The sequence below is a fragment of the Brachionichthys hirsutus genome, chromosome 8, assembly GCF_040956055.1.
Source record: "Brachionichthys hirsutus isolate HB-005 chromosome 8, CSIRO-AGI_Bhir_v1, whole genome shotgun sequence".
NCBI classification, from domain to species: domain Eukaryota; kingdom Metazoa; phylum Chordata; class Actinopteri; order Lophiiformes; family Brachionichthyidae; genus Brachionichthys; species Brachionichthys hirsutus.
The window spans coordinates 4086631-4230809 of record NC_090904.1 but is presented as its reverse complement, the minus strand read 5'-3'; the positions used below and the strand labels follow the sequence as shown (position 1 = coordinate 4230809).

General features: G+C 43.0%; 2 protein-coding genes across 2 annotated transcripts; one reads left to right on the top strand and one right to left on the bottom strand.

Moving 5' to 3' along the window:
• Positions 1-22921: 22921 nt before the first annotated feature.
• tox2 (TOX high mobility group box family member 2) lies at positions 22922-104899 on the top strand. The gene is made up of 10 exons (XM_068742815.1): positions 22922-23014; positions 48592-48684; positions 58913-58972; positions 80773-81060; positions 94902-95192; positions 96502-96732; positions 100461-100541; positions 103442-103852; positions 103932-104080; positions 104857-104899. Exons 1-10 carry the CDS (start codon positions 22922-22924, stop codon positions 104897-104899), a joined length of 1740 nt encoding a protein of 579 aa, XP_068598916.1.
• A 14983-nt stretch (positions 104900-119882) lies between these two features.
• Positions 119883-134472, bottom strand: snta1 (syntrophin, alpha 1). Its single transcript, XM_068742497.1, has 8 exons — positions 134190-134472; positions 130647-130832; positions 124198-124393; positions 123551-123740; positions 123242-123372; positions 122678-122874; positions 121518-121705; positions 119883-121296 (listed from the first exon to the last, which is right to left on the bottom strand). Exons 1-8 carry the CDS (start codon positions 134470-134472, stop codon positions 121204-121206), a joined length of 1464 nt encoding a protein of 487 aa, XP_068598598.1. The 3' UTR covers positions 119883-121203.
• Positions 134473-144179: the final 9707 nt, after the last annotated feature.

The following is a 144179-nucleotide window of genomic DNA, read 5'->3' as shown; positions in this document are numbered from 1 at the left end:
AATTAATCACAGTTTTCACTTAAACGCGCCGCATTTCTCACTCTCATTATTACTTAAGCAGCTGCTCTTTGGGATTTGAAAATACCCAGGCTTCTGTTGATCACATTGTTCAGCTGTTTAAACCAATGAGGATTAAAAAAAAAAAAAAAAAATACAAATATACACAACCTGTATTCATCTTTCAAGCTTCTTACATTTCTTCGCCAGAGAACTTTAAATAATCTGCTTGATTTCAGAGAAACAGTTTAGTGTAATCTGAACAGACATTTCAAGACAATGCAATGTTAATAAAGTTTTCTTGGAGCTAGTCATTTTTTAGGTCTGCATTTGGTCTCTGCTGATGGAAAACTTCAGACTTTATGAAACTGGCTCTCGTCTCCCACACTGTGTTTCTCTCTGTGAGTTTATATTACTTGTCTCCATGAAGGGACTCTCCCTCCACAACTCATTTCTCTCAAAACACTTCATTTAAAAAAAATGTGTGTTCTTTTTTCTTTTCTTTTTTTTTGCATCAGCAGACTGTGCCGTTTGACCACATCTGAAAGCAATGGTGCCACAGAAAAATGACTCCCTCCGTGACACATTCAGCTCAATCACGAAGAAACTACTCAAACCCTTTTCTCAGCAAATCTCGGCAAGTCAGCATCTTCTGCTTTTGTTGCGTAATTGCAATAGCGATTCATTTACATCACATTGTGCTCAAGTAGGCAGGATATCCAGGATTCAAGTGAAGAAGGTAAATTAAATGCTTTCATTTTCACCTGTTAACCATTCCATTCTGTTCCATTTTCTTCTTGTGACTGTAGAGAATTAGCTTCAAATTCTGACTGCATATGATCCACATTTAATAATAAAAAAAAAGCAGTGTATGTAATGCATTTTTGAAATCCCGTTGAATGCCAAGTAAATCCAGCGACACAGCAGTGTAATTATCAGCATAAGCGCTTGCTGACATGGAAATGGAAACATAAAACATAGAATAATAACCAAAGTGCAGCCTCTCGTGCAGCGTGCACGAGGGCTTTTTTGTCGTAAACAAGCTCAGCCAACTGTAAGTATAAATGGAAGAAGCAGAGATGAATAATACATCTGAATTACCTCCATGCAGCCATTGTCTTTTTCCTCTCTGCTGCAAGTACATAATGTTAGTGAGAATAAAGCACAAGTCAAGGCACACTGTTCAAACCCACACAAAGCACCACTAAGTCAATAGTTGCAGGGCCTTGAAAGGTGTTACAGTACCTTCAGAAAGGTGCTAAATAGTGTGCAACTCTAAATGACAAGAGGAATGGAAAGTTCGTCTTGTGCATTAAAATTAGAATTGCATTGATGGTATAACCCCCCCCCCTCCCCCCCTTTTTTTTTATGATGTTAACATTGCTGGTGTCTGTATTAGGAGGGCTTGTCTGGCCTCACTGGCAGTGGCTTTCTGTCTAAAGACAGGGAGGGCAGGGTAAAGAGGACAGTTGTCACTCTGTTGACGGGGCATATGGGGACACGGTGAATGTTCAAATCCAGTATCCCTTCATAAAAATAAAAAGGAGTGAATAAACAGTAATGCACAGAGTAAAAGTGAAACACAACACGCAGACATGTTTTGTAAAATTAAATCCCCTCTTGATTCTCGGTGTCACCGTGGAAACAAATACATAGTAGAAAACACTGGCATGATGAGTTAGGGCACTGTAACTACATCTATAGATCTTTAGCTCCTCCCCCTTCACCAAGGCAGCTCAGCTTCCCCATCATGCTATTCACCTAAAAGCAACAGGCACACGGCATTTCTGTCTTTGCAATTCAAATGCTTTACTTGGCATCAAATCAGACTGATGTGTGTGTGTGTGTGTGTGGAGACATTGTCTTATTTTGTCAAAACATCGTAGACATTATTAAATTAATTTACAAGGAAAAAGGTCTTAATTTCCCCTGTCCTGCAATGGTGATGAATCCTTTAAGAATATTCTGGATCCACGTGATTTTCAAGATTGCCAATAAAACTTACTTAGAAACAAATTTATTTTGATGGTAGAAGTTATGTGCATATAATATCGTAAGGAAGAGCATGTTGCATCATGAAGGTGATCGTCAATCAGGGCTCCTGGAACACTGCAACATAGTTTATATGACATCATTTGTCCGTTTTGAATAAACTACTTGAGGCATTGCCATGAAAGCAGAGTGTGGGGCATGTGCCAAAGAGTGATCCATTAAACGGTGGAGGAGATATGAATATGGCTCCTTTATTGCTTTTATTACATTTTTATAACCTTGTGAAAACTCAGAGGTCAGCCAGTTTGGTGGGACAAAAGCCTTGTTGGAGATTAGATAAGGGTTTAATTGAATAAAGGAACTCTATTGAGTGCCTTCTACTTTACTGTAAGTTTTACACACAAGACAAATTAAAAAGCAGACAAAAAATGTAGTAACTGGTCCCTGCTGAAAGGATCTGAGGCCACAGAAGCTATTTGAGCAAGAAAGCAGTGCTACAATTTATGGATGAAATAGCATGACTACCATGTAAAAGACATTTACATGGTAACGGTTGTCCCATAAAATGTTTCTCACAATTTGGCTGTTTGTTTACAAAACAACAGCAATTTGATGATTAGTCCAAAATGCATGCACTTTTTTGGGGAAAATTATGCCATTACCATGGCAACATAAACTGGCAATTCTTCTGAAAACTATGACTTATTTACAAGTATTGGTGTTGATTTTAAGAAGTTACAGCAGAACCTCCTGGCCAAGCAGCATGCATTCCACGCTTTCAACCATTTTGGCAGATCTGGGTTCCCGAGGATCATTTTGTAAAACCCTTTGGAACTGTGTAGGAAAATGGAGTTACACAAAGACATTTCTTAGCTTCGTACAATGTCGTATGATCATTTAAACCTTTTCCAAAAGGCTTTCATGTATTAGGTGCTATTTCTGTTTTGGAACAAATTTAAATTTTGACTCAAGATAAAAATAAAAAGTAGAAAAGTAGAGGTTGCAAAAATGATACTTTCGGGGGGGACATGAGTCTCTTAACCAGATTTTATTTCAGTAGATTCAATAACTGTTGAGTCTCATCACTTCAAACTATAAATGTCAGACGTTATCGAAGGAGTGCTGCAGGAGAAAAGAAAGATTCATCCTCTGAAGCGTGAATATTTGTCAGCTTCCACCAAGAAGCAATCAAAGAGACCAACAAAGAAAGGCATGGTTTAAACACTGGCATCGCTACCGAATAGCTGTTTCCATGTTATCTCACATGCATCACTGCACTGCGGTAACAATTTTGCACCTTCTTTTAATCAACGTTTCCTTTCAGTCCGACGAGACAGCCGGCTGAGGTTCTTCAAAGAACACGTGAAGGACTCTCTGTGGTTTAAGTCTCCCATCAGAGGCAACAGACCTCAGCTGCAGCAACTGCTGTTGAGAATCCTGTAACCTTTATGAGATGGTTTCAAAGATGACTCATCAGCATGCTAATTTTAGAGAACTTTAAGCTTGGCCTTGAACTATACAATTATAAAACATGACACAGGATGACATGGCCGCACACACTCAGCTGCTGTATGTAATTACAGTCACATGCTCATTCATATGGTCTTTACTGACTAATCTAAGACAAATGAAAACAAGACAATCATATCTAAAGGAGAAAAAAAGAAGATTCTTAAAGCTACGGAGTTCATTTCTCACGAGGATGCTGGATCAACCTGTTTATGTAGAACAAATATTTTTTTCAACAGGCACTTTCACATTAAGTAAATTATTATTTTATCATAAAGAATCTCCAACATTCTTACTTTTTTCAAAACATTTTTAAAATGAATTATCAGTCATTTAAAAAAAGATATTTAATATTTAATATTTAATTAGGAATATTTACTTGCACCATTATAAAAAAAAGTAATTGAAACATGTTCCACATTTTTTTCCTGTGAATATCAGCGTGGTTTCGGAAATAAGTTGATTAAAACAGAAAGTAAGTAGCATGAAGTATCCATTTATTCAGTTACCGTAATGAATATTACATTTATCATGTATTTGTGTATGATCATGTTTCTGATTTGGGTCATACTAACAAAGTGACAACATATATGTGTTAGACACCTTAAAAAAGCACTTAATTAATAAATAGAGCTACACGTTGCAAGGTCAAGTCAAAGACACACAGGCCAAATGGGAAAACAGAGAACTGTGTTTAAAAATGTTCAAAAAATGTTTACATCAAACCGAGGCCTGAGCAATTATTCATAGTTACACTGATGGAAAAAACCAAACTCACAAATTCAACCGCAGCTTGTTGCACCGTTGTGTGCCTGACCTTTTACTGCAAAATGAGACACGCTAGTGTGACCTGAAGAAAACACTGCCGATTAACAGACTAATCCCCTTTTCCCTGACGTCACTACAAATCAACGTTACCTGGCCGCTGGTATTTGAGGTTGGATTCCGAGTCAGACGTCAGGAACAACCAGACTCAAACCGACAGAAGGAGAGGGAGAGCCTGCATTTCATATTCATGAAACTGAAATCCAGGACAAGATAAAGGTCGTCCTTCACATCACCATCAGACTGTTTGGGAGTCACTGGGTCAGATTTTTTCTTAAGATTTGTTATAAACCTGTACAGCGTAAACATGTCTTATTAAATGTAAGACAGGAATGGGTACTTCACGTCACATTATTTACAGCTATAATCAAAACAGTCAAATAGATTTTTGAACATGCATATGAATCAATTGCCATTGCGCCGTCAGGCTTCATTTAAATGGTTGTACCCTGCCAGAATGATTGTCGTCGACCGTGCAGTAATGTGCTTCCTTGATTGACCTCCAGAGCAGATCGAACCATGACAGACATTCTGACTGGCCTGACAGGGCCGCTATAACCTCCCATGAAACACATTGGGAGACTGTGACCACATGGGTTAAAGGCGGGTAACAACTTTGATCAGCTCCACCTGGGCTGCAGAAAGCTTCTACAGCCCAAAAAAAAAAAAAAAGAAAATACAGAATGCTAAAATAAAAACACATCCACACAATTTCTATTGCAAAAAACAAACAAACAAAAAACAGTATAGATTCTGTCTTTGAAGTGATCCCCCCCCTCCATTGCACAGAAGCTGAGCTTTTCCAAGTTCTCTTACCATCTGTGTAAATGTGATACCTCTCCTCAGTACAATGAACTGAAAATGGAAGCTGTGTTTCATATAATCCCCAAATCCATCCAACTCTCACATCCTCTCATGCAAATTTGGTGCAGTTTGAAGAGAATCCGGTCTCCCAGCCACATGCCTGGGCTGTGTAAAAGATACAACACTTTATTATGCATGCATTGCACCAAGCTTATGGTAATTAGGTATTAAATTAGTGCTGGACATTACTTCTATATGACTTTTGCTCAAAAGCTTTTCAAAGAAGGCTCATGAAACAGAAACAGGAAGGAGATCTTAGAAGCGATTTTGCGGGAGAGGCACAGAGTCTGACCCGTCAGACTCCTTTAAACAGAAACACCCTGCATCATGGCCTGTGTTAACATGTGCAAAATGAGCTGATAATGTTCCACAATGTTTCATGCATTCAATTAAATTACTCAAAGGGAAGGATGATGAAAGCATCTGAGAACAGAAACAGAATTTAACGAAGGTTCTCAACATGTTAATCATTATAAACTGGTTCAACTTAAGTTCAGCTGCTTAGTCACAATGAGTCAATGGCCAAGAACGTTTAACTGCAGTGATATATTATTTTCATTATGAAAACTTTCACTCATTGACCTGCACTGACTCCTGAGTCTATGAATAAGAGTATGTGACATGTGTTAACTCATGTTTCACATATCATTAGTTTAATACAAAATAAATGAGCTTGCAGAAGTTTGAAATTCAGATTCGCCATTCAGGTGAAGAAAAGACAATTTTGAATGTAGAGGGGGAAGCATGCTCAAAACTAAAAGTTTGCATTTGTTTGTTTGACATAAAAAAGACTGTCGGTGCCTGGAGGTGTCGGAAAAGTCAAATGAGCCCATGTAATGCTTTTAAGCAGTGATATTCATCAAATATAAAATGTAAAAATAACTGTAGCTCCATCACTCTGGAAAATAAATGATCTTCTGTCATGCAGAAGTGACAAAACCACACTGAACATGCAGTGATAAACTTTTTATGGTCCTAAGCAAGCAAGCAATCTCATTACTGAAGCGTTTTCCTTGTTAGAATCTGTTTACGTGGAAAGTTATTCAAGTGTGTGTGTTTTTTTTTTTTGGTAACTCATATTTTACCTCTAATGTTCCATTTTTCATGACTTGTTTGGGTGTTTCTCCTGGAACAAAGCAAGAAGCTGGTCACTCTTTAATGAGCATGTGGAGGAGGGAGAGGGAGAGAGAGAGAGAGAGAGTGAGAGAGAGGGGATTACAGCAGACATTGTTAAAGAACTTGGAAGTATTTCTTTATACGATAATCTGATCACCATGCACCCTCCTTTTGCATCTGCATGTTTGCATGTAGAGTGCAGTTCTGTTTAGTTCTGTTTCTAGAGGTAAGGCTTTTGTTTTGTTCTTTCTGATGTCACATCCTTGTTTTTATTTTAATATTATATATTGAATTATAAATTTTAATTTGATTAAAATGTGAGAAAACACCCGGAGCTCCTCACTGCTTGTAATCTATACCTGCTCTTTTCTGTCACCGTCACAAACAAATGCCCCCGCAGCTCTCACTTCCCATGGCACATACACACTCCCGTAACGCAGTGTTGTTATTACAGAGGCTATACCGTACCATTATAAATGCTGCCAGAGCCAGATCACCATTAGCTGTTGGTGCTGCTTCTGCTATTGTTGGTGATTTTGTTATTGCAAATTTGAAATGCATCGTCTTCAGGCCATAAATCTTGTATGGGATTATTGTGTATCAGTCGTTTGTATGGCTTTGACTCATCAATCAGAGTTGGAATGTTTGTGTTACAACTGCCACTTTGTATGATGGATGAAGATGGGTGTTTTCCAGCAGTACAGTAACTGTGTGTGTGTGTGTGTGAGTGTGTGTGTTAGAGAGAGAGATAGGGAGAGGGAGAGGGAGAGCGAGAGCGAGAAGGAGCACAGCACATTGTAAGCAGTGACACTCATTATTCCATCTGCCCCCGAGAGTGATTGAACATGCCACACATGAACGTCTGTTCTCCTTAATCCCATTGTGTTCTTGGAGATTACATTTGAAACACTAATAAATGTTTCTTCAAGACTAATTAATGCTTCACACCTTGCCAAGAGTCATTTTCTTCCTCTACTAATTCTAATTGGTCTAATTAATCATGCAAAAAGGTAATTAACATAGTTTGATGTACGGACCATCGAGCCCATAAGGGGGGGGGGGGGGGTTGAAGAGCTTTTGTTTCATGATACAAACAGAAAATTAGTCAAGGACGATAGGCGCTTGATGTTGAAGAACAGTGCTACACAATACTAATGAGCACACTCTATCGCTGCGGTCTTTGTGGGGCTGACAGCCATATTTATAGCAAAGGCAGATGTGCATTACAAGTGACTGAAAATGATTGGTTTTGCTGCTGAAGAGATCTGCTCTATGTCATGGACATTTACAGTAAGACAGACCGGTCTCTAATAGACAGTGAAGCAGGAGCTCATTCCCTGGTATAAATAGATTTTCAAAGGTCTCCTGCTGTAGCCCGTAATAGACGTATATCGATCTAGTTTTTTCTCTGTCAATGCAAAGCTCTCCTTTTCAGATAAATGGTGAAACCTTCTCAAGAATTTCACGACATTGACATTAAGAGCAAAATAAAAATAAAATCACTTTCAGATATTGGGGCATCACTAATGGCTGGTTTCCGCCTTAGAGAGAGGGTGAGGAGCACAAACATTTTGGGAGAAGCTTAAGGTAGAGCCGCTGCTCCTCCACATAAGGAGGAGTCAGCTGAGGTGGTTCAGGCAGGTGGTGGTCAAAATGCCCCCTAGATGCCTTCCTAAGGAGGTAGTTCCAGACCTGTCCAACTGGAAGGAGACCCAGAGGAAGTCCCAGAGATTATATCTCTGTTGGCCTGAGAATGCCTTGGGATCCTGATCTCTGGGCTCGGCCTGCTTGGCTCTGGACCCCATGCTACTGTTCCATAGGTGCTCACATGTCAATGCAGCAGAGCAAGAGGGACGTGAGGAGGAAGTGATGTAACCGCAAATACACGTAAGAGTGGCTTGGAAACAGTCACACTGTGGTTAACTGACCTCAAAGAAAGGAAATACAGAGACAGGCAAAGAGAGAGACTTTTTTTTATTTTTTTATTAGAGGGTTCAAATGTTAGGTGCAACAGTTTGAAGCCTCAAGCAGCATGAATCAAACTGTTTATAATATAAAACATGAATAAAAACAACACTGTCCACAAGACAGTGTGATAAAACGAAAAATATCAATTGTAATAAACCTTAATCAGGTTTTGCAAAAACTAACTACAATGTAATCTATGTTGAACCAGTATCAATGTAATGGCTGCTTCCAAAATGTTTGATTTGAAGTCAATTAGATCAGTAGCTAAAAATGAGTCGTAGTAAATGCAGCTTTCGCTGTAAGTCAAGGCCATCAGCTGCACGAGTCCGAGTCACCCTGGGCTCTGAAATTAACTCTGCTCAAGCACAGCTAAACAATTTTGACATCTTTCCTCGTCCAGAATTAACTGTCACAGCAGAGGGAGAAAGTAACCATCACGTCACATCTAGTTTATCTGAGGATTGTGAAGCGCTGCCCACTTCTGTTTCTTTCCATCTCTTGGCCCTTAGCATGCAGATGCGCACGTACACACACACACCGACACAATATACATAACAGCAGATTCACCAGATTGGTTTAGCTGAACAGAAAAATGCTTTCTCAGATGTGAATGGAAAAGCCCCAGCTATATCACAAACCTGCTGCATGACAACTTCCAAGTCATCCAGGAGCTGCCTGGGTTCCATGAAGAACTCGTCGTTCCATGAAGAACCTCGTTGTTGTTTGATACATGATTTGTCAGGAAGAAGGAGTTGCGCGGCGCCACAGTAATCTGGCGCCGATGTGAAAGATGTACATGCATTCATAATTTGCTTATTTTGTAAATTAAAATACAAACCCACAGATAGTATTCCTCATTAATATATTAATAAACATGACATATGAATTAAATTAAAGTTTTCTCTACATAGAAATACAGTAGACAAACCTATCCATTCCATAGATGCTTAAACTTTGAATGTCATTTGCATAGGTTTTAGTTGCATGGAGGGATTTCTGATCAATGATCAGTGTGTCGTCATAAATGTGTCTGTCACATCGTCAAACTCTTCTTTAAAGCAGTGTAAATACATCTGCTGTCGTCAAACTGCAATGCCAGGTAGATGCTGAAATGAAAATCAATACAATTACTATTCACAAGCAACAGTATCACGAGACTATTCCTTAAACTCAATGATTGCAACGTTGACCTTTGATATCACCAACACAAATATATCAACGGGCAAATACTCAATCATTCTGCTAAGTTTCATTTACGGAGAATCCTCCCGGCCTGCTGCAATGAGCAGTTGAGAGGTTATGAAAGCATTACAATGACGTCTGATGAGGCCAAATGTAAAAAAGAAACAGAAGAAATATCTCGAGTCAATGTGGTGCAAATTTTGCCCCCCCACCCACGGATGAACACATTAAACCAGTCGTTACAGATTAGCAATCGTCCACACACCGTCGCTCTGCTCAGTGATTACACCACATATTCAATATATTATTTTGAATTAAAAAAAAGTCCAATTACTTTCCTTTTACTCTGTGTCTCTCTGTGCTGGTTGGCTCTGTAAAAATCTGTGATTAAATCACCCATTTCTATACAACAACCCATGAAGCGTCCTTCCCCAGCAACAAGCAGCAAATCTTCATCGACATGACTGGGAGAGACGGGGAGACGAGCCCTTTGAGCTCGATGCCTTATTCTATTATTGTCCTTTTTTATTGCTATTTCCTAAACTTACCTGCCATGCAAACGGTGTCATCTGACAGGAACGTTAGGCGGAACGTCACTTCCTTTCTTTCCCAACATTGCGCTTTCTTTTTACCTAGCTGTCAAAATATTAAGAAATACGCTTATCTGTAAAGCAGACCTTCACCTGTAAACACAGGGACTCTCCGGACTAAATCATAGCCAAACAGAATTTATTCAGACCAGTCGGTGTCTGCTTGAAGTGCTTTTAAGGAGTGCTGATAGTCACTGCCGACCGTCCTCCTATCACACAAAGGTTTATAATGAATACACAGTAACTACATACTCCCACATGTTCCACTGAGACAAATACCAAGACTACTTCAAGTCCTGGTGTACTGATGAATGTTGGACATACACACACACACTATGAGAGAAATGTTTAAGGCACTGCAAGCAGCAAAGTGGGATCTTTACAAAACGCTTAAATGCTAGTTTATCCAATAATTCTATCCCCCAATATGTGGGAGTCAGTTTAGATGAGCCATGGAGCTCTGTCGTATTTCACATCAGCAATATTCAGAAGTTGTTCAAGTCGCGCTTGGATGTGAAACGTGGATACGGTGGGTGGGGAAGACGCGGGACAGACAGACGTAGATGCTCTTCTGACAGGGAAGGAAGTCTCAACCTGTCAATCACATCTCTCCTCTGTCAATAGCGTCTTAATCGTCCGCTGAAAGCTGGCAGGTGCTGCAGACAGGAGGTTAAAGGTGAGGCGGAGCACGAGCCCACCCTGGGACTGCAGGAGCACATGCCATCATTGGACCGGAGTTGGCTGGGAGGTAAGAATGTCAATGTTTTAAGTGAAAGCTGATCACTGATATAATATAAAGGCTCTTCTTATGGCAGCGATATCTGTGAAAGTGATGCTGAAGTAAAAAACAAATGCTAATTGGCATTCATCAACTTGTGTGCAGATGGTTTAAAATGTCTCAGAGCAGACACAAAGTGTAGTGCGTTAAAGTGCATTAGTGTACGATGTATAGATCCATGATCTATGTCTATGTTACATGTTACACAGCTGTGTGAATTAAAAAAGGTTTGGTTTCATTTATGCATATACTACAGAATGAAATAAACACAGTGAAGACAATAGCCATGGTTTGAGCACAAATGCAGCTTACGTAAGCCTTACCGTCTCCATGACAACGGCTTTTACTGGTAGCATGGAGACACATTTGTGTATGGCCACTGTAATGTCTTTCAATCCATTTAAGCTGCACCTGTGCACATTACGGATGGGAATAATAGAGCGAAAGCAACTGTTGCTGTGAGCTGCTGTTGTTGCTGCCGACAGACAAACATTTTGATTTTGCAGGGTTTGCACAGAACTCAGAATGCTTCTTTTTCCCAGAACAAAAAGATTGACTTGCTGGTAAAATTGATGGCTCGATAACACATTTCATTTTTGTCACATTGTTTCCCAGAATGTAAAAAACGCCTTAAAGTCTTTGAAGTGCGATTCTTATCTTCAATCGTTTGTCATGTCTGCAAGTCACTTTATGAACGGCGCTACATTCTCATGTTGATAAAGACTAACTTCATCTTCTTCCTGATGCACGAACAAAGGCAACGCATTCCGAAACCTCGACTGAGAAACCGCTAAAGGGAACATTCCTATTTTGAGAAAACCAGTGACATTGACATATAGCTACACTGCAAACCTTTCCTCACTTTGTTTACCACTGGGCTGTAAAGTAAACATTGGATTAGTGAGGGGGCATCAGAGCTGAGCTACATACGAAGAATATTTGATCAGTCAGATATATAGTTCCTCTAGACAATGTAATGCTTGCTCTTTCAATGCATTATCTAAGATGAAAACTGCCCTGTGTTTATGAATATTTATGTTAAATACAGCTTTTTATGAATAAATATTTACTTTCTTTACAAGGCCGACTATGCATAATGTGGTTTCAAGAGGCGTTCATGTGGTTTAGAGTTGTCTTTAACCCCAACCCTGCCTGACACAGTTGAAGTTGCTGCAGAAGAGGCAGTTGAATTAAAAACGTGTCTCAAAACGTTGACTTGAGAATAGTGGTGAAACTGGAGGTGCTCAACACAGCTCCATGTTCAGTTATGTTTCCTTTATTCCACGCGGCTTCATCTGAAATGAAAGTATCAAGTCAGGAGAAATTAAAGGTTTGACTGAAGTTCAAGCACTGAGTTGAAATATCATGAAATGTATAGCTGATGAACTCAGCTAGGTTTGTTGAGTGGTCAGAAGATAGATAGATAGATGATAGATAGATCGATCGATCGATGGATAGACGGATGGATTTTCTCAGGAAGCAGAGGTGCCCAAAGCCCAAATTTTCAAAATTTACTGAAATTGACTCTCATCATTCTACAAAATAATTGTCATTTATCTTTCATTTTAGCACTTCAATAATTGGATCATCATTAAATCCTTTCGTCTCTGCTACTATGTATATTAGCATTATATTAGCGTGTGTAACATCCAATCATACGGGTGTCAAACCAAGGTCTGACCTATCCATTGCTTTGACAGGGACAGTGTGAAGACCTCACTGCAAACAGAACAGGCTGTTCTTAACACAAACGGCTCCCATCCTCCAAAACTGTTACTCAAACGATTGCATCAGTTTTCAGCGTCACTTCAGCATCCATTGTGTATGAAAGGGATTATACAAAGTGACATGGTGATGATGGATCAATAGAAATAACTGGGGCGCACCAGTAAAGGAGGAAGGCGGCTGAGGCAGATGGAAGTTGAGATCAAACAGAGGGCCTAAATGGTTTGCCTTTTAACACAAGTAGGAGTTTTAATTCATGAACTCAGAGGGAGCGAACGGGCAACATGGAGGGGTGTCTGCGATACAACCAGCTGAGATAAAAGCAAAACCCTGTAATTCACCGTGACACAAGCTTCGCATCAAGAGCAGAGAGAAGAAATTGTAAAAATGTTCCTCTGATAAAAAGGTCGTGTTTTCTGTCAAATATTAATGAGTCCATGAAAGACTTTCCTCACCACACCAGCTATTCTGAATTCAGAAGATGGCGCGGCTACACAGAATAGTGATAAATAACTTCTCCCAGCTCATAAACGTGGCACTTCTTTCTCTTTCTCAATAGACGGGCACACAACTCGGTCACGTCTGTGTGCATCTCCCGCACAAACACTCAGCGTGCACGTGCACGCAGAGTCTTTGTGCAGCTCAGACTTATTTTTCACTCTTCCCTTCAGCTTCCTGTGAGTCACCAGCAGTGGAGGAAACACATTACAGCTGTACCTTTATTTCATGTGAAAACACGGATTAATGCACGCCCAGAACAAAAGCCGGAATCTGCTACAGTGTTTTGCTTCACTTGTAAATTCCTGTGCAGCTACTTAATGTGCTTTGCTATTCAGTGGTAAAGTGCAGGTGGAGCAGTTGCATAACCTTTGCTTATTTAAGTATGCCATGAGCCTAGAATGGCTTATGTAACTTTACAAGATGGTATAAATCTGTGGATGATTTTTTTCCCCCATTTAGCTGCAATCCAAAATGCATATTTTGTCATCTTTCATGACATTAGATTGTCTGTAAAGGCTGATGTCCTGACAAATAATCTTTTGTTTTAAAAGCCACAATTAATGTGAGGAACTGCAGTAGTATTTAAAAATGTCTCATATCACATGTGAGATGCAGAGAGAAAAGAATTGATAATTCACACACAATAAAAGCCTTTTAATGACAGGTGTGTCTGATGCCTGCTTGTTTATTTGTATTCCACAGAACTAAAGGGAGAGATTAAAGAAGTAAGAGATATCTAAAGAGTTGGTGCAATAATTTGTAGGATTGTTTCTATATCATTGGGTTTTTTGTTTTCCAGGGAACAAACAATGCTATAACCAAGATGGATACAATGTGAATGTTTCTTGAGTGATTGGATTGTTTCCCCGCCGTTACATAACACAAAAGGCATGCAGTCCAATTCATGGAGCTATGAAGCAATGAACTTTCACCTCTCGCTAACATTTTTAGACATGACTCAATCTTTGGTTGGAGTCAGATTATGCATTATTGCCCAAAATCAACAAAAAAAGCTACGACCAAAAAGACAATCTTAACATAACGGACTGAAACAATGCAGGTATCAAACCTGGTAAACAACAAAAATGAAACCCCGGACTCCGAGCCTCAAACTCATCCTTGGTTGCACGAAGCCCTCCCCACCTCGGAGCTTAGCCGGTCGCACAGTTTGAGAATGAATGATTTTTAAAAAATGTCCGCGGATACTTGAGTTGGAACCGCGGATAGCTGGAGGCTTTAATAAGTGGCAGGACCAGCCAAACTAGGCAAAAAGGTACGACTTAGTCAGGAAAATACGCTACCAAACAAGGAAAGTCTAAGGTACGAGGCAGTGAACTTACCAAAGTGGAGGGTAAAGAGAGTATGTTTGGGGCAGGGCATGTCGTCGAAGAGATGCAGAGGCAATTGAAGACACACGAGGGAAATCGGTGAACGAGGATGACTGAACAGTGACTACATTTTATATCCGGTTAGATTTAGGCACAAAACGTCTCGGTTGGTGTTACGAAAAGATTTAAAATGCCGGGTTTGTCGCAACAAACATTGCTGGCAAATGTCCCTTTGTCTTTTATCAGATTTTTTAATTTCTTATTGAAAATGCCACCATCCAAAATAAAATATTTTGGGGTCATAATGACTGGGTTATTGGATGGGACATTAAGTATGACATTTATTTTCCACACAAGAATGACAAAACGTTGATGCACGAATGGTTCTTGAGGGCCGCTGAATAAATAAATATTTCTGTGGCTTTAAATTGGATCCTTGTTTACAGTGCTTGTCTCTTCATACTTCGAACTTCCTGTTCTTTTTGCATCGGCCTCGTTTGGCTCGCTTCCTGCCCAAAGGTCAGCTAAACACAGAGAACTCCAGACGCGCCAGATGGACCGTTTGCTTATGAAAGGGAGTTACTGAGCCAATTACTAAATCATCACCTTATTATTTTATCACTTTTTTGTATTCAGAAATATCACCTTATCAGATCTTTGTCACAGTGTAGTGATTGTTACAGTGGTGTGGGGAAACATTAGCTGTGGTCGTTAGGCCGGCTTGCGTGATTGCAACTCAAGTCAAATGAATTTTTCCCATATTTGCCAATTGAATATTACAATGTGATGACAACCTCTGGAATATTTTCTCAGAATGGGGTGCAGGTATATTGAAGTACTTCGGATGGCAGTGGGCATCAGTACTTCAATACAACCAGGGTTTCTTTAAACTACTCAACGGACAAGAATCGGACACATGTTATAGGATCTGAGTTTTAAAATGTATTTAAAGATGTGCATTTTCTTTTTTTTGTTTGGACCAAACTTAATTCAAGGGCAGTCTAAATGCCTCCCCGTAAGAGGCAGAAATGTGTCATAAACAGTATATTTACTGCAGAAAATTATGATTATGAGGCTATTTGAAGATAAAATCACCTTCAAAATCATATCTGCAAATTACTTTTCAAATCTATTTTGTAAAAGAGAGCCTCAATTGTTGAATAACTCCAAATCATTTGCATCATTGTTTTAAATTATACTCTCAGGAAGTAGAACAGATGTTAACAGGATCTTTAAAAGCCACAAGCTTTAAAAAGCTTTATAAAAATGTCCAACGTACTGCAGAGCGACACGCCTGAAATGCAACAGCAGAACAGCGATAACAATGAGAGCATCTTTTCTTCTCTTGATTCGACGCTTCTCACATTCAGATGACCTGTGAAGGCTGCCCTTGATCTGCTACATAGATATTACACTATTTTGTCTGTGTCCTGCAAGACTGTATCCCAGCAAGCCTGGAGGCCGTGCCCCCTCCCCCATCATCAATGCCGACCTTTCCTATTTGTCTTTGTATACTATGTTGGGTAAAGGTCACTGAGGGTTGGGCTTCTCTCTGCTGGTTTTATTGCATGATGGGAAATGCTCCCTGAGTCTTCAATATATATATATTTAGATGTTACATTCAAAAACATCCAAATGCACAACACTGTCTGTCAGTGGTGTTTGAGATTCCTAATCACGTCAGCCCGATTCGCTCTCACCTGAGCTTACAGAGTTATGTCATCGTGAGATTGTCCCATTGTTAATTTCCATCCCTTCCCTTCTATTCAGCCATGATGAGCTTTACGTTCCTCTAACTAACCCCCAAGTCCAAAACATGCAAAGCTTGAAATTAATTTAAGACACCCTGTATAACCTTTTAAGACATAAATATCTATCTTCCTTTTTCACCACACATGAAATATCACTGGCATGTTTTTTTTTCTTCTTCCTCCTAAGACTTCACTTTCAATGGAATGCAATGGATTTTCTTCCATTAGATTTGCCAATCACATAAAGTGCCTCCTGCCGGCTCCCTGTGACAGGTGCAGAAACCTAAACAGCCTCTTTGAGAACTGAATACCCTCTAAAACCATGTACATTATTGCATTACAGGCATATCTTATAATAGGGATAAGACACGTCTCTATTTCTCCACGCTCCGGGTATTGTTGAAATGATTTCGACCTTCAACATATTTCACTCATCCACTCGAAATTTAGGCCTTTTGTCTCATTGCTCTGTCTTTCATTCTGTCATCATTGCTCTGTGCGGTGGTTTTGTTCTCTGGCTTGGGAATGTGAAAGGCTCCGGTTAAGCTTCAAATGGTCTCCCCTCCTCTTCCCAATGAGATGGAAACATTAATCAATTAGGTTGGCCCTTAAAGGATCTGAAGCAGATGAAGCTCCCCTCGCTCTGAAAATGAAATGCCTGAGACTTCTAAATCCAGTCAAAGGGCATTTTCCCCAATCTTGCTCTCTTCTTTTCCTCCCTCCCCTTCTCCCCCCCCCACCACTCCCTGTTTCATTCATCTTCTCCCCCCATCCCCCGCTCATCTCTCATGTGCAACATAAGTAGAAGTGGTGGAATGAGAGGATGATGAAGAGGAGGGTTTATTCAGGAGTGGAATTTGAGGAAGAGGAAATGATGGGGCTATAAAAAGAGTTAAAAAAAAAGTTTAAAAAGCATAGAATAAATATAAAAGCTAAAGATCCACTCAAGTCTAGTTATTATGCTTCGAACAAACAAACAAAGATTTATTTTGTTCAACTTCACTATTGATATGATTAAGTGACAAAGTCCAAAATTTTAAAATACAAAAAAACGTTTATTTTATTGTGTGTGTTGGAAATGCAATGTAATTAAAATAAAATGAGAGCTTCATATTACAGTAATAGTAGATATTGACTGTGCTTGGTTTGCATCTGGTGGAACTGCAACAGCAGCTCATTACTGTTATGAAAAAGGGGGTCAATGTGAGGGTGGAGCTGTCTCTCTGAAAGGCCGTTGTTTCAATGGTGGATTGTCCGAAGCAACAAGAGACAACACAGTCTCATTATTGAAGGTCGGTGGCTAGAAAAGGTTAGCAAAGGTTCACCACTGAACGGCCCTTTGTGGTGCGCCTGACACGGCCTCAAACAGAAATTATTCACACAAGCTTTGATAGAAAACGATGCCTCGGTAAAGAGAAGTGCAAATGCTGCAAAGCATTCTTTGGCATGTAATCGTTATTATTCTGGAAGTATCACACCTTTCAGTTTATTTGCACTTTTTATCCAGCTTATGCTGCGCCAGGAACTTTTTCTCACCCCCCCCCCAGATTTTCATGAGAGTACATATTTATTTGCCGTGTAAAGTAAAGTGTATTGTGGGCAATTTATACATGGAATTAAAATAAACCTTGACAAATGTAGTTTGAATGTTAAGTCTGGAGCCATTAAATACCCTGTTAAAAAAACAAAAAAAAGCTGACATGCCGTCATTTACTCTGGCTTCACAATGTTTTCCCAGAGTTTAGGAAACATCAATTTTATTATCTTCTGTTAATGATCTTAACACTTTTGAACAGAACAAGAGAAATGACTTGCGCTTGGTTGAGGAGGAACAGCTGAGCCCACCAAGCTGAATGGTTCTTCATTGACCGTATTTAGATAGCTGGTGATGAGAGGAAATGGGAAAGAGAAGAATTAAACACCTGAGTACCGGTCTGATTGATCTTAAATTGGCATGAAGTGAAATTCATTGGAGGGGAATCAAGGGCAAAGCCAAAGTCTTTTAGGAAGACATTTAAAAAGCAATTTTACAAGCTGCCCTGTAACAACGTGATTCACGAAACACAAATCGATGCAAAGCTGAGTCTTTTCACCGTAATCAGTTTCCATAGGTTTTATTTTTCCCTCAAATAAGCTCCGTCTGCGTGATACATCGAATGCTGCAGGTAATGAATGAATCATCTCTCTGCTTAATGGATCTATTGAACTAGTTCCTGTTTACCTTTACTTTGCTGTTGGCTTTTTCAGGACAACATTACATGGAAATTGCTACCAGTGCAACATGGCAATGCTATTAAGTTAGTGCTGGATTAAATCGGAAAGGAAGGCAGCAAGATTTAGGAATCCTCAAATATGGATTTAAACGAATAGATCTGAGCAACAATTAATGCTAGAAATAACCGTGTGCTGCTCGGCCCACTCAGACTTCTGTCAGGAGCGTCTGATCCGAAACGTTTGGACATGTTTCATGAGAATTACCATGACTATATTCTACATGAAATGACCAACAATGTCAAGCAGTGTCTGATGCAACGTGATGCTTTCACTTCCCATAACTACAGTAGTGGTGAGCAGAGTGTCTGCTTATAGTGACATTAAATAATACGGCATGGCTCTCCCTGCTTGCTACAGATGAGCGACTCGGCTGATGTGTTGTTTTCTCATATGAAGGATCAAACAAAGATGATACTCATCTTCTCTTATATGAAACTATTTACCCCAACAGAGATATTTAAGAAAAAGAAGAATCATTTATTGCCAGTGCATGCATGCATGTAACATGCTGTACACACACATACACACACACACAATGATATTGCATATGTAGGGGGCCTGTAACATGCGGCGAACGCATAGAGTGAGGGCGCCACCGTGGTCGGTGCCTTGTTCTAGGGCACCTTGGCAGTGCCCTGTTGGCCACCCGTCCATACTCTGTATTTTTATCTGGGCTTTGAAGCTTTGACCCTCAGGTTTCCAACCCAGGACCCAAGCCACTGAGCCACTGCAGCCCTTTAATGCCAGACCTTAACTTTACAAGGGTGTTGTAAAGGGAAATAATTAATGCAATTTTAAAAGAGCAGTAGATTTTTTTTATTGCGCTAAAGCTAATGGCTGTTTGGGGAAGTGAAGGCATCGACTGGTCAGTCTATTTATTGGTCACCGGGAAGGTCAGCCCACTCCGCTCTGGCTCCGCACTGAAGACCTCCTAGATCAGACCAACTATTTTATCTGTCCCAATTAAATTATGTTACCATCAACCTGAACTATATTTAACAAATGCTAACAAGCTAAAGAGAGAAGGCAAGCCTGATGACCATCATAAGTGATGAAGATTACAATGTAATAAATTATTAGTGTAAAAAAATAAAAATAAAAATGCTTCTTGGTATTAGAATTTATCTTAAAACACCATTGAGTACTTTGCAGAGCAGGCTCTTGTTTATTATCATTACAAGGTTCTACTGTTACAATATTACAACTTACATCTGGATTTGAATGTAATGCTTTAATTGCATATTAATTTCTGACACTTTAAAAATGTCTGTTATTTAGATATAATAAATTAGACCTTCTCCTCCGTATCTCAAATCCTCCGGAGGTGATCAATCACTGTGAACAGCTGACAGTGACATTGCCAAGCGAAAAAAAGAAAAGAAAAATGAAGCCATCCAAAGGCAAATATCTCTGGATGATAAAATGATTGATGCTCGACACTTATGCAAAGCAAAATGTCAGAAACAGATCTCCCAATCAAACCGTTTCACCAGATAAAGCAGAGAATGATGCCTTTGGTGCTCGTTGCTCATAGCTTGAAAATACTTGTGCACAATTGCACGATGAAGGAGTATAGCTTCCTTGATTGTGGAAAGGAGATGGGAAATCTCGAATATTGCTCTTTGTTGCGTGTCGCTCTGTGAAAGTATTGTAAAATGTAACCTTACACTTACATAAAAGCTGACATTTCCCCCTCTGAAATTCTTTGCTTCTCTAAAATCCAAAGGAATCTCTAATCATTACCTTCCCGAGGACTCAGTCACTACTTCAAGAAGTTATCTACCTGCACAAAGGAAGATTAGTTATACATTTTTGAAAGGCAGGATCACTTATGCTTAGAAGAAGTTATAAAACCATGCAGCACCACTGACATCATCTAAGTACTGGCAGGGTTGTAACCTTTAATGGAACATTTTAGTTTAGTTTTTTTTCCTCTCATTTCCTGCTGATAGCCAGAGCTTTTACCAAGGCAATAAAAAGTGCTTGTTCTGCTAATTGCTCTGAGTGGATGAATGCATCCCGGGATGGTTTGCATATCCTACGATTTGCAACCTACGTCGGAAAGTTGTTCTTGAACGTTCCATATATTTGGCCGTTGTGTGTCCATTCTATGTTCACCTCTCAACCCTCAAATCATTTATATCCCCAGTATCAGTCTTTAGCAACACTTTTCTCTGTTTTTTTTTTAAATTACATTTTATTTGGTTTCACATAGCAATAAAAGAGAATCGCTTGCATCTCCTTCCCACTGGTGCCCGACTCAGCTGCTTTCTGTACCGGACCTTCTGCTGCAGCAGCGACTGCGAGACAGAACAAAGTGAGAGATGGACATAGAGAAGAACCGGACAGACAACAGAACAGAGCTGCCAGTAAATCGCCATCTTTGCGACAGTTAACCTTACGAGCTTGGAGTGAGGACAGCTTGAGCTGGCAGCTGATTGGTTACACAGCAAGCCCACGGTGTAACCCGACTGTGCCTGGTATTAAAGCAGGCTCGCTGGGGGTGAGCCTCCATACACATGGGGGGGGGGGGGGGGGGGGTTACCCGCTGGGATGACAATAGCAGCTTGGTTAATACAAACAAAGCAACACAGACTTGAACAAAAACTCCCACACACGCTCCGAAAGCATTGTAACACAAACTTTAGATGGAAAAACGTAAATGTCGACCTGCCTTGAAAAAACACAAATACACTCTCCTCTTGTACAAGTGGAAATAGTGCCACTCAACTCTATTCTCTGAAACAGTGTGACACACATTTGGCAGTGGGCAATGTTCTCTTCCCTCTCTGTGGCGTGTCTGAAGCTGGTTGGACGTTGTTCAGTGTCTATCCTGTTGTGTTGTTGGTATACGTGCTCATGTGATGGATGCAGGGGTCAAAACTGGATCACAGCAGCCATGTCGATTATCTCAGCTATCTATTGTTAGCCTCGATTCAATGTCCCGCTGGCCAGAAGACAAGAATCAAGATGAAATGGAGTGGAAAAACACACACACGCACACACGTCCAAAATAGGGCTTAAAATAGTCAAGAAGGGGGACAAGAGTTCAGTAAAACGGCAGCTTAGCATCAACTTTATGTGCAGACAAAGTTCATGGTGTATCAAACTGATGTAATTCATTCAGTGTGAAGCATAAATTGTTCATAGCATGACAATCGAGTCTGACCTCATAAAGATTGCAGAGGACAGAGGAGGTTTATCCTTATTTAACGTTGGATTTTCTTATTTGGATTTGAGTAAAATCCCAGTCATGGAAAGTTTCGATGCCGTCAGCAGCTTGAACCTGTTTTTTTTCTTATCTTTCTTCTTCTTCAATATCTTCAGATTTTTTTTTAAAATATTTTCCCAAAAATATGTAACAAGAGATTCTACATCATTTGTTTTTTCAACACTGACACTACACGATGAGTAAAACGAGAAACACATTCAATCCTGCTGATTCTAGATACTTTCATCTCCACATATAGTTTATAATATATATAAAATTATTCTTACAAAGTAAAATACCTTGCAGCAGTAGAACAGTGTAGGAATGCTATACTAAATATGTTTCCTCAAGCACGCAAATACAACCACAAGGTACTTTTACTAATATTTCCATTTTAGGCCAGATGACATACCATCCATCCATTTTTCACCAAATACACTTGCAAAACGCTGCCACTGATAATGTTAGATTAAACATAGTGGACGATGAACACAATGTTCGTAATTATGATGCTACTATGTAAATACTACACTTACTATTTGCAATAAGCATGTGTACCTCAAATTAGAAAGGATTTTGATATGCAATAGAGCATTATTATTACCGCATCTCTACTAGGACTGCAAGACGCGCTTCCTCCATCCTCCATTCTCCATCTTCGTGTGCTTTTATGTCATACATGTTTAATGTTAAGGGAGCAGGAGACGTTACACTGTCAGACATATGCAATCTAGAGAATAGGCGTGACGCCAGCTTTTTCCAAATCACGTAGATTTGAGACAAAGTTAAGTTTAATTATTCGAGAGGTCTCGTTCCTCCGACTGGCTGTTGTTCCCTGCTCTGACCGGAAGAGGTCGCAGCGCGGCAGGTCCTCCGCGGACAGGGAACGCGTGATGGATGTTTCTGTGCGCGCCCCATACGACAAAGCTGCAGCGCGTCTTTTGGAGAGACCAGCCGCTCAGCTGCCTCGACTTGTTCACGAGCAACTTAAGGGTCGGACTTTTGATTTTCGGTAATAAAAAGACGCGCAGCGCCCCCCCCCCCCCCCCTCTTTCCTAACCAACTTCACAGGGATGGTGTAGGCGCCGCACTGAAAGCCATAAAGCGCAGAAAGTAAGCGAAGGACGGACGGAGAGAGCGAAGACTCCGTCTTCCTCCTCTTCTGTTATACTTTTCGTTCGGCGTTGAATTGAGTGCGCGCAGCAGAGAGAGAGAGAGAGAGACAGAGACAGAGAGAGAGAAAGAGAGAGAGAGTGCGCCCCGGTATTTTGGAGCTGCGCTTTCATGCCGTCAGTCTTGCGGACTCTGAGATGGACGTCAGATTTTATCCAGCTCCCCCCTCAAGCGTGGGTTCGTGTACGTTACCGACCGACTCCGGTTTGGACTATTACCACTCCAGCAAGGTAACGAGGATCTCTTTTACGCCTTTGCGCGCGCGAATGCAGCGTAAAACCTTATTTGCGCACAGGCGCACTATGTTGTGAAGACAATAGTGACAAGTGCTGCACTTTTAGCCCCCCCTCGGGAGGTATTCCTGCGAGACCGCATCCTCGATGAACTTTGTGTTTAGGTTCTGATTTGCAGAATCATTTAATAACACCTGTCTTGAGCTCGTGCGCGCGCCCGCTTTAATTAATTAGAATCAGAAAGTGCTCGTGTGGATGCAAACCTGCGTGCTCGTCGTTTTATCGGTCCTGTGAGCTGGTTGGAGCTCTCCGAACCACAAAAGCATTTTATTTTTATTCTCATTATTCTTTATCCCTCCAGCACATTGTTCCCTGTTTTTTTTTTTTTTTTTTTTACACATTCTATCTAATTAATCCACTTTCATCAAATGTCATATTTTAAGAGCGAAGAGCAAGAATTTCTTAATATTTTGTTTTTAATGTTCTTATGATGAACAAGATGAGAAGGTTTGCACACCAGAAAACATCTTAGTCATTTTTATTGCTAAATTAAAGTGCTCTAAAAAATCACTGATCCTTCAGAGGCTTCTTTTTTGAAAGAAAGCATCACGAATGTATTTACCAAATATTGTGCCGTTTTTGCACGTTGGTGCCGAACGTCATCATTCTTTTTTCGCAGCCGTTTGTCCGCACACCTGCGCAGACTCTTTTTCTTTACCTGTTTTGCAGTTAAACAAATGAGAAATGTTCCAAGTCTGCCAAGCAGCTCTAGATAATGAGTCAGCGTGAGCAACAAGGCTCGTTGTTTTCTGTCATGGGGTCAAGGTAAAACTTGTGCAAACATCTGGCAGGCTGAGGAGAAGGTATCGAACTCGCAGCCATTCATGGGCTTGCTTGTCTTTGCACCTGGAGGGAAGCCAGCAGGCCGTTAACATTTTCTGATGACAAAGTGAAACATTGCAGCAGCACAATATTTGCATTGTTAATCCCCCCGCCCCCCCGCCCCTCCCTCTGCTCACACTCACCCTCACCTGTATGTATACATGAACACTCACACACTCACACACTCACTCTGGCGTGGAGGATATGAATTACAACACATCGGTGCTTTTTATTCACTACAGTCATTTCTCGTCCCCTAACTGCTCTAACATCAACTTCCACCTTTTAGCTCCAACATAAACTGATCCTAAATCTGAAGTTAATCTTAAACCAACCTTAAATTAGACCCTTAACAAAGTGAGAACAATGCTCTCACACAGGAAGTGTTTTTTTTTTTTTTACCTTTATGCCCTTGTGATTATATTGCAGCTTTCATGCTTGTGTGTGTTTCTGTGTATGGTCAGGCCTGGCTCACACACACACACAGCAGATACACACAGCTGTATATTTCAGATCGCAGTGAGACTGAGGTTTTGTCGTCTTAACACAATCAGCTGCACTGCTTGTCATGATTCAGCGAGCATGAAGGTTGTGGGCCCGGTGACAAGCAGGCTTGGGCTTCAAGGACAGAGTCATATAACTTTATCATTACTAAAGGAACAGCCGTGACCAAGATGCACAGCAACATATTATGTGCTGCTGCTACACATAACTGCTGAATAATGATGCGGGGGCTTACTGCGACGTTTGGACGACGCCTTCATGGCAGCTTGACCTCAGGAGCAGGATGGAGGTGACCTCCTGGAGGAGTGCTGCGTTTCCAGTGGCCTAAAGCTGCATGCAGGAGCTGCAGGTGTGAAGTGGGAAGCTTACAGATGTTCTGAGGGCTATTATTTCATCGCATAGCCGTCATGTAAGATAGTTTGAGTTACTGACCGAAGGGCTTAAATGTTTTTGGCAGTAAATTAGCTCTAAGTGTGGCTCCAATTTCTGTCCATGGCACAAATTACAAAAGATTCATAATTTCTGCTGAACTATCTGTGAACATAGAGTATAAAAACATGCAAACAATCCCAATCCAGCCTCCACAAAGTGTGAGGACTTGTGAAAACTAAGTGTTCCTGAGGAACATATAGAATATGTAAGATGAAACTGCTTCATGCTGATTGGCCACATTCAAGCTAATGAGTAACTTGTGCCTGAATTATAGATCGACAGGATAATCCCGTTTCCCAATGTTGTACGATCACTTTTAGTCTGTGCTTTTCCTGCAATCAGACATTGGATTAAAAAACGGCACGTACCAATTGTAGCTCTCAACTGGTGATTGAGTTGAAAGCATTTTTTTCAAATTCCTTTTTCAAATCAAATATTATAATGACCAGAACATAAAACGACAGGGAGATTGCATAAAGCAAAAAATGGCATTTTGCCTACATTTCATACAGTAAACTCCTTGACCGGTGAATCCACATTTCAGAACAACGCAAAGAACAGCACATGAGAGGAACATCGATTTGTATTTTGCCACAAACCCCACGGCTCGGCTGCTCCTCTCAACTCCATCCAACTCGCCTTGTCCGGCGCTTGAACGATCACCGTGAGTCATCTTTACTCTTCGCCCAAGATTGCTGCAAATCTTTTTGAAGCCTCTCTGTATCCCTCCTCACCGAGTGGGAGGCTTGTTTGTTCAACGCACACTCAGCTGTGTATACCAGTGCTGAAGGCCACTTCTTTGCAAATGCCTGTTTTAGCGGGAGACTATTTGTCAAATGCATTATGACTTGTTCACACCCCCCCAGGCAAAATCACTCTGGTGAAATGAAGTTGGATGGATTACTGTAGATGCTCTCCTCTTCCCTCTAACATCACAGGGCTGAAGAGAGCAGCTCTATCTATCTATCCGTCTGTCTGTCTGATATCTGGGTATATATATATATATGTACATGTGTGTGTGTGTATTCATATTTTGACAAGGCGGACCAAACACTGATAAACACTTTTAGCACTGCCAGTACTTTGTGGTAAATCAAGTCAAGCATTACTGCTTTTGAGTATAGGGTAAAGAAAATGTATGTGAGCTGTTGTGTGTTTGTGCGTGTGCGTGCATGTGTGTGTTTTTGTGCAGTGCTGAAATGCCTTGAGGTAATCGGTCTTACATGTTGAACCCTCATCTATACATTTATGCAGGTTTCCCACATGTTGTATTTTGTGACGTTAATCTCTGTACGAGTCAAATAACGAGCAGCTGACATTTGTCCGCTCAAAGAGCAAGGCCAGCTTTCTGCAGAGCACGTATCCCCCCCTCACTTCTCAAGTGGTCCGTCCCATTTCCATAGCTACCCGAATTGCTGTATTAGTCATGGGATACTTCAAAGTATGGACAGGCAAAAAACATATTGTTTTTTTCCCCTCAACTTTTCAAAATATGACTGTAATGGAAACAAAGCAGAGAGCTATCCCAGCAGCCTCTCATTCTGTACACAGAGAGAAGTTAATTGCATGGAAGCAAGCATTCTTGGGTCAACAGTGTGGACTTGGGGCTTTTCATTGTGCCCATTCATAACATTCTGCTGACTGGCCGGTCCGAGTTGCAATACACCAACCGTTCGTCACTGGCAAAAAGTTAACCCATGCGTGGCTGTAAAGCAACCAAGAGGGAACACAGTCCGAAGCTGCTGAATTCCTAAAAGCTTATTCTAATACAGGTTCCATGCAGCAAACCAAATAATCTAAAACATTAAATGAAGTCAGGGATTGAATGTCATTCTCATATGAAAAAGAAATGCCCTGAAACAGACTTCATTGTGTAGTTAGTGTTTTGGTTTCACCGCTCCCCGGCGCTATTCATAACCAAGTCTTTCTGTCTCCACTCCTCTCCCGGTCTCTCTGGGTCTAACTTCTTCTCTCATTTACCTTCCCAGCAGCAATGTCAAAAGGTTACGGAGGGAAGCTGGATCGCCCGGGGCTGATTGTGTCTTTGAGTTAATGATAAGTAGCTACAGTGCTGCTGCTCTCTGGAGCTCTGTGGGGCTTACTTAGACTGTGCTCTGTATACTCAGACCATTGCAGCAGGAGAAAACTGCATTTAAGAAGATCGGACCTTTTGATCACTTGTTTAAACATGAGAAAGGGAAATTCCGGAATACGCTGAGCACATTTCTAAGAAATACACGGGCGGATTGTTAATCTCGAGCTGCACACGGACCTAACTTTATTTGTTTGAAATGATAACTGCAGGTGATGCCACCACTGTTCTTCCATGCTGCAGCCGCACCTACATGGGGTACGTGAGGACAGCACTTGACTGTTTAGAGCGCAGGTCAAGAGGATGCTGTGCCGACCGTAAGAGGGATTCACCACCGTGGACTTGAGTTTAACCTACGGGATAATGAAGCTGACAGAGCTTCCACTAACACTGCAGTACTCCTGCTGGGTGCTTTATAATCTGGACCAGACATGACTCAGAGGCACTAGAGGTGTTAAGAGGGTCATAAGTCATGTGGAGCTGGAAATAGTTGATCCTGCTCGGTTAGCCACTTCATCACGTAGTCCGTAGAAACAGGCTATTTATGTTGATGATTGATTGCTTAACTGACAGCAATTCATACAGGAGATAAAGAAAAAAAACTTCCCATTATACTTTTTTGATGTAGTTCCTCAATCTACATTTCCGTTACGACTTCACATCAAGGTCTATGTGCCATTAAGTCAATAAGTTTATTATATATATACATATATAAACAATCAGCAGACAGGTTTCAGCTTTTCAAAAACTACTTCAGGCTCGGTGACATGGAAGATACACGTCAAATAAATTCCAATTTGGACCTTGACCCTGAATCAGAACTGACCGCCCCCCCCATTAAATTACTTTAATCCTGATGGTCACTTCGCCTTGAAACCCCAACACAACAGTCAGGAGTGACTCCTAGCTCCTCCGCCGGACGCTGGCGATGTGTTGCATCCCCACAACTCCTGTAAAGGACGTCAATGTGCCAAGGTGCTTTAAACCGTCTCCACCTCTGGAGGCCCCCACTCTATGCACGGCTCTCCGTCTGCAGGGCGCCCCACTACCCCCACCGCGCGGTTTCCCTCTGCTGTTTTATATTCACTTCTTGATTGGTTGGGGGATGGTGCTGTGGAATAGCATTTTAGAGGTTAGCCGGTTAGTGCTGGGAGAGGGGGGGGGCGCAGTAGATTTCGGTTGTGTGCAAAGAGGCAGAAAGAAGGGGCTGTGTATTTGGAGGGACAACACAGGGAGAGAGATAGATTTTTAGGGGTACTTTATTTTCCAGCTCGCCATTGAGTTCCTGATGTCATTCAAGCCTTGCCACCAGATGCGTTCCAGTTCAGATAGCAGCTCGAAAGACAGACGCTTATTGTTTTAGTGCATTTGCTGAGGTTCAAACCCAAGCGGCATGAAATGCTGATTGATGGATTTCACTAATGAATACGTGTGTGAGTGTGTGTAACACAGAGAGGAGGAGGAGGAGGAGGAGAGACAGACGCATGATTTACTTCATCTCTGTGCTCTGGTTTAAGCTCTGCCTGCATCTGAGAACTGGTGCATACTTCACGGTGCCACAGTAGCATTTCAAGGCGGATTCATTTCCCTTCCATCGTCAGTCTAATAAGAAGAATTGAAAAAAATACATATATTTTTAGAAATGTTTCCTTTTCATGTCTACACAATATGGCCTTGATTGTTCTTTGGATATATTAAAGCTACTGTGCAGCAGGTTCACGTAGAAATAAGCTCAATAAACGTATTTAAGAGTAACGCCCACACACACACACACACACATACAAAATAAGACAAAGCCAATACGAATAGTCGAAGGACTGTGACTTTCTGTAGTGCAACTCTTATCTTGGTAGCAATAGCAACATTTAATTTATAAAGCAAAGGCGCACAAAGTGATTATTCCAGATGCTAGAGATGATGGCTGCCGTTATTAGCCTTGGCAGATTTGCGTCAGGCAGGCGTTGGGACATAAATGAGTGTAATGATTGTGTGAGAAACCCATATCAACATTTCACATTTGCACAGACGGAGCTCATCATTGGCGACTTTCACACTCGAGCCTCTGCGAAGATCTCACAGTTCAATTGGCGATTTGTTTTTCATTGGACTGTATGTTTTATTCTTTGTTTTGATGTGGCCACGATCTGCTTTGCACTATGGGAAATGGCTCGATGCGGTCATTTACAATTTTAGTGGGAAAGGAAACACTCAAGAGAGGAAGCATAGACTTGAAGGTTATGGTCTACTTTGGATATAGAATAGCGAGGCACAGCTTTTCAGTATGCGCAAATTAAGTTTGTTAATGCACCAAATAACTCATCAAGATGAATAGTTTTATGAATATGGCCTTGGGACATGTTGATATATCTCTTGTGATGACGGAAAAGTGTTGTTTGTTTCATATGAGGCGCTATCATTTAGTTGACGTTGACGCAAATCAAAAATATTTACGGAAATGGATTTTAATTAAAGTAAATGAAGACATCATATATTATGTTTGTTGTATTACACAGCTCTGATTTGAATTTCATCATCTTTTTGTTGTTGATAGGCCTCAGAACCCCTTTCACCCAACCTTTGTATTTGACAGCTGACCCAGGAACAGGTACAGGGAACGTAGCACATTGTAGTTGTCCTATGGCTGCATAGGCACGCTGCACGGGCCTTTCTTCAGAGAATGTAGGCGGTGGGTGGCGTGGGGTGGGTGGGTGGGTGGGTGGGGGGGGGGGCTGCGTTATCCAACAGATTCCATAGGATGAATGTGTAACAAGAATGCAGCTGTCGGGTATATTAAGAGAGACTTTTCAACTTGGGCAAACGTGAACAGTTGTCTTCGCTTCCTGAGGCCTGTCCTTTGCAAACAGAGTTGAGGGCCGCACTCAGAGACCTCAGGCCCGCCGAGCACACACACACTAGACTCACACAGGTAGACGCTCGCGCTGGCACATGCTGACACATGCATGTCTGCACCTGGTTAGTGTAAAGGAACTCGCGTGTACAGTGCATTCACAGCCCACTGAAAGGCTGGTATGTTGTGCAGAAAAGGTCACACCAATCCTCTGGTGATGACTGTTTCACTGTATGAGTGTTTATTAACAGTGAATGCTGTGATCAAATACATTCAGTCAGTCAGCGTGATCAGTTCTTCCTTCTTTCAATAATTGTCGCAGTGGCTGTACGGCCGTGCTCGTCCGTGAACCGTGACGATCCTCATTGCAGTACGACGGTCAATGAGAGCATCTTCGAAAGTTGTCCAACCTTTGCAACTTATGATGTAACAACTGGTTGTTGTTTTTTTGTTGTCAGTAAATCATGTTGGAGTGGCTGCATAATTGTGCAGGAAGTTAGTTGGCTGGCTATTCCACCCAGGATCAGTCTTTTTCCTTGTGCAGCTTTCTTCTGTGCCGTGTGTGTGTGTGTGTGTGTGGAGCTCCCCTCCCTATCACTTCAAACCCACAGTCCCCTCAGGGCCCATTTCGCCTCAGTCTAGTAAACCACCTCTGGCACTTTTGGGCTTTGTTCATAATATTTTCGTTGTAGCTTTGCCTTACTTTTCAGGAATTCCCTTCACTGTGTGTTGTTAGTTTTTGCTACCCTTTCATTTTCAATGACAACCCAAGATAACAGCTTCAAGTAAGAGCACTTAATCTTACAGCAGAACTTCATCCCATACTTAAATCTACTGTGGATGTGATTTGCTGCGATATGGCTTTTTTCCAGATTTTGCACTCGTCTTTCAAAATCCACACCCACTCAGAATAATTCTTCACTGACTGTAAATGTATAGGAGCTTGATATTCCAGTTACTTTTGAATGTTAGTGTCAGGTCTGATGGAGTGCTCAGATACTTCTGGCTCCATTCAATCTTTGGCACAAGGTAAGGGAGGCGGATACGGCCCTAAAATATTAACATTGTTCACCTGATCGTTTGTGGCGAAACTGCTTTAGAGTACTGCTAACTGCTTCAGAGAGAAAAAGGCCCAATGAGACCTGCAGGTTTTAGCCCAGGTACACAGCTACCGCTGTAATGAGATGATCAATGCCATTTATTTCACCTGAAATTGGATCTGATGGAATGGCTGATTTGACAAAATAATTACATAAAGATCTCACTTTTATATGGGAAAAACCTAGTGATGCATTTCTTTATTGAGATAGGGAAATCTATTTTTTATTCGTTTTCCTTGAACAACACAGTCATTTTTCAGGATTTAATAATTACCCACCTGGGGGTTGGCTGGCCCTCTTCCAGATCAAAGGTTTCTCTTTTTGCAGTGTAAAATAAGTTTCAGCCCTGAAACTTTAATTTGAGATGCCTTCATCATCCTCTGTCACTAGTTCGTCTCAGGTGTGTTTGGATGTGTTGATCGGATACGTTGCCATCAAAGGCCTTATGTCTGTATGTTTTGGACACGGTTCTAGACGTGTCAGAATGGAGAATGAATCCAAATTGAAAAGATATGACCTCTCATCAAACTGTCACTGGATTTTGCTGACACAAGTCAATATCTATGTGCCCAGCTTCCTGGCACATCGGTTTTCGCCACCAAGACACTCTTTTAATTGACTTCAGAGAAGCTGTATCAAGACGTGCTGATGAAGATACAAATTGGCTAAAGCAGGACGTTCTGCGAGCCAAGTCTAACTTGTGCCTTTTTGGTTTGGTTTTTTTGTACTTCCTGCTGCGCTCTATGATCGTTCGATGATGGTTCGGCTCCTTGCCACTGAAGAAAATGCTTTTTCTGTTTGTTTTTTTTCATCTCAAATGAAAATGTAAAGAGTGTTTGGCTGAAAGATACCTGGAGGGAAAGGCAGACTGTTGAATATTTGTAATACAGCTTGCACTGTGCAGTTGGAATGAGTTTTGAGATGAGTTATCCGTTGTGGTTTCCCCTTTGACATTTCAGATATGGCGTTTTTGAACCATGGATTTACTGCAATCTATTTTTTCCTATTATCGATGTATGCATTGGTTCTAAGTTATAAATTGGCTTCTGGCTGTGCCAAATCAGGAACCGTAAAAAACCACGGTGCGGAGAGCGACTTTGTAATAATGCTTATATATATACACCGTCACATTTAAAACCCAGTTGTTGCTCATATAGTCTTCTTTTGACAGACCGCTGTTTACCTTACAGTGGGTGAGACTCTCCCATCCTTTCAGCCTCTCCACAGTGCAGCCAAACCAAATCTTTATTTTCTCTGAATGACCTTAGAATTACTACCACAAAAAGAAAAAGATAAAACTGTCCTAAACTAAACTCTTTGGTTCTATTGCAAGCCTTTTTTTTAAATATTTAATAATAAAGAATAATAGCAGCAATTTCTGACCACAACAGTGTGGAAAAGCCCTAACAATTGTATTATGAAAGAAAAAGATAGACAGAGAGATCAATTCAGTGCCATAAATATGAGCTGTTGGTTTGTTGTGTATTTGTTATGGAGTATAAAAAATAAAAAATCCTGCTGCCTCTGATGCAAATGGATCGAGCTGCCCTCCAAAGCTGTTTTTACAAAATCAGCCTGGCATGGGGGGTTATAATAGCTTTCACTTGGACGTGACCTGTCAAATCAGCTTAGCCTTTTTGGGGTGTGTAGGAAACTACAATTCCCCAAAGAGAACGTAGAGATGTACTTGCATGTCCAGCACCACCATGCCAGCATTATACTACGACACGTCTGGAAAGTGTACTGAAATCAGAACCACGGAGCGCAGCATAGAGGGGCTGAGACGATGAGATAATTAGTGGGGGTCTACCGCTGTGGTGCTAACGACGGTTTGTGGGTGCGTGTTACATGCCTGTGTGCATGTGACAGCACCCAGTCGAGTTTCAGTCAGAGGCTTAATCCGACACGCACATAAGAAAGCCCGCTGAATGAATCACAAAGCTGAGTATCGGTGGAAACAAGGCTCCTTGGTTCCCTCTATGGCGCAGCGAAGATAGAGCGGACGGGCGCAGACGTGCGCCAGCACACCTTCAGGGCACTGATTGTGGGCCATGAAGCTTTCTTGTGCCTCCTCTGTATATGTTCAAATAGAATCCCACGTATCAATAACGGCCGAGGGGGTTCCGTTTTCACGCTTTTCTGTGCCTTTTCAGATATGTTGACGTGAGAAGGAACATAAATGTGCAATGCATCAACCGAGGCTTAGGGAGACAACAGTCTGACACAGATGAATCGGAGATGCATGGATATAGCTTCATCTGCTAGAATAGTATATAATAGAATAAGCGCTTTGCACTTTAGCGTGGAAATACCGACTTAAACCAAGAGACTCACTTTCGTTTGTGCTCACGCAGCTGCTCGCCGTTACTTTCATTGCAACAGAATGAATTTTGTTTCTACCACAGGTTTAAATAAGTTCTCATGGCAAATGACAAACCTTTTCAGCGCAGTAAAAAAATTATTTAGAAGCTTTGCTCATGTATTAACGGAACCCGCAGCCGAGCGTTTGTCTGTTTTATTACTGCTTCAGTTATGATTTGCTTTGTCCGCCGGCTCGGGGCAAACGCACCACATTTTGCCAGGTGAGGATTTTTTCTTCTTCTTTGCCTTGAAATGTTTGTAAAATCATCCATAAATAATAATGAAACCACACATATTTATCGGATGCCAGTGAGTGTGTGTACATAGCGAAGTGCGGAGGAAGATTTGCATCTGCTTGGTGTTAAAGTACCGGTACTTCCAAACGGCAATTTAGATATTTAGTTAACGGTAAAAGCAAATTATTGCTATGTTTTGTATTTTCAAACCACTTCGCTTTTTTTTCATAATTCTACTATAAACTCCAGATAGATATGTGGTCTTTAACAAAAACATTTTACAGAGGTGAGTGATATTTTATGAAGTGTAACAGCACATTTTGAAGTGAAGAATATCTTTGCTGCATTATTTAATCTCTAGCGTCATTGACAAAGTACAGAACTAATATTTTTATCCCAAAGGCAAAAAAGAAAGAAAGATGTAATTGTGAGTGTAGCTTTTCCTTTTTGAACGAATGATCAGCACTGCTGTTGTCCAGAGAGGAGAGCCTCTTTGTTTCTGAAGTGAACGGGGGAACAAGATCTCTTGGAGGGTGAAGCAGTACGAAAACAAAGTGATAACGCAAAAGCCAGTGCTCGACCTTTCAGCAACGCTTCCAACTCGTCTCACGTTACAATAACATTTCAGATTTTTTTTTTTAAGACGCCACACTCTTTCCAAGGAGTATCAGGTCTTCATGCATCAGCTTTAATTTAATTTGCATTCAGAGGATTCCTGTTTCTACAATTAAGAGTTTTTCTGTCGTCATTCAGGCTCGGTTCGTGCATATGGCAACTCCTGTTGCCGGTTTGACACCGAGGTGATGAATAAGCTCATTGGTGATTAACAGGTAGCACTCGAAATAGGTGAGGCAAGTGCCGAGCCCCTCTCAGTGCCAAAGTCTGCTGTGACATGCCTTTCTTCTCTGTTCTGCTCACCTGCCATCCTTTTGTTTCTACCATCCTCTCGCCCTCGCTCTGTTGCATTTATCCTCTTTCTCTCCTTTTAGTCCTCTCTTCTTCCCTGACTGCCTCTCATCATCCTGTATTAGTTGCAAATGCAGAACTAAATGGCTGTGACAACGTTCTCAGATGCTCCAGCTGCTACAGATTTACCGTGTTATCAAAGTAATGTACTGTGATTAAAAATGCTAATTTCCCCTAAATCGTACGCCGGCTTACACCCTGGGTTTTTTTTTTTTCTTTCTCCCAGACGCTGATTTAATTGCATGGAAAGAGAAACAAGGGCTGATGATTCAATCTTTTCAAACCAATTGCTTCGCCATACAAAAATTAATTACCTCATGTACAGAACTATTGTTTGGTCTTCAAAATGTAAAATGACAGTGGGATTTCTTTTTACTAATTACAGCATTTACTGTAGAATTGTCCCAGCTGTCCTGTGGACAAATGCTTATGTTTGAACCAGAAATTTACAATAGTGTGGTATCTGTTATTTTTCATATGACATCTCAGAAAGCTCACATCAGGCCATAATCTGTGAGAGGAAAAAAAAAAAAAGTACTTTGAAATCCTTATCTTGCTGCTAAAGCAAGCGTCTCAGCACATGTAGGCTAGTTCTGGTTTCTCGTTTAAAGCGTGGATTTTTAATGAATGCAGGGAAAGTTTCTCTTGCCGATGTTATGAATTGTGTCCTACTCTGAATAATTTTGTTACCCCAGGGGGATTTGTTCAGTCTGCTTTTTTTCTGGCTCATTTTGGCCTTTTCAATATGCATTCATATTATTTGTTTGCACAGCGCAGCAGTTTCATTGGACGAACTTCAGCCATTTTAGGATGCATATATACGATGTATGAATTGTAACATTTCTGTCTCTTGATTATATTTATATATATTTTTAATCTTTACTTCTACTTCAAACATTGAGTTTCTCTTGTTACAATTATGTAAAATTTAATGCTATGCCAATCTAATCCACCCCCCCCCCCCCCCTCACTGATAAAGTTCTGCAGAGTTACTGTGTTATTTTAACCCTCTTCCATCTGTAAGATCACCTTCAGAAAAAAACAAACCTTGTTCCTGTTGCTACTTTACAGCCTGTCCTCCTGATCCGACAGGTAAGCATGGAAAATATCTGTGATCATGTCTCGTTCCTCAGTGGAAAACAAGTGATTCGTGTGTGTGTGTGTGTGTGTGTGTGCGTGGAGTGGAGTGAGCAGCCCTTAGCTTCCAGATGTCCAAGACATAACAGAGGCTTGTCAGCTCTGTGGCTGGGCTGTAAATGGGTCACCCTCCTTGATATCATGCAGCTCCTTCACAATGACCTCTCTGTTCTCCTGATATTACTGCGCACCAGGTGGCTCACTCTGAAAGTCACAGACAGACAAATATGGACCCCATGCATTTTTGAGTAGTCGAGGGAAACGCAGGAAAATCCACACATCGGACTTTCAATTTAATGTTTGTTTTTTACTGCACCTCAAATGCAGCAATACTTTCTCACTAGAGCTTGTTGACAGAACTCCGGGTTCTGCTTTGCATTTTTATTCTCTGCATGATACGGTGATGCAGACCTCGGCTGTAAGGAAGATGCATGATCCATCTCTTCCTGTGCAGCACATGCATGCATGCTTATATGTAACATAACACGCCATGCACGGAAGCTCTGCAGCCGAGCCATGGGAGGGTGGCAACAAAAAGAGAGGGAGGGGGGGGCTGGAGGGTGGCAGTTCAATGATTTCTGATTTATGGTTTGATTACAGTCTCTCCATCCGGCTGTATTTGCCTGCAACACCTGAACCTTTTTGTCACATGACTTAGTGGTGCAGTAAGGCTTTGGCTCATTCTGCTCCCCATCAAAATGAAACACACATTTGCACACATGCACCAACAGGGTTGCATTCACACACACAGTCGCATGCACAAATGCATCCTGATGGATAGATAGAATGGAGAAGGGCTCTTTCAGTCAGCTGAGCAGGCTCCCCTTCCAGCAGCTTGGCAACTATTCAATACCATTACCTCCTACATGGAAATAATATTGATATTCATCAATGTACCCAATAAAAGGGACAAAAAGCATGCACTACAAAAGGCTGTAATTTGAGCACAGGTGTCCACGACGTAGGGAATATTTACTACCAAGCACATCTAATCTTCAGAAGTAGTAGAACATGCACCTTTTTTTATCCTATAGATGTACGGATTTTCTCATCGGAAAGTTGCATTCCATTTATAGTAAAGGAGTGATTGGGCTTTGGTGAAAAAGAAACACGCTAGTGGGCTTTCTCTGTTTGCCATTAGTGTTTTTTAAACAGCATCGACCCACCTGCATTAGACCGTATTGGTGCATGAATAGGATGAAAGCTGCCCTGAAAAAGCGAGTCACTGATATCAAGTCTCCCCAGACAGCCATTCGACTGCCTTTCATTCTCCTCCTCAGGCCTCTTTGAATCCTCTAACTGCACATTCTGTAGTAGGGACTTCTGAGGGTTGTGCCTGAAGCGCATTCAAATTCACCTTGTCGCTCAGGCTGGCTCGGAAATGCTACAGAACAGTCGAGTCGAAAACCCAAGGTCTTGACGAGCAACTCTTTCCACAAATCAGAATAGAACAGTGTAGCTAAAGTAGTAGATGATGATGATGATGACAGCAACGATCCAGTTAATCTGTATTTCCTTGTTTCTGTAATGAACGTGCCCCAAAAGAGTTACGGAGCTTCCATTTGGTGCAAAACTGGACACATAAAATCCAGCAAAGCATAGCTGAACCTTCTTGTTTGCATAGTGTAGGACAAACACAACAGGTGTGTGTGTGTGTGTGTTTGTTGCCACAATCAGTTTTACTGCTGCTAATATACGTCCGTGTATCCGCTCCTGATGCTGCTGTCTTGTGATGTGTTCTGTACTGAATGTATGTTTTTTGTATCTTAGCCATTACTGTTACATGTTGCAATAATTCACCGGGAATGATTCCTCATCTGTGAACCCTCATTGACAATGGTAATGAACTGATTCTGACAAAATGTAAGGTCTAATGAGCATCAATGTTAGCCAGAGTAGCCAACTTTTTAAGTGAAATAGAAGCCAGCCGCCCAAAAGTCTCTCACATGTCCGTAACAATAATGATATAACGTAAACTTCTGCTGCTCGAGAAAGGGAAACGATGCTCTTTATGTCGCTTTAAGCTGACAGCGCGCCTTCGAGCAGTGCCGCCGTGTTACTCTCGGTCATGAGCTGCGACGGAAATACCCCTTCAATGTTTAGAGTTTCCACTGATATGTCCAAACGTCTTATCTTATTTTGTAAAATGGAAAATATAGTCATTGCACCAAAAACCTTTTCAGCGGCAAATCAGTTTGAACGAATTTCCACTGTGTTTCTGTGTTTCCATGCGCTTGAAACGTGGATTATTGACAAGCAGAAACTGATCATTCAAGCCCCCCCCGGAGACATTTGACAAAGAAATACAGAGAATGTGAAAACGAACAGCCGTGCTATTTTAGTTTAGTGGGGTTTTTTTTATTGTTGAAATCAAAGAAATACATTTTTAGATTTAAGGCAAATCACAGTAAATAATCTTCACTGTTGAAGGTTTTGTGGACGAGCCATATCAAAGCACAAAACGGACCCGATTGTTGCAGAAATATTTCAAATTAACACTTTGATGTTTAAAACCTGTGAACACACCAAAAAAAGGCCACCCGGAACGGCGGTTGACCTCGCAGCGCGGCTCCGTGGTCGGCGTTGTACATTTGAATATGAACGGCCCCAACTGAAAGGTTGTGCCCCATAAAGAGGGGGGGGGGGGGGGGGTATTTGAGTGGAGCGTGTTGTGTGGAGAAATGTCAGAGTGAGAATGGCAGGAAATATGTTAGTGACAAGGAAAAAGCTGCCCCTGGTATTCTTGAGCCCTGATGAGTAAAAATAGGGCATTGGGCAAGAAGGCAGGAAACCAGCAGCACAAGGCCTCTAGTAGGAATTTCTTCTGGGGAGCAGAGATAAGGGACTTAACTTCCTCCTGTCTGGGCCACCTGACTTTAACTAGTGACATGTGATCACCGATCACTTAATGTGGCGATGGACAGAGGAAGAGGAGATTGAAGAATTGAATGAATGATTTGAGCACCGACTATAAACGCGTTTTTTCTTTTTTTTTCCTGGTGACTTATCAGTCATTGAGCATTGATAGAACTTTTTAATTAGGTTAAAACTTTTGATGGAAACCAAAGATTGCTCACTGAACAAAACACACACACACACATTGAGGTAATGGCTCAGGGGTGGAAAGTACCGTGTGTGTGAGGTTCCCTCAGGTTAAAGAGTGGAAGTCGGACAATAAACAGTGGCCTTATCAGACTCCAGGCAGCGCTTCCAACCTCGCAGTCTGACCACTAGAAACAATACGAGCCGCCCACCATTCACCTCTGTCCTCTCTCTGTCCTCTCTCGCCATTGAACATGCTATATCTTTTTTAGGAGATTTAACTTGGTGTCGTTTTACCACATCACAGTGACAGCGAAGCTTTATTCGATTCCATCCAAAGCTGCGTGACGTCGCAGAGACGAGATGCATCAATATTTGTTCTTTTTTTTTCTTTTTAAAAATCAGATTTTCCAGGCCTAATGGAAGATCAATGTCAGGAAAGAATATGATTTCCACATTGTTAATCACACTCGTCTGTACGTGGCGGGGGGGGGGGGGGGGGGGGCAGTTGTTGGAATGGTTCTCAGGCAGCTGCACAGTTAGCAGGCCGTCCTCTTCTTTACGAACTGTTTGCTTCTCGGGAGCGCCCGGTGTTGATCTTGTGCAGGGACAGAGTCGAACGTGCCAAACATCTACTCAAGAGGCTGAAAATAGATTCGCTCCAACAACAGAGGCATTCATTTTATGATTTTATTCCTCCTCCGAGAGCAGGACCAGACACGATCCTTGGTTCTAATGGCCCACCTTATGTCCCTCAGTTTGTTAAAGGATTAAGAGAAGTTGAGCAGCCTGCACATCTTTTGTCGTTTGCTTCCTTGCTGAGCTGAATGAATTGACAGCATTCTGACTACAAGCTACTGTGAAATAAAAAAGATCACGCCTTATATCCGTTTTATGTCATCTGCCATGTTTAGTGGCCTGAGAGAGAGTCAAACTAACACAAAGCCGGGAAGGTAAAGATTTAAGAGTTAAGGGTTTGTGACTGCTATGCTAATTAGAGTCGAAATGCGCTTGCATGGACAAGAAGAAACGGTGTTACATGTGCGTCCTTACGTGTCCTCGTTGTGTGTGGTCCCTCTTATCGAGGACAGAGCCTCCCCTCCGGCGACACCGCTGCATGGGACAATAACCGAAATACCTGTCAGATTTCTCTCTGTGTTCCTTAACCTCGCTCTGTCTTTGTGATCCCATTCCACCTTTATTTCTCCCCCCATGCTTCCTCTTCTTATACTGCCAAACTCCCTCACGGTCACTCTCGTAAGTGATTGCTACATTTCATCTGCCGGTAAATCGGTCGTCAGTCCACTGAGCTATCATTATGCAAATGGTGGGCAATTCAATTTTAGCCGGTCGGAGGGGGAATTTCTAATTAGGGTGAGCCACGGCACTTGAGATGGAGAGTAAGATGTAAAGGAGGTGGGGGGGGGAGTGGAAGGGAAGGGAAGGGAAGGAGAGAAATGGGAATGAGGGAAGGAGAGGGTGACAAGAGAGTAATTATCAATCCATGAAATCAACACCTCCATTGCCATTATTGTCTTGAGTTTGTCTGAATTTCCAGGATCCCGTTCTTCCCATTGTTTCTTCTCTCCTTTCTCCAATTAATTTTAATAAGGCAGTGGGGCAGTGGCTTCTGAACTTTCCCAGAAAAGGATTCCCATAAAAGTTTTCTCTTGTTCTTAGTCAGATTTATGATGCCGTCACTATGGAAACCTCTGCGAAAGAGTGATGGACACTCAAAAGCCATGCAATCGCATTTATAATAAACTGGTTGTGACGCTCCTGAGCAAATAATCAGAGCGGCGGTGTCGCACCGGGAAAAAGGAAACGTCTGAAATGTAAATATCTACCTTTGACTTGTCTTCTGCTCCAGCAAGTCACCGTGGCGAGCCACCAGACCGGTAGCCAGCTTCAGCGCTTCAGTGTGGGGGGGATTGTTCTTTTTTCAATCTCGATATTTATCTATTTATAATTTTTTTCCTTGCTTGATGTGTTAGAGTTGATTCTTGGAAGTTTGGGTCAAATAGTCAAGTTTCAATACTCCTACGTGCTTGAGGGCAAGTTGTCTGATGATAAAATGATACAGTCACTTCAACTAGAGCTGCAAATCATAACTAATTATCATGATCAATGTTGTAATTACTTCCCGAATGTGTGATTAATTGTTGTGCCTGTGAAATAGAAGACAATACTGAAAACCACAATTTCAGATGGCCAAGGCCATTTCCAAATATTGTTTTCAATCAACAGAAAAAGAATGAAAGCAAATACATTACTCTGGAAAAAGTAGTAATTTACACGTAAATGTTTGACGTTTTTTTAAAAGACTGACTAAAGTGATTATCAATTTACAAAAGAGTTGCTGATTGCTTTTCTGCTTTTTGAACTACTTTTATACTCAACAAATTCTTTGAACTTCAGTTTCAGGATTTTCCTTTCAGAGCTGACTGAATATTTTGCTGATGATTATTTAGTTGCGTTTTCAGCGACGAGGCCTCTTAGTTTTATTATGTTGATTTATAATATACAAGACATTTCCAAGTCTCTTTCTTTCTTGAAGGACAATTCTTCAAGTCGTATTCCACCATGGATTTCACCTCCAGGGTGTCTGATTTAACCTGAAGCTTCTTCTTCATAGCCTTTATTGTGCAAAGAAGCAGAATGACTGGCGAATAAGAGATGCTCTGTGGTTCGGGCTCCACATCATTACCGAGCTCTGCAGCATGAGGCCATAATGAGACGCCACACAAATAAAGAGAGCCTTAGATGATTATCACCGTTATCATGTGCATGATCATTATTACACACATGCACCTTAATTATCACCAATTTACATTTGTGTGCATTAAGGAGCGATTAATGAGAAGCAAAACTCACTTTAAGATTGTTTTCCGTTTTAATGTGACTGATCAGAGTAGCTTTTCCAGGAACTCGACCAGTATTGCTGCAGCTAAATCGATAATTGTTTTTGTCATGCCTGCGCTTTTCTTCTTGTGAATGTCTCATCGTGAGTGAATAGATCTACCTACATAGTGAGGTTGTGTGTGTGTGTGTGCATGTTAGGTCTTAGTTAGTCATTTAGGATCTAATGTATGTGTTCATTCTAGTCCTGGCATTAAATGCTGTCCATGTATATATGTGTGTGTTTGTGTGTGTGTGAATGAAATTCTGTACACACCCATGTGGGCGTTTGGAATGTTTTGCACATCCACACATCTCTGAACATGTGTAGGTGTATGAATGTGCCGAGTGTCAGCCATACATTCACACACACACACACACACACCCGCACACCTACACACACACACACACACACACACACACAGCGGATTCAGCTGAGCTCAGCAGCTCACCCCAGGCTGTCAAATATTCTGTCAGCACAGCCGAAGAATCACAATTGGACTCTTTGGGAGGCATTAATTCAAAGCAGCGTAACAATGCTCTCTGAAACCAAATCAGCGGGCCGGAGTCAGCATATCAGCTCTCAGCTCACTCTCTCCCTCTGTCACTCCATCTTTCTCTCTTCTGGCTTCCTCTGTCGCTCGCGATCTAGCCTTGTCTTTTTCTCATCTCCCTTCTTCTTTCCCTCTCTTCCTCCCTCTCTCCTTTCGATGTGTGATTGCGCGTCTAAATATGACTCATTGCACAAGAAGACCTAAGCTTGCTCCTAGTGTAAAAGCATTCCTCTTTTCATTTATCAACACTTCTCAGTTTCTGCACTTTAGAATAATGCAAAGTAATGCAGCTAAGAGATTACTCCGATTTTAATGTGTTATTTTATAATCCTAAAAAGCAAAGGGAAGCAGTGATACAAATGCCTATGCCTTTTTGAAACTGCTCATCATTTGATTTTGTCATCATCAGAATTTGTCCATTCAACTTCTGTTACTACTCAACAAATATTTTTTGTTTGGTTCTTTTTCTTCCCTCATTATCAGAATATTCGGTATTAGTAAAAAAAAAAAAAAAAATGCAGACGGTGTTATTTTTGCTCTCATGTTAGATGAATCAGATTTTGATTTTAAAGCAGTTGACAAATGCAAACTGATATTCAGGAGTTTCTGCTCTGCACAGCAATCCCAATTTGTTCAGAAATTATCCCGCTCAGCTCCCGTCTGCATTAAAATAATCTAGCCTTTGTGTGCACCTCCCTCTGAAAAAGAAAAGAAAGGAGAAAGTCCCCTGCTTTTTATTAGCTGAGTCGTCTCCCCGCCATCTGTTTTCTGCCTGTAACACACGAGTTGCGGCCGGCGCACAGTCGAGGTGCTGGCTCTGCTTGTCAGTTGTTGGCTTTACATTGTGTTGTTGTAACATCGTGTTGTTTTGCCTTCAGGAAACCACCTCATAAAAAAAATGAGGGCTTCTGAAAAAAGAAAAGAAAAAACAAACGAAAATTACGTTTCTGTGCTCGCCCTCTCAGACAGAGCAAGGCCAGCAGCAGCACTTTATTAATGTGCTGCATCTTCCTCACATTTGTATCGAGTCTGATAAAAAAAAAAAAGAGAAGAGAAGATGTGTTTGTCAGAAAACCAAACATTTCCACCAGACCTTCTATCCTTGGTGCACAGATACAGCCTTTTCATTTTAAAGCTGCTTTTCATGCATATAATTAACTGTTTGATCACTGACTGAAAATTTGGACTCCTGTCAGTCTGCACAGTTTTTCCAGCTCCATCTTTATTTCCATTTTCAGAATTAAATCCGCCCGACAGTCCATGCAGCCACCTGTACCTTGCATTGACGCATTGGGGCAGTTTTAAATGGCTCTGTTGAATCTGTTTAATTGAAATCATGCAGCCAGCTTCTAAATGATTGTATCAGTACGCAGAGGATAGGTTTTCTGTCCACAGCCTCTGTAGCTGCATGAAATTCGGAGAGGGCGAGAGGGATGAAGAGGAAGGAGAGCCGCATGGTGTCGTAAAAGGTCAAGGAAGACGTTGGGATTATGAACTTCAATGCACATACATCGCCTCCAATTTCACTATAAATTGGACAAATTGACCTGCAGTTATTCTTCCAGGGGTCACAGCTAGCTGACGCCACGACCGTCTGCAAGTTTATTTCATGCTCAGCACCTTTAGCATCAACACAGTGGTAAAGGTGAAGGTTAGAGTCCAGGTAAATAGGCAGTACAATGTCAATAAGGTTTAGACAATAGGTGCAATAGGTGACTGGTCTGAAAAGCTACCACAGTCAAAGGAACGTGATCTCGAACATTCATTTTACTGCAATTCAGTGTTTGAAGCCTGAGCTGAGGGGAACGAGAAATGGAACTATGAGAAAGATAAACATGTAGGCCTACTTATGGATTAAAAACGGGAAGTTGCAGCTCTTATGCTGTGCTGTGTTCAAGTAATCTGTGCTGACCGGCGCTACAACAAAAGCTCACGGAGAAAAAGGAGAAGCCTGGAAAGACGGTGCTCGTAATGAAAACAGATGAAAATTCTATTGCTGAGGCATCTATATATTTCCACCTTACAAACCAGTTTACACTAAAGAGCTACTGTTAAGGCTGTGGTCAGCTATAAATAGCCACAGCTCAAACGCTGGTGTTGATTCCCAGCGGTGTGATCAGAAGCTTCAGTGTCAGCAGCGGCCGCAGGCAGGTACAGTAGCCCCTGGGCTCTAGTCCTGGTTACGGTCCAGCTGCTTAGCCCTTTGTTGACAGGTCTTACACACACATACACATGCACGCACACACGCACGCACAACTCGTGCATTTTTCCCACTCATATTTGGAGATAAAGGAAATGACATGCAAACAACACACTGCCTTATGAATATATGTCAATAAAATGACTACATGTACCGGTATATGGGAGGTACACAATCCATCAATACCACATGCTTTTTGCAGTTCAGCTCTGTAGCTTCCACCCCCCCAGTAATCAATGCTTTGTATTGATCTACTAGATTACACAAGTACGCTATTAATAATAGACTGACCGCATTTCCACACCCAAACATGTAGCCGTGGGTTATGGAAGTTGCTTCTGGTGTATTGTATAGTTAGACTCCTCCTTTAAACTTAATGTCAGTATTGGACTGGGCTCATTCCGTCCTGTGGATAATTATTAACGTTACATGTTGTTACCGGTTAAAATGATGCTGTGATTGCAGACCTTTTCAAAAAGAAATAGCAGATCAGCTTAACTCCAAATGTAAAACCTAAAAAGTGTCAGACATGAACCTCAGTAAAAATACAATTTGAATCACTATATATAAAAAAAAAAATCATCACACTGCACACTTAACCTATGATGGAACGTGATTCATATTGATGCAATGTATAAACCAAAGTTGGTTTTGTTTCAGAATAAAGTCTATAAAACCACTGAAAGGTGATTCATGCTCCGTTAGTGACTGTTTGACAACCGCAGCTAGAAATCGGGGTAATATGATGTAATGTGTTTATGCAACACAACCGGCAGGACAATATTTCACCGGTTAAACCATCTGGACCAGTAGCACCAAAGGGAGCAGGATTGAACAATGCAGGGTCTCCATGACTATTTGGAACGAGTGTGATGTTTTGTATTACTGATCATCTGACATCAGTGTCCATACATACAGAATCTCCAGAGTCCATCGTACGTGCACGAGTGTGTTGCGTGCATTCATCTCTGTATACCATAGATGAGCGATAGGGTTTCTCCATAAGCCGGTCTGGACCTTGCATTCCTCTTTTCGGGTGCAGGCCTTTTGGCTAATCTGGGAAGAATGTTGGCTGCAGACACACATGTGTTCCATTAAGTCCAGATCTGCGTAAATAATATAAGACGGAGCAGCTAACGTTACAGGTAACTATACCCCCACAGCTGTGCTCATGGCTTGACAGTGCCCCACCACCCCACCTATAAAAGGACAAAGCCAGTGCTGATTTCCTAATGAGTGGGGGCATCACAGCGTCCACTGTGCTGCAGGCTGCTGCTTTGAGAATTATTAAATTGATGAATATTACATAATATGGTTTGACAAATATTGGATTGTTTTTGCATATTGAGTAGAATGAAGACCTGTTTATGCATTATAAAATATAGAGAGATAACTGCCCCCTTTCATTCAATCATTCCTGATCCAAAGTCCAAACCACAGACATGTAACCATAATTAAAAAAAAGATCCTAGATCCATCCCCCCCACCCCACCAAGTTTCATCAAAATCAGTTGTCAGGGGCGATTCTCTGTCATCCAGTTCATGATAGATCTCTGTGATGAATCAAGTCTATTGGGCTTGTAGGAACAGCTTGAAAGATTTGTGAGACACTGTCACAGGCGTCGTGTAAAAAAGCAAACAGACAACCAAAACAAATGCGTCCCTCCCTCCATCGTTAATGATTCTTCACCCAGAACCATCATTTCTTTTGTCTCCCTGCGTTGCTTGTAGCGATTGGGTCGACCCCGTCAGGAGACAGGACGGTGTTTGCTTTTGCCGTCTGCCTGGGGAAGTCCCCCCTTGTTCTCAAACAGGGCTCGGCTACCGTAGCTGATATACTGCAGCTGCAGAGGATGCCAGGCTCTTCCTGGTGTGGTGCAGCATCTTCCTGTGGCTGCACACCAAAGTTTGTCAGAAACTGAAGTGTGAGCTGCACAGTGATCTATATATATTTAGGGCTTTATGTAGTTACCTTCAGTTTTCACAGAGAGGATTGGAGTAGAGTGAGCAAACAAGTGAACTCTGCCTTCTGCAATCCTTGGCGAGAACTACTGTGTGGGTGTGCTGGATTAAAAAAAAAAAAGAATAAGTGGTTGGACTAGGCATGGAGTGAAAGTCAGGATGGCGAATGTCTGGTGGCATCTGGTTTGGTAGAAATAACTTAGAAATCCAAAACCAGCCTGAAAGTGAAATCGAGGTTGCCGGGGTGAAGAGAGGGCCAGAAAACAAAAGGGACTTGTCAAAGAAGTGTAGAGAACAATGCTTGATGCACTTGCAAACTGTTGGGAGCCAGCAAGGGAAACGTGAAGAGTTTGGCTGTTGCTGGTTCTGGGTGCCAACATTCCTAATGAGTCTGTCAGGGCCGGTTAGAGCAGCCAGGACTGCTTGCGTCCCCTCCAGGCCGCAGACAGCTGTTATTAGCCCCGTAATGGCATGCCACAGGGCCAGATTAGCCTGGCACACTGGAGAAATATCAAACATTCACTTACTCCGGCTTCTTCCCTGGCTAACGCAGCGATTCCGCGAGGCATTCATTTAGCTGCGATGCTGGCAAACTACCTAACAAGCCACAGAAGAAAAAAAGTCTCCACTGTAAAAAAAAGAAAAGAAAGAAGAAATGTCTGGCTAAATCAAACACCGTGTTTGATTCCAGTGACCTGGAATCGCACGCTTGGATGTTAGGGATATGTGCATACATAGCCTAAATATACACACGCATTGTCTGGAAACTGTAAATTCACATTTTTACAAAAAAAGCATGTCACAGATCCTGGAGGTTTCTGTGGATTTCTGCTTGGCTTTGGGGAACTTGCAGCAAAGTTGAAGAGGAGCGTTCTCTTTAATATTGCAGTGTAATCATGACATGAAGACGAGTTTTCTCGTCTGATTTCACCCTTCATAATGAGCACAGGAAATCAAAACGTTAAGCAGCAGGTACCGAGCCGCAGGGGGCGGAGCCAGCAGTGTGTACCCTGCGATTGATATGCACCAGCAGACCAGCTTTCTGTTCTGCACAGAACAATAATTACAGGGTATAAATCACAAGTTTCAGCCTTTAAATTTAAAGTTTGATGCATAGTGTGTTACACGCTGCACGTCTGGCATGCATTGCCTGTGGGTTGGTGGTAATTACCAATTACTCAGGCCTTTAAACAGTCTAGAAAAGGTGTATGGCGTTCCATTGTAAAGCTGACTTTGCTCATGGGTGTTGGATGTGTTTGCCTGCAAACTGTGACGTCCAGTAAAACTTTGGACCTTTTAAATATATTCAAATACTCTAACTACATCGCAGCCTGAGGCCCTGCCCATCGATGTATTTGCATCGCATTGATTCGATGTGTCTCTAGGCTGCGTGTGTGTGTGTGCGCACCATTGCTTTGAATGCATGTGTTGATGAGGTGATGATAAAGAGGAGGAGACTGTAGAAAGCAAGCAAAATGAAAGGCGAGAAATCGCTAATGTGATTGTATCCTCCCCCCCTATATGATCTACCTCCTCATCCTCATTAAGGCATTAAGCAGCAAACACAACGCAGTTAAAGTAGACATTCTAATGTCAATGAAAATGGATTTGATAATTCCATCACTTAGCAGTCAATTAATAGGAGGACAGGAACAGCGTGCTGCTGGCGAATAGAGACATTAGTGCAAGATCGACAGTATATCAAGGAATCACAGAGGTGCGGTGAGATGAGCGTGAAGTGGGGAGGGAGATAAAGGGAGGCAGTGCGATTTGGAGTGAATCCTGGGATGAACCCCCCCGCTGTGGTTGAAGGCCACGGTGTGAACCCCACTGAGCTGCACCATCGCTCCCTGGCAGGCGTCGCTTGTTGTGAATCATTAGCTTCCCAGCTATTGAGGGCTCGTGCCATCACGCTTTCAGCTCGTGCCGTGCAGGAAGCCACACAGAGAAGCGCAGGAAACCAGCCGGCAGGCGTCGAACCCACTGCGCTCTAATTATTAGCCGTGTAACACATGGAGTCAGAGGAGTACAGCGGAGCAGAGCATGGGAACCCCGACTACAGAAGCTTAGCCCCATTAGCGCCGACCTGATCCACTTATTGTGTCTGCACGGTGATGTGACTCAAACATGGCAGCCGGTGCGCCGCCTTTCAAACTTGACAGTAATCTGCGAAACTCTTAACACTTGCAAAAGAATTATGGTATGTTTGATTCCGGCACTGCAGATGAGAAAATACAACTTTGGCACCTTGGAAACCAAACTTGAAACACATTTAATTGTTTGCATTAATGCATTGATATCTGTCATGTTAAATTATGTGTAAAAAACAAAAACGCTTTCATATCTCTCTCCTCCTCCAGAGCAGATACGGTGCTGCAGACAGAGGTGTGAGGCTCTACAGTTCCCTGCCCATGCGCCCAAACCCGGATGGCAAGAGACTGCCCTCTACTGGGGTAAGACTCCTCTTCCTTAGCCCGCCCCCCCCAGCTCAAGCATCCCTTGATCTCTGAAAGGGTTCGATCCCATGACCGAAAGCAAGAGTCAACAACTGGGCTGGAATTATGGCCACCCCAGATCTTCAGACATGCGGACATCTTCCTCGCCAGGCTCCCTCTGATAGACCTGATCAGCGCCCCCTCCAAAAAAAAAAAAAACATCAGCGGCAACCACACGGCTCCAAATAAAGGCCCCATCTGACTTGTGGTTTGTGTGGTATCTGCCCAGTAGCTTGTCATTGAAGCGTCTCCCTGCTGCATGTGTGTTCTCACAGTACAAACAAATGCAATGACTTTCTGGACGCAGTGGTCACGGCTCTGACCCATTTAAGGGTCACAAATGCCTGTATTTCGGCACCTTTGGTCTGAGTCAGGGCCTCAAAGTCTCAATTGAACTGCTTCATTACATGATTAATCGTGCGGACGAAACGCTGGGAGGAGGAAAAACATTGATTACGGTTATTGAAGATTACTGCTCCAGCACTTTGACTTTGACAAAGTGCCAGAGCAGAAGATCTACTTGTGTTTGTGCCACCTTTCATTTATTGAAATAAAAAATATGAACGTAGTGTTTGTGAAAATCATAATTAGAATCTTGCTTGCTCAGCCCTTTATGTAACAAAGGGGAGAAAATGAAAGAACAATAGAGCGAAAGGAGATAATTTAATTTCATGTGTCTCCTTTTTTTTCATGTTTCATGCCATGCGAGTGCTTTTCCGAATTATCTCTTTGCTGCTCCGGGGCTCAATGAGAGGTGGAGAGAGAGAGAAAGAGAGAGCGAGAGCTGCGTAATATTGTTGGTGCGCACCTTTTTTTTAATTACAACTGAGATTGTATTGATGTCTCAGGCCATATGTCCTCAATCATTTATCAAGGGGAGGGGTGCTAACAAAGCATTTCTGAGAAAGCCATCCTGGAATCATACGTTATCTCTCGTGAATGTTGTTCATTGCTGCTCTGTGCAGCGACCCACTTACAAATCATGAGAACGAGTTCCCTGTCAGTACATGCACGAGATGTACACCCACTTTCATCTGATCCTCTGTTGCACAAATTAAAATCTGCATCTAACTCGGGGTTTACAAGCTGGTAAAATGATGGATGGACAGTTTCAAACTTTGCAACTTTAAAGTCTGCTGCTCTCACATTAGTCAGTATTCATCAATGACTGCATTTGGTCCAAAAGGAGACGCGTTACCTATATGTGTAGCAACGGTATGCTAGCAGACTGCAGCTACAGGCTGCATGGAATGAAGGAAAACACAAACCGCTGAACATGGAGGAAACCAGACGTTTTTCCATCAGGTGCTGCAATGAGAGCGAGTGTCTTAGTGCAACATGTCCACCCCCCCCCGATCCTCACCCCTAGCTCGACTCACCCCATCCTCCCCTTGCACACGCCTTTCATTTTTCCCTGATCTGTATCTTCACCACAACTCGCCATCCTCAGTTCAGTCAAAGGTGTGGTTTGGCACTCCACCCCTCCTCTCCTCCCGACCATCACCACCGCTTTTCTCTGTGTCAAACTAACCTCCAACCTCCACGTTTCCTGTCAAGGTGCGCTGCCCCCCCCCCCCCCATCCACCATCTTTGCCCCCGCAACCTTTTTCTTTACTTTCTTTCAACAGCAATTATGGATACATATGTCAACAGTTTTTTTTGCGATGCTTGATGCAGAATGCATGACAGAAATTGTGCGTGTGTGTGGGGGGGGCATTCACATCATCATTCCTTCATGCTCACACTTTTCAGCAGAACTCTAACCATAAAACCAAGACACCCTTTAAAAAAACAAAACCATCTCAATAGCAGCAGTCCCCAAACCTTAACTAAAGTAAACTAGACACAACACAGACATTCATCTGGCAAAATGTTGCTCCAGTCCCTGAAGTAGTTGGAAATTGCTAACAGAAACTACAGGAAGTGTATGAAACCTTTGACCACGGTTGTTATTCATTCCGCCAAGCTGTTTTTTGGGTAGAAATTAGTGGAAGTTAAAAAAGATGGAACTCCATACACCTTTTTTTATGTGACGTAGGTCGTAAGCTGATTGTCCACTTATCAGAAGGTCGCGTTTCGAGCCTTAACAAAGCATCATATCGTGCAAACACTGTGTGTTCCTCAAATGTCTTGTGTATGAACTTCATGGACTCTTTATTTTCCAGTACCACCCTGGCAGCTTGGCACATTCGATTCATATACCCACCATAATTTGCTGCGGTTTTAAACAGAGCAGCTGCGCAGTTTGCAAAGCGTTCCATGGGTAAATGTATTCTACATGCAGATATATATGCATGTACTGTGTCCTGTGGTCACGTTTTATTGTTATTTAAATGATAGGATGGGACTATATGAATTGAAATGAAACCAGGAACTACAATTAGAGTTTAAGTTGATGTACAGCGACTCTTGAAGCTGCTCCAGTGGAGGCTTGTTTTAGCTCTGCTTGGATAAGCATCAGTTTTGTTCTTTGCAAAAGTCAAACCATTTTAGCTACCATTGTTGTTGTTGTTGTTGTTTTAGCTCCGCTGCCTTGACAGTGATACATAGGGTGAAGGTTCAGAGTCTGCAGCAGAGATGACAGGATCATTTCAGAAGTCTCTCCTCCCACTCTCTCTCTCTTTCTCTCTCTCTCTGATTTGGAGTCTTGCATAGTCAATTATGTGGGGAGTGAGTGATGGAGTGGGGGCTCTAGCTTCCATATTTTGGTGTGATATTAATATTTCATGAGCACAATTCTGTAGCGAATATCTAAGAGTCTCCCTATTAAGGCAGCTGCAGGAGAGGAATGTGAGAAACACACACACTCTCACACACACTGCACATGCATACACAGACAACAGGGGTGAATCAGTCCGCATCAGGTACAGGTTGTTATAATTAGTGTTTTCCACATTTATTTTGGTGGGATAATAAGAGCGACTCATTTTCCCGTTTAATATGTCATGTTTGTTTATCTTGACACGGCTCACATCAGGCTGTACAGCGAGCGCGTTTGATGTTGGTGAGAACAGAGTGATCCTCCGCTGTCATTGTGCTAAGAATGGGACATTTTTAACCATCTGAAAAGTAAACAGAGCAAATGGCCTCTGAAAAAAACAAAAAGAAGAGAAAGCATAAAATCCTTGCCTTGATAGTTTTTATATTGGGAAATAGAAGTGGCGAGATGCCACGCTCCTTATTTTCTGCCTCTGGATGGGTATCAGGGATGCACCCTGATACCCATCAGGGTGCATAGGACCGGTTCTGTAAACTCCTGACGCCGCCAGATAATCTAGACCCAACATCAGGGCCGATCGAGATCCCAGAGCAGGTGAACCCCATGACGATGAGGATGGACGGATCGGTGTGAACTCTGCCTGTCATGTGAGTCTGGATTAAGGCCCACTTCACTGAATCCTAACAAATGGGTGCAGATGAAACCAGGGTGGAGGGAGCAACTGAAAAATATAGAGAGAAAGAGAGAACAGACATGCAGAAAGAACAGAGTAATCTTTACCCCCCCACCAGATATATCAATGTAGTTGACTTTCTCTGAAATTCAAATGCTAAAAAAGAAAAAAAAAACCCAGGGTTTTGCATTGGGTGGGGGTGGGGGGGTACGGAGAAAAAGACCTGCCATCTATGTATTAGTGCTCTGTAAATATTACATGAGTCCCACATTCGCTCCGTTGTTTGGCATTACTTCCACTGGATAGGTATATTATTTTAGAAACCATGCCTTGTTTATAGAGAGCCATGACCTACTTCCAGACACTACTCCCTCTCTCTCTCTCTCTTTTGCATTCCCTTTACCTCCCTTTCTCTTTCTCACATCTCACTTATCCACTCTCAAGCTGCAAAATCCCAACTGGTTGTCCCTGCTGAACAATTACAAGGCAGAGAGGCCCAAATGGAGATGTTTGTAGAAAACAACATGTGTATAATTAAGGTTTAATGAGCTCTTGTCAGGGTGGAATGTGCAATTAGATTGGTAATAAAAAATTCTGCCTGAATACTGGTGGCAGAGACTGAATGTGGAGTCAGCATGGCAGCGAATGAAAGAACAGTGAATTATTCTAAGCCGTATTGACAGAAGTAGACAGTGCTGGATGCTACATTTAGATTTAAATACATGTTGGGGTCTGAAAGACATTCCTTTTCCTTGCTGGTGCTAAATTGTGTGTTATTACTGTACTCGTGCACATATTGGTTTCTTGGGAAAGACGTTCTTAAACAGCTGGAGTTACGCTTTACTGCTGCACAATAATTAAGAAACAATAATTGTTATTCGAGAAGAAAAGGTCATTTACGTCAATATCGCCTGGAATAGAAAAGGTTGAGCAGGTTTTATTCCAGATTCTCCATAAATGGCTCTGAGCTATTGAGCATTCAGAGACCGCTGAGAGAAACACAGCACTCTGGCAAAGGCTCTACCGTCCTCTGAATGTATTATTCTAATCGAAAATGTTGAGAATTTAACACCTACGATGGGATGTTGGCCGTTGAAATGGCACAATATACTGGAGGTTAAGACACATTCGCTTTTAAACACACGGTTCAGTTGCCTAATCTTAACCGTAACTTAACCATAGCTTTTCTTCCATGACCGCAATATTTTCTTCTGTTTAAGTACATGTTAGAGAAAATGCAAATTATTTTACAAACCAGAGCACTGGATGTTATATATATATATATATATAGTGTATTATTATGTACTGTATATATGATACAAAATGATCCATCTTTTATGGTGATCAGTTTAGATGGATAAACAGAACTGAAATCATTTCCTTTATAGGAAACATTGTGCAAATAAGAGCCGTTATTGAATATTATCAAGCCCTGCTTGCTCTCAAGCAGCTGCCTCACATTTCTGTCTGTGTTTGTGCTTCGTCTACGATGGAAGGACACATTTTATGGAAGGACACATCTCCAACAGGCCCATCTTGTCTTTTTAAATAATGCACTTACAATGGAAAACAAAAACAGGTAACGTGGTGCTCTCTTTTCCGCTTTTCCTTGACTTGGTAACATTGACGCTCGTGGGCCTGGTGGAGAGGATTCACCGACTACACAATAAAATGGCGTTTGGCTCTTTCTGAATTACTTGACTAGGCTCTGAAAGAGACTTTTGTTGGCATCCTCTGGGGCTGCCCTTGAAAGGCTCCCTTTGTGTGTTAAGCACTATGATATAATGCAAGCGGTTTTAATAGATTTAATGGCACATGCAGACCGGGTTCTCAGACCCTGGTGTGATGAGAAGTCGCCTGTTTTTTAGGAGATCAGAACCACATTTTAAAAGAAATTAATTGTATGCCGACCTCATGTTGCTCTGGAAACACGCTGGATTTGATGCTACGTTAAATATTTGATCCACATGCTGATGGGTTCCTGTTGAATTTATATTCTGCATTACTGACAGAGCTGTGGCTTTTCAGCTCTCTGTCCATTTCTGAAACCACCCGAGTTGTGTTGGAAGTCAAGGTTAGGCATTGCGGGGGGGTGGGGGGGGGCGCTGAATGTCAGCGATGCGTTGGCTTTGTTTTCATTGTGTTAACAGGAGCACAATGGTACGATTGTGTGGCTATCTGAAACCCGACGCCCACTCAGGGCTTTAGGGGTCAGAGGTGGGGGAGAAGTGTGTGTGCGCCGTTGGCCCGGTGAGCTGTGCATTTTAAAATAAATATATATAGAAACCCAAGTAATCCATACAGAGTATCATGAAAACCATTCTGCTTCCAATCATGAATTATAATCCCCCCCCTCCCTTTGTTGCTTGCTAATCTGTCTCATTATTTTAAGGTGCCATTTGAAGAGTGGCTCACCTCTTGAAGCCCCTCGGTGTGATGGACAAGACCATAAAGCTGAGCAATAAACCTGAGATGAATGTTATATCTTAATACTGATAGAGGCAATTAAGTCCATCATAAGTGAGAGAGGGAGCACTCTCCTCGGGAGAGTCATTCCCCTCCGCGCTTTAACAGGATCTCCAGCTAAAGGCCTTATTTTACTTCTTCTCGAGCACAAATTGAGCAGATTTTTTTTTTCTGTCTGATCTGCCCTTTGTGTCACCATGCATCTCCCTTCTCTTGCACTCGCCACCCCTTATTTTTGCCATATTTGTCGTGGTAATGCAAAAAAGAAAGAAGAAATCTCAGCTACTCTGATTCATTATTTGCTCTTTCAGTCGAGAACGAAGGGACATTCTTCTTCCCCCTCGCTGCTTTCTGCGCGCGCCGGTTTAAAGTTAATGAAGACCATATTTCATCTGCATGGAGTTACACGGCTGGGCGTGGCCGAGCAGGTCTGTTATGGGAAAATAAATATTATGGAAGGTCTAACTTTGTTATCTTTATCTCGCTGGGATCACTCTGTGTATTATTGGACAGGATACATTACACAGACACGTTGGTATGCTCACAACGTCAGGGTGTATACAGTATACAAAAATGCACACACATAAGGAACACATAAAAGGTGAAATACATATGCAGCAGCAGAGACACACACACACTGGCATTACAGCTCACCATCCCCCATACTCTCTGTTCATTGGTTCAGTCTGAATGCATGTGTGTGTGTGACGCACACGCTCTAATGACCACAGTCCTGACACAGGTATTTTGACTGCTGCCTCTTTCCATCGGCACATTGACAGACATGTGATTTGTTACGGTGGGCTGGAAAACTAGAGCGGTACCTACCATGACCGAACGAGACTATAGGAGGAGACTTAAGTAGCTGCTGCATCATCCGTAAATGTGAAACATCCCTGGCTGCAGCGATCGCTTTGTCCAGTGAGCTCACAGCTGGGCTCCCAATGAGAGAAGTTAAGATTAAGAAGCAGTCAGATGTGCTACAGCTCCATCGCCGACCTCTCCGGAAATGTGAAGAGTCACGTGAAATCCATTATTTGTCAAAGTCAGGCGAAATGTTCTGATATGTTGCAAATAATTGTGAGGTCGTGCAGATTTTTTTCCATTACAAACGTTTTTGTTGAAAGGTTATTGGTTTGATTAGATAAGGCGGTTATATAAGTGATGCGAGAGTCGACATGTTTCCAGTTGAATGTACGACCAGCACATACGAAGACCTACAACAGGATTCCAACAGCAATATATATCTAGAAAACAGCAATAAAAAAGGACTCTTTGCAAATGTCTTATGATACAACTCAGCCCAGGAAACTTTTGCTATAGACACGGCTCCTCTGAAGTCTTGCTGAAGTCGATGTTCTCCAGTCAACAGTTGCTCTTTCCCCTCCGTGACTGTGGTGCACTTCCTGCATCAAACTGACTTTTGTTTGGCTTTACACAAACACAGAGCTATTTATAACATATCATCATTTTCTCTCTCTCTCTCTCATGTATTTACATTTCTGCTATGCAAACAGGAGTGTGGCGTCAAGTGTGCCAGTTGCACAGGCCTCACTCGTCCCTTCTCTCGCTGACTCCACTCTCATCTCACCGTAGCGTTCTCACCTTCATCCTCCCCTCCTCTGTCTGTGCTTCCCTTTGTTCAATTGTTTTGCTCTAGATTTGGCCGGTATGATTAATGACCTCAAAGCCTCAGGAAAGCAAACAGAGACACTACCAGATTGTCCTTCCTTTACAAACCTCCCTTCTTTCCCCCTCATATGTCAAACCGCTTGTATGTTCACACCAAGCATGTTTGGATCTCTGGGGGACAAAAAAAAGATATCTACATAATGCGAGTCAGGTTGTACAAGATGCAATTTTTATATGCATAAAACTTTGTCTTCTGGCAGACAACATCTGCCACCTGGCAGGAAGACCACTGCTGCAAATCCGCCATGCATTATTCATTTAATTTTACTGTGCCGGTAGTTTATTTGGTTTTTACAAAATATTTGTATAAACATTGATTTGGCATCACGTCTGTCGGTATCCTGAACAGCTTTTGTCATCTTTTTATCAGTATTAGATTATGGTGATGTTATCCTTTTGGCATGCAGCTACATTTACATTGAACACGTGGAACGCTCTACAACAAACCCTAAAGTTAGGCTTCTTCCCATCTGCTACTCTTTTTAAACATTTGGCGTTAAATCTCTGTTCCACAAATTGCAATTGTTTTAATTGTTCGCTTTCTTCTTATTTTGTATTGTTGTAAACTCGTCGTCATTGTAACGCCCTTCGAGTATAAATAAAGGTTTGAAATGAAATTTAAAAATTAGAATTAGGCAGACATCCAGGGGTCTCCCTCAAGGACACTTTGGCTGAGTGGGTGTTTGAATATAGGACATTATCTGAATTTTCAGGACCCACCCTGCAACAATCAGAAAAAAAGGAAAAAAATCAAATAATTTATTTCATGTTTTTCATGCAGAAACACTAAGTTTTAGGGCCAGGTTAGGGTTTTACAGAGATTTGTTAGCATGCATTAGCGTGTAGCATGAGTTCAGCACAATTAGTCAGTCAGCAGCTAAACAGAAATGCCAGGAAATGTTCATTTGATTAAGTTTTAAGCGTTCTGTCCTCAGTGGTTCTTTCACAAATGTCATTTTGCTCATCAGATGCTTTTTTTTTCTTTTTTACCTGCTCTGTTTTGCTCATTGAGATCTGATTTTCAGGTGTGAAAATAAGCTCCAATACGCCATTACATCAAGCACAATGTGATTAGGATGGCATGCGAAATCATTTTCTGGGAGCAATAGAGAAAGTGATTTCATTTTCATGGCAGAATGCGATGACTGTCCCTCCAGCAAACTGATAGCGCTATCAGACAGAAATCATTGCGCTGGAAGTAACAGTTCCATCAGAGGCTGAATGATAATGTGATGCGAGAATAACGTCTTCCAATTGAATAATGTTTGTTTGCTTGTTTTGGTGTTCTGCATTATAATAAACCAAATTATGTCTCGTTACTTCCTGTGAAACACGACTGTGTAAAAAAAAAAAGCTCCGCCCTACCAAGGTGCTGCAGCCACACACCCATCGCTTCTCCTGACCTTACAGTAACAGCTGTAATTATTCGCAGCCACTACGAGCTATCTTGAGGTTTTCTTTGTTTCCTCATAAATGGTTTGCGCCAAAAAGTGCCAGATGGAGAAACGGAGGCCTCCAGGAGAGTGTGTGTGTGTGTGTGCTTTTCAAGCTGCGGCCTCTGGCTGTGACCCCAGTGTTAATCACACTACAGCAGAACAACCACAGGCTCTATTCCCACTTCTGCCGCTACAACCTATAACTGTTTCCCTCTCGTTCACGCACTCTGTTTTTACTTCTCCCTGTACATCTGTAGCAGCAAATCTACTGCACATCTATTTGCACGTTTTCTACCCGCTCCTTCACCATTAACGTTCTCATCGCCGTGACTTCCTGCCCGCCACTGATCACCTTGAGGCTGCTTTGTGCTCGGTGTTTCTGAGCTCCGCGTCGTTATTTCCACCCTGTCCATTTTCTGTCTCGGTCTCACTCGGCAGCTGAGTGACTGGTCGTTAGCCGAATAGATCAAAGCACTCGATTTGTCAGGGTCCAGATATGTTGATGATCACCAGGCTTTCTAAGAATTCAGCATTTGTCACCACCGATTGCAATTCATGATCAGCGTCACTCTCAAGATGTGGGAAAACCCATGCTGTGGCACAAGTGACACTTAGAATGAGAGACCCTGAACCTCCCAGTGCTTTAAAAAAAAAAAAAAAAAGAGAATTCATCTTGTTTTTGAGCCGAAAGCAAGAAAGTAGGTCCGTGGAACATCCTCTAACTGTTCTAACAAAGCGCGTGGCACAGAACAATCCATATCTGGGTCACCTGGCTTACCTACCTGTCACATGACGCCTTATTACATAAACAATGCGTCTAGCACGCGTGAGAGCTGGCTAATTCGTGCAACCTGTGTTGTGATTACCACCGTGTTGCGTCTCTGTCACCCTGCGGCAGCCGCAGAACCGTAGCAACGAGGTGTGCGCACGCTTACACACAAACAGGCCGAGGCTGTAGGCAAGCCGAGAAGACGAGTACGAGTTACACAAGCTTTGACAGGACCTAATTATACACGTCTCTAATGAACTGTAATTACTGACATCCACCCGAGCATCGGGGTCTCTAAGCCGAGGACTCGCAGTCGTTATTAGACTCAGTGTTACACGCTGCGTCTAAATTTCCATTGACTGACTGAAAACCTCTGCTGTCCGTCGCGGCGTGTCAGTGTCAGCCTAACCGCGTCTCTTCTCTTCCTGCAGTTTGATGGTGACAACATGTATATGAATGAAAACAACCACGAATTCCTCCCACCAAACCAGGTGAGCTCAAATTGCCTTCAATGGAAAATGCCTGCTCTTTTCCCTCTTATGCAAGCAAATTGTTCCCTGATATGTTGCAGGGCAATTTTCCTCCCACCATTGTTCGAGCTTATTAGGACGGATGACAAATTGTGGCTGAAAGCATAGACTTTTCCCTTTAAATAAAATGTTCCACCGAGTTCACTTGTATTTTATGCTGACAGATGAAGAAAGAAGTGCTCGTCAAGGAATTCTGCAATGTAATATTCAGGACTGCAGGATTATTGTGAGTTCAGGCCATGGGGAATTAACAAAGCCACTTCCTCTAGGAATAAGAGTTGCAGTTTAAAAGCAGTCAAATGCCTGGAACGTAATTAGCTCTGCCCTTGTCTTCGGGTCAATACTGAATTATACAGCATAATAAACACATTTGTTTACTCACAACAACCACTGGTAAACAATAGCATCTCTAATGGAGCCAATAATAAAAAATAAAAACAAAACAGTGACGTAAATCTTAATTTGTAATCCCAATCTTCAAGACAGTATTACAGACTGAATGAGTCTGTCCCATCATGCATCAGGCAGAAAGCCTGCAGGTTTCTACAGTCATTAATGCATGCCTGCATTCAGTCGGGGGGGAAGTAGACGATTCAAACCTACAAAACTATCCTAACTTAACAAAAAGTGCTGTGGACTCTTTTTTTTCCAGCTGTGACCAGCCATTAGGTCAGCTCTCATCATTAAACCTAATCTCCCACCATATATCCCATTCATGCAGTCGTCCTCCGTGCAAACCATTTTCACTTCGGTAAAAGTTGAGCATAAAAACGGTGCTTCTTCTTGCAAGGGATTTATTAAGTTTGGGGGGCTCTGCGCTGTTCTACAGTACATGGCAACCATGCCAGATACACTGTAGCGCAGCTGGTGACGAACAACTGGGAGACCATATGGTTATGTTTGGATAGGGGGATTTGTGGAGTTTGGGAATAAGCCCATCTGACACACACAAGGGAGCAGGGAATTTGTTCCTGTCAATTGCAATTATTAGGAGCGACCCACGGGCTACAGCGGCTCTGTGTTGCTGTTTTGCTCAAGTTCTTAATGATCTGGTTTGTTGAAGACTGGCTTAAGATGCAGAATAGGAGACGAGTCTCACATTTACTGTACGTCTGTCCCGAAGGGGGTTGTCACGACACTCGCACTGACGTATTTCCATTGGTGGCACTTGGCTGTCGGAGAAGTGTTAAGAATCGCTGCTTTTATCGCCCATTTGGATCAAGTGCATGCAGTTTTACTGCAGCACTGATTGACTAATTACAAAGTCTGCTGATGTGAAATACTGAGGTTGAGATAAAACATCACAAAGGTGGCGCAGAAGACAGACGGAGGGAAGGAAAATGAGAGAAAGGTGAGGATCGCACAAGTAAGAGGAGAGGAGATCGAGGGAAACGGCGTGAAAGATGTTGATGGGATGAGACACGATTTGGCTTTGCTCTGTGTTGTACTTTGTTTACTCAGGATCTTCTCATATTTGACATGTGCCTTGCTCCGTTCTCCGCTTCACCAAGTTTAGCCTCTCCTTCCCTCTGACAGCTAGAATCGCACAGGGCCTCAGGGGTGGACACGCACACTCCGACAGCAACACATCGAGGGGGGGGAGAAATATAGAAATCTTTTTAAGTACGTGGTGTGTTCACAATGGAAAAGTCACAAAGTGTAATCCAAAAGTCCGCTTGCCGTCTGAAACGCTTTTAATGCCGTTGATGCATTGTCACTTCACAATGGACAAATTGACGGTGAAGCGGCTTGATTTAAATAAAAAAAAAAAACTCTCCAGTGTTAAATATTTCAAATCCAAATTCACAGTGGAATTCCATAACAAGTGTCCTATATCGATTCTGCATGTTAACTGTGTACAGCATATTGCGTGCTGTAGATTAATCCTCATAGCGTGATGTTTTATTTATTTTTTTACCTTCGCAATTTCGCACACAACAAATTAAAACAAAATAATTTCATGGAGAAATTATACAATAGAAATTCTGCCAGATAGCAAAACTACTACTTTTCTGCTTAACAAAGAGACGACAATGTTTTTTTTCTCCCTTTATACTCTGTAGTTGATTTCAGAAATGTCTCTATAACGGCCCACTATTAGTTTGACATTTTATCCAGCTGTGAGCAGCTTCTCCGGCATCTTTGTGCTCTACAATGTGGAGGAGTCCCGTACATGAACGTTCACAAACAAACGGCTGTTTACGACGCATGTTGACGGCCTCGACGATAGAATTAGCGTGCAGTGTTGACAGGGGAGCTGTACGCTGTTGAATTGATGCCTTATAGCAAATATGTTGCATAATTTCCTGTTAATGCTACTCAATAGCCTCGCTGTGTGTTGTTTTTTTCATTTGTGTTGATGTTCCAACAGTTAGTGCGTAATACATATTTTTCTTCATGTAAGATCAAGTCAAGCTAAAATAATTGGAATTCGTGAATACGTTTATTTTTGTATTGTCTTCAAGCGCTCAGAGAAAAATGCGGTGGATGACAAAGGAGAGAGAGAGAGAGAGAGAGAGAGCGGGGTGGACTAGCTACAGGGGTAATTTTTTATTAACTAGTTTTATTCCTCAAGAAGCCGTATAGTTCTATTATTCTCAATATATTCCATCTTGAATAAAAACAGTTCGCATTGCCTAAAGCTTGCTTTTCTCTACTCGCTGCTTTATTATCTCTCTTCACTTCTCTATCTTTCCATCTTCCATTCTGACTCCCCCTCTTTCGCTTCATTTCTCACACTGTTTCTCTTCTTACCCCTCTCGTTGCATTTAAATGCATTTGGGTCAGTTGTTTCACCTCCAAATTACGTGAGAGTGTGCTTCTCAGGGTTCTGCCTCTCACTTCAGTTTCTAAAAGTTCAGCTTCTCTGTTTAATCGGGCTCACCTATTCAAACACACAAAGTGCATTCATATAGGGCATGAGCTCCGCTTTGGTACCACATCTGAGATGCATAGATGGATGTGATGTGATGATGCACCGAGAAACGGGGTCAGTGCCGTTGTCATATCGATGTTCCCATGAGCATCGTGGTCTGACCCTGCTTAGTTCTCTGTGGTGTTTCCTCCAGGCTCCCCCCCCGACAGCAGATTGAAAAAGTGTTAGTGATTCCATGACAAGGTCGCAGACCCCGGTCTTTGTCTGTCCCTCCAGCCATTGACCATCGTCAGAGCAACAGTTGCAGAAAAGACGAGAGACTCCTTCTTGAGTCAGTGTCTATAGAGGTTTAAGGAAATGTCCAACAACCGACACGCATCTCCATCCATCCGTCCATCATTCTATTTTTTTGAATAAAATGTGTAACAACTTATTATTATTATTAGTAGTAGTAGTATTGATAATGACAATAGTTTTAGTATTATTATTATTAATAGTAGTAGTATTAAGAAGAAGAAGGAGAAGGAGAGGATGAAGATGATTATATTATTGTAACAAGTTTAGAAGTAGTATTTTAATTATTCACAAGAATAGCAGTAGATAGTGGTAATTTTAGAATGTGCTAAACTTAGAATTATAATTTTTTTTAGACATGAATGTAAATGTGTCAAAAGTTGTCCCCACTCTGGCCATTTTTAACACCGTAACAGGAACAAAAGGGGAACTAGTGACCCTCGATCGCATTTGGTTGGATCCTGTATCAGAACACCTCTGGTCTGTGCTGTGAGTAGCTCTTCTGGGCTGCTTTAGAGCTCTTTGTGTTCTATCAGCATCAGCTTAATCTGATTTAAAAAACACAAACAACTAATCTGACTGCTTATTTGTTTCTCCTAATTAGCGTTCACGCTAATAGACACGCAGCAGTTATCCTCCGTGAGCCTGAGCCTCACGTGTTTATTGATGCACCATGGGAAGCTCTCTTTCACTCCTCTGTAAAAAACTATTCTTGAAATGAATGCAGCATGTTTCTCATCATGTTGGTCAACGTAGTCATAACTGCCATAAAACACATTACTTTTCATTTCATTCCTTCAAGAGCAGACATGGATCCGATTCACCCGGATAGATGAGGCATAGAGCCACTCAGCAGTAATTCTAGTTAAGTCTTCAGACCTTCACCTGAAAGGGGGGGGGGTTCTTGCTAATACTACACAGTATGGAGTGAGGCGATCAAAGATACACTGTGTATATGCCTTCTCATAGTTCTGCAGCAAAGGGAGGGAAACTTCATCAGCACTTTACCTTGACAATACTTTGCTTTGATGTCTTTCTCCCTGACTTATGAATTCATTGAGCAGAACTGCTGTTTGAGAGAAACGTGTCACAGAAAAGAGATCAGGAGGAAATGGGCATGGGGGGGGTGGGAGGGTGAAGAAACCGCACAGGGGAATAATTCGGCTAATGGAGCGACTGTTTGGATATTCAGCAGAAGTAGCAGTGGAGATTATGATCTTGCAATTAGCGTAACAAGCTTTTATTGATTTGCTGCTGCTATAGTGTCTTTGCTGCCAAGACGCTGCATGTGGCTTGAACACGCATAGTGTGTGTGTGTATGTGTGTGTGCGTGTATTCCAGCCAGCCATACTAATGCTCCTACAGCTGTAGCAAAATCCAGTTCATGTCACCGTGGAGACGGTGCCACTTCCTGAGCATCAAAGCTAACATTTTTCATGTATTGCTGAGTTTATTTTTTATAATGTTTTTATAATTGGTAGCTTGACGTGGAAACATTTCCTTAAGTTAATGCAACACTCTCGCGCCTCTTTTGAGTGAATGCAATATTTTATCAGTCTTGTTATAAGATTATACCTCCAGCCTTGAGTGTTAGAAATTAGAAAGCGCCATGTAAATAATAAAACAATGAATGCATGTGTGTACATGTAAAATCTCAATAGTCTTAAATGTATTTTTATTAGTTTCAGTGGCTTTAACAGATATGTTTGTCACACAGTTTTTGTCATGATTAAGTCCTCGTCCAACGCTGCCCTGTCTCTCTCTCTCTCTCCCCCTCCCTCTCTCTCCCATATGTTTCTGATGAGCCATTGTAGAAAACCATCCCATAGTCTTTTATGTCCAACCTTTGACAAATCCATCACCTCTTCCCTCTATGCTCTGAATTAAAGGCCCATTCCACCTTTCTAGTTTAGATGAGTGATTCTCTTATTTGGCAGCGACCCAAAGCCAGCCAGCCTGTCTGGTTCGCCGACCGAAGCCTGATTGGTCAGGTTCAGGCGTGTGTGACTGACAGGAAGCCCGCTGATTGGGGGAGACTGTAACTTTGGATCGTTGGACTGATTAAAGCCTCGCAGCGGCATTTTGTAAACTCCCGCCGATCAGGGTCCCTGCATCAGCGCCCTGGCCCTGCTGGTCTGAATTACAGCTCGACCACATTAGTCTGATTTACAGCTTCCTCCTGCTGTTTAGACTGGAGCGTGGGAGCAGAGTAGCACCCCCACCAAACTTCTATCTGAGCCCCTCCCCTTCCAATTGGCTCTCGCACTTTGTACCTCACCCTCTACTCATCACCCTAGGCTGCCAAATGCCTCGTCAGGTTCCCCCTTTTGTGCCACCTCACCTGTTTTACCTCATTTATTTGTCCCTCGGCCTCTGTTCTCCTCACCATTACTTCCAGTCTGCCTCGCTTCCACATTCCCTCGTCTCACTCTCCTGCCTTCACTCTTCTTCCGCCTTAATGAAACGTCCCCCAAAACTCTGCCAACATCCATTTACCTTTTCCACCCCCCCCCCCCCCCCCCCACACACACACACACAACACCCTTCTCACTCTCTTTCACTGCCTCTTTTGTGAAAATGAAAACATAGAGGAGACTGCCAAAATATTTCTATAGCCATTCGCTGACGAAGCAGGGAGAGGAGACAATGCAAAAAGATGCGCAGGCATATTTGTCGCAGCAGCAGGAAGATAGTATGCTCGCTGCACGTGGTATTTTTGCAGAGGGTGGGAACCTCACCCCCAACCCACCTTACCTCACCTTTCTTTGGGCCATTTAAATACGCTCCATTTGAAATACCGATCTGAAGTGGCACCACATATAAATACTCGGCTGTATATTTGTGTAAGACCCTCACTCTGCCAAGCTATCCCTCCCCCCTGTTGCCCCAGGTGATCAGATGAAACTAATGGTGCCCTTAATGTGTAGGCCATTCACCCCATTGGATCGGAGGGGAGGCCGACATTGCACTTTCATGCCACAGATCAAATTTTAGAGCATTATAAAAAAAAGACATGAAAAGGCCAGTGTCTTTTAGCCTTTTCATAATCAAAGAGTTTTTTTTTATTATTATAAAATGTCAAATCAAGGTTGTATTGAACTGGTTTGGCCTCAGTGTCAGAAAGAAAGTGCTTTATTTAAAGAGGAAAATGGTCCATTGGAGCAGCATTCATTAGCGAAAATACTGGTTTAATTATTGATGCACAGCAGTATCTTCGCGCTATGAAAAATGCCCCAAGCTGACATCGATCCAACTTCACATATTTCCTCAGAAGGCGGTGAATGGGGTGGGATTTTAACCTGGTTAAGTAGATCGCAGCTGATATATTGATAAAAAGCTTGACGCGAACATAATAATGCTTAAATTCTCGCATGTCAATTTAAGCTGTTGAAATGAAGCCATCTGGCTGAATGTTGGACCTTTTTATTTTTTGGAGATGATCCACACCAAAATGGTTCTGTAAACATTTTAATAAAATAATTGCATGCTGTATTACACACGTCAGTTGTAGGTTAGTTAGGTGGTGTACCTTTCAAAATCAACACCACAGTTTAGGATCAATGAGTGATGCAGCGACATGGAGAGTACAGAGGACACATCATAAACACTTCATAGTCCATTATTTTGTTGTTGTTGCTGTTGTTCTGTCTGTATTGCTCTGTCCACATGTGCAAATTAGGCTGGAACATTTTCATCCACCAACACAACAGGGTGTTGAACGCACTTTCGAAAATGTGAATTGTCATGCCCCAAAATATTATCATGCATAACAAACATCCCAGAATCACGACGACCGTTGCTGTTTTCATGGTTAAATGTCGTCACGTCGAGCTCCTTATACAGCCGCCGAGTTAAGAACGTTTCAGCCGCTTTTCAAGCACCTCTGTGAGGCGGCTATTATCGCTGCTGGCCTGCTGGTGAGACGGTGGTTTCAGATTACTGGACAATTTAAAATTGTCTATTTTAATGTTGGTGCCTGCTGAAAGTTTCGGAATCTTGGTTGTGAGAAAACCTGAAGATGAATCCGATTCATTATCTGTGGACACATTTGATGTCAGTTTATCCGACAGTTAAATTTTTTTGGGAATCAGGGTGGCGGATTGACGTCACCCTCCCCAGAGACAAGCTGCTCACACAACAAAGAGAGAACTGCAAAACGTCTTCTGAAGTCGCCCCCCCCCCCCCCCCCCCCGGTTGGCTTGGCGCTGAAATCTGAGCCATGGATATGCTGTGATCGTGGAGGTCTCTCTGTGCCCACCTCCAGCTCCAGCGAGAGACACAGAGGCTCATTGACACCGGAGAGCCGTCTCCTCCACTCCCCTCCACTCTCCACCAGCCTCTTATTAACAATGGCACCAAGAGGGCGATGGTCCAGATGTTCGTCTCCTGCTCCCACCAGCTGTGGCAGCCTGCGATACACAGCCTCATTGACTCCGAACCAGGGAGCGAGACACACACACACCCACCCACACACACACACACACACACACACACACGTTATTGTTTAAAAGACCAGGGACGTCCTGTAGTGTAAAATAAGTCAGGAGCTATTGCTGTCTGGGTTTTTTTCTGTGAGAAGAACTTCATGACATGAAATGACATGTCCACACACACACACACACACACACACACACCTAAACACACCTTCTGGTGTATAGCTGAGTTATTTGTGGTTGACAGGATTCTAACAATTCTCTGAATACTGCACGTTTGTTTGAATGACTGCGCCATCAGCGCCCTCTTTGTTATTCTCCACATTGTCAGAGTCGGTCGGTACTGATCCACCAGCTCTTTATTGTGCTGCTGTTTTTGTCCATTGACTTACTCTTCTAACAAGAATTAGTTTTGTCATTCACGCACAGTAAGCGCCATTGTGCGTCTGCTATTGATGGTTTGACCGGGCGTAGAGAAGTAGATAACTGACACGCCGTTAAGAATTAAAGCTAAACATTTCACTGGCTGCTGCTCTTTGGTCTCATCGAGTCTCCGGGTGGCTTCTGTGGCTCCGCAACGTGGCTCTAGTGGTGGTGGTTGTTTAACCCTCTGGAAAACGACTGCGGCGTGCCAATTGAGCAAAGTTAAAACGGCATCCCTTTCCAGGAGACACGGTAGTTCCGAACAGGAAGAGGCAGACGGGAGGCTGGAAATAATCCTGCATGTCCGACAGTATAACATTCTAATTCACCAATTCAGTCTTCATTTGAAATGTGGGATTCATCTCACCCCCCCCCACCCCCTTCCTTTCTCCCCATTCGTCTCCATCCACCCTCCTCTTCTCTCCCCTTCTACTACCCCCCCTTTCGCCCACAACAGTATCAACACTGGCATCACAATCACTGGCGACTACTGGGAAAGCTGAGCGAGCTTGTGCAGCCATGCTTTGTTTCCCAGCCGCGTCAGCATGGATAACAGTTGTGTCTTCACTGACACTCGTCTCCAGCATCTGCATATCGTTTCCCAGCCCAAGGTGCTGAACTGTTTCTGTGCATGAGAGGCAAACCAGTAGGGGGAGATTTATAGTCCAAGTTTATTTATCAAGCAATACACCTGTTGGGGTTAGGGAGCTTCTTCAAAATAAATGTCTTGGGTTGATTCCGTTCTATTTAGCGATGCCGCGCTAATCGGTTTTATTCTGCGCTGTAGTCGCGTGGCAGCCATTTAAATGTTGTTTGCGTTCCAGTTGGATGTTCAGCAATAATGATGTGGTTGCTGTTGTTGTTGCTGACAAGCACTTCTCCATTAGTCTCCTCTTTTTTCTAATATCAAGTGTTATTAGACAGTGAGGAAGCAACAGAGACGGGGGTAGAAAGAGGAAAAACAAGAGATAAGAAGGTCAGTGACACATCTTTGGTGAACCTAATTGATAAGGAAAAGAAAGAAAGGAAGAAGAAAATAACACATTAGGCACAGAGGGCTTCTAAAGTCAGTTTGCCAAGTTTAAAAAAGTGTGTGTGAGATAAGCAGACATATAAAGGCGGTTGTGTTTATTATTTGATAAAACCTCAGCATGTTGTGCAAAGGCTCTGGCTCTCCTTCAACTCTGCGGCATGCCACTTCAAATTAGTCGCTTGTGGAGAGGGCCTACCCCGTCTTTGCGAAATGCATTAGTACGCCACTCAGAGCCTCATACAGCCTAGGGTTAAACACAAATTATATCATTTCTGTCATCCAATCAAATCACACTGCCCCTTGACCTGCTAGATGAGTCAAATGCATAATGAAATATGACATGGCACAAAAGCTCTGATTCTAATTGACTCTGACATGCGATCAGATGGGGATGACCTCCTGACCTTGACTGACAAGTGAGACGGGCACTAAGGGCAGGATACAAGGGGGAGAAAAAAAGGGGAAGGAAACATAAAAGAAAAGGGAGGGACAATATGTGCAAGAGGAAAAGCTGGTTTTAGTCAGCATGAGGATAGTTAGTAATCAAGTCATCATCTGGGGTTAAACAGGTCATCTGCATCGTTGGGCTTTGGACTGTTGGTACTCACTAAATATTCTCTTGCCCATTTCCTCCATGTTCTCCCTGCTGTACTGATAGAAAAGGAGCAGCGTCGCTGCTTCTTGTGGCTGTAGCCAGGTTTGAAACGATAGCAGCTGCATGGATTTTACTTCCTGGAAGGAGCCTTTGACACCCCCCCACCCCCCCGTTTAACTTCCCTACTACCACCCAATCTCCCCGGCTCTCTCACTTTCATCTCCTCACACAGTCCCATTCCATTCATCAAACAGAAACCAAGTCCAAAGTGAATTAGCTTCCCTATTGCCACAGCCCGATTAATAATATCCAAATAGTAACCCAATGGCAGATAAATAATGAAGCCCGGCTGTTTTAGAGAGACATGAAATGGCAAGGGGGGGATGGAAGGGCGGTTGGCGGTGGGAGTGGTCAGGTCGGGAGGACATTAGATGAGGGACAGTCCAGGCTGGGGTTGGGTCAGCCAAAGAGGAAGAGGAGACTGGAGGTGTAGCGTGGCTGTAAGCGGATCTTTGGCTTCTGCCAGAGAGGGCTTTGTGTCGAAGAGACCCCCGGACATTATATTGTAGCTGAAAAGCTATGGCTTCAATTAAGCCTGAATTGACCGAGAGATATGGAGGGACGACAAGAGAGAGAAAGAAGAAAGGGAAGCATGGAAAGTCCTGTAAACAGCTATTAACCGCTGCTGTATTTCATACACGTGTGAACAGGGTCGCTCATAAATGTGCAAAACAATAGAATCTTCTATGGTGACGGAGAATAGAATATACTCTAAAATTCTCCCCGAAGATAAATCCAGCATTTTTCTTGTGGACCGGACTGCATGGAAAGACGAGATTAAAAAAAAGCCAGACTTTGTCTCTGTGTGCAGAGCAGTGCGGACGCCGGAAGGTGTTGGAGGTGATGGTAGTGGTAGTGTGTGGGGGATTTTAAACATAAATCACCACTGTGACAAAGCTCTCCAAAAGGCAGATAAGTGCGCATTATAGTGGTAAGGCAGATCCGTCATCATCTGTCTCCGGACTATAAGGGGTCGTAAAATATGAAACGATGCCTCTTTGCTCACTGCATCTATATAAACTCAGCAACCTTTGGACAAATGCCAAAATGAGATATCCTCAGTTATCTATGTTTATCAGACAATATTTAGAGTTCGTGTTATAAAATGACTTAAATGATGACACCTCATGGTTAGAAAAGCCGATTAATTTCTAAAAAGCATCCATGCAGCTCTTTTATGTCGTACGTATTAATCTTATACGTATCTGCATGTTATTGGCTTATGTTACAAATCCAGGCATTGCAACAGTAATTTAATGAGAAGAATAACGCACAGATAACACGCCCTTAGCCACAGTCAGTATCTCCTCCAGAAGGCCTCGCATACGCAGACAGTGTTACAGAGGGAGGGAGAGATCTGTGCCAAATAAAGGACAAGCTGGAAAGCTCCCCAATCAATGTTGTTTCTCTCTCAGTCCCAGACCAACTGTCAATTGTTCTGTTGCCTTCCAGTGAAAGGTGCGCTGGTATGTAACACTTACAGTTGAGAGATCTGTCTTTGAATTAAAATGCGACAGATTGCGTTTCGCTCGCCGTACAGACCGAGCATACTGTGCATTGGAAGTAATGTTCCCTTTTGTGTGGAGTATTGATCACAGGAGGAAAATAAACGGTGTTTCAATTACAAAAGAAGAAAAAAATGGAATGTGTGCAACGCAGCTTTCCGCAGATGTATGTATATATATATGTGTGTATATATATTTAAAAGTAAACCACTGAAGAGGGCTTGCATGAAAACCATTTCCTTACTGGGACGCATGCTGGTCCATACGATCCATCAATGCATTGCCTTTATTTGGATTTTATTTTGAAAGGGGAGTAGAGTGTCCATTAGCCAGTGTGTACATGTGGTCTTGTGCATGTAAGCTCATTCTGAATAAAATAGGCATATGAATAATTTATCTTTCCACAATCCAACTGGGAATGTCCTTGGTATTTACATTTTATCATCAAGGGCACTGGATGAGCACTCGCAGCAATCTAACGTATGACATATCCTCAGTCCTCGTCCCTCTGCAGCATCAAAAGCAAGACGGGTCCAGGAAGATGTTTCCGTACCGCTGCTCATAAAGTGAGCGATGGCGGCGATGCAAAAAGCTCCAAGTGCTACGGTTGTCTCTCTGCCTCTGCGTTGTGTTGTGTAACAGAATTGCAGGTCCACACACGGCTGGTTCTGTCGTCTTTTTACTGGATTTATACAAAAAAAATACATTCATTCATCTCGGGATCTTGTACTGCTCCGTCCAGCGTGTTCGAATGAAGTGCACATATTGTACAGAACAATAAAATTAAACATTTTCAACACAAACTGTATTGCAACTCAATATAACCACAGGTTAGCATTTTAAGCTAAGCGGAGCCTTAGCTTACTGCATAGCGATTAGCTTCATGCTAGCGGACTGAGTTAGCACAAAGCTCCAACCATGAAAACCAAAGAAAATAAATGAAAACCATGCTAGCGGAGTTGACTAGCATTAAACTCGTAACATCAGCATCATAAAGAAATAAATAATTACACACCTGGATTTATACAAAAAAAATACATTCATTCATCTCGGGATCTTGTACTGCTCCGTCCAGCGTGTTCGAATGAAGTGCTGGGGGAGGGGAAGCAGGAAATGGGCCAAAACCATAGGACGGCAAGCCAGGAGGGACAAAATACTCCAAATCATAAACACCCCGAGATGTACATTATAACAAATGAAATAAAAAACGTGTGTAATTATAAAAAGGGAAACAAGACAAATACATCACTAGAAAATAAATAAATCCCCTTTATGCAGGATTTAACTGCATCCATATTTACTCCGTTACATACACCCCCCTTAAATCCTGCTAAATCGGGGATGTACACCCAAAACCGCCCAAAGAAGGGCAAGAAGTTCCAGACAAGAATGAGGAGGGAAGCAGGAGACGGAGAGAGGGGTCACTAGAATGCTAAAAGAAGAAAGACCTGCAGTATACTATTGTCATTAAGAGCGTCAAAAGCTGTCGATTAAAAAATCCTCCATCTAGGGAGTACTTAAACGGGAAGGCGCCCTATCCCATACTAGAAAGTAGACTACAGAGATGCCTGTTACACCTCAAACTCTGCTAAACTGGACAACTGATAATGAAAACTACACTGCAAGGTCTACTCCTAAAAACACCTGTAGCTTGACAAAAACAAAAAAACAACCTGCTACTGCACGTGCACTACTGGCAGGTGCTATCATCAGCTCAAAACAAGCTGGTAACTAGAGACATAAAAGAGCCAACTGTGGATGTGCGTGAAGTGTCAACGACCTGTTCATTCATTTCACAAATGAGTCTTTTGGGTGGTTTGATGGCTCTGCCTCGTCTTGTCCGCAGAATAGCAACATCTAAACTCTGAGGCTGAGCGGAAACAACAGGCTCATCCGACACTGTGTCATCATGGGTGGGAACCACGGGGTGGGGGTCAGCACTTTGCATGTCATCAGGCACAGGGAGAACAACACTGAGCTGGTCGCTCCCTCCAACTGCAACACCACTTGCTGAGTCACCTGGCTCCGACGCGCGATCAGACAAGTCAGGCACGTCAACTGGGTCATCGTGATGCCCCTCCCTCTCCAAGTCGTCAGGACTGTTGAGCACCCAGTCTGCAGTTCGATCTCTTACGCCATCATCAACCGGAGGGTTGCCTACCGGGACTGCCGAACTAGACGGAGGGCCCTGGAGGTCTGTGGACAGCGGTGGACAGGGGTCTGCGGACTGAAGATCCTGCTCATCGTCTAACGGAAGGAAGCTCACAGGGAGTAACAGATTTCTGTGGACTACTTTCACCCTGTCAGTGTGGACGTCTTTGATTTTGTACACATTAATGCCAGGGTTCACAGCCACAACTTCATATGGAGAGGACTCCCACTTGTCAGCTACCTTCCGTTTTCCTCTTTCACCTCTGTTTGCAACGAGTACTCTGTCCCCAATGGCGAGTGGTGAGCCTTTGACTTTCCTGTTGTAGAGCTTTGCGTGTCGAGTCTGTTCTTTCTGACTGTGCCTCTGTGCTATCTGTACAGCCTCACGCATGTCTTTCCTCAGGCGAGACACAAACTCACTGTGATCGACCACCACTTCATCAGAGAGGGCGCTTTGAAACAGCATGTCAACTGGGAGACGAGGAACTCGGCCAAACATGAGATAGAAAGGCGCAAAGCCAGTTGTTTCATGCTCTGTGCAGTTGTAGCAGAAGGTGAGAAGCTGCAACATCTGAGGCCACTTGGCTTTAGACTTTGGAGGCAAAGTTCTTATCATAGACCCAAGGGTCCTGTTGAACCTCTCGACGATGCCGTTGCCCATGGGATGATAGGGCGTAGTATGAGACTTGTCGACACCTGCCAGAGACAACAGTTCCTTGATCAACTTGCTTTCAAAGTTCGCTCCTTGGTCAGAATGAATTCTCTTTGGAAAGCCATAGATGAGGAAGAATTCTTCCCAGAGCTTTCGAGCAACTTGTTTGGCAGACTGATTCTTGCATGGAAACGCGTGAGCCATCTTGGAGAAGCAGTCTGTAACGACCAGGACATCCATGCTCTTGCCATCGCTCACCTCAGCCGACCAGAAGTCGATGCAGACCAATTCCATCGGCTCTGATGTGCGAATGCTCTCCAGCGGTGCACAGGCATTGGGTTCAGGAGTCTTCCCGACAACACAGCGGCGGCAGTTTGTCACATGACCGTCGACATCTCGCTTCATCCCGACCCAGAAGAATCTCTGCATTGCAAGTGACAGAGTTCGACTCTTTCCCTGGTGCCCAGCTTCATCATGGATCCCATTCAGTACCTGCGCTTTGAGCGTGTCGGGCACCACAAAGAGGAACAGGCGTTTGTTCATATTCCCATCCCTCCGCTGTTTGCACAGCACGCCATCGCGGATGGTCAGCTTGTCCCAGTACTTCAGGAGCTGGCGTACACTCGAGGCTTCCTCTGCTCTCTCCCTTTTTGAAGGCTTCCGACGTCTCTCGATGTAGTAGAGCACTCGACTGATGGTTCCATCTTGGCCTTGCTGGTTCACCAGACTGCTACGAGGGATGGGGCTACCAGCCTGCTGCAGTTGAGGGACAGTGAAGCCCACACTCGCTACCTCACTTAACCCACCAGTGGAGTGTGCACCGAGAACAGCTGAAATCTCATCCGCTTCGACTGAACCACTGCAGCTGCTGGACGTGTTGCATGGCTGCTTGCCTGACCTCAGGACCATCTGGTGGTTGTTGCTGAACTTGAACGCGTCCTGGACAGTGTCATCACCAACCCCACTGACATTCTTCAGGAGGGCGAGATAAGGCTCTGTGATGACGCGATGACTTATACAAGACTGAACAAACGGCTCTCTGCTCAAGGCGTCAGCAACAACATTTTTGGGGCCTGGGACATACTTGAGATCAAAGCTGTACGATGCAAGCTTAGCCACCCAGCGCTGTTCACATGCATCAAGTCTGGGTTTAGTTAGGATGTATGTCAGGGGGTTGTTGTCAGTCCAAGCCGTGAAGTGACGTCCCTTAAGCCAGTGGCTGAACTTCTCGCAGACAGCCCACTTTAATGCAAAGAACTCCAGTCTGTGAGCCGGGTAGTTCATTTGAGAGCGAGAAAGCGTTCTGCTGGCGAAGGCTACAGGTCTCGCTACCTCTTCACCAGGAGGGACTTGAGAGAGGACAGCTCCAACCCCATCAAAGGATGCGTCAATGGCCAAAATGAAAGGCTGGTCGAAGAATGGATGAGCCAAGACTACACTCTGCAGCAGCTCAGACTTCAGGATCTCAAATGCATTCTGACATGCAGGTGTCCAGTCAGTGGGAGTGAGCTTGGCGTAACACATCCTCTTCCGAGGTTTCCTCCCCTTTTTCACAGGTGTCTGTTTGCTGGACCCCGACGTTAACTGGAAGAGTGGCTTGGCCTTGGCAGAGCATCCCCCAATGAAGTGTTGGTAGTACAGCACCATTCCAAGAAACGACCTTATCTTCTTTGGACACGGTGTTTGTCCGTCAGCTTCCATCAGATCAACCTGCTGCACCTTGCAGATGGCATCAACTTTGGCCGGGTCTGTCTTAATGCCTTCCTCACAGACGACGTGGCCCAGAAACTTGACAGAGCGTCTGAGGAAGAAGCATTTCTTAGGGGCCAGCTTTAAGTTGTGCCTGGAGAGACGAGAGAAGACCATTTCAAGGCGCTGGAGAGCCACAGCCTCTGAGGGGGCAAACACCATCAAGTCATCCAAGTAACAGAGCACACTACTGAAGTTTTCATCCCCGAAGATGGACATCATCATTCTCATGAATGTGGCCGGGCTATTGCACAACCCCTGAGGTAGCCTGTTGTACTCATGCAGGCCAAATGGTGAGGAAAAGGCAGTGTACTTCTTGTCATCCTCATACATGGGCACGTTGTAGTAGCCTGATGTGAGGTCCATGGTGGAGAAGAATGTATTGCCACCTAAAGCTGCAAGGACATCGGCCTGATGCGGCAGTGGGTGAGCGTCTTTGACAGTGCGTGCATTCAGCCACCTAAAGTCAGTGCATATTCTCAAGTCGCCGTTCTTCTTCCAGGCTAAGACGAGAGGCGAGGCATAGTCACTTTGCGACTTGCGAATGATCCCTTTCTCCTCCATCTCATTCAGTGCTGTCTTTAGTTTAGTGTACTGACTGGGTGGAATGCGCCTATATGGCACACGAAAGGGCTTGTTGTCAGTGAGATGAATGCGATGGACGAAACCTCTAGCCTCACCACAGTCCATTCTGTCTCTGGAGAAGATCGACTCATGACTCTCGATGAGCTGCAGCAGCTTGTCTTTCCATTGTGGTGACACCTCACAGGACTCTAAGTCGATGTCAGAGAGATTCAAGTCGCGCAGGGCACGTTGAAGCTCCTCAGGTGATCTGTGTGTTGAAGGAGAACCACTCTCTGCACACTGCACATGTGACTTGAACTCTGCAGGGTGTGGCAGGTCTTCCAGAGCAACACAAGGTGACACATCTGCTATCTTGGTGTTCCGTCTAAGTACAACTCTGTGACTGGTTGGATTGATGACTTTCAGTGGGATGGAACCATCTCCCCAAAGTGGCGTGATCACTCTGCCAACCATTATCTGCTTCGGCCTTGACCTCGACTTTGTCGGCTCAACGATGACTGTGCTGCCCACAGACAGGACTGAAGACACAGGCAACTTCCCCCACACCAGGTGCTCCGTTTGCGGCTCCAACGTCACCCTTCTCTGGAGCTTTACAGTACCCACTCTCTCAGGCACAGACTCGCCTCTCCACCTCTCAGTGTTGGAGAACAGGGACAGGAACTCGCGGCACTCGTCACTCTGGTTATGGCTGGGCGTGGACACGACTCTCCAGTAGCCACTCGTCCCTCTTAGTTGCATCAACAGCTCTTTGATTGCGTTAGTGCCCAGGATGAACTCTTCTGTCTGACCTGGCACTACTAGGGCAGGCACAGACATGGGGCAGCCGTACACAGTAACATTGAGGTTGTAGATTGCTGTAGGTGTGACCCGATGGCCTCCACAACCAACAATGACGATATCTTGAGCCGGTTGCCTTGCAATGCTGGGGATGCTTTTCACTAAACTTGCCTCAGCCGACTCACTAAGGGTACACGCCATGGATCCACTATCAATGAGGGCCCGAAAAGCGGGTCCATCCTCAACTGGAACCAATGTGTAAAACAAACTGTCAGCCTTAGGGACTGCCTGAAAGCTCTGAAAGATAACTGTTTTGTCTGATGAAATGTCACTACTGCCTAGCTGACTTAAAGTGTCAGTGCCCGAAAAAGCCTCAAAGCTAGAGGCGGGAGACTCACTCTGAAGATCCACGCGGTCCTCCCCTACACGCAGATCATTCAGTTTAACGGCTGGTTTGCTGCTGTTGCACTCCTCCCTGTCTGCGGACATCCGCTCCTGGCATGGCCAGGTGAAAAACACTGGAAGCACAACTTGTTTTGCATGCAGTGTGACAAAGCAGAGTGACTGGCATCTCCACAGACTAAACATGGCACATTGCCAAGACCCTGAACCCTAGGTAAGCCACTAGGCCTTCTACTCACAGGTCTGGACTGAGTATTGCTCATGAGGACTGTCTCCAGCATAGTAAGCATCCTCTCCATGGCAGAGCTGTCTGCAGAGGTTGACTGCGCTGGAGGCTGAGCATTACAGAGGGGCTGTGATGTGGGCTGTGCAGCACGCGGGGGCTGCAGTGCAGGCTGGACATCGCACAGAGCCTCTGAGCTGGAGTTAACTTCCATCCTATTCACCGTCACTTCCTTCTTATCCCTCATGCCTGCTGCCCTGATGATCTTCTCCGAGTGGTATTCATTCAGGATCTCCTGCACCTCAGCAGCGGACCACTTGTCGATCGTCTTAGAGCGGAAGGTGAGGGCGAGGTCGGCGCTCGGGCAGCTTCTGATGAACATGCGTGTGACCTCAGTGGACAGGCTGTTCTGCTGCTTACCCTGGTCTTTGAGACACTCTGCAGCGACATCAGCAGCATGGTTGAGGCGCAGCCAGAAGTCGTAAGGGTCTTCCTGTGACCGAGGGACAGTTGTATAGAAGTCTTGTAGAGGGAGAGGTGAAAACTGTGCGCAACTAAAGTGCTTCCTCAAAAGGCTGTAAATTGAGTCTGGGTTACTACGCACATCAATCCCACTAGACTTAACGCCCACTCTGACAACGTCTTTGGCTTTGCCCCGTAAGTAGATGAGAATCTCTTCACCCTGCTCGGCAGTAGTTAGCCCCCCTTTCCTCACGAAGTTCTGCGTGAGTTCAATCCATTCCTCAAGTGTAACACTGTCTGTCGAGTCACCTCTGAATGTGGGAGGGTCTTTCACTTTTCTTTGACTCACCACGTGGAGCTGAGATGAACCTGACAGGTCCTGAGCAGGAGTGTGACTGTCAGAGCGCCCACTAAAGACATGTGCTGGGCTGGACCTACTTAAATGTGCAAGGAAGCTGTCAGCTAGCTGTTGACCAATGTGTTGCACCATGCCACCCATCTGACCTAACATGTCACGTGTAGCGTCGGGAGTAGAAGTGCAGGGGGTCTGAGGAGTAGGGAAGCTATCCTGCTGAGTGTGTGAATTATGAACTGCTGGACCAGGAACCGCCCTCCCCACACCCCTACCTAGCGAGGCATTAACGTTAGGAAAAGCAATAGGCGTCCCCAACAACCCTCTACCCCGTCCTACACTGCACGGTGACTGAAAATCCTGAGAGCCATTAGTCTGCGGGACAACCATGATAGCTGAAAGGCAAATAAGGGCAGTAGGAAAGAAGAAGAAGAAAAAAAACAGATCACGAAGAACTAGAGTACCATACACACTCTGCTCCAATACTATTAACACACTAAAACAAAGCAAAATGGGTACTCAATCATGTAATGTATACTGCATACACACACCATGTACTTAAATGTACTCGATATTCGGTACCACACTTTCTAAAAGAAAAACTATACAATGCATAAAAAAATTAACTGCAAGTATAATGGTTCAACCACTCCAAATGCTTCTAATAAATTAGAAATTCACACGCTGTGTCCATGACCCTGAAGTACACTCAGCTGATCCGTTGAATAGCGACGAAGGGATGACGACAGGCCCACCGGTCCGGCGCTGATCTTCGACCAGACGAAGCACGGGATTCACGGCACCAATGTTACGGTTGTCTCTCTGCCTCTGCGTTGTGTTGTGTAACAGAATTGCAGGTCCACACACGGCTGGTTCTGTCGTCTTTTTACTGGATTTATACAAAAAAAATACATTCATTCATCTCGGGATCTTGTACTGCTCCGTCCAGCGTGTTCGAATGAAGTGCACATATTGTACAGAACAATAAAATTAAACATTTTCAACACAAACTGTATTGCAACTCAATATAACCACAGGTTAGCATTTTAAGCTAAGCGGAGCCTTAGCTTACTGCATAGCGATTAGCTTCATGCTAGCGGACTGAGTTAGCACAAAGCTCCAACCATGAAAACCAAAGAAAATAAATGAAAACCATGCTAGCGGAGTTGACTAGCATTAAACTCGTAACATCAGCATCATAAAGAAATAAATAATTACACACCTGGATTTATACAAAAAAAATACATTCATTCATCTCGGGATCTTGTACTGCTCCGTCCAGCGTGTTCGAATGAAGTGCTGGGGGAGGGGAAGCAGGAAATGGGCCAAAACCATAGGACGGCAAGCCAGGAGGGACAAAATACTCCAAATCATAAACACCCCGAGATGTACATTATAACAAATGAAATAAAAAACGTGTGTAATTATAAAAAGGGAAACAAGACAAATACATCACTAGAAAATAAATAAATCCCCTTTATGCAGGATTTAACTGCATCCATATTTACTCCGTTACATACGCACGGTGGCACGTCCAACACAACAACGGCAGTGTTTACAGCAGACATTCATTTTCTACTCCGTTAGACCAAACAATAACATTACCCCCCCCCCCCCCCCGGGTTCACAAAGACGACTCTCTGAAAGGACTGTACGGATAATTAGCAGCGACCGGCTTGCAGTTTGCTTTCTGGTATTTGTTTTCAAGGCAAAGTCTCTTTAAAATGCAGGAAGTGTGCTTCAAATGCTGGGTGTGGAGGGTTCATTCTTTCTTCACGATAAAACACAAGTGGTCAAATTAAAGATGGGTGTTTTAGTGTTTTAGCTATTGTAACTTAATGAGATTCCTCTCCCATGGCTTTGTGCTTCCTGCCTCGGATTGGTATTCTTTTAAAAGGCCTTAGATACATTTTAATCATCCTGTCGAAACTGTCACGCGCCGTCCACTGAAAGGCCCAAACTATTATCTAAATATTTTTATGGCGAATCACAGAAACATGATTTCATGCTGCCGCCACCTCAATATGATCAAGGTCCATGTCATTTCTGCTTTCTGATACTGATGGAGGCTGTGAAGTAAAATATATATTTTAATTATATTCAATGCAGCATAATAAGCATGCTCATTTTTAGGTGGACCTTTCCAGTTGTATAATCTTAACCATGCTATGTGGTCGCAATGTGCCTGTGCACTCACATTTTGGAACAGAGCAGAGTGAAATGATAGAAACGTGGCTCTCCATGTCCGCTCTCCTCCTTTCCATCTTGCCGTTTTTTAAAGTATCTGTTTGAGAGATAAATGACCACTCTGCTGCCAAAGATGACAGCCTGCACAAAGATGATATTGAATTGATTTCAGAAATGTTGCAGAACTGACTGTTTGATGTATACTGCTAGACATGAATCATAAAAATTCTATTAAAGAACCCTTGAATGGCTGACACCAGAATATTATTTGTGATGATTAATTGGACTCAGTCATTACAATGGGAGTCAAGTTGATGTGTCTCAGACAAAATTGCTTTTCATTCCCTGTTGAATTTTCCTGCTATTCTTTTTCCCTTTATTTTAGCTCTGTGCAGAACTCTGATCCGATTGCGCTCGCTGTGTTAGCATGGCAGCACAAAGACACGGAGGTCGTTGGTCTTCTTTATTCCTGATCACTGAGCAGGAATCTTTTGTTCCAAAAGGAGACGTTCAACATTTGGAATAAAACTAAACTGTGGTACAATAGTACCATATCTTGTATACTCTAAACTGCACACAGATGTCCAGAAATGCTTTGATCCAGCTATTTTTTCTTTCCTGACACATTTTCTGAACACAGGCTTAAAACGTTTACATTTTATCAAAGAATAATATATTTTTAAGTGCAGTTACTGATTTTTTTTTGGAGTCACTGAACATCCAGCTGGAAATTTTAGACACATCTAAATAATACATGTGCTGCAGTTATCCAACATGGTCTATGCAGGAAATTAACAATTTTAACCACTGGCGCCTGAAATAGCTGCGTCTTGTCGCGCAACGGTTACTATAAACCGAACGCCTACATCTGTAAACCATATGGAATAGTCTCGCTGGTAGATCATTTATGGCTTCAGCCTTTGTTTGATCAAAACCTCCAACTTCCGTTACTTCCTCCAACCTTAGTTTTCCTCACCTTCTATTCCCTGTCACCCTCCTTTAGAGCTACACTGGTCAGACCGGTGGCGGCGGGGGCGGAGGAGGAGGTGGCGGCACAGCCAGCGGAAACGGAGCCGGGGACGAGGACTATGAGATCCCCCCCATCACTCCGCCAAACCACCCCGAGCCTACTCTTCTTCACCTGATGGAGCACGACTCTACAGGTTACCTCTGCCACTCGCTGCAACACAATGGGCTCATCAACCCGTATTCCTACCCAGAGCTGCCCACGCTCATGATGTCTAACATGCTGGCGCAGGATGGTCACCTCATCTCTGGCCAAATGGCCTCGGTGAGTAGCACTATGTGGACTGAAACTGCTGCGTTGGGGGGGGGGGGGGGGGGGGCTGTGACATAAAGATAATGTATCTGGAGTGGCAATGGATCCAGTAATGATTGTAAATGTTTAATTACAGGGAGAGAAAAAATACCTTTTTGAAGGCGTGAGCGCTGACCTTCAGGGCAAAATGAGGGCAAATGATTTACTCTTAACTTTGCAGCAACACAATATCAGATCTCACACGCAGAGACGCATGTAAAGCTGTCAGAGGTTGCATACCAGTGAATACTAGTAGAAGAAGCCATGGCGACTTCCGTTGTAAACAAAACATTGCTCCGCCCTTTTCTGCTTGAAACGTTAGCGTTATTTCGCGGGTTTTCCCAGTTTGCGCTGTTAGGTTCCTCGCTTAATATCTCAGATATTGTCTCAGATTTTGACCAGTTCTGTCTTTCGCTCGCTCTGTTTCAACTAGCTTCCGGGAATAGCAGTAGCGTGTTTAGCTGAGGTCACAGACGTGCGCAGGAAGGACGGCTTGGACCGAAACATCGGAATAAGCGTTTTCATGCGCCCTGATCGGATCATCAACATTTTTATTCCGATCAGGCTTTTAATCCGATTAAATATGTCGATGTAAACGCACCTAGTGACTTGAAACATTTCTATTATGGAATTATTCTCAAGCTTTACGGACATTGCGAAAAATCCTAAATGTGCTTTATAATTTGAGACAGATCAGAACCTTGCAAGGTAAATGCAGTTTTCAGGGCATGCAGGAGAGGGCTGAGTGGGAGCGCTGAGTGATTGTTCAGCGACTGTGGGTAAATCCATCAGCATCATATCTGCCTCGGCAGCAGGCATTGGTCAATCTGTCAAGCCTTCAAACATGAATACGTGCTGATTACTGCCTCGGCTCCAAAAGAAACTGCGCCTCCTGTAAATTGGCTTCTCCAAACCATAATTGCATACGTGAGAAATGCAGGAAGGCTTCTATAGTATATTATACATGTAAAGTGCATGCCTTAAATATAATATGTGCCAACGGTATTTCTGGTAGCAGTGTCTGGTATTCCACACATTATACGTCTTACAGGGCTGAGATGAGTAAATAAGTAGAGTTTAAAGTTGTGTTTTTGGATTCTACTCGGTGACCAGAATATAAATACTGCAACAGAAGTGCTCAGAATGGAGCTTTCAACGTTTCTTTCAATGCCCGAGTCAAAATATGAGCAGATGCAAGTGACTTATTGATCACACAAGCACATATGGTCCAATATTACCATATGCACAGAGTTTTGCCGTCAGGGTTAGAAAGGTCTGATTTTTAAGGATTCAGAGCGGACTTGACATGAACTGCGATATCATAAGCAGATGCAAAAAAAAAAAAATAGCCGCACTCGGCAGATTGGGTACGGGTCATATTATAGTAGTGTGCATGATTTATAGCTGTCTTGCTCTGTTTGAGGCACCATGAGTCATGACCAGTCAACAGCATGTTCTATTCATGTTAACTCGAGGACATTGATTATTTACAGTAGGCATTAATAACACACACACAGATGGATATCGGGGTAAAGACGAATCTATGAATGTGTTTATGTAAAGCAGAACAGATCAGGCCAGCACAGATAAAGACCGGCAACATAAACATGCTATATATTACATATGATGCTGGACTATTCCTCTAAACTTATTCGATTCTTGTGTCATGTATCTTCATATTCCTTTTACAGTTTGGTCATGACCTTTGCTGCGGAGACGCCGTTTGATTGGCCGGTCTTTCTCACCAGCGTTTAGGTTATTTGTTACTGCTACAGAGGGCTATCCTCAGTGCCTTAATAGATTGGATGCTGCTTGTTGTCTGATAAAAATGCATGAGATTCATTGTTTATTTATTTGAAAGGATAAAACCCCTTGAGATGAAACCAGATGTGAAATGTTTCACAAGGCGCACAATGAAAATGCAATGAAAATGCACATACAAGTGCAACCGGTGGTGATTGGACTTCCGATAGGCTACGGATTAAAGGTGGGAAGATAAGGGCAACTCTCATTGAAAATGTCAGATATTTTTTTTTTTACATTTAGAGACAAATAAAATGTTAAACCCAGGAATTACTGCACTGGAAATTGTATGTAAAAATAGCATTTTGATAAGCTGATGATGTAAACAATGCTACAACTGGAACCACATTAGTTCTACCCGTCTCAGAGAGAGGCTCCTTCACCAAGGAGGTGCCTTTATCTGAGCTCTCCTTCAACTTCATAGCAAAAAAAAAGCAGCATATAGAGCAAACTCAGAAATGTATAAATCGAATCACCTTCCTGGTGAAACTGCCAAACCGTAGCAGAGGTTCATCTGAGCTGTGAACGGAGTGTCTATTAAACTGGTGCCTCACCTTGACACAGTCTGTTGAGCAGAGTAATTAAGCAAACGCCGCAGTTCAAACATGAGACGCTGTCCCAACGAATACCTTACCTGACATGGACAGATAAATAGTAAGGGTTAATTCTAATTTTAGATGCTTTCGTGTGCTACAAATTACATGTTAGTGATATATAGAGATAGAAAGATAATTGTGTAGTGTGTGTGTGTGTGTGTGTGTGTGTCTTCACTATAAACAATATATCTGCTGTTGAAATGGATCCACTACATCTGGAGGTCAGGCCTTATATTCAATCTTGAGCACGTTGGAAAAAAAAATCCATTAGGGTTCATCTTTCCTGCATCAGCCATTCTATTGTGGTGCTGCAGTGAGATCTGTTTTCATCAGGCAGATTCAATACGTGAGCTGGGCAATGAAAAGAGTGCAATAGAGTTGGAGGAAGCAAGGAGGGGTGAGGACGGGGGGGGGGGCATTGTAGGGAGGAGAGCAAGAAGAAATTGGAAAGAGGTAACTCTTATTCACAACGAGCGTATACCTTCATTTTTCTGTCCCTCCTGCATTTCATTATTAGATGTTTTAGAGATAATTTAATCGAGTGAAATAAGGTTGTTGGGTTTTTTTCTGCCTCAACAAAGAAGTGAAGAGCGTCTGGTTTTTAAACGTGTGCCGACGTGATTCAAGCATGAGGACATTTGAAAGCACTCCATTGCAGGTGCAACAATATAAACATAAAATAAATAGGACGATTATATAACCAAAAGGATTTTGGAGCAGAATTCCAGCAGCTGCCGATCGTAGTCAGGGAGAGGCAGGACTGAATGGATGTGTTGTTTCTTTTTGTACGAGAAGGGGGAGACATAAATAGTTAAAATCGGGGGGGAGGGTGGTACCTCCCGACCAATGAAAACGATCTCCATTTAAAACAAATTTAACTTGTGTTTTTCTCCAGCAAGACCAAAATCAACAATGCATCAGTCTGTGGTTCTCATCTTCAAATTAAAGATGCCAAAATCTACCGTTTGGTAGTGGTGGTGAGTATTTACTGCAGCAGGATGCTTGCTGCGGAATCAGGGAAAGCACTGGAGTAAGAGCTGGAGAAACATTCTCCTCCACGGAGCTCCACCGTTCAGAATGCACCTCTGCAGAGTTTCACTGATACCTGTCCAGATATTTTTGAGATAATCTTCCACAATAGAAACACAACCACAATGTATTTATTTAGAGAAAGTAAGGCTGGCTCCAACTACCTCATGTGAATGTTTGCTAGTTCTTTATTCCACCATTAAAGGTTTGTTTGGCAAAAATATCACAATTTAATTTTGGAGCAGTTTTTAGTTTTAAATTCTGATCAGGACGCGTCTCATCTGCTGACTCTGAACCACATAATGGACTGCGCTCGGCTAATTCTGTAAAGAGGCCATTTGGAATTCAGAGGGTTCTCATGCTGATGCTTATTATGTTGCCGTCTGAAGCCCCTCCTGGCCAAACCTGATCTCTCTCTCTCTCTCTCTCTCTCTCTGCCCCTGTCATAGCAGCTACAAGCTCCAAAACACATTAGACATTTAATAGCCATGCTCGGGTTGCATTGATCTTATCAATACAGCCAAGAAACAGCACATCTCTGTTGCTGCTAGTGAATAATTTCGCCCTCTCCGATGCATGATGTCCCTCTTTCATTTCTACCCTTTTACCAACAACTTGCCAAGAACAGGACTTTTTCAGAAAATGTACGTCTCCAGAAACGATCCATGTTCTCGTTACACATTTAAAATGCTCCTCAAATCCAAATGACCTATGGCCACAACTGCTCCTCAATGATGCATGCATTATTAGCCATCATCCAACTGCTTGGAGTGTGATGTTTTGAATATGGAGCAGATGATGAATGCATAATCAGCCAGGGGATGCTGTGCATAACGGCTACGTATTAGCAGAACGAGCGATATGCGTCTTTAGCTCCATCACACGTCCAGGTATTATCTCACTGGTTATGCTTCAGACTACAAGATGTCAATCCTCCAGAAAAAGGGTCCGTTTGCCGGAACCGAGGGTTGATGTGCCAAACATTCATATTCAAATTCACACCCAAACACCTTTCGCAAACGTAAGAGTTTTTTTTTTCTTTTTCTTGGATTGCTGAGGTTAATTATGAGGTGTTAATCCCACCCTGATTGTCATGTTAAGTTAGGATGCCTGTGTTTCCTTTCCTTTTTACTGTCGAGGCATTAAGTGCTCCTGGCAGGTGCTCGCTCGCCGAGCCTGCGTGAATGAAATACGAGCTGCAATGTCAACTGAACTTGTCACAGACAAGCTGGGATGAATTAATGATAAGAGAGCAGAGGTGTGTTTTAATGCGTTCTCTCTCTGGTGGAGGGTCTCGGCAAACATATTATCGCATACTGTACACCTGCTAGTTTTATATAAACACGAAGCAGGGAGAAAAGGGTGGATTAGAGAGAGTAATGCATTTTGGACAGACAACTTGCTCTCCAAATTCTAAGCCTTAAAATGATAAGTTTTGGACTGTTTTCGAATGGCTGCTGCAATTAAATGTGTTTAGACTTTTCCAATGTGCACTTTGAATTTGCCTCACCTTTGCAGGCTGTCTGCTGCTCGTTGAGGCTTTGCCTCCCTTTTACACTTTTCATTGAGATGAATAAAATCCATTTTCCCTTTGAAAGACCTTCATTTTCAGTCATTTTTAAAGGGATTAGAGCATCCACGGAAAATGATGGAATGTCTGTCGCTTTTCACCACAGTTCAACAAGCCCGCTGATAGAATGGGACTTATATTAGTTATTCCAATGTTGATTCAGGCGTAGATGATTCTGAATGATCAATGCATCCACCAGAACAAAAATATCACTTGCTTGTATGACGGCCTCTTCAAATCTGCGGGGGAGAAATAGGGTGTCTCTTCAAACTGCTTCCCTCACCCCAGTTTTTTGGGGGGCTACTATTTATTTTCAAATTGTCCCTTTGGCTAATGTTCCATTTGGCATTTCACACCTCCCTCTCCCATAAATGAACCATCATAGCCATAAATCACTGGACAAACAGAGACTTGTGCAAACCCTGAAAGGTTCAAAGATTTATGTAACACATTCATGTTTTCCACTTCCTCATTTTAGTACTCCGCTGGTAAAGCCTAGCTAATAAAAGCTCCTATTAATATGTCCTGTTGCTTAGCAACGGCAGGCAGCAAGTAATAGCATTCTGTGGAAAAATAGATGACCGATAAGGAAAAATTCAATTCTTTTCTCATCTCCTGGGAGAAAGTGCCTTATTTCTCTGGCAATGTGATATGAAACTGTAGTTGTATATTAAGAAATACCCTAAAAGAAATATAGGTTATTTTCCAATGTAATCATTTTGGAGGGATTTTTATTGCAGGCTGGGATGGCGGCTCATCTATTTTCTCCACTCAGATAAAGTCAATTAGCCTATTGAATTCAGCTAATCAGAGGATAAAGTGCCGACTTAATCTCTTTCTTTTTAATCAGAAATTCTGAAGGTGTTAAATAACGCATGAGCATCAGACATTAAAAGGAACGGTTTTGTCAGGCAAATTACATTTCATTTATATTGCAGGTGTAATTTAAACTTGTTTTGTACAAACACTGGCCTCTACAAGGTGCGCCGTGCAAAATCCTCCAATAACACTGCTTATCATTGTTATCCGAGGTAATGGAAGAAGATCTGTGCTGTGACAATTTTCAATTGAGATAGTTCATCATATCATATTTCAAAAGCAACCGTGTAAAAAGATGTGTCATCACACACACACACATGTTGTTTTCACCGACCTCCTCCGTACTGTAGATGTGATCAACCGTGGCATTCAACCAAAGAGCAGGAGTGAAAGAAACAAAAGGGGAATCAGCTGCGGCAGATAAACGCTGTGATGAAGCAGATACATAGATAAGGGATTTCTTATTACACTTAGCCACAGGCACCTGCTGAGATTTATCAGGCCTTCAAATCATGTCCATATTGCACTGTGCCCTATCTCAACCATCAATCAGCTCATCGAGCTCCCGCCACCAGGAATATTCTGGCCCTGGTGGCGGTGGAGTGCCGTCCCGTGTCATCTCACTCACGGACATCTCGCCTGCAGCCCCAGCGCAGCGTCGTCAGTCCGTCAGCTTAGGTGCAAAAAAAAATGATTTGATTATTCATGTAACAAAGCTCATTGCGTGCTATTGTGTTGTAATCTAGAGGGTAGCGTTCGCTGCTGCTGATGGTTAGAGGCTGGGGGGGGGGGGGGGGGGGATTCTCCAGAAATGCGATAATTGGGACAATTTGTTTTTGATGTGAGAGAATAGAGCTGCACCAAAAACACCAAAGAAGTGCACCGCCCTTAAAATGAGCAGACGCTATGTTTATTAGCAGAGCGACCCTCTGCTTTTATCTCATTAGCCCAGACTGACCCAAACAATACGAGACGTGAAGTATTGCATTTTTGTATTTCCCTGTAAAGTTGTATGCCACTGGGGTACAGGGTGGTCTCAGGGTTATTTTTGACCCAGCAGTTAAGAAGTCATCTGCACACCACAGAAACCACAAACACACACACACACAGAGAGAGAGAGAGAGAGAGAGAAATTGAGAGCATGTGTGATGGTAGCTGACTGAAAAACAAACAATGTGTAGTGCATCTAAATCTGTGCAGTCGACACACAGACTTATACGCCGCCCTATATCGGCTAACAAGAGTCTATTGATGCATGCTTATCACGTTGTTTTGTATGAATTTATTTGTATTTGTTATTAATATCCAAAGACTAAAAGAGTAAGAGAGTAAAATGTATCTGATTGTTTCCCTTCAAGAAGATGCATTTGAAGAATACTATTTGCATATATCTTGTCCTCTCTCAAGCTGTGCAAAGGTCTTTCTCAACATGACAATTATATTTATACCTATGCAGTCCCTCCGGCAATGATAATGTTAACAATAATCAGCCTCTGCTTTGATTTTGACAGCTGCGTCATAATAACAATGAACAAAAGCACAATCTTTCTGAACTCTGAAGAGGGAAGCCTCATGTCTCTGCAGTCTGTGATGAATGAGATGTGGTTATTTATTTTGCTTAATTTGTCGGCTTAAAATCTTAAAGTTAAATGGTTTTATTTTGAAGCAAATCAAAAGCAAGTCATGCTTTTGAACCATTGGACAAAGGGAGTATACGGAATGTTAGGAATAAATAAACAGTGTCCCTGCTACTCTCAGTATTCATGTACTTTGTAGGACGCAAGGTTCATTGTGTTAATAGCTGGGTTTTATTTCTCTTTATTCGTTTAGCTTTTACGAGGGACTTTTAGCATCAAACCAGTGACTCCTTTTAGTTTTCTCCCCCGTTCCTCTTTTACCAGAACTATTTCATGAGCTGACCTCGTACCAGCAAAACATTCCGATGACTATAAACTTCAGAGTTTGTCTTGACTTTTAAATCACATCAGGGCAAAAAAAAAAAAAAAAATCTGGATTTAAACTTTAAAGAGTTGTGTTTGATGGAGCGACAAAATATTCTTCGTCTCGTGCCGGAGTAAATCATGTGACCGTGTGCAACATGGTACCAATAACTTATTGCAGTTAGTTTTAAAGAATAATGTGAAGATAGTTTCTGTCAGAAACACGTGGCATTTTTCAGAGAGGCTTTTGCATGCATGTGAACCACCGAGCCGTGACCTCACCGTGCTGCATGTCATTTGTATGCTCTCGCTTTCTGTGTTCATTATTTTTGCATTTACATACATTTGTATTGTTTTTTTTGTGCGTGGGCACGCCCACACACACACACACACACACACACAAAGTGTGTTTGACACGGCAGTCAGGGGTCTCATTAGCCGGAGCAGAGGAGTCTTCCCTTGTGCTGTCAAGAGTGTGTGTGTCCCTACCGATCCTCACAACTGTCTCTTGCGTGTCATGTCAGACGAGGCTCCGTTGCTTTGACGCTGTTCTTCTTTGTGAAGTGAGCTCAGAGACACGCCCGGGCTGGGGGGGGGGGGGGAACGAGACACGGGGAGAAAGAGACAGAGAGAACAAGAGAGAGAGAGAGAATGAAAAAAGACTGAGGAACAAGAGACAGTAGGAGATGGTTGGGGGGGTAGATGGAGAAAATAAAAGCAAAGGAGGTTCTGACATTAGCAGTAATGAGGAACATGGAAGATGTGCTGAGGGGGACATCATGACATTACTGCAGATCCACCACTCCGAGAGGCGATGAGGGCGGGGCCGCACTTCTCACCCCGAACAGGGACATCAGCATCGGCAAATTCTTCTAACTACACGTTTAGATTTAATAGCAATCGTTATGAGGATAGTAATTATGACACACTTTAAGTGCTCGCCACATAACAGGAAAAAAAAAAACCTGAACTGAATCCTAAAGGATTATTTTTTTTATTAATTTCATGGCGCAACATTTTAGCTGTTTCCACTAACTTTGTAAAAATTCCAAGTGCGCTGGCACGGACTTCGTGGCAACGTCCATTTGAACGGCGTTGCTGCTTATGATGTTGTTGGAATAAATATCTCCTTCTCTCTTTTGAACTTTGCAGTAATTATTTCCTTATGCGGCTTGTTTGCGAGGTGTTGGTGTGTGTGTGTGTGTTTTTTTTCTTCCTGCCAGATGAATTACTTGCTCACATTTCAGTGCGGGAGGTGGAAGAGCGTGTATTTCATATCTTTCCCTTTGACTAGCGTGTAATTGGAGCGATTAAAGTCACCTTGTAACATCTCAGTTGGCGACACAGAGCGACTGCCAAGCTACTAAATAGCATTTGCTTGCGGTTGCATGTTGCTAAGCGCAAGTTAGCTGGCATGCATCTGGATCTGATCATCTCCTCACTGAATCAAAGTCTTGAATAATATTTAATAAGCCATCTCGGCCACTTTTGAGATGCAGTTAAGCTGCGCCAGACTTAAATCACTTCTGTTCTCTATCTGAAACGTCCCGGCATCAGATCAGTCCTCTTTTCTAACATCTGTCTGACATCACAAGAAGGCAGGCGCAAAGCATTGCCGCTTTGCTTTCAGTCATAAATAGCGCATGATTTATAAATCCACACTCTTATTAATGCTCCTCAGCTTGACTAAATGACCCTCCCGGGTGCATATATGTACGCCTGATAAACCAAAGGCGTGGATGAAGTTAGGGAGGGAGGGAACGGTGGAGATGCTTTGAGGAACAGAGTTGTTCCTGCTTTGCGCCCCCGGGGCAAATGAGGAGTAGCTTTGAGGGCTGGGAGGCCCAGGGCTGCCTCTCCCCCCACCTAAAGGCCTGTTTACCGCCGTGTTGTGCATCGACTGTGCTTTTGAAGGATCAGTCTGAGAGCGCCTCTAATTAAAGCTGTCATGGCTGGCTGCCTGCAGGGATAATGTTCTATTATTATAGTCATTTGTTTCAATTAAACGCCGGCTGAGTTTACAATAGCAGCCGTGAACCTGAGAGAGTGAGCCATCACTCTAAACAAGATGGCTCCAGTCAAGCAGCGGGTGGGGAAAGAGGAGAGGAAAGTCTCAGGACTCACAGAGGCATTGATCACTGTGTGCTTTAGCGAGGCAGGGCGGGGCAGGGCGGGGCGGGGCGGGGCGGGCATGGGCCGGGGGGGTCGAACAGGCTGATTAAAGCAGGTCGGCAGGTGACGCTTCTTTAGAATTCACTTTTAGCATGAGCAAATACACAAATTGTCGTATTGTGGTGTGAGTGAATTAAATGCATTCAGAGCTGCAGGAGGAGCGTCGTTAAAAACTGACGCGCTCTGCGGCTTTATTTGAACGGATATGTGATAGTAATTGAAACACGACAACATTTATTGATCGTTAAGCTTGAATAAACTGGTTTATTACGAAGCCAGAGAAATAAAACCTCACACTGCAATCCACCCGCGCATTTAAAAGATGAAACAGATGCCACTCCGTTAGTCATAAGTAGGGAGCAAGGTTAGCTCTCTCTCTCTCTCTCTCTCTCTCTGTGTGTGTGCTGGTGGTCAAATCCCCTTAGCTAAATCAAATGGTGTAGGCAATTGAAGCGGCCGTGAAGCCATTTCAAAGGTAAGGTCAGCAGGAGCAGGGGAACAATGGCTTTGTGATATTCCATCTCGCACACAATGTGCTGCACGTAATTGGAAAGCCTTTGTTATTTGACTCCCATTTGACTACGATGCACAAGATGCGAATACAAACACGGCAGGCATAATGATGGTGGAGAAACACGTTTGCACCGAGTTGCCTGGCTTTACATCGCAGTTTAGCTCTGCCTGGTTGCTCATCTCCAAAAAAGCAATATCTGACTGTCCCCTTTCTAACTTCTTTGGTGCCATGTTTTCTGTGTGGGTGTGCCTGTGCTTTTCTATTCCTGCTTCCTTGCTTTCTGCCTCTTGCTATGTTGCAGTGTCCTCTTTCCTTCGCTCTCACTTTGGCTCCCATGCATGTTTATCAGGGACTGTGAGCTCCTAGGACTTTACAACAAACACGCTAAATTGCTGGAGGTTAAGCACAGCATTGACAATACCCAAGACAATTCAGAACCCAACTTTATAAATACTCTAAATAGAAAAATCTAGGCCACTGCCTTGATCAAGTTGGTGTTTTTTGCGGTTTACAGCTTTGCCATAAAATGCAGTCGAAAAAAAAAAAGGTGTTCAGTGAGAAACCTTCTCAGTAAGAGTGTTTGAAACTTTCTCAACCTAAAAAAAATACATAGATCAACTTAATAATAAAAAAAAACTCTTACAACAAGCCAAGTGATAATCCATAAATAAAATCAGCACGTAGACGTGTTGTTACAGTAAGAGTCTATGAAACGTCAGTATGGGCAACATGCTTAAGGCCCAACCCAATCCTATTACTCATCATGCCCCCCCCCTCTCCTTCTCCAACCAGCTATTCCAATGATGCCATTAGGAATTAGCATACAGTACCTATGGCAACCGCCAACCTTTGTCAGACTCTTTCCTAATATTTGTACAGCCGCCCGCCGCTAGCTTCATTTAGCCCATGCTCGATGGCACCGTGATAACTTTTTGCTCTGTCTTGCACGGGGGGGGGGCAACCACTCTAAGCACGCCTTTAAAAAGTCGGCACGGTGATCGCCTCCAGGAGAGAACAATCGCTTCAGGGGTGTTTTGAGCTATTGCTCACCTGCAATAGTGTGTGTGCACGTTCAGAGATAGAGCGGTTTGTTTGTGGTGACAGAAGTTCATGATGCAATATCCGGCAGTAAATATTTGTGGAAACAGAGAAAATGTGCGTCTGATTTCAAAGAAAATAATGAAATACACACATTTTCTTGGGTGTGTTTCTGTAGTCAATCAGGAGTTGGCCTCAACTGAGACTTTAAGATAAAATTGTATTTCACAATTGTGTATAAATTCTAAAGTTGTGTATGCACTAAAGGCTTTTCTGCTTCTGCTCTTTGCTGGCTGACACCTAGTATCCATGCGGCCGCGGCCCCGTCCCCTGGTGAACCCTTTCGCTCTGCATGCTCTCCCTTCTTGTTGATATTAAACATGGTGGTGCTCAGATTAAAGGGTGACAATTTTGCCTGGAGGCTGTTGCTATGGAAACGCATCTGCTGTAGCTATGATAGGGCATTCATGTTTGATTAATTGGTTTTTTCAATGCTTCTTGCTTTGTGAGGACCCTTAAAGAGCAAGTCCATGGAAAATGGAAAATTAATGGATTTCTATTTCTCTCTCTCTCTCTCTCTTTTCTTTTTTTCCTGTCTTCCTGCTTATTTTGTTGAAGCTATTTCCTCATGTTTGAAGAACTGTACTGATGGTGCTTTGAATTATGATTGAAAGTTGGAGATTGCCGTGGATGGGGGAGGTTAGAGCTTGGTTATTTGAAATGCAAAAGGAAAATGTCTTTGTTCATGGCTGCCTTTTGTATGCAGCTGCTGAGGCAAACCCAGAATCTAATGTCGTGTGAATATTGTGAGTTTTCAAAGCAGGCCAGGGCCTCGTACAACATTGCTTTGTTGTGCATTTTTATTCCAGCAATCTACTGGGACCAATTATGATTAGAGAGCCAAGAACTTCTCTCAACTTCCACTCGTGTTTATCAAGACCTCGAACGCTCGGGCCCGTACAATTTGATCTTTTTAGCACTTCGCTAATGCGTAATGTATTATTTAACTCATAAATGTTTAAAAGATCCAACAAATGCTAGTTCATCACTTTCTGATCTGTAAATTGCCAAACATTCCCGGTTACGCCGCCATTAACAGCATCCTTTGGTTCGTACTCGTGCGCCGTCCCGATGAATCTGAAGGAAAAGCTTTTGATGTAGTCATTGTTAAAAGTCTCATTCTGTAATCGCTCTAAAGCGTGTCATGTGCATGGGGGGTCTTCCTCGTGTTGTGTGCATGTTTTTCAGTTTTGATTTCTATTTTTTTTTTTTAAATGGGTTATTTTACCTGGCAGTAAGCCACATTTTTCCTCATTCCTGGAATCCAGCGAACATAAATAAATCTACAGGGGGGCTGATCGGGATGTTGAGCAATGCCGTAGATGCAAAGATTGCTTTGCGCGATTCAGACTTTCTTGAGGCTGAATTTACACCAAACTACGGCACATTTTCTCAAGGAAACTTGAGAATTTTTAGAGACCATTTAAAAAAAATTAAATAGCACGTTAAGAGATAATAGGACTGTGTGCCACGATAAAATGCTCCTTAAAGATAACGGTAAGAAGACTACAAATGGTCCCTTCTACATATGTAGTCAAGATAGAAATCTTGATCATATCTACTTTAGTTGCAGTAGTTCACAAATGAATCTGAATATTAAGAGAAAGTCTAATCCACGAAATGCTACGCTTGGGTCACATTTGCTTGATTGACAACTGTCAATCGCAGGAAGCCAACGTTGGCTCCTGCAGCCATCTCCAGCTGTTTGACAACAAAGCTCGTCTCCACTTCCTGATGAAGATGGAAGCTGAAGCCGGTAACTGAAAGGCTGCCTGGTGTGCTTCCTGAACATTTGGCTGGGATGTCACTCGCTCTTTAGTTATATTTTTTGAGTAGGTTACTGAGGACAATGTAAATGTGAGTTATTATTCTATTTCAGCATTTTTAATTTGTATAAATGTCACAGGCATTCACAATAGTTGGCCACATGTTGAAAAGTGTGAATATAAAGTCTCCTAAGAAAAGACAGGAAAGGAAAGAGAAGCTTTCTAACCACCAGCCTCAATTTAACAGTGAGAACTGTCACAGGGTCGTTAGGGTCTTCAGTCTGTGCTGCTTTCCCAACAGACAGATTTCCCTCTCTTCAACACTTTTTTTTTTTAAGTCAAATTTTTTTGTCTGTTTTTGTCCAATCTGCATATTTTTCTGAAATTTAAAAATGTCATCTCCGCTCCTACATATATATTTTTTCCATATTTGGCTAATTGGCAAACTTTTCTGACTTTGAGTCGAGGAGAAGAGATAGTAAAGCTGGTGTTCTTCTCTCACTCCAGATGCAGGAGATGGCTTTGCACCACCACCACCACCACCAGCACCATCACCAGCACCCAGACGGCCCTCATTATGACCCCGCCCGTAACCACCCCCTGATAAACCGCTCACCTCCGATACTGCCCAACCCCATGAGCGCACTGACCCAGCTAAACCCTCAGGTCAGCCGGAGTGCATTGCCTCACGGTTCCCCCTCACCTCCTGGAAGTAAATCGGCCACGCCCTCCCCCTCAAGCTCCAATCAGGAAGAGGAGACTGATTCTCATTTGAAGGTACTGATGCGGCTGCTCTGGGTTGTAGCAGTGAAGCAGCAGGCGAGGGGCTTGGCAGTGCTTCTCAGCGATGGTTCGCATGCTGTGTGGTGTTTAGTTCAAACAGGGATTTGGGGGAAGCCATGATGATGCTTGTTATTTAACTGGCTGGAAAGTGGTAGCAGGGATTTTTGTTTTTCTGCCATGTCATGGTGCGATGTCTTGCAGTTTCACATTGTAGAGGAATGAAATGTGAAATTTACTAAATGACTGAATTTAAGAGTGAAATCCATTTCATTTTATGAGCAGCACATTTACAAAAAAAAGAGTTTGTAAGCACGCTCTCTTGCTCCTTATGTGAAATTTAATTGCTGCCTTTCAATTACACATTTATAAACGGCTGACAATCCAGTAACCACCATGACAGATTTCTATTTGCAGGCTCTAACACACAGACCACACGGTCATTTCAATAAAACAAGAACATATTACACATCTTATTTAAAAAGTGAAAAGACCTCCTTTATCAGTTTCTGAATTTGGAGGACATTTTAAATGGTTGTTCTCGAGCAGCGCAAATACAGGCATTGACGATCTAAACTAGTTTTGTTATTGGCGCTTGCATGCAGTCTGGTTTGAAAGCTACCTCTCCATTTAAATGGCTCATTTATTTAGATGAGAAGAGCCGGACACTTGTTTACATTCATTTTGCTTTATGTAAATCTATAACACTGCTTTCATAAATTGCCCACCACCTAATGTCTCTGCGGATCTGCTTTGTTTCCGTCAGGGGAATGTGAACGAGTGTATAATTGAATCTGCCACCAGCACAGAGCTTCAGATTCATTGCGTATTTAAATGCTACTTTGCAGGGGATGCAGCAAAACGGGGAGGGGGGGGTGGGGGGGGGATTCTTTAGCTCGAGAAAATGTATTTCCTTGCCTATCTCTGCTGTTCGTTTCACTGTGTGCGTGAGTAAAAAATGATTACCACCTCTCCTATCACTAAGTAATTCCATTTGCTCTCTCCAATTCACTCTGAGCCCACATCAAAGACAGAGCAGACGCAGCAGGCGATTTCAAAATTCCTTCCACGAAAGGTCTGAATTTATGACTTGCTGAACTAGTGAAAAATAAAGATTTGAAAAAGGTTTGACGGATTCTTAACACAAGATGCTTTTGAGGCAGAAATGCTGCCGTGTTAGTATCAGTGAAGCGTCGCTGCACCTCGAGTTCATAACCCGGACCCACTGACCTCAGCGTCCGTCCCACATGCCGTTATTCCCTCGGTAGAACTTATTCCTGCAGTGTCAATACACCGGTTCATTTCATTTCTGTATCTGGTTCTCCAGATCACGGGGGAGAAGCGGCCCTCTTCAGAGATGATGAAGCCCAAGCCCAAACCCCAAAAAAAGAAGAAGAAGAAGGATCCCAACGAACCCACGAAGCCCGTGTCAGCCTACGCCTTGTTCTTCAGAGACACCCAGGCAGCCATTAAGGGACAGAATCCTAACGCTACCTTTGGAGACGTGTCCAAAATAGTCGCATCCATGTGGGATGGACTGGGAGAGGAGCAGAAACAGGTAGATTAATATATAATGATGAAACTATTTATGATGATATTGTTGTCAAACATGACAAAAAATACTTCCCTTATTAAATTGGCCAAACACTGCATGAACTGTTAGTTCCTCATTTAACACAATGAAAAACGGCACGTTGAAAGGAGTGAAATGTTCAATCTTCAGCCACGTGCATGAATATTTTCACTAGTAACTGGAATTCTATTACATCTACCACAGTACGGAACCTCCGCGCGAAGTCTGGGACTGTTTCGCCTTGGCATTCCAGACCAACAGACAAAGTCTCACAGGCACCTGCGTGTTTGTGGCGGCAAATGATGGCGTGAAATGAACGGAAAACGAGGCAGTCTGTGCGGACTCATATTTTTAGGATATCCAGTTCGGGCGCAGCCTGTTAGGTGTCAAATAAAAGCACCTGTCTCCATGACAAAGTGCAGCCCATTCTGCTCGGCCCCAGCCGCTGTCAACAGACCCCCCCCCACCCCCATCTAGTTTTTCTCCCACCCAGCCTGCTTTATACGCTGGACGATGGAGGCCGTCTGTCCCCTTTTATTTGCAGTTAATTTTTGCCGCCTTCACCGGGGCTCTTCACCATGAATCTTCATTTTGCCGCTGACACCCCTGAATGTGAATTCCTCATTTCCTGCCCTTTTATTTATATCTGTTGCCTGGTGATTTGATCATGCTGGGAATACAAGATTAGCAATTGCCTTGTCCTTGGTTTTGCCTCAAGGACATCTGCTCCTGAAATGTTCTTGTTTGTGTTTCTTAACCCTTTATGCCCGGCTTCTTTTTCACCAGCGATTGTGTGCTGTAGATACAGCATGCTCTCTCTCTCTCTCTCTCCCCCCCCCCCCTCCCTCCCTCCCTCCTCTCTCGCGCTCTCTCTACAGAATTACCTGAAAACGTACAAAACCAACAAAAGGGCAGTTCCACCATTAAGAAGCCCCCACCCATTTTCATCAGCTAATTTTTTGGGATTTGTTTGCGCACTCATGTGTTTAATGAAACATGTCACCCCACGACACACATAATTAACTCGAGGTAATGATGTCATTATGGAGTGAAATGCAGTACCCAATAACACGCAGTAACATGCTCTAATTATTCTCTGTGGCTGGCACTGTCATTTATTCCATCACAGCAAATTGATAAACTTGTTAAATGTCTATTTATGGAACGTAAGCAATTCAACCACTGCATGCTAATGCTCCAGAGATGCTAACGGTTTCTGCCTTTAGTTTCATAAAAGCAGCATCTAACGAGCCGCAGCTGCTGGCTCAAATGAAAACCTGCCATATACCACCGTAAACCTTTCAAATATACAGCCTCAGTTTTTAGCTCCTCCCACTCTCAATATGTTGCTGTATATGCCCCCCCTCCCCGAAACGTTGGCCGTCATGTCGTCTGTAGGACCGATGAGGTGTGTTCCATAATGTCACAGTCAGACCCGCTGGAGCCACGAAGGAGCACCGGAACGTAAACACAGCTTTGTTTGAACTAAAACGTGGCCCCTGTTTCCAATTGCCTATCGTACCTCACCAGCACAGCAGAATTCATGCGAATGCATCCAAGGCAGCGTGTTTTATCGCTTTATTTTATTGAATAAATGATCACAAGTTTCACTGCTGTGATTTGTGTTGTTGTTTTGTGTGTGATTCTGCCTGGCTTTGTGCATTTCCCTGCTACTTCACTTGTGTCGCTCGTATTCTCCAGTGTTGCCCTTGAGTTTGGTAGAACAAAGTGGGGGGGGGGGGGGGGGGGTTATTCATGTTTATTTCCATATTTCCTTTTTTATTAAGATGTTTTAGAATGCTTTTTTTTTTTATTCCCACAGGCCATTGTTTTGTAGCATGAGATCAATGCATTATTCGGGCTGCGTTATTCTTCAAGGTGACGGCATATTAAAGCTGCCCTAGAAACACAAAAGAACATTTTTCTCTTATTGGTTATTTAAGATGAAGATCATTTTTATGTTTTCGCCGCAGCGTGGAGGTACTGTAATAATGACGTTTGGTTGGAGGGGGACAGATCTTTGCTTTATTTAATCGAGTCTGCTGTGCTAGAGTTGAAAGGTCAGGAAGAGAAAGGAGAGAAACTGTCGCTTTGCTTCGGCAGAATGTTCTGATATTTAACTTCTGTGTAGTTTTTGCATCATGTGCTAAGAATATGTAATTTAGCATCTTCTCCTTTCCTGCTCCTCCTCCTCCTCCTCCATTACTTTACCCATTTGCCTCGTCCTCTTTTGCCTTTTGCCGGTCGCTCGGTCGTCGGGCTAATCGCCGTCAGCAGGGTGCGGAGTTATTGTCTCCGGTAATTAACAGGTTATCAAACATGAACATTTCATTAAGGTACAATTACTGGCTAATTCAGACGGGACACCTCTGTGTCGGGATTACGGTGGAGGCATATGCTCTCTCCTTGCAGCTTTGTTATGTCTAATTCACACTGACCTGCAGCCTCTGACAGCTTAAATTGCTAATGAATCCACTCACTTTGGAATAATTAGACATCCTTAGGCATGGTAATTTATTTAAAAGTATCCGACGTTGTGCAAATCATTAGTTCTGTTAAATTAATTTCAAATTAAAGGCTGCTGGGAGTAGTTTGAGGTTCATTAAAGCGGCAAGCGTGGTTCAGTCAATACGAGCGGAGAGATTGCACACGATTTTACAAAAATTGAGATCCTCAATGAAACTGAAGATCCGTTCACGTTCTCTGGCTTTACCCGAGTCATCGTCCTCTTAACTCAAATACCTGAATGTATGTCGTGGACGGGAAATAATAACAATATTGTAAATAGAGATGAGTGAGAGGATAAACATCAGCTGTTTGAGCAAGAGATTGTGTCCGTCTTCATCTCGGTTTGTTTGCCGCTCTGCGTGTGTGTGTGTGCGAGTGTGTGTCTGTTTGTTTATTGACTGTGTTAGCAGCTGCCAGTCCATGTGCATTGGCAACACATGAATGCTTAATGGATATCCTACCCCACCCCTTTGAAAGGAATGACCCTGTTCATGGAGACACAGACTGTCACTGAGGATCAGTAATTACCCACTGCATTCAGGCGCGTAGATAAACACACATCCTCCGTCGAATTAAAACGCTCCAGAGGGAGATCCGAGTCGTCCTCGTCCATTTGAGGTTGGACTTCTCGCTACTTGTTTTCCCCGACATCAAAAAGGCAATGCATCCATAAAGAGCCGCTGTGAGTGACGAGCGATGGCATTAAGTGAAATTCCCTGTCTTAACGCATCATTTTGGGTTCATTCAGGAGGATTGCCTCTTTCCTAATGCTGTTGTGAATTCTCTCTGACATCAGCTCTGCTTAAGAGATGAGAAAGAGCCTGAAAAGAGGAAGTGGCTGAAAGGCAGTACACAAAGTGACAAATGGCTTCTCGCTCCTTATTTAGCTCAGTAATATTTCAAACTTGGTTTTCACATCATTGTGCCTAAAGCGCTCTCGGCATTTCATTTTGGATGTTCTGAAGAAATGAATGCTTCAAATGCAGCTGCATCATGCAGATTGGACAAACCTGCTAGACTTCATGAACATGCAATAAGTGTGTTTCATGTTTTATTATTTTTAATCAGAGTACACTGCCAGGTCACACAATCACACCATGACTTCCAAAATGTCATCCACATAGTCAGAACAGACCACAGGCACATTTTAGCCTTTGGCATCACCTTGTAATCAATTGTTGTTGTTGTTGTGTTTGCTCCTGCAGAGCTACAAGAGAAAAACAGAGGCTGCAAAGAAGGAGTACCTGAAAGCCCTGGCCGCCTACAGAGCCAGTCTGGTTTCCAAGGTAACCACGGAGGTCATATCTTTGATATACATGGGTCAGTGGTGATATAAGGGATGATAAATTCCTTTCATTCATACTCTAAAGAAAGGGTCCACTTGCTGCACAGTGGGGTGAGTGCATTTATCTGTGTGTGTGTGTGCTTAAAGGAGAACAGTAAAAATTAGGCCTCCAACACACCCAATTTGCAACCTGGGGCGAAATGAAAAGTAATGGTAAAGGGTCTGTGTGTGTGTGTGTGTGTGTGTGTGTACATGTTAATGCAGAAGTGGACATTAGCACACACTGTGTCCACTTCTCTGCTTCCTGATGGGTTCCTAATCTGATGCCGAGGTTTGCTCACACACCTGCTGCTCCTCGTGTGCTGGAGGTTACTGCAGTTTAGCTTAAAACACCTTCCATTAAATGGTTGTAAAAAAAAACAGACCTGAAAGTTACATCTTTAAAAAATAAAACCAGGTTTCATCTACAAGGCTTATAGAATGTTTACGACAGAATGGAGGGGGTGTAATCTGTTAGTGCAATGCATTTCATTTCAGCATTGCTGCATCGCTGTCAAAAAACACAACTCTAAATTACATTAGCATATACCAAGCTCCCCCCCCTCTCTCTCTTTGTCATCCCGCCTCCTCCTCCCAGCACAGCGCTGCACTTCCTCTCACGCTCATGGGCCGAAAACAAGCACCTTGATTAAGGCATGAATAGTTAATTCATCTGCCTCTTCACTGTGGCATACTTTAAACTAAAAAGATTATTCTTACCCCTTGTCTTCAGTGCAATTAGACATTGATGGCAGGGCTCCTATACAGTGGCTTGATTGATGCTATATGTTGGTAGATTGCCAGTCAAAAAACTGACTGACAAAAATAAACCTGTGCCCCCCCCCCAATCATTCAGGAGCAGCCAATCAGAATCCCGCAATTCAGCTCAACTCTCTTTTTTAATTACCACTGAAGAAGTCTTTTCAAAGTGAATTGGAGTGGGTGGAATTGGATGTAATTGGAGTATCATTTGAAGGATTCACATCTCCTGCATGCACCTGTTGTCTTTTTGTTTCGGGACACGTGCCAGTTTGTTTGGGAGGGGAAGAAAACAACAAGTTTGATTGCTCCCCACTTCTCATAGGTTTGTTTCAATCAAATAATAATAATAATAATAATATATACATATAATAAAGATAGGCACTCGGGCCTAATATAACTAATACAGACTCAAGTATAGAAGTGTAGAATCTCACTTTTGACAAATTCTGAAGTTTAGATAATCTCCCCATGAACTGTCAAATGACATGGGATAATTTTACTGATCTACATTCCAGAGTTTTCTTTTAAATACAAACACGTCTTCACAGATTGCATCCACCCTCTCCCTCTTTCCTACCCTTTCTCCCACCATTTTTTTTTTCAGCATTTCATTTTGCACTTGACCCTGCACATCCATCTGTCCCTCTCTTGTATCCATCCTGCTGCATTGATTATTCCAGAGGTTCAGAGGGATGGATGTGAGCCATTACTAAATAGCCAGCGCACATCACTCCAGCCAGTCTGACAGTTAATGAGAACCACTGGATGTATTTCATACATATATCACATCATGAAAGGGAGGGAGACCTAGAGGCCTGCAGAATATGGGTGTGTGTGCATGTGTACCTATTTTACCACTTGCAACCACACTGTCACATCAAACACAAGTTTGCAGGAAGAGGCGCTAGGCCCCTTTTAAACATATTTCATGATCGTATTTAAATAATTGTCTTTGAATTTGAAGATGCCAGCTGCTCCTTTTCCTTCACAGACATTTGTTTTGAATAATTCCCCTGAGAGGGTCGTGTCTCTGTAAATGAGGAGACGCAAGGAATTATGGGACAGTTTTATCACCTCTCAACGATCAGCTTCTTAAATTGCCGTGTATTTTCTCATCTGTCTCTAATTATGTTTTTATACTAAATTGCAATTTTCATACTATGGGGGGTTTTTTTTATTAGCAATTTGGAATCTAGGTTGCATTTCTGGCCATATATTTATTCGTAAATTTCAAAATTGAAAAACTGAGTATGAGCTGAATGAGAGAGTGAAATGACAGTAATCTGAGGAGAGAACGAATCAACCTGGGATACCTGGGTAGTCCAGTTTTGACATGTTTTAAGTCCATGATGTAAAATCCATCGAGGCGGGCCGGTCACTGCTCACACAGGGCAATGCAAAGCTCATGCAGCACCTCATTAGCATTAGCACTAGGGAAACACGTGATGCCACGAAAGCAATGGCAAGAAGTAAAATGTCCTGCACTTTGAACAGTGGGTTGAGTCCAATAAAGTGTTCAAACGCCCGTTATTATCATGTTTAAGGCCGTCCGTTTCCCACTCTCAGTAGTTTTAGGGTAATTACTTCATTTTAATGAACACACACTGTTGATTGTTATTGGTTGTTTTAGAGAGAAAATATTTTCAGTTAAAATTTCCTCGCAATAAATTATTTTACATAAAAAGATGAAAACCTCAAATTATAACTGAATAAATAAATGTCCAACTTCCTCTGTAGAGGTCAGGCAGCTGCTACCAAACAGTTTTTTTTTCGTTTGCCTTTTACATTTTCTGGGGTCATTTAGATGTGATGTCATGACAACCAGAAAAACTGTATTATGCATTTTCCTCCAGTTTTCCTAAAACTGAGCAAAAAGTTTGCAATCTGTCTTTGCAGAATTGAACATGGAAGGAAGTCCTTAAACTTATCAAATCAATCCTGTGGTCTAACGTGTCAGTTTTACTCGGTGTGAAACATTTGGGAATCACTGATAAAAAAAATTTAAAGGGAAAAGATAAATGAAAGTGAAAAGAAATTATAAAATAAAAATATGTTTAATAAACTGGAAATTGACGACTCTTTTTCATCCCTCCCTTTCAGACATATAATGATCCCGTGGAGACAAAAAGTGCCCAAACAAGTCAGGCTTCTCCACATATGATGCCAGCAAACCCGCCCCTTTACAGTGTGCCACCCCCTCCCCAGCCGTCGTCACCCTACTTGGGCCCCGGGGCCTTCCCTCTAGCCGACCTGCAGAGCTATGCAGGACACGCCCCCCGCCACGCGCTGTCGCAGACGCTCAGCCAATCGCAGATGTTGCCCAGCATTAGTGCCTCTCCCCCCTCCCCCTTCCAGATCAGCCCACCCCTTCACCCCCACCAGCAGCTTTCCCTGCACCAGAGCTCGCTCCTCAACCAGCCTATCCGCATGCAGCAGGTCCAGTCCCAGCCAATCATCTCACACCAGATGGGGCTGCAGGCCTCTCTTCATTCCCCACCTCCTGGGCAGCAGGTATTTTAATAAGACACATTTGATTCTGTGAAATAGTTTACATGTCAAGACGGTGAGTTATTTTTATTCTTTTCCTCAGGGTTTTTCCCACCTCCAGTCAGAGTATCAGAAGAGCATTGGGGGCTCCCAGTCTCCTGGAGCCCCTGGCCCTGGTCCAGGCCCTGGAGGGGCTCAGAGCCATGACTGGGACAGTGAATACTGCAATAGGGAGTGTGGCAACCACTGCAGGTTGGTGGAAATCGCTTCCTTCGTACTGTAAGCTTTGTTACCGTCACTTGTCAAATCACAGTCTCGAATTATATTCGGAACGGAGACGAATTGAGTTTAACAAAGTGGGATTTTGTTTTGTTGTTTGATGCACCGATTCAAATCAAAGAAGCGAACAATATTGTGAAAGAATACAATATGGGAAGATTAGATGACTGTATTTGGTACGTTTTTGATGGAAGGATTGCAGGTTCCGTGAGGGGAACATAGTCCACACCTCAGAGACCTGATCTGAGACCTCCCAAGTCTCAGATCAAAACTCTTAGAAATAAGCACACAGGCAATGTCGAGTGTCTCTCCCATGGCTTTCACGACGCTAGCGTTGCTGTCAGATCCGTTCCAGCGAGACAGAGGAGACAGCTGCAGAGGTAATAGTGAGATAATAGAGCATGTCATGTGCTTTTCAGACAGCAATAAAAATAAAAAGGGCAGATGTTCCGAAAACACAAGTCTTCACTGATATTGTTTGGCAGTCATGAGTTCCTACAACACAATTACGCGTTTTAAGTTGAAGGCAAACATTGTTTCAAAGAATTTTGAAATGTTTGGTTTGTCAATAATTATTTCATGTATTTACAGGGTTTGGTAGCGGAAAGTAGAAGCTCGGGGTTTTTGGCTTTAATTACGACCACCAGGGAATGAAAAGCCATCTTTTGAAATGTAATCCTTCATTTGCTTTATCGCTTTATCTTTGTTTTCATTCAAGCCTCTGCTTGTATTTATTTGCTTCTCTCCAGTGGCAGCATGATTGGCAGGGACAAGCCGCTCTACCTCACCTGAAACAGAAGACAAGCTCCGTCAGCAGATAGGACACAGACGAATCTTCTCCCATTCTCCACCCCCCACCCCTCTTCCACACCCCTAAACCTAACCTGATGCACACATATAGTACATACAGGTCACTCTTAACGTACAGTACATTCAAAACACACGCACACACCACATCAACATCTTCGTCAGTGTAATTATGTTTGAGTTTCTAGATGAACTTGTGACCAGAGGTTTTTTTTGTTTTTTAATAGATGGCTGTTGTCTGTACCACTTAGTGTGTAAGCAGTCTTCTTGCTGTTTAAAATTTGCCAAGCACTTACGACGCCCCGCCCACCCCCTCCTGCTCCCACCCTTTCGTTTTCCATGCCTGCTCCAACACAGGCCGGGCCGTAGAGCACTCATCTTCAGTGTCACATCAAAGTCCCCAGAATGACCCCATCCAGCTTTAATTAGGATGAGAAGAAAAAAATACTCTTCCTCTCCTTTAATCATTTTAATTTCCTTTTTTTTATGTTTTTTGTTGTTGTTGCTGTTTAATTTATTTCTGGCTTGCAAAATTGTTCTTTTTTTATGCCGATAAGTGTTGAGCCCTCTACTGTAGAAAAATATTAACTTCTCGTAGGTTCAGTGCAGGCTTAGATGTTGCGGTTGCTTTGCTTAAGGGCCTGAAATTTATTACACGAAGCTCGGGTTGGGAGGAGAAATGAAACAGAATCTTTTTTTTTTTTTACGACCTGTTGAGGTCTACTGAGCTGTCACAGTGTGTGATTGTAAATATCACTTTTATGGGATCAAATTGGGAATTGGAAGTTCGGATAGATTCGTTTCATCTTTAAAGTTACATGTAAGTCATTGTGTGCGAGTGTGTGCGTGTGCGCGAGTATGTTTGGACATTAGAATGTACCCCAGTCGTGTACGTGCACGGACACACGCTTTGCGCGCAAGGCAAGAGTGTTTCAGTGCTTGAGTCTCTTTCTCGTGAATTTTAACAGCCTTGTGCAGCTGGATTTCAGAGGAGTATTTCACACTCTCATTCTTGCGTTAAATCTGTGCTCGCTGGTGTGTTTTTTTCCAATAAAGTTTAATCTAAAACTGAATACACAATAGGTGTCCTGTAGATCATTAAATTGAAAGAGCCAGGTGAGAGATAGAGAAGAAGGAGATAGACAGAGAGAGGGAGAGAAATGCGGTGAGAAAATCAAATCTGATATTGCCAGTAGAAAAAAATGCAGTTCCCCTACACACACACACACACACACCCTTTCTTATTTTGTCTGAGCATAATGTCAATTTTGAGTCCTCGAAATGCAGAAGTGAAATGATGAAACATGAATGGAGCCATCACATCCACATTACAGTGATTTTTCTAAGTTTCTAGTTGGTGTTTGGTTGTGTTGATCTCATCTTTTTAACATTTTGTGTGATTAACAGAAATGCATTTTGGTGACAAAGACATCTGTATTTATCACTTCACTGTAGGATAATTTCATTTTTTTGTTTTTGTTCATTTTATTTTTAACAATTTAAAATGTTAAACTGCCAATTGTAGTAATTTTATTTGTAAAGCCAATAAATATTTAAATAGTTATCAATATAGTGTTTTGCTAGTTGCCCATCAGCCATTTAACAGGTTTTCTTATTTAAGAGAGAAATTTGATATTTTTTCCCTCCCTGTTTATTTTTGCTTCTTAAAATGGAGGTGTATTTTTATTCTTATTTTATTGTTTCTTTCCCTCTGGTTTGATAAAAATGACAACGACCACAATTATTTTCTTTGTTTTTTTTTACATTTTGGGTGCTGCTCCTTTTTTCCTTGCCAGCAGCATCCCTTTGTGTCACAATGCTTCTTTTATTTCAAACCTGCATAATAAAAAAAAAAGGTTTAAAAGTGATCGCGCCTGATGCCTGTTAATTTCTCTGAGTATATTTAGTCTCCTTTGTGTCCCTTTCTGTAAAAAAAATAAATAAATATCACACCATTTTTAAAGACCTGGTCTGTGCTTTATCCACCGAAACCCACGTCTTACTGTATATTAAAGTGCATTTGTAAGAAAACTACAGTTGTAGCCTATATCTATACTTAGCTCAGGGCTCCTGTGACATTTGCTAATTAGCTGTGGATTCAGTGTAGACCAGCCAACATAGATATTGCCAGAAAACTATCTTAAACTAGAGAGCAGATGCGAGAACACGTTTGCTTTGCTTGTAAAAGTGGTGCATCGTAGGCGTCCGTGTGAGATATAGAGAACAGAGAAATGCAATGTGCACACAAACTCAGGCAACAGTCCAAGTACTGATTTTACCCCAAATGCACACAAGTCTTCTTAGAAACACTTCTACCACCGTGCCTTCTATTAATATTTTGTTTCATTTGACATATCCTGAAGTCTCTTCCTCGATAATAATTAAATTGCTAGATAAATAATTATTGGATAATAAGAAACCCCGTCACACTGATATAAAATTATGCAGCACATCCTTAAAGGTCCCATATTATACACTTTTTCCACAAGTTAATGCCATTTCCAAGCACTTATATGAAATATCTGTACCAGTCTTTGGTCAAAACAGCAAACATATGCTGCAGGACAGCGTCCGTCATTTCTGTCTCAAACTGCTCTGCCAGAAACGCTCTAAACCCGGAAGCAAAAGTACATTCATAGCGAGCAGGCTACCATGGTAAACTGTGTGGCAACGTTTTTAGCACACAATAAAACATTTTTGCCAATTTTCAAGGGAACATTACCACAAAAAATAGACTTTATCCACTCTGCTCTTCTTCTTCGACTCATGCAGGAGACAGAGGGAGAGCTGGACGTGCGGAGCGCAATCAGGGGGTGTGTGTCCACACAAACACACACACGGCGCAACAACGCGATCACGTAATAAACATGTTTTGAATCATCAAGCTTTATTTTACACTTCTCCATCATCAACATTCTTGTAACACAGAGACAAATATCTTACAGCTGTGAAATAAATAGCCTCCTTGGATTCTGATACTACAGCTGCAGCCAGCTAATAAGCTACAACAGGTATAATTCAACAGCAAATCATAAAGACACAGTCGCAGAATTGACATTGAGGTTTAACCCAGTCCCAAATCAACGGACTTTACAACAGGTGGCTTAGGACTCGGAGCATCTTATGAACTTGACGCAGAGAACGTCAAGCCGGGAGACATTTCTTTCAGACGTGGTTCAGTAGGTGATTAGAGACCAACACAAACTACGAAGGATTTACTGGACGGTTAATTTAGCTGTTTTTGGGTTGATGCATGGGAAAAGTGAGTTTTTCACAATATGGGACCTTTAATGCAGACAAAGAAAATAATGAGGTTTTGGGTGCAGCCGCAAAGCATTGTGCCTTTTGTGCACATCCAGTAATATATGAACGTCTGCTCAATTTTTATTCTCTGGCTAACATTCATGCTCGTATGCTCAAAATATTCAATTTGTTATTTCCTGTTTTAATGACGTTACTACTTTTAGTTTTTTTCCCCCTTTGGGTTGCTCTGATATGCTGACAGTCATTGTCTGGAATAATTCTGTAGGAAATACTACAACTTGACGACAAGTCTGTCAGTGCCCTTAATCCAATCCCCCCCATCTCGCAGTCAAAGTCGTGAGTCCAGTGCAGAATGACAAGCTTACAATTCATGGTGGAGGGTGAAAGCGGCAGATATGAAAAATCAACTGCAGGGACAAAATGTGTGACATCAGCGAAGGAAGATGTGTCGACCTATGATGACAGTTTAGCGTCGACGGAGAGGAGTGTAAAAAGGAGTAAAAACGGTACATTTGGAATGCATATATTTACAATCCGCGCTAACTCACTCAACCAAACTGTAGTTTAGATGTTAGCCGTAGTTATAAACAAATATCTCTCGCTAAGAGCACAGTGAGCAATACGCTGGTGAGAGACCGGCCCCTCAATAGTTTTCTGGTCATATATTACAAGTTTTTTTGTTTAGTTTCTTTTTTTATATATCTCCTTACTTGATTAAATGATAACTGGTCTTTGTGTTCTTTTGGATCCATCTGAACAGGTTTGAAACTACAGCGAAAATATGAACACAGATTTTCTTGTACTTATCGAAGCTGTTGGGTCTTAAGCAAATTATTTCATTGACGTTTAATCGATGATGAAACAAGCAGAAAATGTCCCATAAACAAAGCATGCTTGTTCAGTCGCTACAGTCGGGTTAGGTTAAATTGTTTCCAGCACTGCTTCCTGTGTCTGGCCAGGCCGTACATTTATCTTATTATATGTGCATTTCACTGTTTATTAAAATTAGCTCCACGCATTTAGTTTCAGCATGCTTATAGGTGATTTATAAGAGGCCTGGTTCAGCATGTGGTTGTGTTTATTTCTAATCACACAACAAACAGTGGAAAATGTCCACCGGGTTGATAATATTTACCAGTGAATGTATCATGTTTGGAGTTTATTCATTATTTCTTTCTTAAAATGGCACAGTTCACCATCACAGGTATCAATGTCCCTGTGAATGTGAGCACAATAACCGCATGCGAGCTTGAGGTAGCTGCAGCATCTCTGTAGCTCAAACTGATGCTGCTAAGAAGACTGGCGCTACAGGAGAGCTTAGGTGTGTAAATGCAGAGAGCACTAATCGCACTAAACTATTAACAGACTGGCTTTCAGAACGCACACACACATGCACACACAAACAGACAAAGTGTTACAGTTGCAGCTTCGGTGCTGTCCTGGAAGAACAAACAGCAGGAAATGTCGGTGGTTTTGACAAGAAATGTGTTTCACTTTTGTGTTCAGAATGAGTTAAAGGATTCTGCTTTATGTTGACTGTGCTGCGCAAAATAGATAAACAACAAATCACAAACTGTTCCTCAAATTTAGTGAACTCTGTATAGTTGAATTGTAAAGCCTTAAAGAATTTGCTGTGGGAAAAAAAAGTTGCAAATTATTGTCATAATACACAGAATCTCTAAAGCAAATGAATATATATATACACACACACGCACAGGGAACATGTTAGTGGTTCCATTGTCAGCCAGTGGTACACTTTTGTAACATAAAATCTCCCTCTGATTCACTGTGAAACATCAGGCGATGAAGAACATCTCTGTATTACTGGATCAAACCCAACTTGATGCTCTCAATATCAATTTAGCTGGTTCACACTGAACATCATAGATAATTACCCATGACTTTCTTTTGTGACACATGACAACTCCAATTTAAAACCGGAGTTCCTCGTATTTTCTCGATCTCAGAAGTTCTGAAGATTTGAGATGAGTCAAGTAGAGAACTACACAAAACTAGCTTCTTATACTTCTGCAAAAGTCAGGTCAGGCCCCACACTGGAGCCAAGAAAATGGGACCAACATATGTATTCGTTTCAGATGTTTGTTAAACACTGCAGCTGCTCTATTTAAGCAATATCGCCCACACATGGTGCACCTTATCCTCCAATAATTGCATGCTGGAGAGAGTGTTAGAGAAAAATGGCTTTTGTTAGTGTAATAAGGTTCTGGTCCAGATGTTTGGGCTTAAAGGCTTTTTATGAAAATGCAATATAGTTACTCAGAAAGTAAGGTATTCAGCTCGGTCACGTACCGTATGTGGTATGCAACGCTTTTTAATTTGCCTGAAGATGTAATTGGGAAAGGATTCAATTGAATATCGTGTTATACCATATCAGCATATTGTATAATAGACAGTTCCAGCATTTGGTAAGTGAAGGAAGTCCATGTTTTTAATACCAGCGCCATAGCAACCAAGCTGTGGAACATGTTATGTCAAGTTACAGTAAATGCAAGGGTTAACATGGGCTGGAACATTCTGCCACCTTTATAAGGAGGTACATTTGAGTGGCTATTTAACAAGAAATGTAAAATGCAGTTCACTTTTGTTTTACAGCATCCTGTAATTCGAATCAGATTTTTATTTTATTTTATTTTGAATGCTGTTGCTAACCAGACAGGTAGAGATAGAGACGGACGATCCTTGTAACAGTTATTTGCTCAAAAAACATCGCCCTTCATGGCCGCTCCATAATGCCTGTCCGTCCAACTGATGGACTCAAGATGGACAGATAATTATAGGATAGATACAGGGATAGTTGTGAACATAGCACACTAAGCTGCCTTTTCTCGTAGTAGGCAATTTCAAATATGGATCTCAAGTATTCAAGTATACAATTTCTGGTCTGCTAAGTGCATGAATTTCAACAGCGCAGTGTCATCTCAAATCACTGCTACACAGCACATTACTGGAAATGACCGTTGCAATGTTGACAGCAAATGTAGCATCGCTTTAGACAGTGAGCATATTTCACATTCACAGTTTAACTTGTTCCTTGTTTCACACCACAGAAAGAGAGATGTGGAGCTAGCAGTGAGCGAGGGGTGAGGGTGGAGAGTGCAACCAGCCTATTACGAGTTATTATAGCATCATAGTGATGAAGATGAAGTAAAGATGAATTAAATTGCTTTTATTTATTTTTTCATTTTCATTTTGTGACATTTGTGATTTAGGTTTTTTTTTTTTAAACAAGTCAAGACAAACTTCCCGCAATGTGAGTAAACCTGGGGCCTGAACCGCTCTTAGTTACATTACCAGTTACATTATTCAAACTGTTGTGCTTCACTTGAAACCATTACAAGGATTCATGTGCTTGATATTACAAGATAAATGTAAATGCATTTTCTGTGATTTACTAATGCATTCAAGTCCATTCGTAGATGTTTCTGCACCACTGTTACCTTCAACAAGCCAAGACATGATGAAACAAAACATGATTTCATTTTGCATCTCTTTTTTTTTTATTTGAAAAATAAATTGGAGGGAGGGCAAACTGGATTGTATTTTTTTTCACTCACCAATAGCAGTGTTTTTGTACCTGCAGAATCAAAAATACTCTGTACTCTAGCGCAGTTTTCATATATCAAATCTGGTAAATTATTCCCTCTTTAAAACTGATCGCTTTCTATTTGTGTATATGAAACAAGCTTTTTCTCTTTTCCCGAGAGGCATTTATTTTTGTCAGTCGCATCTGCCTTCATTAGAACCACATACCAGAATCTTCTCAGCCTTTTTCTTGAGTTCTCATTTTCCAAGACATGATATTTTTTGTCACTCCAAAGCATTTTCAATCAGTCTGCCTGATAAAAAAAAAAATACATTACTTCAAAGAAGATTAAAAAAATGCTTCTTGAAATGCAACTGGGTATTCAAATCAAAGGATCATGCCAGCACTAAAACCCCGATGACATGGTGACAGGCGTTTGTCTTTTACGAAGCCTTTACCTCATTGTCTCGCCTTTATAATTGGAAGTATAGAGGATAAAGGTGTAGAGCGTGAGATACATGTTTTCAGACACTTTTACAGAAGTACGCCATAGAAAAACTAAAAATAACAGAACTAAAATTATGAAGGGAATATTGGGTGAAGAACTGTGACAATTACATTTTTCAATTTATTTTCATTGTATAATTGGATTCACACCATCCACATGGTGATCTGGATCATCATCAAAAGGTTCAAAATTGTTCTTTGTATCTTTATACAACAACCATGAAAAGTAAAAGTGAATCAGAGTCGATTATTAACAAATGTTTTAATCATTAAATTTAATATTTTTTCCTGACCTCATTCTAGATTCGATCCAGATGCAATTTGGTGGTGAGATAGAGATCTCCACCCTACATGACTGTGTCAAATTCCATAAACATCAGTCAATAATCAACCGAGATATTAAGGAACAAAATTTGAAGCTCCATTGATGTTGCCGAAAATATCCAAGTGATCATGATCAAGTCTTCTGGATCATCACCAAACTTTAATCAACTGTTCCTGGGAACATTCCCAACATTCCCTGACGATTGCATCAAGGTCCGTCCAGACCTTTTTGAGTTATCTTGCTTATTAACAGACAGACAAACCAACGGCGGTGAAATCATAGGATACAGGAAATGCCAACATTTGCGAATCCTCACCAAACAGGTAACAGATAATAACATAATAACAGATAATGAGGTTAATGAGTGTCAGGTATTTGTTCACAAATTAGTTCACATCTAAAATGGACATTCTGGAAGACATTTCTTAGATAGAGACCTGGAAACACAGGAGTTTGTGACAGAAGTGGAGCTTAAGTAAAAGCACAGCAGCTCCGTCTCAGACAGGATGTTCTTCTGGGGCTCCTGCTTCTGGGAAAGACCTTTGGTGCTTTCAGTGACCACCGTAGGATGAGGGCATCGAAATCAGCCCCTACTGCAAGTCCTACACACAAGACCTTTAAAACGGCTCCTCAGATGAAAACACGGCATGTTATTTTTAACTATGGATAAACAGCATCACTCACAACCTCCACAACCTATTGATTTTTCTATTCCCTCTCTCTCTGCTGATGCTAATATGCTAAAATCTAAAAACCCAGAACCCAAAAACCGGGTAGACATTTTACCCGCAAAATTCATAGCGGAATTATTGCAATTGAATCGCCCATTGGCAACTTTAATTGCATATACTGTATTAACCATGAGCCAGTAATGACTTAACCCCCCCCCCCCCCTCCACCACAGAGACATCATCTTCTGCCTCTGCTTGTCAGTCGTAGATAATAAACACAGGAGAATGTTCTGCAAAAGGGCCCGTTTTAATACGTCCCTTTTAAAAGATGGATTATCAAATTAATGGAAACTGCTCAATAAGTGCTGCAGTGAGGAATGCGTCCCACCTAATTGAATTAGGGTTTTCATTTCTGTGATTTCTGTTTGTTTTTGGCAGCTGCCATCTGTTTGCCTGGGACCAACTCTATTAATAAGCTATTCAGATTGAGATGGGGCTCTATTCCAGCAACTGTTTCTCACCTCCTTTCTCTCTCTCTCTCTCTTCTTCCACTCACTCTTCCCCCCCATCTTTTTCTTGCTTCCTCGCTCACTCAAATGATTGTCATGGAAATCATCAGCGGTGCCAAACCACAAACAAAAGAAAGAGTTTTAACATACACCTGAGCCAAAAAGAACAGAACCGGAGTCTAATTATGATAGGAACAATTAAGACTGTGCATATTTATTGACAAGGGACTTCCAACGGGAGCATATGCTCATGAATACCAAAAAATGAAGACAGAATGGGGTGGGGGACGGGGGGGTTGTGAATGTCTATAATGATCTTGCTATCTAAAAAGCATGGGAGGCAAGGGAAATGTGTGGCTTTGTTTGTCAAATCAAACAATTGTATGGTAGTTTCCTGCAGCCATTGCAGCACTTTACACTCATTTTGTTCTACGTTTTGATGCAACACCTTCCTAGAAGCATTGTGGCCCATTGTCAATGCTTCAAAAAAAAGTTCAGCATCCTTGTTAACACCAGCTGCTGATATTAACCTCTATTGTCTCTCTCTGTCCTCTTTTTTTAATCTCTCTGTCGACAGCAGCCCCCCCCATTCAGTGTTCAAGGAACAAGGAATTCCAATCTGTGCTTAATTCAGTATTCTGATCACACACCTCTTTCCCACTGTAATACAAGTCTACTTTAAAATTCATAACTACATTTGGAAAGAATAAAAGGGTAGCCTGATGGAATATTTCCAAGGAGCTTACTTGAGCAAAAATACAATTCGTTTTGGCATATTTAATAACAGTAACCTGGTCTTAAAGACATACAGTAGAAAAACAATATATATATATATTTTTTTATACCGCTATGCCTCAGCACGAAATGAGGAGCTGTGTGTGAGAGAGGCTAGAGAGAGAGAAAAAAAGGGAGGGGGGTTGAAGACAAGAGATGAAGAGAAGAATTGTCAAACTTCGAAAGAGTCGGCTCAGCTCTGCTCTCATTTTCTGCCTGGGAGGCAATTTGAATTGAATCAAAGAACCTAGATTGATTAAGCTCGGATGAATGACTGTCCAATGACACAGGATTGAGCTGCAGCCTCGCTGTGAGCTCCTGCTCACATCTGACATGGCTGCCAAGCCTGATGCGAGTGTGATTGTGCTCTTGTTCCTTTGGAGGATTGTGCAGAGTTGAAAATGTTTAGCCCATTCTAAAATGTTGTCACCAGTTCCTTGAAAGTAGTCCTGCTTGATTCCTGCTGAATCCCGCTTTGATTCCATGAAGCCTCTCAGGAAGAAAAGCACTAAGAATGAGTGTGAGAAAATAGATAACACGCTCCTCAAATTGGAATATGAATTGCTCAGCTTCGAGCCTTAGCATTAATCTCTTGCCCTCTTTCCTCTCTCTAGTCCTTTTGCGCAAACGGGGGGAGAGAAAAGATAGAGAGAGGGAAAACAAGAAATAGAGTATTGAATATTGTGGGATGTCCTGTTCTGAATTAGGTCAGGACCAATCAAAGCTTAAATGCTCTCACTCTCCATCTCCCTACTGAGCACCAATGCGTGCTACAGGATTCTTCTGTGCGGAGACACAGAGACCCCTACTGTCTTCAACAGTGCATTAAAAACCAATGAAGTCTTCCTGTCCTCCACTGCCATCTGTCTGCTCTAATGCACAGTAGTGCAGAATACAACATGTCATGGTGCTGCTGCATTCAGAGGCTTTTTTTTGCCATTTGATTCAGTAATCAGAAGATAATTTGACCCTTTTTATAGTAATTTCATTGTAAAAACCTAAATGAAGTGAAATGCTGCTTGCTGTGACAAAGAAAAGGACGAGACAAGGCTTGTGATTTTATCAAATCCCATATGTAAAATATTTGTTGCAGTGCATGTTGGAAATGTTCTTCTTTTTCCTAATTGTCTTCCTTTTTTCATTCTTTTATTGACGCTTGTTCTAATCCAAATTATTTTATAAAGCGCTGGTTGAAAAAGCATGTACAAGTAAAATCTCTGTTAAATAAATACATTTTTCCCGCATTTAGAACTGTTTCTAGAGTCTTTGGATCGCAACCCCAGGGAGGCGTGTCCACGGGAGCGGGTGGGCGTGGTTTGTGTGGGGCTGGAGCCATCACCTGCACGCCTGCTCCACATGTGCTCGTCAGCACTTTCTCTTTAAAGGTCCCATATTATACACTTTTTCCACAAGTTAATGCAGTTCCAAAACACTTATATGAAATATCTGTGCCAGTCTTTGGTCAAAATAGCAAACAGATGCTGCAGGACAGCGTTTCTGTCTCATTTCTGTCCCAAACAGCTCTGTCAAAAACGCTCTAAACCCAGCAAAAGTACATTCATAGCGAGCACGCTACCATGGTAACCGGTGAGGCAATGTTAAGCACACAATGAAACATTTTTGCAAAATTTCACCAGAACATTACCACAAAAAATACACTTTATACACCCTGCTCTTCTTCAACTCATGCAGGAGACAGAGGGAGAGCTGGACGTGCGGAGCGCAATCAGGGTGTGTGTGTGTTTTCCCCCCTCCCCCCACACACACACACGGTGCAACAACACAATTAATCTCTGGGCATAATAAACATGTTTCGAATCGTGAAAGCTTTATTTTACACGACTCCCTCATCGACGTTCTTGTAACACAGAGACAAATATCTTACAGGCTAATCGAGCCTCCGTGGATTCTGATACTACAGCTGGAGCTAGAAGCTACAACAGGTAGAAAAGCCACACACAGGTAACCGAGCAGAGAGCGCAAATAACATTAAATTACTCACAATTGTCACCTCGTCTCCACGTCTCTCCCGGGCAGATGGTGTTGCTCCGTCTTTTAGAAAAAATTCCATTGCAAGTCCAGCGTTATATCATCCGAGATTCTTAAAGTAGTCTTGCTCAAAATGTTTAGCACAAACCAAAACACATTTGCCAGTTTTCGCTGGAACATTACCACCAAAAATAAACTTTATCCACTCTGTTCTTCTGTCCTCTGAAGCTGGTAGCTGGAGTAAAGATCGGTGTTAATCAGTGCAGCCAACAACATGTGTGTCGCTGACATGTTGCTCCTCTCTCTACTGCAGAACAATTGATGCTGCAACCCTCGGACGAGCCACAGGTAGAGCGTGAACCCGCAGAGCACAGACACAGCCACGCCCGCACGCATGTACACACCTTAACTCAAGATGGCGCCGAGGCAGGGCGCAGTTGCAAGAACTCTGCTGTGCACTTTCATTCCAATGTGGCTTTACACTGCAAATGGGAAATACATTGATTGATTGATCTTGTGAACGTTCCCCGCGTTGAAATCAACCCTGGGGAGATTTCTTCCAGACATGTTTCAATACGTGATTACAGACCTGGTTTATTTAGCTGTTTTGGGGTTGATAAGGACCCAAACCCACCATAATAGTGTAGAAACATGGGACAAGTAAGTTTTTTATAATTTGGGACCTTTAACTCTGGTTTTGTGGCCTCCAGTGCCAGTGGCTCTCCAGCTTCTGTGGTAATTTGTCCTAATGTGTCCAAACATGTCAGATCCAAAAATCAATATGCAGTACAGAACGTCCCTGGTAGTCAGAGGATGTTATGTTTTATAGATCTTTGGGTTGAATTAAGTCAACTGGACTTGCAGGAAAAGCATGAAGACATTTCAACCCTGGTCCAAGAGACTTCTTCAATTCCAAAGTTCTGGTTTCCGATGTCTTCGAGCTTTTCTTCCAAGTCCACCTGACTTTATTCAACGCAGACGTGAGCGCTGACGATCTCCACAGACATTATGGCTTGTATTTGCGGATAATAGGTTGCTGTAGGTTGAGGTGAAATTCATTTTGATGCCTGTAAGTTTAATCTTCTAAGGTCATTAAATGCTTTTGAAATCTGAAATACACAGTTGTATTGTTGCAGTTTTTGCCACATGCGTCTAGAATGTAATTAAGTAAAAGTTGAAAGAAGCATAAACGGGCTTTTCAAGTGCTCGAATAAAACTATTAATAGGAAGACTTACGTTCACAGCCACACTTGATCTTTTGATTGTGCTCGGCAAAGCCTGCTATTCTGTGTACATTGTGATGATTCAATCAGACCTGAGGACAGCTTTCCATTACAGCAATTATTGCAGCACTGATGATAATGCCGATGATGCTGATGAGCGACTTCGTTACGGATGAGACAGAAGCCACAACATAAAAGTCTAAGCAGCTTTAGTAAGAATTATCGTTGCTTACATGAGTGATAAAGTGCAAACGGGACATAAACTGACCATTAAAGTAATAAATGATTCATCATTGTCTGACCCATTCTTATTTTAATCCTATTTTTATTTTATTATTAAAAGATGAATAAAACAGCCATAAATGGGTTATCGTTAAGCTTGAAGAGAATGGGGGCCCTTTTTTTCAATGCCATAAAGCTTCTGGGGAATAAAGCCTGCGGTTAGATGAGAGTTGCATGCAGGAGCTGGTGAGAATGGCTTTTAACCTTTCAAATAAAAAAATATTTATGAGATTGGAGTGCATCAACTTATATAATATGCAATTACTCCTGATACTAACTGTATTTTGATTTATTTAAATTTGCCAGCCATCTACCACCAAAGGTTTTTCTGATCCCTGCGGAAATCCGTATTCTCACAATCACAACAGCGCAGAAAGACAAATTCTCTCATGTTTGACAATGCAGACATTTCCACTCTAAATTCCCATTTTACAAAATGCGAATTAGACAATATTGAATTCATTAAATCTGAGCTACAATAAAGAAAATGCTATTTAAGTAGGAGTTTCTTGATCAGCACGTCTGGTCCTGCTCTTTCCATTCATTTGTCTGTATTCACTAATATTTCAGGATGTTGTGGAAATTCTAATAAATAACTCAACGCCTGATTGGCTAAATGCATCAGTCCTTTTGCAATCTCATTTGCAGTCAATCTTCTGCCTTTGTCCTTGTATGTAATGATGTTTGCGCTTCAGCCTCCGACCGACACAAACAAAGGGATCGCCGAGCCCATTCCATCAGGTGCAACATTTCCTCCTCACCCCTTAATTTACCAACATCATATTTTCTTCCAATTGTCTCCCCAACCCTCTCCCTCCTAAGTGCCCTTCCATTTTTTGCTAATCAAAATATATTCACACAATCTCCTCCTCCTCCTCCCTGACAGATCCAAGAGGCTGATTGGCAATTTCAGCAGCGAAACCATCTTTCTGGAGGGGAAGCGATGCAGCCAATCTCACAGAAGCCCTGCCATCACCATGGCAACACTCAACAAGAGGGGAGAGAGCCGAGAGAAAGGAGATATGATCAAATGCAAACACTCCATTTAGATCTGATATATGACTCACACTTCATTGCGACTCTCCAGTTTCGTTTTGTTTAGGCGCACGCATGCAAATAGAAGCGTGTTTAAAAAGCAAATGCACACACATGGACTCGCACTCACGCAGCACCTGTGCCTCGCTGATAACACCACCCTCGTGGCAGTACATGCATCAAAGAGGAGACCATTTACTCCTTTTACACTGGCTACAGCAGCAGGGCTAACTGACTTTATCACCCCCCGCTGGTTTAAGCGTCTCATCCTCGTCGCTGTTCCATCCATTCATCAGATGTGTCTGGACTTCCTCAAACTGTCAGACCACCAACTGGGAATGCTAAATAAATGTCGGCCGGATCTGCTGTTCAGAACGGCAGCTTGAGATGTGACATTAGAACGTACAGCTGGAGATGGTTTAATAGCAGGGCTGACTCGCGATTGTTTAAGAGCCAGTACAGCAGACAGATGTGGAATATGTTTCACTACATCTAAGAAGTAAATCCAGGTTTCACTCCATTTTTAGTCTCCAACTTCTGAAGGAACATCTGGTTCTTAAACTGGAAAAATGTCGCACTGATTTCATCAACTAGGCGCCTGTTGCTGGGAAAGACATCGGCCAACCTAGAAGGAATAGTAGAGCTGGGGGGAATGAGAGCTGCAACACATTCAACTTTGACTTTGAGATCCTGAACGCAGCTTCGACAGGCGAGCTACCGATCTGTGACACAAATTCAAATGGCATACGATTAACTTTAAATCTAATCGAGAGGATGAAGGAATAGAAAACATTGAAGATTGGCTTTTAGAGGCAGAATCAATAACACTCATACAAGACAGACCATAAAAGTTAACAAAGTTTATTACATGTTTATATACAAACAACCCTGCAAGGCACACCTTTTTTTTTTAAATAAGAATATAATACTTTTTTTTTCTTTCTTGAAAGAAAATGAGGTTTAGTTCTAAAATATATATTATTAATACAATGTTGTTTAGTGTTTTATGCATACAGACATTTTGGATTTTCTGTTGATACAAATAAAGAAGGGAAAAAAAACATATTTGAAAATGTTTAATATGGTAAATTGACATCTTTAAATGTTGGTCGATGATACGAAGACAGACCACTGATGCGTATCTTATCCGCAAACTAGCTAAGCTGAACAGGGAGTTTTATCAGCCAACAGTTATCTATCAGCTATCAGTGCATGATTATGTGGCCCGTTCTAAAAATTCAAAACCTCTGGAGAGTCGTACTCTCTGACCAAAGCTCTCCAGATACAAAGAAAGAGTCATTTGTGTACGGAAGGTTTTGATTATACTATACTTATTTTAGCCAGACCAATGAAAATAAATGCTTTCATTACTGTATGCTCTGTTAAGTCATTCTCTGTTAGGCCATGGATTAGGGGGTCGCTTAAAATAGGAGAGGAAAATGAAATAAAGACATGCTCAGTCGCAATGAAAACGTCTTTTCTCCAGAAGAAGGCACGCAAGTGTCTGAGTAAAGGCAACTGGAGCAGCGTATTATCATGGTGGCTTTCTGTGCATTGTTCCGTACAGACTATTGATCATGTGGCGATCAGTCGTGTCATTTCGGTCAGTCCACCGACGCTGCCTTTTACATCAAAGAAAATGTTTGTCCAATCTCAATCAGGACCGATTTGTGAAATAACTTTTTTTTTTATGACTCCTCACAGCACATGAAGCAGAGATTGACAGATGAAAAGACGCCCGTGACAAAAGGCCTGCCGTTACCCAGGAAACGACAACAACAACAAATCTGAACAATGCATGAAATGTTGGGAACTGCAAAATCTCAAGATGCAGGCTTGCGTTGTCAGACAGTTTGCCATCATCAAACTGACAGTAACAGACGTGACAGGTGTCGGTTCCCTTTAAATGCTACTACACCATCTATAAAAATCATCTTTCCCGTACAGCTAGTTCAACAAAGGCCCCATTAATGTGGCAGTTTTCATTCCCCTAAAAAGACCAGGTGGTGCTTGACCAGAGATGAGCATTTTAGCGGGCCTGTTTTTAAGGCTGAGAAGAAGGGGCTGCTCACTTTCTCTTCCTGAGCCAAGTCCTCTGGTGGTTTGGACTCTTTTGGGCTGTGTCTTATTGAATATTCCTATTGTTGATGTTCTGGGTGGCTGTTATCATGCCAGGAGGCCAAGCCGCTTGACCTTGGCTGACAAGAAAGAGTGGATGATGAAGACTAAAGTCTTGGGGCAACAGTGGAGGTCCAGTTGCTGACAGAAGGGATGGTATGAAGTGCAGAAAAATGGAGGGAGGAAAAAAAAAAGACATTGTAATATCACACTGACATGATAGAAAATTGCATTTTTAAGTCAAAATTAATTTGTCTTATCAAGTATGACAGGTTTGTAATCGTTTGTGATTTCATTTACTGGCTGAACCAGATGGAAAATATATATTCTAGTATATAATAAGAAATCCATTGAAAACCTACTATCTCTGCCTCGGGGCCTCCAAAGTCAAGGAACATCATCCGGACTCCATCGTCTGAGGACATTTTTAGACGCTCGAAGGGCTGCTGGAGCAGAACACTTTTCCTGACACCCATTTCTTCTGTGAATAGTGTGAAGCCTTCATCAATGTGCACTCCCAGGGTGCACTCCTTCCCATTCCAACTACAGGCTGCCAGGATAGGAAACAAACGAGGTTACACACTGCCGGAACAAAAGAGGCAGCGTAATGATATTACAGCAACTGGCAGAAGTGGCCCTCGGATAAATGTGGAGGTGGTTGTTGTTGTTGTTGTTCTAGGTCATGAGCATGATGCCTTTGTGCAGTGAAATAATAAGCAATACTTATTATTAAAGGGAAAAGAAAAGAACAGATGTAAACCTTATTAAAGGGAAATTATTCAAAATAGGTCTGCTGCATCACCTCAGCTGCCAGCAGAGGGCGGTGTAATATAACTAATTGCACAGCAGCGCTTACCTTCGCAGGACAAATGTGTTTTAATAAAAATAACAGAATAGAAATACATCTTTTCAAAATGCTTCCTTTAGTTTTTGCAAACAAGCAGTCGGGAGAAATCTGCAGTGATTTATACTAAAGTCTTACAGCAGCGCCATCACTGTGGAGGCATCTGCTAATCCTGCTTTGTGAGACGGGCTCCTGTTATATTATTACACTGAGATATTGGCAGCATGAACAGAAACATCTTGAGCCTAAGGGCCGGGGTACTTTTTGGGGGGGGGGATTATAGGGATCTCAAGTGTAACCGATTAACATCACCTGCCGTTTTGTTACAACGGACATCTTTTAATTTTCCCTTGAACAGAATCACAAACACAAGATTTACTTTCTGTGGATTAGTCACGGTCTCGTCTATCAGTTTTGAGAACAGTTGCTCAAATGTACTACAGATACAAATACTAAGGTTATTATTGCAAATGTAATGAAATACTTTTGTTTCGGAGACTGACCATAAAGTATCCGGCCTTTTCCACGAGAGAGAACAACGTTCATTTTAACAGAGGCAAAGCCCCCATTTGGAGTCAAAGACTTGGTTGTCTGATTCAAAGACCTTTCTATTGCTAGGTGATGAAAACCAGGGAGCAAGCATGCAGACAGGACCACCTGTCAGACAACTCTTTGTACCTGTGTTGACCTCCCTGATGAGCTCAGCAGCGCCGTGGCAACCGTCCACCAGTAGATGAGTCCAGGTGGACAGCTCCTTGGCAGAGTCCACCCGGAACACGTGGGTCTCCACGCCTTGCTTGGTGCCAGAGCGAAGGCCGAATGAAAGGTCGGAGTCCAGGAGGGGAGAACTTTTTCCAGGGCCGGAGTGGACTAGTCTGAGAGGGAGACACAGACGATGTTGATCAGACCCCCCCAAAAAATGAGTTGAGGAAAGCACAAGAGGGGGAAAAACATAACTCTTAGCTTCTAGTTCTACTCATGTCTTCCATGTGATGTAAAAAATGTGGCAGAATGTCAGCCAGCTATGGAAAGACTGACCCTGCGTCCAACGGATCGGTCCAAGAGCAGCGCTGGAAAACGCTTAACTCAGACCTGCTCAGGGTGGAGGACAACATCGACTAAATGAAATCCAAGCGTGTTGTTATCTGAAAGCATTTGTGTTAAAAAAGGAGAACACAAGTGTGTCGCTGTAGTACTACGTGCGGTGCACGTGCACACGCGTGTCTGCGCGAGCGTGAGAACCTGGTTGCAATGAGCGGGTGACTCTTGGTGGGATTGCTGAAGCTCTCTTTGCTCTCAGGTAAGACGGGATAAAGGAGCAGGTCTTTGTCGGTCAACACGGCCAGGACAGGTTTCTCTGGACCCTGGGTCACCTGCGTGCACACACACACACACACACACACACACGCGCGCGGAGATAGGACTCAATGTGTCCACCATATATATATAAACTGCATTATGGAAGTTTGTTTTCGGCATTCCATGGCACTCCGGTACTTCCTGAGATATCCTGCAGAATGACAAACACATGATGCTCGTTGCCTTGCGTACCTGCTCGGTAATCCAGCTCAGGTGTTTCACCTCCACGCCGGGCTGCATCCTCTTCATCTCCTCCTTCACTCTCGGTAGCAGGTTGACCGCGGCAGCCTGAATGGCGTTGTGCCAGGAGTGGGCCATGGCCGGGTCTTTGGCTCGCAGGAAGACGGAGCTCTTTCTGCTGGATGAAATCACCTCAAAATACCTGAGAGAGGAAGGAAGAGCGAAGGCAAGCGGTGGGGACGGAAGGTCAAGACAGAAAGGAGGGCGAAGTGGACGGTTCAGACGAAGACGTACGAGCACAAGTTAGTGTTTAAAATGTTCTCTCCAAGCGCTTTGTTGAGGACCGCTAACCGCTTTTTCTGTTCCCGGGTCGTGCTGGTAATCAACTTGCGAGAGGACTCACACCTATGGACAATTTAGTGTAACCAATTCACCTAATTTGTATGTTTTTGGTGGTGGGAGGAAGCCGGAGAACCCGGAAAGAACCCACACAGACACGGAGAGAACATGCAAACTCCTCACAGAAAGGCTGCAAGTCAGATTCGAACCTGTGACCTTCTTGCTGTGACGCAACCACTGCACCACCGTGCTGCCCCCCCCCCCCCCCCCTCTGATATATATCAGCTGAAAATCAAATCAGACGTTCTGACATCCAGTACCTGTTTTCCGTGTCCGGGGGGCACTGTTTTCGAGACACTTGGCACATCTTGAGCGGGACACTTCGGGGTTCCTTCAGCTCAGCGGGTGAGCGCTCAGCACCCCTCTGAGGTGTGGAGGGGGGAGAGTCCCAAGGTGGGGGAGCCCCGGAGGATCCCGAGCTTTTAAAAAAGGCCGACATCTCCTTGATGTATTTCACTGGAGCGGAAGGAGAGCATGAGAGAAAGCGAGGGCGTTAGATAACCCCGTCACACAGGAGGGGGCACGAGAGGGCTGAGGCGGGGGAGAAAAGGCATTCAGGACATTCATTTGGAAGCTTGAAAATTCAAGGATGAACTGAACGCAGCATTTAATAAGAGCTTGAAGATGTTTATGCAGAACTCATATCACTTTAGCTACCGCATAAAAACATCGGCGTCACTGCAAATTTTAGACCTAGATTTTAAAGAGGCATCATATTTGTGTTTATTTTGTTGAAATACAGACCAATCTAGCTTGATTGAATTTGGATCATTCTGGTCAACAGTCAACAGAGTCGATGTGACTGGATTGAATTTAGCGCCACCCTTTGGTGTACTGTGTTAGTTAATAATCACAGATTTATTTTAAGCTGTTGGAAGAGTTTGTCTACTTTGTTTTGTCTGTTTACATTAATTACACCAGTCCTATATTATTATTCCAGAAAACTCACGTAGCCAAGTAAAAACCTGGATTAGCATTTAACAGTGTTGCAGCCACAATTCTGATGAGGACATTGAATTGTCACCAGAAGAGAAGTTCTGTATCTTGTGCTTTTCTAAACAAACAATGATGATGATGAATATATATTTATTAGATAAAATGTTAGGCCAGTACAAGTACAGTCAAACATCCTGTCTAAGAGGAGCATTTCAGGAAAGCCCTTGCGGTCTTGTTTCAGTTGAAATTCATCAACATGTAACAATAAAAATAAATTACTCAATTGATGAAAAATAACAATAAATAAAATAAAAATAAAAACTTATGAAGATATAAAAAATGTAACCAATAATAATGACTTCTCCACATAAAGACAAAAAGCACCATAGATTGTACGACTTTTTATTTTTATGCTGCTCAGTGAAAAAATAAATAAAAATCCACCCACCAGACAACAAATATAAGTGTCTAATAATTAAAAAAATGTGTCCATATTTACTTTAAAATATTGAGGACACACACACACACACACACACACACAGAGAGAGAGCTCCAGGCCAGCAGGCTGTGGTATGGGTTTGGCAGTGGGAGCCACTGCTGGAGTAAAAATAGCCCATGAGCCGAGGCGAGGCATGAAGCCGGAGGCTCTGGTTTCAGTGGACGGCTGTGAAGAGGTCCAGGACAAGAAGCCACGACCCAGAGGGAGCCGTGAAGAGCCAGTTATTGGTTAAAGCATCTGGGGCTGCTTTTAGGATTGTCCGTGACTATTTGTCATCCTCCTTTGTTTCAGGGTGTGGAAGAGCGGCTCGAGAATAAAGAGGGTCAATAGAGTGAAAGATTTTTTCGTCCCTGACTCACTGATAGCATGAAACTGCTTTCAGAAGTTAAAGAGGAAACCTCTGGGGTTGACTCAGCATTCACTTTAAATGGCGCCTCCCTGGTGAGAGACGGCGTCGCGGGCTGTATGATGAGCAAGGTGGCAGACTGTTCAGGCGTTAGCTCGTCTGTAGAACAGCTGGCATCAGATTTCAATGTCCATCTCCAGTCGCATTCGTGCTTTAAAACCCCTGCAAAATGTTAGAAAACTTATATAAGAATATTTAGGAAAGAAAAGAACTCGGTTTCAAAAATGATGCCAACATTCAAAGCCGTCCAGAGCCTTTTGGGGATTACAGGAGGGGGGGGGCTTCGTTTACCGCGCAACTGCGGAAAATTAAAAAGTCAGCCGGTCCTGTGAGTCAACTGAAATTTCAATTTCCATGTTTTTCTTTGGGCCTCAAGTTCCATTCAGTTTACAATGGTTGAGTTTGCCTCTCTCTCTTTAGCGCGTTTTCAGTTTGGTCGCAGTCTGAAAGATTTGTTCTTTCTCTTCCACTTTGTAGTCACAAAGCCGTCAGCATTGTTTCAATGTTTTTTTTTTCCTGCAGACATCACGAATCATGGAAATGAGGTTCTGTCCACTTGTTCTTGAGCCAACCCCCCCCGATGTCTGGAGACACAGGGTGATGCTCGCTTGTTGCTGATTGACACCGATGGTCAATCTCAACATGGCAGGTCCGGTTGCAGATGATACAGAGATTAAACATACAGCTAAGTTCAGACTGAATTGTTGCCATGAATACCAGCGGTGGCACATTCAATGCAGAGCTAAAATTAGCTGAGATGGCACCGCTGTTACTTCATCTTATCTGGCAGCCAGTGAAACTACTTTGCTACAGGGTGTGTGTGTGTGTGTGTGTGTGTGTGTGTGTGAGGGGGGGGGGGGGGGGGGTCCTTTGCTTTTTTTGCCGAATCTTCCACTAAGCTTTTCCTTCTCGAGCCTTTTAATATCGAACCTCACAAATCCTGAACGGACATTTTTCAGTCATTTGCTTTTGACACAATTCCCTTAATCGTTCTCTGGAAGTTTTTCTTCTCTCTCTGACAAAACGGCCAACACAAAACACACGGAGACAAGCCCACGCGCTATGGCGGTTTAGTTATCCAATCAGAACACACCGGCAGACTGATGCACTTGAAGGGAAACAACAACAACAACAACAACAACAAGCCCCCCCCACCAGCGGTTACCGTGGGAGCCGCTGGAATGTCACTGGCCAGGCGGTGACCTCAGAGGCATGCCGTCGGCTCTGTAAGCCGTGTCACCACCAACGGGGAGAAATGGGCCAAACCAACCTCATGAATAAGGCTCTTGTATTCACGACGTTTAACGAGGTCGATTAGTGAAAGTACAAATAAAACAGGGAAACGCTTTCAGTTCATTTAGAATCGCGTCGGTGTTCATGTTGGTAAATGAGTAAACAATATAACTTACAGAAATGCCATCGACACTAAATGTCAACAGGTTTACTTCTAACGTTTTAAAATGTCATATTGTCCTGACCTCATTCTGGAACAGATCCTTAAGACATTTTGCTTGATAGTTCATGATCGGAGCCCTTTTATGACGGTGATTTTTGCTGAGTGAATTGAATGCATCTTCAGATATCAGATTTCTTTTTTTTTTGCATCCAGACGGGTATCCGGCTCGCTGTAACGGGGTCTAAATTCGACCTAGGATAGGATCAGACTTTTAAGGCTCATTCATATACTGCCAGGGCACAGAGTGGACTACTTAGCATATAGTGTGTCAGGAGAGTTAATTATTCTAATTCTAAAAGTGGAAGTGAAAGAACAGAGAATCGAGCCGAGGATGAGAACCCGGTGAACGGCGGGGGGGTCAGCCGCACATTCTTACACTTTTCTTTTGCACGTTTTTCTTTTTTCTTTTATTTGCACTTTACTGCAAAGAAACTAAAATGTTCCACATAGACTTAAATGCATACTTGTTAAATGGGCTTACATTTTATAACAACTACAGATTACTTTTATGACGTTTCTCCACACTTCCTTTTCAAAACCGTGTCCATGAGAAGGTCCGGTTGTATGCCATAAGTTCCATAACCATTCCAGTATAGAGCGAAAAAGCTCCGGCCTGATTCTGATCGGATTCTGATTCAAATTTCTGTCAACCAATCACTATTATGAGGGCAGAGGCAGCCGAAGACCTAACAGCAATGTCCTTGCAGTATAGAATGTACATTGGGAGGCATCTTGGCATCAACATTATTAGATGCATAAAAACAAAAGTGGCAGGATCCATGTACGCAGGTTTAGGTCCTGTAAGTGGCAGCCATTGGTTTGAATCCAGCATGCGGCCCTTCACTGCATGTCCACCGTTCACGCTCGCTCACATTTCCTGTCACACATCTTCAGCTGTCCTTTCAATTAAAAGCAAACTACAGCCCTAAATAGTGTAAAGGCACGTAAGGGCAGTGAACTTATTCATCTTGTGGTCCTTCATGTGTGAATGGAAAGGTTAAAGAATCTAACGCAAAAACTGTCTGATGGAAAGCGCTTCTGTCATCGAGTCATCGGCCTGAGAGACAGAATATGGCGAGGAGCTTGGACATCCAAAGGGAGCTGGAATTAGAGCCGCTGCTCCTTCCCTTCAATTGGAGCCAGGCGGTTCGTATTTACATCCAACCGGGAGGAGACCGTGACGCAGATCCAGAATTCACTGGAGGGATTATCTATCTAGTCTGGTTTGGGAGGTTTTTAATGTGGTGGACGGAGACGCCTGGGAGAGGGACGTCTGGAATACCCCGTTTAACCCGGTTCCACTGTGATCCAAATCTTCATCAAAACTAGCTCTGGTGGCGCTTTCATTTCAATGCAACATGGAATTAGCACAGCAAAACACAGAGGGGGGCGATAACTCTGATTGAAATGGTTGAGCCAACACACGATACTGGAGGTTTGTCATTTAAAAGCGTCGCCACATGAAATCCACAGTAGTTAAAAAGTCAGCCGTGGAAGTCGACTGCAAATAATATCGCAGCATCGCTACACAAAACAGAGGATATACATTTGAAATGGAGGGAACCGCCTTCATCCATTTCTTTTTGTTACTCAAGACAATGGAGCGGAGGAAAAGCTTTTGTTGGAAGCTGGAGGGATTCATTCAGGCTTTAAGGGTGGAGAGTTGAAGTAACAATTAAACTGTCACAGAAGTGAGAACCAGGCTGTTTTAGTTTGTGCATGACTTTAGCTGAGCTACATATCAGGGTAGGCACTCAGTTTCTATAAAGTAAGGCTTAAACGCCGTCACGCTGCAGCAACAATGGCTCTTTATGTTTATTGCATGGTAGACAAATCTACTGAAATCTTCATGATTGTGATGATTCCAATTGTGTTCTGAAGATGTAAGGTGTATATTTAATTGGATATTATTGTATTGTAAATATTCCCGGGCCAGCGGGAATATTTCCTCTCTTCCAGGCAGGATGGTGAAAGCTCGTCTTCCTTCGTCTTGTTGGTGGGTGTAGCTGTCTGTTTGAGGAAGGACTGGCTTCCCTCCCCCTCAGCAAGAGGAGCCTTTAGCCCCCCCCCCCCCCAAAGCTGGCACCAGGTTCGGGTTGTGTGGCAGCAGGTGGTTCACTGACACCTTTGTAAAACCCGATTTGGGCCTGGTTTGACAATCTTTGACTTTTATTTTTATTTTATACTGTATATCCAATTGTGTGTAACGTACAAACTTCGACCAATGAAACTATTCGAAACACATCAAACGCACTCGCACAAAATTCTTCAGTCACTGTGTGCATCACACACACACACACACACACACACACACACACCATCGTCGCAGAAAACACACAAAGAAATGCACACGATGCAGCGTCCGAGTTAAAGACGATCATCTGGCTATCGAAGAAGGAAGCAGAGCTGCTGCTTGTGCTTTTCTTTATTCTTCCCCTCATTATGGCTCCCAAAAAAGTTACATTTATAAGTTGCCAAAATGTATTCAAAGGAGTCGCCTTCTTCCTCCTACTCCTCCTCCTCCTCCTCCTCCTCCTGCGACACACGCTTTCAACAACCAAGGTAAAGTGACAATTATTAGATTTTACTTCAGTATTTATGCATAATTGTACTGTGCTTTTCCATAATTAAGGTTATCTTTAATTCCTTTCTGTACTTTCGCCACACAAACCCATAAAAAAGCTTTTATTCTCGTGTTTCTGGGGCTGGAGAACGGTTTAAATGGATTTACAGGAATTTAAATCACAAATTGTTTCGGTTCAAAGAACGGATTAAATTTGTGAACCGAGATTCCACTGCATTTAATGCAAGATTTTAGTTTTTTTTCATGTTTCTGTGTAAATAGCTCATGTTACAATGTGGCCACCTGCAATTTATAGATGTACAACATCTTTTTCCTATTTAAATTCAGTGGCTGCAGCTTATAATCAGCTGCCCTCAATCGTCCGAAAATTACCGGTACATATAGTACATCAATTAAATGGCATAAATAACATATGGGCCGCCCTTCCTAATGACGGGCAGGAGAGACTCTGATGATGGTTTCACCTGCTGGCGCTGACATCTTTAAATAAATGATCAAACCCTTTTCATCTTCAACAGGCCGAGCCCCCTCTGCCAGTTGCAGCTCAGAGCATCACATTTGGATGTGTCGAAGTTTAGATTCATTTAATGGACGATCGCCCCCCCCCCCCCCCCCCCCCCCCCGGATGCACGGATGCACATCGAGGTAGTATCTTTCCCTATGACTCGGCACGACTAATACTTTTGTAACGTCTTCTTGAAAGTCTTAAAACTGGCCTCCATCTTCCAGCCCCTCTCCTAAATGTTTTAGCAGGAAAGCAAATGCCAGCTGGAAAGAGGGGGATGAAAGGAGGAACGTCTTTCTGGGACAGACTGGAACTCGTCTTACCTTCGAGGATGACTTCTTTGCCGGTCTTCTTCAGCGCCTGAACGGCCTCGTCGTGTGTGGCCTCCCGTAAGTCACACCCATTGACAGACAATATGGCGTCGCCGACGTAGAGCGCCTCAGTCTGGTCAGCGGCCAAACCCTTAAATATCTTGGAGATCAGGATGGGCATTTTGTTCTCCTTCCCACCTGCATGAGAAGAGGAGGGGGGGGGGGGGTGTTGGTGCTTCGTTCTGTTCCAGGAGACTGAATATCGTCATTAATGCCGGCTGTTGGACTCTGACCTTCAGGCAAGTGGGAAATGATCTCACTGAGGATTACAACTAATTCATTTTAAATGCATCTTCTACAAACTGTCGCCAGCGCAATCTTCTCTTTGATTTTACACGAGAGACTAAAAACAAGATTTCCAAAAATAAATAGAAATCTATGATAAAACTAGAAAAGCGCTCAGAGAGCACAGACCTCTGCCAAGCAGCTCATTCCCCTCATAATTGGATTTACACCGTTCACATGGTGACCTGGATCATCATCAAAAGGTTGTAGATTGTTCTTGGTATCTTTATACACCAACCATGAAAAGTAAAAGTGAATCAGAGTCCATGTGTATTTTTAACAGATTTTTGAATCCATAAATGGAGTTTTCAATGTTACAATTGTATTGTTTTTTTCCTGACCTCATTCTGGATCAGATCCAGAAGACATTTTGCAGGATAGTTCATATCGGACCCCTTTATGACTGTGATTAATTGGTGAGTGAATTGAATGCAGATTTTACATGATATGAGGTTTTTTTTTTAAAGCCTCCATTCTACATTCAGAAAATCTGAATTTTGTTTTTCTCAAAATGGAATCTAAGTTAGACCAAGACCCATCTTCAGATTTATTTTTTTAGCATCAAGATTCATCCAGCAGTTTCCCGTAATCCTGCTAAACATACAAAAACCGTCAAAAACAGAACCTCCGTGGCGGCGCTAACTTAACCTGAGCACTGGTTTAAACGCAGACATTTTAAAAAGTAAAACTCCTCCATGCAGAGTAGATTTAAGGCCTTTCAGGTTCCAACAGCCATTATCTGGACAGAATGTGTGACCTCAGCCTCATTAGAACTGACATACTAATACAGACCGATAGCTGGCTTCCTTTTACTCAGAGAATGCTGCCATGATTCATTTCAACTGATTGTTTGGACATCATCAACATGTCCCTCATATTCTTTAGTCCTCCCACACGCCCAACACAAACCCTTTCAAACCCTTCTTTTCACTGCAACCTCCAGCTGGCAGCCTGTCACGCCGCCGACAGCGGTGTCACGACGGCGGAGGTGGGGTGGAGTCGTTTCCAGTCGCCATGACAGCTAAATGAAGGGTGCCGCATGGTACGACGCCGACGTGCAGCTAATTAGGTCACTCTGTGCTCACAAAGAGGCTGCTGGGAAAACGCGAGTCAGTTTGGTCAGCGCTTCAAACGGCGTCAGCTGAACTGCAGAAAGTCTGGAGGAGGAAAAAAAAAGTTTGAGATAAAACCTCAAGATTTCGGGTACTCCTGCTGAAGGAGACGAGGATGAAGGTGGGAATGTTGCTCGTCATCGAAACTCTTCAGAGGACAGAATACAAAGTCTGCAGACACAAACTCTCCCTCTTTTCAACCAGAAGGCCTGTCTGTCTGTCTGCCTGTCTGTCTGCGGACATGGAGCCTCTCTTCCTATATTTAGACATGCGTGAGTAACGCCGGGCTATTTTCCTCCTTGCTGGGGTGGGCTCCCTAAAAGCAACACTCGTGGAGGACGCTGCTGCTCGCCACGCAGCGCTCACCTTTGGCCATTGACACATGCTTGGCCGTTCCTGCCAGCTGTTCACAACGCCGCGTCAGCTCACACACACAAACCATGGCCCCCGTTGGTTCCTTTGCGTCGGCCTGATGCTCCCCGACCTCACTTTCCTCTCCGATTCTCTCCCTCCTTTGCTGCAGAATGTTCTCTCTATCGCTCTGCGACTCCGTTCTTCCTCCCTCTCCTCATTGTTGAACCAAACGAACGGCATCTCAACAATGACAAGCCATCAGGGCGCCAGCCAGGATTCCGTCTTAATAGCATGCTGTCTGATTGCTCCAACCCACCCGTTTCCAAAGCGGTGGACATCACATTTATGTCATTAGGGGCTGGCTTTGTTGTTGCAGACACCCATGGTGGGGGTGGGGGGGGGGACATTAGCATTCATCAGCATTCATAATGATGAGTCATCTTTGTGACATGCCACCGGTGCCACAGTGTCCATCCAACATCCAGCGATGGTCTCTCCGTTATCAGGAGTTCATCAGCAACAGGATATTTTGGTCAGGCTAAACAGTTTATTATAGTCTACCTTCACAGTTCATACCTTTCATGGACAAGACAGTTCTTTTTAATCACACTTTGAAATTCCAGTCAGATCTATGGGCAAATATTTACACGGCGCTCTGGAACGTTTTATGGGGGGAAACCTGAACGCCAGCTGCTGAAAGTCGGAGAGTCTCATGAAATCCAGCATGAGTGTTTAAACAGCGGCGGTTTTCCACATGGTTCACATTTTACGCGCTACTTTTACGGACTACTGCCGTCTAACATAATTAAAACCTCTGCCTCAGAAGACAAACAAAACAAATGCAAAGAGCACTGCGGCAAACTTCACGGAATCGCTTTAGCAGAGAACACGAGTTTGATGACGCCGTTCTGTGGAGTGAGGAAATAGAACGGGAACTTTTTTTGGGGGGGGGGGCCGTGGGTCAGAGGAGGATGAACCCACGTACTGAAATGAACAACATCACCCCCACCCCGGTCTGGGGCTGGTCGCTTTCCTGGATGCAGGGAACCTGCATGGAGAGGGTCAGATCAGGAAATCCTAGAAGGAATCCACTCTCCATCGGTGAGGAAGATGAAGCTGGAATAGACATTCCCAAAAGGACAATGACTGAACAGAGACCACTCGGACTAGGTTTCAGAAAAAGTCCTGACTTGACACTCGACTTCAATCCCACAGAAAGTCTCTGGCGGAATTTAAAGGCTGGACATTCTGGAATATGCCTGGGGCGGAGACCTCGGGCCATGAGGAATGGGTTAAGATTCCTCGGGAAACGTTGCCAGGATTGTGTGTCTGGATATAAGCCACGTTTGCTGCGGGTCAGAGCAACGAAAGAGCGACTAGAGATGTCTGAGGGGACTCTTTGTCGTCCGGGTCGTGGCAGAACTCTAATAAAGTCGACTGGACTCTTTCTCAAACACAGGTCGCTGCTTCTTCATCTCGAGATTGCAGCAGCAGATAAACTTCGGTGTGACATTTGAGAACACACCTGTTGACTGGACTCTTTAAACGGGTCTCTCATGACTTTCAGGGCCAACAGCTGACAAACGGAACTCATGATCAAAGAGCGCGGAATAATGGGATTCACAAAAACATCACGTCGGTTCCGGTTTCTCCTTTTACTTCACGCGGGTTCGTCAGAACTCGACGCTGAAACCGGAGCGAGCGACGGTTCGGTTCCACTTTTTGCGCCCCCCCCCGGTCTTACCTTTGATGCTGATCCCCAGCCCCCCGACGTCCTGCTTGGCGACTCTCACGGTGCGCTTCACGTTGGTGATGGTTTCCGGGACCGGGGAGCCGCTCAGGTTCGGGGGGTCCCCGTTGATAACGCCCGCGGGGCTCGCGTTTGGCTTGGCGGGCTCTTCGGCACCGTCCCCGGGATTGATCGTGAGCGAGTCCTCGGTCAGGGTGGTCAACACCCGGACCCAGCGGTCCACGGTCACGCGAAGTTCCAGCAGTCCCGTTTTCTGCGCCTTCATCGCGGCAGCCATGTTCAACGCATTCCTGGAATAACTCTGAACGGGGCTGGCGGTCCTGTTGGGAGACGGGAGGGTGGAGGGACGGGATGGGGGGGGGGGGGGGGGGCACGCTCCGAATTCCACCTCTCCGCCCTCAAAGAGGTTTATCCAGTTGTAAAAAGTGAAGTTCATTGAGGGTGATGCGATTAGAAAGAAACTGTGATGACGCGCGCTCAAAGTTCAAAGAGCTTCCCGACCCCCCCCCCCCCCTTTAATCAGGCATGCTGTCGAGTTGCACATAATTAAGTTTTGATTCATTCAGATTTTTTAGTTATTTTAAAAAAAAAAGATTCTTTTTGCAGATCTAATTTGCAATGCGCTGCTGGATGCAGCGATCAGTGTGACCAGAGTCTCCCCACCGGATGAAGCCCATATATAGCAAGAAGCAGGCTGACAATGGATCAATAACGGAATCTCATTCAAAATGCAGCCTGCAAAAAGAGAACGTTGCAAAATCACCAGTTCGCCTGGTTTAATTCTTTATAGACGAGTGTCTGAATAAAATGAACGATTCAGTTGCATTCTACTGTACAACCCACTGACATGTCACCCGCATTACAAGTAACAAATATTATCATTTAGGGCATTTACTTGCAGAAAACTGGTATAAATAGCACACACACAAAAAAAAGATTCTCAAATGATGCAATGAAAAGTTCTTCATTCTTCTTCATTTTCAAACAAAATCCTACAAATATTTTTTACTTAGGAAGCGTTCAAATACATCAGTATTTGGTGGAATGCCCCTTGCTTTCAGTCACATGCATATTGGCCTGCTCTCCACCGGTCATTGCTGTTGGGGGGCCTTTATGCCGCCCCCTCCTCGCCCGTGACCGCCCATGTTCCTCTTGCTCACATTCCAGAGGTTTTCATTGGGGCTCAGGTCTGGAGATTGGGCTGGCCATGACAGAGTTTCATTCATGCCTTCATTGACCTTTCTGTGTGGGCATAGAGCATTATCCTGCTGGAAAAAATCTAGCTTTCTAGCTCACTGTCTCTCTCTGCTAATAAAATCAGAATTGAAACCTTCTTTTCCTCACTCAAAATCTTGCTTTTCAACTCTTTTAGTTTGGTCAAAAGTTACTACTCGTGCACTTTCTGCCATCCAGCTGGTCCTATTGCAGGAGCATAGTAATGGCCACAGCTGCTTTTCCTTGTGAACTAAGGTTTGGTTCAGGTGATCACCTCATTTAATGATTTGATGATGTTTTTTTCCCCTGTAAATAGGACATTTGAAACGGATGCCAGGTCCAATTTCTGCACTGTGACTGCAAATACTCATTTGTTTGTGGCATATAAACAATACCCGGGAAATCCGAGACACAAGACGAGCATGGTTTTCCTTTAGAGAGGTAGTCCAACGTTTCCATCCAATACAAAGTATTAAAGGACAGAATCAGAATACCGTAGATTTTATTGCCATTGTCAATGAAAAGGATTAGGAATTGTTTTCTGTGCCAATGTGCAAAATGAAACATAAAATAAAGATAGACAGAGATTATTTTTTTTTATGCAGGAATATAAATATTTACCACAAAGTTCTTGTTCACGGAGCTAAACCGCTGTTCGGCTCGATCCACGGCGGAGCTCTGGCATAATGAAAGAATGGGATTGTTCCCGTTATGAATCAAACACTGCTCTGTTGGACAGTTCCATTTATTGTTTTACTTCACAAGTTGATGTGCCATTAATTCCACCTACGACTTACATATAAGTGCACAAACACCTTGTATCCTTTCAGTGTTTCTTTCATTAATCAAAAGTTCTACTTCAGTAAAGCACTATGACAACGTGCTTGACTCCAGCACAGCATGGATAGACATTGTCCTGTCTTGATGACTCAGCAGAGACGCATTACGGACATTCATGAGTCACTGAAAGCCGCTGATGAAGCAGTCCACATTTCCCTACTACGCTTTATTGCATCTGCAAGTAATCTGCCAGCACTTCGGCTATGTGTGTGGCACAGCCTGCATTGCATCTGCTTCACAGCAGGTGAAATAACAAACACGTTCCACCACCCAATGTAGAAAGCACCCGCTGGGTGGATTGGGGGGAGGGCAGTTGCTCCCATAATGAAAGCAAGTTTTGGAATATTGTGGCTTAGAGGCATCATCCACTTATCAGAAGGTTAGTGGTTCAAGCCCAGGTCCCAGCCCCCCCTTGAGCAATACTTAACCCCCAACTTGCTCCCTGTACATGGCAGAAGGGCTATTGACTGCTCCTCAAAGATGGGTCGAATGCAGAGAAGAACTTCCCCTCCTGGTGATCAATAATGCATTCACAAAAATCAAAACAAGAGAACAAACATACAGCTTGTGTAAAGATGCTCTTCTCTTAATAAGAAATAATTCTGATAGAAAAAAACAGAGCAGCCAGGAGGAGAGCCAGTCTGCTCGCCAACCTGCTCCATCAAGTTATAATTAGCCAGCCATTGCTTGCTTTGGTATTGATTTGTTTTATTACATTACTTGCAACATGTTTCCATTGAACTCCATGGAAAAACCCATGACCTGAATATTCAGCACTGTTTGAAGACTGTTTCCAATCCACTGTCTCCCCCTAGCGATGAAACTGTTCTATTACATCAGAAAAAACTAAAAAAACGTTTCATTGCCAAAACAAGCTCCTAAAAAAACAATTTAGATACAAACACTCAGATGTGCAATTGAGCAGCTCAGCAGTAATGCATGGGGGGGGGGGCATCTATCCAATGATGTTCAGCTTCTCGGCAGCGTTCGACCGTCTGACCTCCGATGCATCTGTCACCAGTTTCCTTTGTGATCTGAGTGGCAGGTGGCCAGCTTATCTTTCACAGTAGTAGGCCATCATATAGGCTGTACGAACATACAATACACATATTAAAGTCTCAACGAATGGAACAACAGGATTTGTGAGGATCTGTCACACAAACAAAAATATTCCTTTCATGGAAAACAATTTTGCTGACTCGAACATTTTGACAGTAACACATTTCTAATTGTTTTGGCGCGACTTCATCACAGTTGACTTTAGGTGAAACATTAATATGGGTCCGTATTCATATTACATATTCGTATGTACGCTGTCATTCATAGCCCTATAACATGTGTGTCCTTTAAATATGAAAACTAAATATCACAGGCATTAGTTTCTACCTTGACTGCTTCTGTTTTGCCATCAGATGATGAAATATTTGAAGCAACATATTCTCACATTGATGAATTGAGGCCCGGCATGTTTGTGCATCATTTAAAATAAGATACACAATAAAATTGATTCTTTAATTTTCCCCCATATATTTGAGATACTTAATTAACATTTTGAATGCAGCCCATTTACTCTCAAGAGGCCACTTTGTGATGTGGCACTGCTTAATTTTTTTTTAAGATAAATATTTAGATTTATAAGTAGAAAATGAGTACATTAATAAATGAAAAACTGCACGAATAACATGAAAATTAAGAAATATCAGAAATGTTTTATTATTATTATGATAATTATACAAAACTACTATGTTAGCTATTTACGTGTGTAAATAATAATAATGGTTTATGCTGGGATGTCCACTGTATGGTTGTGTTTCCAAATCAGAACAAAACACAACATCACAACAACAACAACAACAACAACAATGCACAAACCCACAATTCAGTCAGTCCCAACTCCACAAAGACAGCAGGCAGTAGAGGTGACCAGCGGATTAATGCTAGTGTCACCCCCACTTCTCTGAGTCTCCTCCTGCTCTTGCCATCCCTTAACCATCACTGCATCCATCCACCCATTCCTTCCTTGCGCTGCAAAAAACAACAGCCTTAGAGATCTGCCATATGGACCAAAGTCTGAGTGGCTCACTGAATCTGTGTGTGTGTGTGTGTTTGAAGTCTGCACTGAACGTTAGCCTATCCCACCTGTTCCTGTTTAACAACAGACCAGACCACTCCTCTAAATCCAGGGCTCGATAGATAGATAGATAGATAGATAGATAGATAGATAGATAGATAGATAGATGTAGGCCATTGGCACAGAGAGTGGAGAAAGAGATCAGAAGTGGGGCAAAAGGCGGCGGCACAGATGGATTGACCATGACTAACCCGAAGATCAGATGATAATAGATTAAAAATTATGGAATAATTTATAATTAAAATATGAAGGGCAGACTGTGCAGCAGTGAGCAGACTGACACACCCTGCTGATCCCTAAACACCCCAGGACATTATCACGAATGAGAATGTGGGGGTGATAATGAGAGGTCAAACAGAAGAATAAGTCTCAGGCTTGTACACCTGTGGCCCACCTTCTGCTGTCTAAACCGCAGAGCGTCCACCCACTGTATTCAGTTACTCTCATTATAACCTACTGAATAATGTAAAGATATATACATGAGGGATCTGCGTGGCGGAGGAGAGAGAATCTACATAATAGGGGCATCTCTCTCCCCATCTGCTCATGTGTTTATAATCTCTATCTCCGCCTTTCATCATCTGCGTTCCTCTGACAGACTCAAAGTCCCACCGATGTCCTCGAACCGCCTTATCGATAATAATGTCAAGCTCCGTCTGCAGTCGGCAAAGATTTAGTCACATGAATCCTGTGAGGGCTGCATTGAGCGTGTGCATGTGCTTATCTCCGTCTGTGCGTGTCAGTTGTATGAGCTGACGGGAGCCCTTCGCAGCCTCAGGAGAATTAACCAGGCGTCTGCCACCTGACCCCGTTGACACGGACTATCCTGGGCTCAGCTGATACGTGTGCCGCGTCGCGCTCGCAAGAGAAGGACAAAAACTAAAGACAGGAGGAGTGGGTGGAGGCAGGAGACAGAAGGACCAGCAGGCAATGAATGATTATGATGACTAGGGCCATCTTGCTGAACCCCCCCACCCCCGCCAAGCAGAAACCCTGGCCTTGGCCCTGGCTCTGGCTTCCCACATGGACAAGCGATCTGGCCCCAGGTCAGCGGGGGTGAAGTGTCACCACGAAGCAGGGTCTGGTCTGTCAGCTGCTGTGGATGACAGGAGGAGCAGAGGGATGTAGGTAACATGGGAAGAGGGAGGTCTGCCATAGGCGAGGAGCAATAAATCACCAAAAGATCATTAACAAAAAGGACGAAATGAGGAAGAGCCAAAGAGGGAAGGAGATTAAAGGCGCAGGAGAAAGAAACAGATCATGTTGGAAGTGAAACAGGGGATGAAAGTGAACAGGTTTTGTGGAGGTGTCGTATCTGCCAAGCCTTATGCAACCTACAGAGCTCACGCAGATGGCATGACGGCTGAGAGAGCTGTCCCGGCGAATGACGAGCCCCCGCCTGACTCAGCACGGTAAAATATTCTCCATGGAGATCGGAGATGAGTCAGCTCAACTGCTGTACAGTTGGGAGGGCGTCTTTTCACGTCTTTGCTGGGTCACACGTAGGCAGCAATGAATCAGCTCAGCAGAGATGAAGGGCAGAGCCTGCTCCTGAGGATGAGGATGAGGATGAGGATGAGGAGTCCTCGTGCGGTCATGCGGGAAGTCCTGAATGGAGAATATAGATGAACTGCCAGGGAAAGGCATTCCTTCCTTTTAGCGGGCAGGAAGTAACACAGAAAAGTCAGCTGCAATAGGTGGAGGTTGGTGGGTTGGCAGGAACGACGAGCAGGCTGGGTGAATTTTAGCTATATTGCCCAAACGCCAATTTTCTATGACCTCCAAAGTTAAGTGGTTTACAAAAATGAAATATGATTTGAAACATTAATTTCATTTCACTCCGCACAGATATGAACTGATTTAGACCTGAAGGATTTACTACTTTTAAACCTGCGATAGCTGATTTCGAACAGCCTTATTTTTTGTGAACACCACTGAAATATCCCAGTCTGGGATGAAGCGAAAAAACATTGCAATTAACTTGTTGCAAAAGATGGTGGAAGCCATGTGATCGCCCATGTTTGTTTTTCTGTAACGATCAATGGGTTTCGACCCAATTTTACATAGTGGTGGTTTCTGATCCGTCGGAGACCTGATTAAATTACAAGGATTTATTGGGGGGGGATATTTTAATAAACACGGTGGCGCAGTGGGTTTTGGTTTTGGCCTACTGTGTATTTAATATTAGAGATAGAGATTTCTAACAAGCTTCGTCTTATAGCTGAGTAAATTCCGTATCGGAGCAGGTCAACGGGTTTGTCTTTAATACCTGAGGGAACAGATCCAGTTGAAATCGGGGTAAATTTTCACAGCAAAACTATTTTCTTTTTGACACTTTCAATGTTTCTGCTGGCCTTTACCAAGACACTGTGGAATTATTAGTGGAAAAACTGATTTGTTGTATCTTCAAAAGCTCTGGATCCAGATCCAGAAGAATCCACCATTACTAAAAATGTGCTTTTTGTGAATAACTTCTAAACTAATAATAATATCAATGTGAATATAATTGATAAAGGTTTGTTTTCATGGTTAAGAAATATAAATAAAATAAATGTAGGGCAATTATTTTTGGTTTAAATCACAATATAGGGAGACTGAGGTGCTTGGCGGAGGTCTGTGCTCTCAGAGTGCTTTTCTAGTTTTAGCTGCTCCGCTGTGAAAGCTACATGCAGCCTACTGGCTGCTGAGCAGAAAAAATGATGCTTATAGGTAAGAAAAGAATATAAAAAGTGCTGTTATTTGTTCTAATAAGGACACACATCAGGGCCCGGTGTCAGGGACCTGGGTCGGACATCTTCCATTATCTTGGCAGGAGCTTTCAATGAAATTAAAAAGGGTTGGACAAAGGTACGTGTTGTTAAAGACTCTGAGCCGGCAGGTCAGGTCAGCTGATTTTCTGTGTAACAGTCCTGCTGGTGTGATTAAAGGGGCTGTGACAAAGACACTGAAAGGCGATGAAGCGGGGGGGGGGGGCAATGGCCAGCTGTCACACAGAGGGCCCATAATGACCACGTCAAAGCCCACCAGCGTCTGAGCCGGTGTCTTCTGTGACTTCAGCCTCCTGCTAACTGACGAGTCATCCCTTTGTGAGCGTGTCACAGTGAGACAGGACACTGCTGTCACAATCAGAGCTCCGCTCGCAACCGCTTCGTTGTGTGCGTCATTCAACACTGGTTATTTATATTACTTACTATGAAAATAATGTTGCAGATTTTCCTGACAGTATTTGACATAAATATAAATATTATTAATACACTTCTAAGTTCATTATCAGTTAGCTTATCCTTTGCTATGCTCCGACTACCCACGATCTCCTCCGTTCTATATCCTTCTATTACATTAAATATCAGTGTTGTGTCTATTACATTAAATATCAGTGTCCTATCCCAATGGGATAGGACATTTGAATTTTATTGGTGTTGGTGTGATTCACTGAGTAAAATGCAAACCTGTGTAACTCGACCCAGACTGTGACGCAGCGAGCGACTCTTGGCTTTGCGTCCCCAAACTGTAGCACCCCATGATCCCCTGCATCAAAACAATTAGAGGCCCTTGGCCCCTTGATTTACATGAGGACAGGGGGGGGGGCTACCCTCTCTCCACACAGGCGGCTGCCGATGGCTCCTTGGCTCATGTGCAGCTGAAGCTGTAGGTAATGACTTCTGCCAGCCACGCTGGACCTTCAGTTGTTATTGTAGCAGAGCAGCTGTGCAGCATGCTGCAGAGAGCAGGTGGCAGCCTGGCAGGGGCAGCGGATAGGGGAGGGGGTGGGTGGGGGCATATGTGGGAGGCTAGAGAGGGTGGATGATAGTGTTGGGGGTTGTAGCATCCAAATATTATGCCTGTAAAGAGGAGTAACCCTCTGGATGGAGTCTGACTCTGCAGCTTTTGGAGTTGCGTCTCAGTGTTCGAGATAATCGCCTCCGTCTTTCGCTGCAGCCCCGAGGAAGGTTGGTGGTTCAACGCTTGAAAGAGAAGCATTAAATCATCCATAGGCTGCCGTTTATCAAACACACTCCATCAGCCCGAGTTTCATGAGGCTCGTCCTGTCCTTTGCGTAATTCGCTGATAATTGTTTTATAGATTCAAGCTCTGGAAAGTAAAACCAATACAGCCACAAGTCGAAGTCGTAAACGACTTTGCCCGGGGGCTAATGGAAGCTTGTCTGCTGTGAGGATTATGGGCGTTGGTGACGTCCTCTTGTTGAGTTAATCATTACCGAGGCGCAGTTTCTAACGGGTGGCCGGGGGACGTGCAACCCACAGGAGCGTGATCGGACCCCAGCTGATCCGTGTTCTGTTTAAATGTGTCCAGTTTACGCCGCATACTCGGACACTGTCTGTTGCACTGGTGAGCAGGGACCGGTCTGAGAACCGGATCGATCGTCTCCTCCTTTAATTTAATTAAGTGTTTCTTCTCGCTTAGTGAAACTGGAGGACTTTTATAAATACTAATGGTATCAGCAATCGTTCTCCCGGGAAGAGGAGAGCAAGCGAAGCATGGCCGGAATGCCTCGAGCCTGAAACTGGTGCTAATATACCTTTGCAAAATGAGAGATCATACTGGAATTACTTCATCTGGCATCCCTCCACAGGCACTCGTGATACATTGTGCTGCAGCTGAGTCACATTAATCTCATTATTTTGCAAAAACGAGGACGAGGGGGATTTTTTTTTATAATATTGGCTGCTTAACACCAATAGGAAAAAAAAGCACCTCAACTTTATTATTTTGTGAATCTTCTCCCAGAGTTCATTAAGCATGCACGAAAGACCCCAAACTGTGTTAGCCCACTTCAGATCAGTATAATGAGCAAACAAAAACTCTGTTATCCCTTTTGTCTGCTCAGATCTTATGCTTATTAACATCCATTAAAGACGAAGAAAAACTACGCATGACACACGGGCTATTGGATGCGTTCTCCTTACAGCCGCCGGCCCCCACAAGGCAGCTATTATGCTCCCGTTTGGTTGAATAGCAGCTCTCCTTGTGTGTGTCTCTTCAGTGTTTGGAGGCGTTAATCCACCAGGAAAAGTTTTTCTCTCTCTCCTTACACCATCTGGAGTTTACAACTTTTTAAGACAAAACCACCAGGCGACGTGAAACCAGCCTGGAGACGCTGCTGGGTGCCAGGAGGAGGTTTTTCCTTTCGTCTGTGGCTTCGGCTTGCTTTAAATCAGGGGTCAATAGTACAGCCCCACATTGCAAGTGGGGTCAATGGGAACAGGGGGCTGTGAAAAGAGCCCCCCCGCCGTGTGCCACTGTGATGCCCTTTTCACTAGATAGAAGTAAATAACTGTTTGACTACAGACATTGCTGTAATGATGATGATGATGATGATGCAGTGACCACCAGAGAGCAGCAGAGAATGTACTGTTCTGGGTTCTGGTAAATGGGTTTGAAAGTGAAACTCTTATTTTCGAAAACCTCAGTCCCAAAAAACCCAAAGCAGATGAACTCGAGTTGTTATTCTGTTTTAAAGCATTTGTTTTCCCGGAGTAATTTCATGATCCGTGGAAAGCACATCCCCCAGGGAAGCCTTCTGCATGCGGGGGGGGGGGGGGGGGGGGGGGGGGGTGTTAAAGTACATGTATGCCAAATATCGCTCGCACAAGTCAATAATTTCCATTCACCCTTGATTCAATTAGCTCTACTCAAAAACACGTGCTTAATTTGGAACCCCTGATCATTTTTCGCCTTTGCTTCTTTCTGTCTTTTTTTTGGGGGAGGGGGGGTTGAGAGTCAGATTCCAATCCTCTGACATTAAAAGGGGAACTAAATGACAAAGGGGCCCTGCA

What these genes read in the sequence shown, in the direction of transcription:
- tox2 (XM_068742815.1), top strand. Translation starts at nt 22,922, where the DNA reads ATGGACGTCAGATTTTATCCAGCTCCCCCCTCAAGCGTGGGTTCGTGT. An exon ending in TACTGATGCGGCTGCTCTGG is followed by an intron (nt 95,193 to 96,501) that starts GTTGTAGCAGTG and finishes CTGGTTCTCCAG; the next exon opens with ATCACGGGGGAGAAGCGGCC. An exon ending in GAGCCAGTCTGGTTTCCAAG is followed by an intron (nt 100,542 to 103,441) that starts GTAACCACGGAG and finishes CCTCCCTTTCAG; the next exon opens with ACATATAATGATCCCGTGGA.
- snta1 (XM_068742497.1), bottom strand. Translation starts at nt 134,472, where the DNA reads ATGGCTGCCGCGATGAAGGCGCAGAAAACGGGACTGCTGGAACTTCGC. An exon ending in TGAGCTGGATTACCGAGCAG is followed by an intron (nt 123,373 to 123,550) that starts GTACGCAAGGCA and finishes GTGTGCACGCAG; the next exon opens with GTGACCCAGGGTCCAGAGAA. An exon ending in CACCCGCTCATTGCAACCAG is followed by an intron (nt 122,875 to 123,241) that starts GTTCTCACGCTC and finishes TCTCCCTCTCAG; the next exon opens with ACTAGTCCACTCCGGCCCTG.